Source organism: Manihot esculenta, chromosome 13 (genome assembly GCF_001659605.2).
Source record: "Manihot esculenta cultivar AM560-2 chromosome 13, M.esculenta_v8, whole genome shotgun sequence".
Taxonomy (NCBI): Eukaryota; Viridiplantae; Streptophyta; class Magnoliopsida; order Malpighiales; family Euphorbiaceae; genus Manihot; species Manihot esculenta.
The window spans coordinates 3,159,264-3,269,560 of NC_035173.2; the positions used below are offsets into that span (position 1 = coordinate 3,159,264).

At 35.3% G+C, this 110,297-nt stretch overlaps 11 protein-coding genes across 19 annotated transcripts; 9 read left to right on the forward strand and 2 right to left on the reverse strand.

Annotated features, from left to right (window-relative positions):
- Window positions 1–2,997: 2,997 nt before the first annotated feature.
- LOC110630146 (alpha-galactosidase) lies at window positions 2,998–8,882 on the forward strand. Of its 2 annotated transcripts, XM_021777480.2 has the most exons (14): window positions 2,998–3,284; window positions 3,770–3,911; window positions 4,038–4,295; window positions 4,466–4,640; window positions 5,594–5,655; window positions 5,729–5,892; window positions 6,021–6,118; window positions 6,510–6,568; window positions 6,650–6,784; window positions 6,870–7,114; window positions 7,202–7,352; window positions 7,713–7,788; window positions 7,871–7,921; window positions 8,367–8,882. In XM_021777480.2, the coding sequence occupies exons 1-14, from the start codon at window positions 3,226–3,228 to the stop codon at window positions 8,585–8,587; spliced, it is 1,896 nt and encodes a 631-aa protein (XP_021633172.1). In that variant the 5' UTR covers window positions 2,998–3,225; the 3' UTR covers window positions 8,588–8,882. The 2 variants fall into 2 exon arrangements, with proteins under 2 accessions (XP_021633172.1, XP_021633173.1); XM_021777481.2 differs by lacking the exons at window positions 7,871–7,921; window positions 8,367–8,882 and having other exon boundaries at window positions 7,669–7,788.
- A 33,074-nt stretch (window positions 8,883–41,956) lies between these two features.
- On the forward strand, window positions 41,957–47,995 carry LOC110630380 (sufE-like protein 2, chloroplastic). Of its 4 annotated transcripts, XM_021777847.2 has the most exons (4): window positions 41,957–42,834; window positions 45,996–46,117; window positions 46,724–46,924; window positions 47,056–47,995. In XM_021777847.2, the coding sequence occupies exons 1-3, from the start codon at window positions 42,105–42,107 to the stop codon at window positions 46,796–46,798; spliced, it is 927 nt and encodes a 308-aa protein (XP_021633539.1). In that variant the 5' UTR covers window positions 41,957–42,104; the 3' UTR covers window positions 46,799–46,924; window positions 47,056–47,995. The 4 variants fall into 4 exon arrangements, with proteins under 4 accessions (XP_021633539.1, XP_021633542.1, XP_021633538.1 ...); XM_021777850.2 differs by lacking the exon at window positions 47,056–47,995 and having other exon boundaries at window positions 41,957–42,830; window positions 46,724–46,859; XM_021777848.2 differs by lacking the exon at window positions 45,996–46,117 and having other exon boundaries at window positions 41,958–42,830.
- Window positions 47,996–50,977: 2,982 nt separating this feature from the next.
- On the forward strand, window positions 50,978–57,944 carry LOC110629099 (eukaryotic translation initiation factor 4B2). The gene is made up of 3 exons (XM_021775978.2): window positions 50,978–52,368; window positions 54,865–55,290; window positions 57,566–57,944. Exons 1-3 carry the CDS (start codon window positions 51,245–51,247, stop codon window positions 57,588–57,590), a joined length of 1,575 nt encoding a protein of 524 aa, XP_021631670.1. The 5' UTR covers window positions 50,978–51,244; the 3' UTR covers window positions 57,591–57,944.
- Window positions 57,945–60,317: 2,373 nt separating this feature from the next.
- Window positions 60,318–62,561, forward strand: LOC110629100 (GDSL esterase/lipase At5g14450). The gene is made up of 5 exons (XM_021775980.2): window positions 60,318–60,784; window positions 60,892–61,101; window positions 61,219–61,391; window positions 61,792–62,062; window positions 62,170–62,561. The coding sequence occupies exons 1-5, from the start codon at window positions 60,466–60,468 to the stop codon at window positions 62,427–62,429; spliced, it is 1,233 nt and encodes a 410-aa protein (XP_021631672.1). The 5' UTR covers window positions 60,318–60,465; the 3' UTR covers window positions 62,430–62,561.
- Window positions 62,562–62,791: 230 nt separating this feature from the next.
- On the forward strand, window positions 62,792–65,134 carry LOC110629102 (GDSL esterase/lipase At3g26430). Its single transcript, XM_021775981.2, has 5 exons — window positions 62,792–63,437; window positions 63,537–63,746; window positions 63,856–64,025; window positions 64,386–64,656; window positions 64,770–65,134. Exons 1-5 carry the CDS (start codon window positions 63,203–63,205, stop codon window positions 65,033–65,035), a joined length of 1,152 nt encoding a protein of 383 aa, XP_021631673.1. The 5' UTR covers window positions 62,792–63,202; the 3' UTR covers window positions 65,036–65,134.
- A 1,286-nt stretch (window positions 65,135–66,420) lies between these two features.
- LOC110629595 lies at window positions 66,421–71,425 on the reverse strand. The gene is made up of 6 exons (XM_021776629.2): window positions 70,970–71,425; window positions 70,712–70,882; window positions 69,681–69,851; window positions 69,417–69,596; window positions 68,885–69,344; window positions 66,421–67,649 (listed from the first exon to the last, which is right to left on the reverse strand). The coding sequence occupies exons 1-6, from the start codon at window positions 71,231–71,233 to the stop codon at window positions 66,697–66,699; spliced, it is 2,199 nt and encodes a 732-aa protein (XP_021632321.1). The 5' UTR covers window positions 71,234–71,425; the 3' UTR covers window positions 66,421–66,696.
- A 3,476-nt stretch (window positions 71,426–74,901) lies between these two features.
- On the forward strand, window positions 74,902–81,731 carry LOC110630163 (chloroplast sensor kinase, chloroplastic). The gene is made up of 9 exons (XM_021777512.2): window positions 74,902–75,459; window positions 75,577–75,738; window positions 75,829–76,146; window positions 78,238–78,303; window positions 78,395–78,463; window positions 78,567–78,659; window positions 79,021–79,250; window positions 79,565–79,838; window positions 81,234–81,731. Exons 1-9 carry the CDS (start codon window positions 74,959–74,961, stop codon window positions 81,486–81,488), a joined length of 1,968 nt encoding a protein of 655 aa, XP_021633204.1. The 5' UTR covers window positions 74,902–74,958; the 3' UTR covers window positions 81,489–81,731.
- Window positions 81,732–86,144: 4,413 nt separating this feature from the next.
- LOC110629947 lies at window positions 86,145–96,108 on the forward strand. Of its 4 annotated transcripts, none has more exons than XM_021777168.2 (15): window positions 86,145–86,525; window positions 87,389–87,526; window positions 87,774–87,885; window positions 88,051–88,209; window positions 89,632–89,736; window positions 93,943–94,026; window positions 94,102–94,217; window positions 94,328–94,429; window positions 94,513–94,626; window positions 94,730–94,786; window positions 94,905–94,971; window positions 95,096–95,149; window positions 95,258–95,332; window positions 95,420–95,455; window positions 95,733–96,108. In XM_021777168.2, the coding sequence occupies exons 2-15, from the start codon at window positions 87,507–87,509 to the stop codon at window positions 95,844–95,846; spliced, it is 1,215 nt and encodes a 404-aa protein (XP_021632860.1). In that variant the 5' UTR covers window positions 86,145–86,525; window positions 87,389–87,506; the 3' UTR covers window positions 95,847–96,108. The 4 variants fall into 4 exon arrangements, with proteins under 4 accessions (XP_021632860.1, XP_021632858.1, XP_021632861.1 ...); XM_021777166.2 differs by having other exon boundaries at window positions 87,424–87,526; XM_021777169.2 differs by having other exon boundaries at window positions 87,490–87,526.
- A 276-nt stretch (window positions 96,109–96,384) lies between these two features.
- On the forward strand, window positions 96,385–97,754 carry LOC110629949 (probable E3 ubiquitin-protein ligase XERICO). The gene is made up of 2 exons (XM_021777171.2): window positions 96,385–97,027; window positions 97,168–97,754. The coding sequence occupies exons 1-2, from the start codon at window positions 97,015–97,017 to the stop codon at window positions 97,593–97,595; spliced, it is 441 nt and encodes a 146-aa protein (XP_021632863.1). The 5' UTR covers window positions 96,385–97,014; the 3' UTR covers window positions 97,596–97,754.
- A 4,798-nt stretch (window positions 97,755–102,552) lies between these two features.
- Window positions 102,553–105,607, reverse strand: LOC110630193. Its single transcript, XM_021777554.2, has 2 exons — window positions 105,014–105,607; window positions 102,553–104,103 (listed from the first exon to the last, which is right to left on the reverse strand). The coding sequence occupies exons 1-2, from the start codon at window positions 105,092–105,094 to the stop codon at window positions 103,006–103,008; spliced, it is 1,179 nt and encodes a 392-aa protein (XP_021633246.1). The 5' UTR covers window positions 105,095–105,607; the 3' UTR covers window positions 102,553–103,005.
- A 1,896-nt stretch (window positions 105,608–107,503) lies between these two features.
- LOC110630080 (non-functional NADPH-dependent codeinone reductase 2) lies at window positions 107,504–109,275 on the forward strand. 2 transcript variants are annotated; one of them, XM_043949421.1, is made up of 4 exons: window positions 107,504–107,991; window positions 108,393–108,636; window positions 108,731–108,910; window positions 108,983–109,275. In XM_043949421.1, the coding sequence occupies exons 1-4, from the start codon at window positions 107,519–107,521 to the stop codon at window positions 109,205–109,207; spliced, it is 1,122 nt and encodes a 373-aa protein (XP_043805356.1). In that variant the 5' UTR covers window positions 107,504–107,518; the 3' UTR covers window positions 109,208–109,275. The 2 variants fall into 2 exon arrangements, with proteins under 2 accessions (XP_043805356.1, XP_043805355.1); XM_043949420.1 differs by having other exon boundaries at window positions 108,731–109,275.
- The last annotated feature ends 1,022 nt before the right edge of the window (window positions 109,276–110,297 follow it).

Below are 110,297 nucleotides of genomic sequence, written 5' to 3' on the forward strand. Positions count from 1 at the left end.
TTTAGTTTAATTTAATTAACTAAAATATTTTTTATAATTTTAAAATTATATTAAAATATACTTATATTTTTATTTTATTAATTAAAAAAATTTCTATTAATTTTTATCTATTTTATCATTAATTTATTCTGCCCATATGATTATAAAAATTACAATAAAATATCCTTATATTTTATTGTATTAATTAAAAAGAATACTTATTAATTTTTATTCATTTTTATTGTTTGAGCTTTTTTGTTTGTGCTTCAGTAGTAAAGGTGAGAGAGTTAGATGTAGAATTTATCTGCACAAGTCTACCAACTAAACCTTAATTAATTCAACCAGAACTCTATCATTTACCAAGTTTTCCGAGTATAAGGAAACACCTTTAGCATATTCAATCAGAATTCAGAACCTGTCTAATAGGCCCATCACCAGCACCCCAACAACAACATGCCACCCTCCACTCCCCACTCCCCTCCTTCCCCATCTGAAAGAAAAGAAGAGAGGTAAAGTATACACACCCATAATGAGCCATCTTTTGCATAAGAGGACATTTCTGATAGTTCAGCAGATGCATCATCGCTCATTTTCTTCTCAGGAATAATTGGATATTTTGGAACTGGCACCAGCCGAACCCTATTGGACTCAATGTCATATCGTGATATCTTTCCAACCTATACACAAAGGAACATAATAAACAACATTTTCCCTTAACAAGAATGAGTCCCACCCTATACACAAATTATAGAATGCTAACTTAGGACCCAAGTTCCCGCTCATCCTCCCTGCCCCACCCTCTCATTTTCTCTCTTCAACTTCATGCATTTACCTACTAAGTGTGCATTTGTGCATACACATATATATGTAAGATATAGATTTATAATGTACAACCCACCCTGTAGCGGAGCCAATAGCTTCAATTTGGTAGGACACCACCGACACTACCGGCTGCGCCGCTGCAGCACCTTCATCCCCTTTAAAGCATTTTCTGCCGACCCCTTTAAAGTATTTTCCGGTCGGCGGTACGGCACATGCCCCTTGCCGTACCTACCCTCTGCCCCTGAACCCACCCTAACCCCTCTTCTTTACTACTTGAGTTAAGAACAAAAGCAACACAATTAAAATGATAACAAATGGGAATAGGAATCGAGTTGATAACAAACATCAGTTACCTCTTTCCTTTCAGCTTTCAGTTTTTCCCTCAACCATTTCCTCTTGGCTTTTTTACATCGAGCACTTCTACTAGGCAATTGAAAAGATAAGATTATAGCATAATTAAGATGACACTTGATTTGTGATTTCTTTATATGAACATTTGATTTGTCTGTGACGTTCAGCACTTGTCCTCGAAATAATTGTGTTGACAAATTGATAAATTTTGCGTGTAAATGAAATTTGCTAGTTTGATATTTTTATAGCTAAAGTTGCGGGTGCCTGCTGCTGAGTATAATTTGTACACAAATCATGGGAAGATTTTTATAGTATCCTCAAATTTAAGGAATGATTTTAAAATGTTAAGAAACAACTTTTTTTGAAATGGAAGAAACAACTTTAACGGTCCCTTAATTTAATTTGTTTCTTGTAGTGTCAACTTCAAGGCTGCAAATTTCAAACGGCCGGCTCCTATTTTGGATTATCCAGAATCATTATCTCTTGTAACGACTTATAATAATAAGTAAATAAATAGATGGATGTTTAAAATTTCATCATATCATTTTTAATATGTTTATTTTATTTATTTAAAAATTATAATTATAGTTGTATTCACGGTTTTAATATAATGAAAGGTGCATCTAAATGAATTTAAAAAGTCTACTGTTTTAGCTTCGACTTCTATTTCAAAAAAAATAATTATAATAAATAAATATTTAAAATTTCATCTTATCATTTTTAATATTTTTATTTTTATTTTTTAAAAAAAAATATTTAAAGATTTTATTTCTTTAAAGAAAATATTTAAAGATTATGATTATAGTTACACTCGCGTTCTTAATCTAGTAGTAGGTGTATTTGAATAAATCTAAAAAGTCTCATATTTTATTTTTTTAATCACGTTCTTCATCTGACGGTAAATATATCTAAATAAATCTAAAAATTCTTCTATTCTATTTCTTCAATTTTTAATTTTCAATTTTCATTTAAAAAAAATTATAATTATAGTTTCAAATTTTATTTTAATTTAAGTATTTTATTTATGATTTATAAATAAATATTATATATTTTAAAAAATAAATATACCATTTATAAATAAATAAGTATTTTTATTTATGATTTATGATTTATAAATAAATATATATATTAACTTTAAGTTTTTAAACAGATTTAATTTCAAAAAATTATTAATGTTTTGTTAATGTAATATTTATTTTTATTTATTTAAAAAAAATATTTAAAGATTTTATTTCTTTAAAAAAAATATTTAAAGATTATAATTATAATTTCATTCACGTTCTTAATATGATAATACGTGTATCTGAATAAATTTAAAAGAGCTCATATTTTATTTCTTCAATTTTTAATCTTCAATTTCTATTTTAAAAAAAAATTATAATTATAGTTTTAAATTTTATTTTAATTTAAGTATTTTATTTATAATTTATAAATAAATATTGTATATTTCAAAAAATAAATATACTATTTATAAATAAATAAGTATTTTTATTTATGATTTATGATTTATAAATAAATATATATATTATTTTTAAGTTTTTAAACAGATTTAATTTCAAAAAATTATTAATGTTTTATTAGTGTAATATTTATTGATAAATTTAGAAATTTATTAATTTTATTCTTTATCAAGATTAAGCTTATCAAAACTTAAATAAAATGTAAATTTATTTAATTAAAAAGATAAAGATTAACCTATTTAATCCTTCAGAAAAATTGAAGGTTAAAAAAAGAAAACCAGCAATTATGGCTTCCTTTTTTTGCTGCTTCCTTTCTTGTATTTTCCCGAACACCGAGTGGAGCGAGAAAATATATATATTTTACCGGGAAAAAGAAAAACAGAGTAAAAAACCTGAAAACGACTAAACAGAGGATTCCAACACGTTAAGTTCTCCACCGTTCACCATTACATTAAATAAAATGCAAAGATTGTCTTCTTTTTAATTACCCATTTATCCTCATCCGTGCTTCTACTCATTATCATTCTCTTTTCATTGATTGATAGCTCAATACTGGAGTATTCTACTATATAGTCTCACTTTCGTTGAGCAGGAGGGAAGTGAATTGGAAACCATGAAGATCTGCTTCTTTATCTCTCTGTTTCTCTTCTTCTTGGCCTTTTCTCTCCACAGGTTCTTCTCTTTTCCTGTATCTGATTTCTTTCCCATTGATACTAGCATTGTTATTTGTTAATTCTGGGTGTTGAAGATGTAAGTAGTTACTAATTGGATAGCTGGATTTTGTTTAGTATGCTATAATTTATCTTAGATTTAATGGCTATGTTGAAATTCGTGAGAAACCCAGAACCTTAAATAATTTCTTGGGACTAGAATGTTTATGCCGCAGCTTGTTGCTAGATATTTTGTTGCTTCCCTTCTCTTGTTTTTTGTTTGTCGGGAAATTTTTTGTAAGGTTACTAATTTCACTAGCTCTTTTTATAATCTAATTTCACTAGCTCTTTTTATAATCGAGGCATCTATCTAGTCCTTTTTTTTTTTTTGCAATCCCAAATTATTGCAAGACATTACAAACTAGGAGCATGGCATGGGTTACACTGAATTGAATGATACTTCATTCTGTCAATTCTCAATGCATATGAAAATAAGATTCGTTTCAGGGTGTCATCTGAGATAGAGCGTGCAAGCTTCCCACCCAGAGGTTGGAACTCTTATGATTCTTTTTGCTGGACTATTTCTGAAGAAGAGTTCTTGCAAAATGCTGAAATAATTTCCCAGCGTCTTAAAGCTCATGGATATGAGGTATAAGCATTGCTGATGACTAAGATTTAACTTCTGTATTGCTGTTTCAATAAGAATGAAAATAGAAAAGTTCTTGTGAGCACAGTGTAATTTGTTTCATGTCTTTTAATTTTTACTCTTGTGCAGTATGTTGTGGTAGACTACCTTTGGTATAGGAGAAAGGTGCCTGGTGCTTACGTGGATTCACTTGGGTTTGATGTAATTGATCAATGGGGAAGGATGATGCCTGATCCGGAGAGGTGGCCTTCTTCCAGAGGTGGGAAAGGATTCACTGAAGTAGCAAAGAAAGTACACAGCATGGGCTTGAAGTTCGGGATTCATGTTATGAGAGGAATAAGTACACAAGCATACAATGCGAATACTCCTATCCTGAATTCTGTCAAGGTATTAGTCGCTATTTATTTATCACCATCATAAATCCCTTAAACCTTTTTTTTTCAATGTCAAAAATAGAATACCCAAGCAAAAAGTGCCATCTAAGACTTAAGCTTAACAATCTCATCTGTTGGTATTCTACAATTAATTATTGAGCATATACTTTCACTTTTAACTAGGGAAATGCTTATGAAGATTTTGGACGACAATGGCGGGCCCGAGACATAGGGATCAAGGAGAGAGCTTGTGCATGGATGCAAAATGGATTCATGAGTGTAAATACTAAGTTAGAAGCAGGAAGAGCTTTCTTGAGGTCACTTTATGAACAGTATGCTGAGTGGGGTGTAGATTTGGGTAAGTGATAATTAACTGAGGTCTAGTTTTATTTAGCCAACACATTCTGAAAAGTGGGTGTCTATCAGTGTCCTTTCAGATTTCATTAGAGGACTAGATAAACTTGCACTGCTTGTGTTTTCAACAATGGTAGACTTCGATAATGCAATGTTCCAGTCTGGTTAATCCATTCTTCCTGTTTTAAGTAAGGAGTAATTACCGTCTATACACAAAATGTAAGGATTACCTCTCTGTGAATGTAACCCTGAACAGAATCAAGAGCGACATTCAAAATTGTGTTGCAAATAAGCCAAGCCAAGTTGAATTTTGGCCTTTTTAAACTTGGTATGTATAAGGTTCCATCTAGCTTTTGAACTCTAACAAGCTCATTTTAAATCTCTCAAAGTAGCTTGAGCTGAGTTTGATCTCAGTTCACAGGCTAGCTCAAATTTGTTGCAAGCTCTTAACTCAGCAAAGAACTAGAAGTCAGAGAGCCTAAAATTAAAGATCTACTCATAACCTTGTGTAACTTTTCATGAAGCTTAATAAAATAAACTTCTTTCTCTAAATGAAATACCTTTTTATATGTTTTAAATATTATTTGATCAAAGAAAGTAAGTATGGCTAAACTAAATTTGTATTCATACGAGCTAAGATACCAACTATAAATTACTTCAAACTGTTCATGACCCTTGTTCAGGTTTGTCTTGTTGGTTAAGCAAGTGTAAAATGTTCATTAGCATTAGAAAACAAAAGTAAATGCATTTTTTTTCTGAGTGGAGCTTTGAACTGTTCAACATAATTTGGTCATTTGCAGTCTTGATTTGAACCAAAACTCCAACTATTGACTTGAATCATGTAGTCCCACAATTTATAGCACGATATATGAGTCGTATCTGAAGAATTTTACAGGATAACTTTGGCAACAATTCAATATTTCTATTTTTTTTGCTCTTTCTTCTGTTTGTTTGCAGTGAAGCATGATTGTGTATTTGGCGATGACATGGATTTAGAAGAGATAACATTTGTTTCAGAGGTAGACAGATCTTTTGGTTAGAAAATTTGCTTTTCTTTTGTGAACAGAGATGATGTTTTAAGATTTTGTTCAGGTTCTGAAAAGGCTTGATCGCCCCATTCTATATTCTCTGTCTCCTGGAACCAGTGTGACACCAGCCATGGCCAAAGATGTAAATGGGTTAGTCAACATGTACAGGATTACAGGGGATGACTGGGATACATGGGGAGATGTAGCAGCCCATTTTGATATTTCAAGGTGGATTAGCCTTTCTATGGGGATTGAGAGCTTAGAGCTTGAATTGGATATTCATCTTTGCTTCCTGTCTATTTGGTGCTTTTCTTTTTCTTCCTTTATTTTGATGCAATATTGCTCTTATGCTTCAGAGACTTCTCTGCTGCTAGTATGATTGGTGCCAAGGGTCTACTGGGGAAGTCGTGGCCTGACTTGGATATGCTACCCTTGGGATGGCTTACTGACCCAGGTGATGAAAATTCACATATTGTTGTTCTCTTTCATTTTATCCTCTTGAGTAAGTTTTGTTCTGAAAAGGATGCAACAAAATAATGTTTGCAATGCAGGGCACTATCACATAAATCAAGTTACTAATAAGTGCCTGCTGTTAGTTTGGGAGAAAAATGGCATATAAAATGAGTAGTGATCAAACTATCCTGGGACAAAGTTAACACATATATTCTATTTAATAAGAAGTGGAAAAAAATTTGTTTTGTCTCTGAACCATGAAGCCTTTAATGCTGTGTCAAGCTTTACCATTTAAGTTTCAAAGCGTTCATAATTATCTTGAGGAGCTTAAGAATTTTACTGGCAGAGTTGAAGATCCTTACATAATTTCATTTGTCTTTTGTCTTTTCTAGGTTCTAACCAAGGTCCGCATAGAACATGTAACCTTAACATAGATGAGCAGAAAACTCAGGTATGGACATGTAACAGTATGCAAATCACTCAATAGTACTTAATAAATGAGTTTCTTTGTTAATTTATTTTCTCTTCACAGATGACTTTGTGGGCAATGGCCAAGTCTCCTCTCATGTTTGGAGGAGATGTTAGAAGGCTTGATGACACCACTTACAATTTGATCACTAATCCTACTATTCTAGAGATAAATTATTTTAGCTCTAACAATAGGGAGGTATGTAAACTTATATTCTTTAATGATTTTGGAATGTTAATCTTCAAAAAATAATATTTTGATGTATCATTATGTTGCATTGCAGTTTCCTTATGTTACTAGAAGAAAGGTTTCTAATACAAAGACTCCCACACGCCGATCAAAAAGATTTCCAAAGGAAGTGAGTACATCAAGTGGACATGTTTTGGGTCTCAATAGCTGCAAAGATCCCAGCGTAAATGGTTGGTCAATTGAAGCTCTTGACCAAGATATGGAACAGATCTGCTGGATGGAGAATTTGGGAAGCCATGGACCTGTATGCCTATACAAGAGAAAGCCTCTTCTGGATTTGTAGCGACTCTTTACCTTTCCTACTTAAGTTGTTCAAATCATAAATGGTTACTTCCACTTCTTTTGACAATATGAACGACCATGTAGGGACCAAGGAATTATTTATGGGCAAAGGAAACTCCATTCATTTGCAAGTGATGGACTGGAGTTTTGCTTGGATGCTTCTGCAAGACAGAAGCTCACTTCAAAGGAATTGAAGAGCCGTTCATTTTCACCCTGCAGATGGGACGCCAACCAGGTACTATTTTTAATTTATTTCTCAAACCGATGCAGAAGAGATGGGGGCACAACACTTCCTTTGGAAAAAAGGAAAGAAATAAGGCAATTGGCACTCTCTTCTCAAATAATTAAGATTTAAATGATTATGGAGTTGTTAAAGCAGAAAACTGAAAACTCATGATTGAAAGTTCCAGCTGAAAATTCATAATTACAGCCAGTGGTTTGTGGAAATGCTTGAGTTATATGTGGTCCCATTCTTCCTATTTCTATTTGAATGACAAGTGCTGTGAATTTGATTTCTTTTTGTTATTGGATTTGACATCTTTTGAAACCAGGGGATATGAATGAAACTTGAAATGTAACTTGTAACTTTTAACAGATGTGGGAGTTGAAATATAATGGGGCCCTTGTGAGCAATTACTCTGGACTCTGTGCTAAGGTCAATTCAGTTCGAGGTAAATTGGAATTGAATCTGATATTCTGCATATTCAATGAGGCCAATTTCACCATAATTTGTGAATACATTGTGAAATGCAGCTAAAACCATTCCCGGTGGAGCTCGGTCTTGGGTTGCAGCTGGAAGGAAAGGTTTGTTTCCATTTGGCTTCAAATATGCACTTGTTACTGGGGTACTCTGAAACTGTCAAGCAGAATGAATTAGATTAACTGATCTGAAAAATGTTTGTTGAAGACGCGAAGTACTGTTTCAGTAATGTTATAATAGACAGATGGCATATATCTTCTATTTTTTCTATTTGTTGGAATTATAGTGACATATAGTCTTCTCATAATCTGTGTTCTTGCACTTGTACAATCATTCATCACCTTTTAGGGGCTTAGATGTTTATTTTATGTAGTTTCCTGCTTCATTTAAAGAGAGTAATCTTTCTCATTTTCTGATATGTGTGCCACTTGGTTGCTTCTCACCATACTCGGGACTGATAAAATAGACACGACTCCAGTTATCTTGAACATATTTTGTTCTTTTACTTCTCAATGTAACAGTGATCTCTTACTTTTCTTGTTTATTCAGGAGAGATATATCTTGCCTTTTTCAATCTGAATCCAGAGAGGACAGTAATATCCGCAAAGATATCAAACATGGGTAAGGTATTTCCTGGAAAAAACTGGAACCAGACTTCATGTAAATGCAGAGAAGTCTGGAGCGGAAAAGATTTCGGAGTCGTAAAAGGTTACATATCAATGGCAGTAGAGATGCATGGTTGTGCACTTTTTGTCCTTAACTGTGACTAGAGTAGATTGATTGGATGCAGAAGAAGTTCTCTGTTTTTGTTTCCATTCCACTTCTCTTCATTGGAGGTCACAGAAATGGAACTGCATCTGCTGAAGCATCTCCTCAGTTGCACAAGTTGTTTAATGTCCTTGACGAGTTCTCTTGAAGTTTCAAGGGTTGATGGAGTATTAATTATCAGTTCATGTATCCTTAACACATATGTACAACAGGATTGCAGTTAAGTTTCAATTGGCAGAAAATCAAACTCTCTTGTTTTTCTTTGTTGCAGGAAAAAATGAAAACAACATTATAAAATATTTGCATAATTAATAAAAATAATAAATATCAAATAAAATTAAATATAATTTAAAAATGAATGATCTATACAAATGAATTCATAATCATTAGACTTAATATATTTAAAACAAATTACATGTTATTTAAATTCATCATAATTTTTCTTTAAATAAATGGAGTCTAAGATCTATACAAATGAATTCATAATCATTAGACTTAATATATTTAAAACAAATTATATGTTATTTAAATTCATCATAATTTTTCTTTAAATAAATGGAGTCTAAGACTTCATTTATTTGCAGAAAATAATTTATATTTAAAAAATATTTTTTATAAAAATTATTTTAAAAATTATTTTTAGCAATATAATTTATTTTTTATTATTTAATTTTAATTTAAAAATAAAATATATTAATAAATTTATATAAAGAGTTTTTAGAGGAAAATAATTTTTTATAAAGAGAATAATTTTTTAAAAAAATATTTAATTTATTTTTTGTCATCAAAATATTTTTTAAATGATTTAATTTATTATTTAATTAAAAAATATTTTAATTAAGTCTAAATATTAAAAAATATAAAAATATATTTTTTTTTATAAAATAAAGGGAGCTAAATAACCATTAATCGATTTTTAAAGCAAAATATTAGTATTAATTTGAAACAAATGAAAAACAATGAGCTTCGGTGATGGAATTCATTCAATTGCATTCCAAAAATAATATTTCAAAAAAAAAATAATTTAAATTAAATACCACTATTCATGTCATCATGCATGATGCCACCATTAATTGAAAAATCATGATCATTTATTTTTAATTATTTTGTTTTTATGCCAAACATGAATGAGGAATCATATTATTCATCTACTTTACCAATAACAATTATCAAACCATCACCGTTCCAAACGAGAATAATATAAAACAATTCCTAATTGTGAAATTTTAAATCAATAAATTAAAGAAAAGAAACGAATTTAATGAATTGTTTAAAATTTAACCGTAGTTGTATAAAAAAATATATTTTAATTTCTATATTCAAATTTTATATTATATAAAGATGGATTTAATTATTAAATTTTTTAAAAATATAATTAGTACTGACTAATAAATATAAAATTTCGCGATTATGAATTATTCTTTTTAATATTAACTTTCAATTCATTTTATTATTGAAGGGGAAGTTTTGACGATTTTTCTTTTTATTTATTTGAATTTTATTATATAAATTTATATTTTTTTTTTTTTTGAAAAGGAGGGATAGAACTCTTTAATTTATTATACGATCATGAAAAATATTCATACAGTCAGCATCCAAGAGGAGCTTAATACTAGATGAAGGCAAATCAATAAGACTCATACCAAAAACTCCACCATGCGCACTATTCGCAAGATAATCAGCTACCATATTAGCTTCCCTATATATTTGCACAACCTTAACCTCCCATTCCCGCCGGATAAGAGCTCTGCAATTAATAACTAAAGACTGCAGTCTATAAACACCACTGCCTTGACCTTGAAGAAGCTGAACAGCAATTTGAGAATCAGTTTGAATAACAATTTTCCGCCATTCCCTACTCCAAGCCACATTCAAAGCATGATATATGGCCCATAATTCTGCCTCAACCACACCACAAACTCCCAACACACAACGAAAACCAAGTAGCCATTTACCAAAACTGTCTCGAAAAGAACCCGCACAGGTTGCAGCTCCTGAATTTTGACGCACACTACCATCTGTGTTGATTGTAATCCACCCTATAGCTGCTGGTGTCCAGGCCACTCTAATCACTCGACATTGACGTTGAATAGAAGAAGGAAAATAACCATTCCATGCTTGATATATTTCCTTAGCCTTGCCCAAGATTAGTGGGCGAGAAACTGATCTTTGGACTCCAAGATTGAAGGACCGTTCATTGCGAAATTTCCATGCCCACCAAACTGTAACCATAAAAACTACAGGCCAAGGAAGCTCACCAATACAAAAAGAGCTTTTAAGACACCAAGACAACCATTCCCGGATATCAACGAAGCCAAAAAAGGTTTGGACTTCACTAGCAGGTAATAAATTAAGCCAGCAACTCTTAATAAAGTTGCAATCTCTTAAAACATGTAGCACCGACTCAGACTAAGTACCACAGCTCATACACAAGTCTGAATTAATCCATCCTCTCCGAAATCGCTGAACATTGACCATAATTTTCTCATGGGCAACTTCCCATAGAAAAACCCGCATCCTCTGCGTGCCAGGTGCTTTCCAAATAAGCTTCCATAATGGTAAGGCAACTGGTAAACCACATTTCTCCACTAGAAAAGAGTACCCCGTTTTAACTGAATACTGTCCACTAATGGAATGTCTCCATATTATTCCATCCCTTGAGTTAGCATCATCATGTAGGCAAATGGGGAGTAAAAATGCTAAAACGAAATCAGGTAGCCATAAAGACAACCGATTCCAATCCCATCCATATCCAGGGATCCAATAATATCTCACAACCACCTCTAATTCCAAAGGATCAATAGGAGCAGAAACCAATCGGAAAAGAGGTCCAACCGAAAGCCAATCATCTTGCCAAAACTTAACATCAGTACCACTACGAACGTCAATAGAAACACCACTAGAAACTAATTGGAGGCCCCAGCATAAAGCCTTCCAATTCATAGAGGCACTAGGAGGTACTCGAAGATTCCAAGAAATTCTACCATTATTATATTTCCAAAGAAGACATGAGATCCATAAGTCAGATGGGTTCATAAATGCCCGCCAACATAATTTACCCATCATAGCTTGATTCATTAATCCAAAATTCCGAATGCCCAACCCACCATTTTGCTTTGGATATAGCAAAGTTTGCCAATTAATCAGATGAACAGCAGAATCCCCACTGTTACCATGCCAAATAAAATTACGACAAAGCCGCTCCATTTCCTTACAAATAGACACCGGCAATTTAATAGATTGCATAGTATAAATAGGAATAGAGTTCAAGACTGATTGGACCAGCATTATTCTCCCTGCTCTAGAAAGTGCACCCGCCTTCCAACCAGCAAGCCGGCTTCGCATATCATCAACCAATCCACGAAATTGTACCTGAGATACTCTACCATGAAGAGATGGTACACCCAAATAACGCCCAAGGTCAGAGACCAAAGGAATTCCTGATTTAGAGGATAAACGAGAGGCTGTAGATGTACTCACATTCGGAGAAACAAAAAGGCTTGACTTTAAAAAATTCACCTTTTGTCCAGAAGCATTACAAAAGACAGTTAAACAATTAATAATAACATCCAGCTGTTCTTCCGTAGCTTCAGCAAACAATACCATATCGTCGGCGAACATGAGATGTGAAATCAACGGACCATTGTTGGAAATAGGAAGTGGATGCCACTCCCCTTGTTCCACCGAATGTTTAATAATATTGGAAAGTTGCTCCACACAAAGCACAAAAAGATAGGATGATAAAGGGTCGCCTTGCCGAACCCCACGAGTGGGCAAAAAAGACTCCAACTTCTCATTGTTCCAAAGAACTGACATAGTAGCAGAATGAACACAATGTCTCACATTCGTTCTCCATAAACTGTAAAAATTAGCTTTCTCCAAGCTCCAATCAATAAAGCTCCATTCCAGCCTATCATAGGCTTTTTCTAAATCAATTTTCAAAGCCATAAATCCATTGCCACCGTTCATTTTCCCCATAGTGTGAAGAGCCTCTTGGTAAATGACTACATTATCCGTGATTTGCCGACCCAGAACAAAACTATTCTGCTCTGGTCCAATTAATGAAGTAAGGACTTGTTGTAACCTGTTCACCAAGACCTTCGTAATAAGCTTATAAAGCACATTACAGAGGCTAATTGGCCGAAATTGAGTAATAAATTCAGGGGTAGCCACCTTCGGTATCAATACCAAAACCGTCTCATTAATCATGCTTGGGAGCTCATTGCCTTGTAAACAAAAAAGAACAAAATCAATCACCTGAGTCCCAACTATTGGCCAAGCCTTCTTATAAAATTCAACAGTAAAACCATCGTCGCCAGCCGCTTTACCACTCGCCATCTGGTCCAATGCTAGCTTAACCTCCTCTGGAGAAAATGGTCTATCAAGTTCTGTAATTTGTGTCGTGGAGAGTACAGGATGGGCATATTGGAAAGGAATATCCAAAAGCTCACCCAAATCAGAAGTATACAAATTGCGGAAAAAATTGATGGCCATACCTTTAAGAACCGACGGATCAGTAACAACCTCCCCCAAATCATTCTTTAAAGCAGAAATACATAATTTTTTCTGTTTGATAGTAGCTGCTAGATGATAGAAATGAGTATTCCGTTCGCCGTTCGCTATCCATTCCTCTTTTGATTTCTGAAACCAGTACATCTCCTCTTGGCGTAGAATCTCTTCCAATCTGCGTTTCAATTTAAATTCAAGCTTTACAAGGCTCCTTGTCCGGCTTTCAGCAAGATCTCTCTGAACACCACCTAACCTGCGTAAAAGCCTTCTCTTGTTAGCAAAGATATTACCGAACTGAGTCCTATTCCACTCTCCAAGCTGAATTTTTAATGTGCTCAGATTATGAATTAGGGAACGATTTGGATCCCAAGAGCATGCAACTACTTGATCAAACTGAGCATGTAGTGTCCAAGCTGTTAAAAACCGAAAAGGACGAACTCCAAAAGCTAGAACCCCTTGAAATTTAATCACAATTGGGACATGATCTGAATGCAATTTAGGTGGATGTTCAACAATAGCATCAACATAATCCAGTCTCCAATCAGTAAATACAAAACATCGATCTAACCGAGCATCTTGATAGGGGACATTTTCGCCACTTCTCTGCCATGTGAAACCACTCCCAACAAACCCCAGATCAATAAGAGAGTGCTTGAAAATCCAGTCTGAAAAATCCTGAGCTCCTGGAGGATTAGAAGAAGAATATCCACTTTGTTCAGATGAGTCCACTACAGAATTAAAATCACCCGCGACAATCCATTTAGAAATGGATAGACTATTTTCTCCAGAAAGAGATTGCCAAAGCTTCCTCCTTAAATAAATATCAGGGCTTGCATAAACTACACTAAACAACCATTTCTCTCCAGTAGAAAAATTAATTGCTACCGTAATGAATTGAGGATCGGTAACAACTAATTCAATTCGAAAACCATCTTCTGACCAAAGCAACCAAATACCACCACTAAATCCGACTGCCTCAACACGGATCCAATTTTCATACCCCAACAAACCACAAACTTCATCAGCCGCTTCTCCAGAAATACGAGGTTCCACTAAACAAAAGATGTTAGGATGATATAGCCTCTTGTATTCCTGAAAAGTGTTGCGAAAAGTAGATGATGCTGCACCATGACAATTCCAGGTTATAATTATCATTAAAATAAATATTAAAAAGAGCATCATCAGATTAATCTCACAAGGGTATCACATACGCTGTTGGTGCTCCAAATGAGCAACCAAGCTAGCAGAAGTCGCCTTATTCAACTCATTCAAAATTGTCCCAGCCACAATCAACGTCACATCATCCTCACTCCCATTGACTGTCTTCTGTCCAGGGACAATATTCGGGCTAGACGGATGAGGGAAAGATGGGTTAAGAAAACCTGGTGGATTTGGAGGCACATGATTCAAGACACTCAACCCCACCTGATCTTCAGAAGAAACAACCCAAGATTCTACCCTCTCCTTCCCATTACCAACAACTACAGTATGCTCAACCTCTGCCGCTGCTTTCCTTGATAATCCAATTCTAGTATTAGGTCGTACTTCCCTAGAAGTCGTAGCAGAGGATGGAATTATCTCGACATTAGCATTATTAGCCACAGCCTGACCTCCTCGTCCTCCACGAAACAGCCCTCTACCACCACGACTCCCTCTCTGGATTCCACCTCCCCTAGATACTACATTATTTGCCCGGTTGCTAGGACGCTCATCATGGACAGCCATGTGAATCTCCTGAGTGCCCAAACTACCATTATTCTGCTCCTCTGGTATGACCTCATCCTCTAAATTAAGTAAAGAGTCAAAACGATTTCCCGTAGACCCATCTGCAACTACCCTTCGAACCTCATCTCTGTCAACTCTCTTAGGCCCAGGCCTGATACTTTGACGATTATCCCTACGTCGATCCCTCCGAACCAACATCCAATCCCCAAAATCCTCAGTAGCAGCGGGATTGACAGGCAAACTCTCAGGCATTTTGTAAGTCTCACGGTTCAGCTCATGACCAACAACAACACCTTGCTGATTAACAGAATAAGGCTGATTAACCTGCATTGGTTTTATACTAGGACAATTTTCCTTCATATGCCCATACTTACCACACTCAAAGCACACCATATGCAAACCCTCATATTCAATCCGGCGAACTCTACGGTGTAGCTTGAATTTAGATAGAAGGGGCTTAGTCAAATCCAATTCCACACAAACTCTGGCAAAATGTCCTCGAGTCACAAGGCTAGTATTAGAGTCAACTTTAACAGGCTCACCTATTTTACGGGCAATGCATAACAAAAGTTCCTCATCATAATATTCAATAGGCAAGCAAGGGAAACGAACCCATACAGTTAAACGTTCTAACACATCCTGAAAAGGGTCAAACTCCGGGCACCATTGACGAATAGTCAAGTAGTGGTCAGCAATAATCCAGGGTCCCTCCGATCTAGCAAAGTCCAAGTCTCCAGAATTAGCGAAACGAACCAAAAAGAAATTGTTATCCAAAGCAATAACATCCATTGGAGCAGAAGGTTTCCAGAGTTCTTTCAATCGTCTACACAAATATGTATAGCCTATTGAACGTCCAAAAAGTTTCACAATAAGGGAATTTTTCCAAGGTCGACACAATCAACGTTTATCCACACTCGAAAGTCTAATCACAGGGCAACGATCATCCTCATCATCCTCCTCACCATCCGAAACAAAATGAAACTCATCGTCTTCAGGAGCCATGTCACTCCCAGAAGCTCCCTGCAGTCCTGGACCGTTTCTATTCGTCACTACATCCTTAAAAGAAGGTCCATTAACAAAACCAAGGTTCACAGGATTATTCTCAGTCTCTATTATCGGATGGTCAGCTGAAGAATCAGGATCATCACAAATCTCATTCAATAAAACACTCATCTCACCATCTTTACGTTTCCTGCGTACACTACGCTGGAGAAGATCATCCTCTTCCATCGAAGTCATTATCCTCTAGCTTGCGAACGACAGAGCAGCAGCAAGCGGTTGTGGCTGGGTGCGGCGTGCGGCGTCTGATCAAATTCTTAAAAATATTTGAAAAAAAAATATTCATTTGTTAATTATTTAAAATTTCTTTGATAAATAAACATATGCACATAAAATTAAATTATCGTGAAAACTATAATAATTTTAATAAATTTTTTTAATTTTTCAATCGATATATATTTGAAAATTTTCCTCCAACCAACTAAAAAAACGATAAAAATAAAGGTTGTTGTGAAGTGGGACATGGCATGGGATTTCGGTAACCACCATATCTAAGATCTCAAGTTTAGTCCTAATTTGATTTTAAATATTTATTTTATTTTGTCCCTCTAATTTTATCCTATCTACAATTTAAATATTTATATTATTTAAATATTTAAACTAAACTAATACAAGTTGATTAAATATATAAAATTTTAATTTTTTAAAATATATAAAAATATTAATAATTTATAAGATAGTATATAACTTAATTTTATTTTAATAAAAAATAATTTAATTTTTTTATTTTAGTTTATTAACAAAATAATTATTACGTTAATAAAATAATTATTCTATTAAAATTATTATTAAATTATAATAATTTAATCATCTAAATTTTATTTTTTATAATAATTTAATCCTTTTAACTATAATAAATTTATAACAATTTAATTTTTATAATTTTATCATCCTTCAAATTTGAATTGACTTATTCAATTTATGAATTTTAAAAGAAAATTTATTTTATTAATAAAATAAAAATTTAAAATTAAATTATTTATTATTAAAAATATAGAGATTAAATTATAAATTTTATTAAATCATAAAAACTATAGTATAAAATTTAAAATTAAATTATTTATTATTAAAAATATAGAAATTAAATTATAAATTTTATTAAATCATAAGAACTATATTATAAATTACCCTAAATATTTTAATCAAGTTATTTGAAAACATACACTAAATAATTAATTTTAATAAAATATAATAATTTATATAATAATTTACATTTAGTTGAGTGGCTAAATTTATATATTATTAAAAAAATTATCAAAATTACAATGGTAAGATAATGATTTTAAAAAATATAATTGTTATTATATTTTTAAAAATAGAGAAATTAAATACATAATTTACTAATTAATGAGACTAAACAAATAAGTTTTATTTGTTTTTCTTATTGGTTACCATATAATTAAATATTAAATAGGTAAAAATAAATACATGACGTCATTGTTTGAATTAGCATCCAGAAAGGCGGCGGTTAAAACTTACAAGCAAAAGCAAAGACTACTTCTTTCCACTTGGCGGCCGCCACACAGATTTCCATTTCAGCCCAGCTTCATGAAAGCATGGCCACATCGATAATTTTTTTTATTTAATTTAAAGGTGTAAAATAATATTACTGAAAACAAAAAATATAATTTATAGTGAATAAATTAATTTATTTTTATAATAAATTTTATTTATTGCTTAAGTTTAAGTAATATTCTAATTAAAATAATAATTTGTATTAACTTAAATATAACAAATAAATAAAAAATTAAATAACTAAATAGTAAAAATGATAAATTTATAATAAATTATTTAAAAAATAACAATTTTATGAACAGTACTTTGCAAAACGACAATGATAATGGAATTACCTTAACGTGTTGGTCTGGTTGAGGTTTAGTTGTCTGTCCCACAGCCTAGGCAGAGTCTAAAGTTCCATTATAGAAGTCAAAATTCAACGACCAGAATCAGTTAACTTTTCCGATTAAAATTATTCTTTAATCCATTAATTATAATTAAATTGCCTACTTGCCCCAATACTTTGGGACTACTGCACTTTCTCCCTACATTTATCACTTAATTATATTACTAAAAAAAAAAACTAGATTTCAAATTTTAAGAAGCTGATTACTAATAAGTTAAGTTGTTGGTCAACTCGTTTATTAATTAAATGAAAATTTAAAAATTAAATCTAAAATTGACTTTTTTTTTTTTTTTAAATAAAAAATTGAAAGTGTAGAACCTTAGATCTCTCAAGTTTATTAAGATAGACTTTCTATCAGACTAAGTCTCGGAGTGCTCTAAAATTGACTTGTTAAAATAATATATCAAACTAAATTAAATTTTTATTAACGTAAATTTTTAAATAATTCAGCAGAAAGACGGATTTAAGGCTCTAGTTGTTATCCCTATTTTTTATTTCAAATTTTTATTCTTTAATTATGTTATTTAGTAAAAATAGATGGTAATATATTATTATTTAATTTTTATAATTTTAAATAATTATTTAATTTTACCATTATCATAAGGTATTAAATGTTTCACAATTTAAAAAGCTAAAAATTATTTAGACTCTATATATTTTATGATAATTTTTAAAAAAATAGTTTTCACATTTTTTGACATTTGGTATATTTAAAAAAATTAATTAATATAAAATATTTTACAGATTAAATGAAAAATGAAGTGATGCTTTATATATAAAAATTTTATTTCTACCCCTATATATAAATTTATTAATATTTTTTATTTTTTAAATTAAAATTAAGCAAATGAAAATAAATTATTCCACTGTAAATTATTTTTCACGAAAATATTTTTTATAATTTTTAAATATTCATAAATAAATAATTTTTTAAAGTAGATAAATAACTAAATTATGAATATTAAATGGTATTTCTTTTTCTTTTGGATTTTATTATCGGAAGTTACATCACAATTAATTTTTAAGATTTTTGAAGGAGGGATAAACGTGTACACTTAAGTAATTAGAAATTAAAATTTCATATCAATATATGAATTTTATTATATTTTAAATATTTTTTTTAAATTTTAAATAATATATTAATTTTAAATTGAATAGTCAAAAATAAATAATATTCAATTTAAATAAACAAAACTAATCAAACTAAATTAACTTTTTTTTTCAGGTGATTTAATTTTTAATACTGTAAATTAGAAAGTCTCCTAATACACGTGTGGTTGGATGAACTTAAGGAAATTTTTTTCATACTGTAAATTCAATTAATTGAAATTTTTAGCTCAATAGATTTTTTTTCTTTTTTTTTTTTTCAAGTATAAAAGGGATGGGATTCAGTAGACAATGTAATAATAACTAGACTATAATCCCTACTTGTATTTAAAAAGTATTTTAAAAAAAATACTGTGAAAAATATTTTTTTTATAAAATAATTTAAATTTTTATTATTTAATTTTAATTTTAAAAATAAAATAATTTATATTTTTGTATGAAAGTATAATTAGAATTAGGGTACGCAGTCGGTTAGTTCAATTTAAAATTAACCTGAATCGAATGAACTGAACCGAATGAACTGAAAACTAAAATTTTAGGATTTATGAAAATCGAACCGAATCGAACTGAATTGGTCTGATTCGGTTTGATCAATTTCGATTTTTAATAATTTTTTATTTTTTTACACTTTATTTTTAATATTTTAAAATTTAATTAAAATATTTTAATTTTAATATAATTTAATTTCTATATATTATTAAAAATAATATATTATTATTACTAATCGATTTGATTCAATTTTTTTCTGATTAAAACCGAATAGAAATGAAATAACCGAAATTTTTAAAATTAAAAATCAAACCGAACCGAATTGAATGAAAAATCGGATTGAATTTTAAAATTAATTCAATTTAATTAATTTTTTAATTTAAATTAAATATTAATCACCCTATTAGAATCGACGTAATGTGATCATAATGTGGACTTTTGCTCAACGGCTTAAGAAGAAAGTCTCCCAATAGCACTATAAGGATTTTTCTATTATTAATTAATAAAAAAATTATTATTAATAAATTTAATAATGGATTAATATATCTGTTATTATAAACTGTATTACTAATTCAATAATAACAGATTAATTATATATTATTAATTTTATAACAGATTTCTTTGCTAATGTAATAAAATGAAAAAAATTACAAAAATTAAATTGATTACTAAATTTAATAACGGATTAGTAATTTGTTATTAATGCTCTATTAATTTAATAAAATAAAAATTATATAATTAAATGTGGAAAACAAGAAAAATAAGAAAAATGAGAATAGAAAAAAGAGGAAAAAAGAAAATGGAAGAAGAGTAGGATGTAAAAATAAAGAGAAAATAAGGAAAAGTGAAAAATTAAATAATATGAGAAGAAAAAAAAATAGAAGCGAATTATGATAGAAAAAGAAAAAATAATGTAAAAATAATTAGACTAAAACTCCCTATTTGTATTTGAAAAGTATTTTTTAAAATAAAATATTTTATGTGAAAAACAATTTTATATGAAATAATTTATTTTTATTATTTAATTTAAATTTAAATATAAGATATATTAATAAATTTAGGTGTTTAAATAATATTATCAAAATATAGACAATAACTTTATCAATAATAGAAAAAAATATATTTTAAAATAAAAGAAAAGTTTTTGACTAATTTTATTAAATACATTCAGTATTAAATAATATATAAAATAATATTTTTTCTGATAAATATTTTTCATAAAATAAAAGAATCAAAATGTATAGTTATAATAATATTTAAAATTAAATTATTAAAACTCAAATTAAAATAAAAACTTATTAACTATTGGACAGAAATCAGCATGTCATCAATAACATGTAAAAAACAGAAATGAGAACTTAGTTAACTGTAATTTAAATTTTATTTATTCTGCTGTAAAACTTCAACCAGCTTTAATTTTTTTTTTAAATGAAAAAGTTAATATCATTTTATTAAGAATATATTTACAAAATTTAAAGTGATAATTTCTAATTTTTAATAATTTGTAAATGATATTAATTAATTTTTATTTAATTATTATAATTTTTTAAATTTAAACGTTTACTAAATTATAATTCTAATTTAAGTATCCAACGAGTTATTTATTTTAAATGATATATAAATCACAAAAAGTATGGTAAAAATTACATATTTAACCTAAGTATTTATTAAAAAAATCTATTGGATAAAAAAATTTAGTATTTTATATTTTTTTATGCTTATAGTTTTTTTTATATATATAACAAAATTTGATTTTTTAATTAATTTAAATTGATTGAAACTAATTTTCAAATTTAATTATAATTATACAAAATTTTAAAAATTTACTGTACAAACTTAGAAAATAATGTGGCTGAAATGAAATTATGCCACGATTGGTCACAATATAAAAAAAACAATGTGAAGTGATTGACGTCTATAACAGTTATTCCGACACTTAAATCAGTAAACTGAAAAATTTGACAAATGTAAGAAATTGCTTAAAAGTTAAGGATAGTTGTGTAAAAATGTGTACCTTGGTCTCTCCAATTATTAGTTTTTATACTATAAAATAATGAAATTAATTATTGCATCTTCTGAAAATTTAGTTGATACCGACTAATTGATAGAGATCTCTTGATTATAGGTGTGATGAGGATATGCTGAATTGTACGTGCTAACGGTAACTTTATATGAAGAGTCGAGCTATTCAGGAGAGGGCGAGTTTTAATAAAGAACCGGGTGCTATGGTGTTTGGGTCTTTCTTTTCAAGGGTGAAATTTCATATTGATTTATCATACTCTTACCACGTGTCCCTGTTTTATGGTAACAGCTCATAACTTATTTTGGGCGATTATTGTGTTACATCAGAGATCCATCGGAGATCTACCCGCTGGTTTTCGATTCATCAGATTCAAAGATGATAATTGTGTTCACGATTTTGAGCACGTGGCATATCTAGATTGGCTTTCCATATTCGCGTTGCTCTGCTTGTCCCTGATCATAAATGATGATTGTCTTATTTTTCGAGTTGCATTCAAAACTTGTCGTCGAAACCTTCATATGAAAACCCTACTTCTCCTCCAAATACCACTTTTACTCACAACTGACTTCTGTGCTTTAGAAAAGTTTCGACTACACGTTTTTTTCATTCATACACTTAAGGTAATTCCTATTCGCTTTCAGTTTCATAGCAATGAATAGAAACACTTATTCTTCTGCTTCTGGTGGAAGCTCAGCCTCAAACTCCTCCTCCAGCAACCTCATTCACGCTCTTGCTCCCATTGTTTCGCTAAGGGCTGTCTATGAAAGTGAAAGCGTATTGATCAACGACATCCCTTTTGTACTGATTGAGAAAGACATAGACCGCCTACACGCTCAATACCACATCTCTTGAAAAATCTTTCGTGTTTTCACTCCATCTCCGAGTATTCATATGGATGACCAAATTCCCACAAACGACACCATCATTGTAACGACCCGAAAATCGGACCGCTACCGGCGCTAGGATCCAGATCGGCTTAAGGCAGCCAGGACCCGTAGCAAGCCTGACATGTAACCTGTAAACCTGTTTAATCCCATACATGATCAACAATCATACATAAAAATTAAAACTTTTCTTTCATTCATTCCTCATACACCAAACTCAACCTGTGCATGCACTAAAACATAATCTTACTCATAAACTTGACCCCTCTGTGGGATCTCATCAATGCCCCAATGGGCGATATACATGTGTTGAGTTGGCTACCATCTATATCATAAAACATCTAAGATCATGTATTTAAAAGGGATAACAACATCCATAGGGTCAAGCACAACTTCTAATCCTCATTATCATTATACATAACATAACTATTCAACTTTACATTATCTTACAATTTATCATGTCCACTTTCTAACTATTACAAACATAAGACTTTACTCTTCTTGACTTCTCTGTCTAGCCCGTACCTGCAATCCTGGGGGATTAGGGAAAAGGGGTGAGCTACTAGAGCCCAGTGAGCAGAATAATAGAAAACATTTAAATCTCATGCCATCATGTAATGCAACACATCACAACAAATCACATCTCGGATGGTATTGTCACCAATAGTCCTCTACATTCCAAAGTGCCGGGACGTAGAATGGGTACAACCGGTCTTTCTCTTAACATAACATATCATGCATACCAATGTGCCAGGGACGTAGAATGGGTACAACCTGGACTTCCATACCATATCATGCCGTAGCATCATCATACCTTATGAGGACTAAAGGGTCATTCAATAACCAATCCACATCAACATCATAAATGCAATGCAACATATTCGTGATTTCTAATGCAAACAACCTAATTCATCACATGGCATTCATGATGCATGAACATGCTCAACTTTATAATTCATTTGCTTTAAAAACATAAAGGTTTATTCTACTCACCTCTTGGCTAGCTCTGACAAAGACTGGAGCAGCTGACTCACTGCTGGGGTCCTCGGTTCCTCGGGTCCGAACCTACACAGGTGGACTCAAATGAGGGACCAAACAACTAGAATATAACTCTAAAAACATCCCCCAAAAACCCCCTAAAACACCTCAAAACAATCATGCAAAAACATGCAAAGGAAGGCTGAACAGGGCAGGTTCGGCGGCACCTTCGGCGGCCGAAAGTCCCAGACAGAGACTGTAAGACCCCGCTCGTTCAGACATCGGAATTCCTACCGTCCGGTGGAATCTCGGGTGTCGGATCCTCTTTGGGGGGTAGAGCAAGGGTAAAGGAAAGGTTTTCTAAAATGTTTTTCAGTGTTTTATGGTTTTAAATAGAAAAGAGTTGAGTTTTTGAAGAGAAAGGCCAAGGAGGGAAAATCAGAGGTTCGGCTGCCGAAGGTTAAGTTCGACCGCCGAACATGTGAAGGCTTCGGGAGCGCCTTTGGCCTCCGAAAGTCTTGTGGGAGCAAGCCAAGGTTTGGCCGCCGAAAGTGAGGTTCGGCCGCCGAACATGCATGAGTTTAGGGGGCACGTTAGGCTGCCGAAGGTTGATGACCAGGCCACCTATAAAGAGCCCTCAGATCGGAAATGGGCGAGTTTTCTCCCCATTCTCGAACTCAGGTGAGTTTCTGCCCTCCCTTGGTTGCTTGTGTGTCTTCTCTTCAAAATCCCTCAAGTTTTCATAAGATCTACCCTTGGTTTGAAGTTTTGAAGCTAAAATAGAAGTTTTGGGAGCTTGGAGCTTTTGGAGCTTGGATTCTCCACACCTCCGAGTTAGGGATCGCACCAACCCTCGATCTTCAAGAGGTAAGTGTAGATCTTGGTTTCCCTTGAGTTTTCATGAAGTTTTAAGTAAGTTTTATGAAGGTTTTATGTTGGAATGGGTAGATATGCATGTTAAGGGTTTATGTGGGTTTTATGCCCAATGTATGTTATGTGATGATGTGTTGAGGAGTTTAAGCTAGTTTCTTTGCTCTCTTTGCTTGTGGGAGTGTGTATGCATGCTTGGGAGAGAGTATGTGAAGTTTGGGGTTGTTTTGTGAGGTTTGGGAGGCTGGTATGCACGAAGGCTGAGTCCTGGATGAACTCAGGTTCGACCGCCGAAGGTAGTTTCGGCCGCCGAACGTGCCTATGGATGCATGGTTTGGCCGCCTAACCTTACCCCCGAAAGCTGAGTTTTGGCTTGAAAGCAGACTTTCGGCCGCCGAAGGAAGGATTCGGCCGCCGAAAGTGCCTGTCTTTCGGATCTGGAGTGAGGGTTCGGCCGCCGAAGGTGCCGCCGAACATGCATGACTTTCGTCTCTGGAGGGGACCTTCGGCCGCCGAAAGTGCCGCCGAAAGTGCCTGTCCAGCCTTTTCATGGCTGTTTTCTATGCATGGTTCAGTGATGTTTAGAGGGGTTTTTGGGTAGTTGCTTATGAGTTGTTAGAATGTGTTTAGTACCTCATGTGAGTCCATCTGTGTAGGATTGGACCTGAGGGGAGGTGTCTAGCTTCAGTGCTAGTTGACCCTGAGTTTGTTGAGCAGTGGCTTCAGGTGAGTAGAACTAAACTTAATCTTTTATTTTAAGAAAATCAAATGCCTAAAGCATACTCATACATCATGTTATGTAATAGGATGATTGCAGTAGTTTCACCATGCCCATGCACCATGTTCGTATGTGATAGGATGATTGCATTAGTTTCACGAAGGTGACGCATTGCATAATTTGCTGTGTATATGATGAGATGGGTGGACCAAGGCGACCTCAATAGCCCATAAGTCTGTCAATGAGTCTTTGTCAATCGGGCGAGTACATGTAGGAAAGCCCTATGAGAGCTCCTTCGGGGCATGTTTTGACAGAGGGAATGTTGGGGTCATGTCTAACCCTGAGGGGAAGGACGTTATGAGAACCCTCTAAAATCACCCGCGAGAGGAAGAGATTTGCTAGCGTGAACTCAAGCGGGGGTGAAATGTTTGTTGTGCAATGATTGTGATTTGACGCATTTCATGAAAGCATGGAAAATAAAAAGAAAGAATGAAATGAAATAAAATATAAATAATATAAAGAAATAATAATAATAATAATAATAATAATAATAATGATGATAAAATAAAAGTGAAATAATAAAATTATATATTTTCTCTGTTTCTACTCACTGGGCTCTTGTAGCTCACCCCTTTCCCCTAACCCCAGTTTTGCAGGGCCAGAGTAAGTAAGCCAGAGTTCAGTCAGAGTAAGCTATGGGGAAAGAAGAGGTTCAAGCATGGGTTGCCATGTTTGGTTGTAATAGCTTAGTTGTGTTTTGTTAATGTATAAGAGATGATATGTTATGTAATGCTATGTATGTTTGTTTGCTTGTATAGCGTAGTTATGGACATGATGATGTATGGACATGATAGATGGACTTGATGTATGGTCCTTATGGATATATGGGATATGAATGAATAGAAAGAGTAATGAGCTTAATGTAAAGAGATAGAGCCAAGTTAAGAAAAGTATATGTATTGTGGTATAGAGTTGTGCTTTGTCTAGTGTTTGGTTAGTCCCTTGGTTATGCATGATCTTTTTGAAAGGCAATGAAATGGATGATAAACGTTTTTATATTGTATACAATGTTTTCAGAATGTTTTAATCTTATGAGTTTTGAATGGCCCGTGAGGGAAGAAAAGGGTTCCAATCCCTTGACCCAAAGCGGATATGTTTTAAAGCAAGCTTGATGACCCTTTTGGTATGAGGTTCTATGTTTGCATGCATAGGTCAAGCTGAGGTAAGGAAAACAAGTTTAAAGGTTTTTATGAGACCAAAGCTTAAGTTTTATGAAAATGTTGATCATGTATGGGATTATACCTAGAGTTTCAGGATGTTTAGAGGCTTGCTACGGGTTCTGGCGGCCTTAAACCGATCTGAATCCTAGCGCCGAGCAGGTCGGAGCCGCTACAGAGGGGTACCGGTTTCCGGGCTGTTACAGTTGGTATCAGAGCATAGGTTCCTCAAGAGTACGGTGTTTTGATGCGAAGATGCTCGGACATCGGAAAGAGGTTGTGCTAGATGTTAGTGAGGCAAGCACATTAAGAAAGATTAAGAGTAAAATCATGTCCACTAGGATAGGATGAGGAGTTTTGTCTTGCTTGATGATGTGTAATGCCATGTGTGATGCATGTGCATTTATGTTGTATTATGGATGTTGATAGTCCCTTCGCTGCGAGATGGCATGATATGTACTGATATGAGAGGAGTTGAGCGACCAAGAGTGGCCCTTGGCACAGTTAGTCATGGCATGTTCTGCTATGTTGTAGGCTGTAGGTGACAGGTTCATCCATGATATATGTTGCATGAGGGGTCATGTGTTTATCACATGGACCATATGATATGATGACATGCTATGTGATGTGATGCTTATGTTTGCCTTTGTGCTTGTGTGCCTGTTGTGTTTCAGACAAGCTGAGATGCAAGGTGCTAGGAGCTCTATGGAGTCAGATCCATCTGAGTGGGAAAGTGAGCCTTTTCCCCTTGCAAGGTCAGGTGGAGATGACAGAGCAAGAGACCCTGAAAGGTCTGTAGAAGTCAGCAGAGAAGTTATGGTGCAGAGGAGGGATGTAGGTTTGCAAGTGAACATGGATAACGAATGTATGGTGTCTGAAGATGAGGCCCAGACTAAGGATTCTAGGATCTCTAGTTCAGGCGAAGTTGAAGTTGATCCCTCCATGCTGAGTACAGCTGCCAAGAGAGGTAGAAAGTGGGGAAGAGCCAGAACCCCTAAGCAGTGGGGTAGAACTAGAAAGGGTAGGTTGTGGAAGAAGTTTAGGCTAGATGCTGAGGATGGTTCGAGTTCTGGCCGAGGTCCTACAAGATGTTTAAGGTGCGGAAGGTTGCACAGAGGGCCTTGTCGAGTTGAGACAACGGCATGCTTCAGGTGCGGACAGGAAGGGCACTTCGCACGTGATTGTCCTACTGCGCCCATGAGAGAGTGGTCCCAATAGCGAGCTACAGGTGTTGTAGCTCAAGCCAGTGATCGAGGAAGAGGAGCAGACACATCGGACACAGTGGTGCCAGGTACACTCACTTGTTCGTGTTCTGATGTGTGTGTTTTGTACCTCTGGTGTTTCCTTTTCTTTAGTTGCTCTAGGAGTCCTCCGACGGTTGAATTGATAGCTTCTGGGTGTAGAGTGTTCTCTTTGGATAGTAGACCCGGGTAAGATCCATCTGTGGCTGAGATTCAGGCCAGTGTCCGATGAGGGTAGATGCCTTCCACCCGAGCATGAGGTCCTAGACTTGAGTGTCTGGATGTCAGCCGGGGGATGGATTGGTTTTCTACTTGTGGAGCTGGTGATACTTGCGTCTGCAGCGCAAGGTGGTCGGGATCGAAATGCAGAATGGGTCTGAGGTAGGCTTCAGAGGGGACCGTGTAGGATGCCTAGAAGTTGGATGTCAGCTCGTCAGGCTCGTAGAGTGTATAGGAATGGTTAGTAGAGAGTTCTAGCTCGGGTTTGTGAGCTGAGTAGGCAGGTCTAGGAACCAGCCCTAGTGCCATAGATAGAGCGAGTGTTCAGAGATTCCAGGCTAGTATCAGGTTTACCATCGGTCAGGGAGGTAGAGTTTGGTTTAGAGGTGGTACTTGGTACCAGAACCGTTTCTCTCTTTCCTCACAGGATGGCACCTGCAGAGTTATAGGAGAAGTGTAGGAGTAGTAGAGTGCTTGGTAGACAGGGGTTTTATCTGACTCAGTACCTCACCCTGGAACGCTCCAGAGTTGTGAGGGAAAGGAAGGATGGATCCTTGAACCCTTGTAGCGACTGTCAGCAGTTGTGCAGGGTTACTACTGGGAGTAGGTAACCTCTACCTTGGATTGATGATCTACGGGATCAGCTAGCAAGAGTCGGTTGTTTTCCTAGATCTGAGATTCAGTTTTAGGTTGTGAAGCTTAGAGAAGAGATTAGTGGCAGAGTAGAGAGTAAGAGTATAGCAGAAAAGAGTAAGGGTAGAATAGAAAGCAGAAGAGAAGAGCAAGATCAGTGAAGGAAGAAGAAGAGAAGGATCAGAGTAGCGCAGCAGAAGCTTGTGGCGTTCAAGCGCAAGTTTGAGGTTTTGTGTGTTTTTGTTTGAACATTCGGGGACGAATGTTCTGTAAGGGGGGAAGAATGTAAGACCCCGCTCGTTCAGACATCGGAATTCCTACCGTCCGGTGGAATCTCGGGTGTCGGATCCTCTTTGGGGGGTAGAGCAAGGGTAAAGGAAAGGTTTTCTAAAATGTTTTTCAGTGTTTTATGGTTTTAAATAGAAAAGAGTTGAGTTTTTGAAGAGAAAGGCCAAGGAGGGAAAATCAGAGGTTCGGCTGCCGAAGGTTAAGTTCGACCGCCGAACATGTGAAGGCTTCGGGAGCGCCTTTGGCCTCCGAAAGTCTTGTGGGAGCAAGCCAAGGTTCGGCCGCCGAAAGTGAGGTTCGGCCGCCGAACATGCATGAGTTTAGGGGGCACGTTAGGCTGCCGAAGGTTGATGACCAGGCCACCTATAAAGAGCCCTCAGATCGGAAATGGGCGAGTTTTCTCCCCATTCTCGAACTCAGGTGAGTTTCTGCCCTCCCTTGGTTGCTTGTGTGTCTTCTCTTCAAAATCCCTCAAGTTTTCATAAGATCTACCCTTGGTTTGAAGTTTTGAAGCTAAAATAGAAGTTTTGGGAGCTTGGAGCTTTTGGAGCTTGGATTCTCCACACCTCCGAGTTAGGGATCGCACCAACCCTCGATCTTCAAGAGGTAAGTGTAGATCTTGGTTTCCCTTGAGTTTTCATGAAGTTTTAAGTAAGTTTTATGAAGGTTTTATGTTGGAATGGGTAGATATGCATGTTAAGGGTTTATGTGGGTTTTATGCCCAATGTATGTTATGTGATGATGTGTTGAGGAGTTTAAGCTAGTTTCTTTGCTCTCTTTGCTTGTGGGAGTGTGTATGCATGCTTGGGAGAGAGTATGTGAAGTTTGGGGGTTGTTTTGTGAGGTTTGGGAGGCTGGTATGCACGAAGGCTGAGTCCTGGATGAACTCAGGTTCGACCGCCGAAGGTAGTTTCGGCCGCCGAACGTGCCTATGGATGCATGGTTTGGCCGCCTAACCTTACCCCCGAAAGCTGAGTTTTGGCTTGAAAGCAGACTTTCGGCCGCCGAAGGAAGGATTCGGCCGCCGAAAGTGCCTGTCTTTCGGATCTGGAGTGAGGGTTCGGCCGCCGAAGGTGCCGCCGAACATGCATGACTTTCGTCTCTGGAGGGGACCTTCGGCCGCCGAAAGTGCCGCCGAAAGTGCCTGTCCAGCCTTTTCATGGCTGTTTTCTATGCATGGTTCAGTGATGTTTAGAGGGGTTTTTGGGTAGTTGCTTATGAGTTGTTAGAATGTGTTTAGTACCTCATGTGAGTCCATCTGTGTAGGATTGGACCTGAGGGGAGGTGTCTAGCTTCAGTGCTAGTTGACCCTGAGTTTGTTGAGCAGTGGCTTCAGGTGAGTAGAACTAAACTTAATCTTTTATTTTAAGAAAATCAAATGCCTAAAGCATACTCATACATCATGTTATGTAATAGGATGATTGCAGTAGTTTCACCATGCCCATGCACCATGTTCGTATGTGATAGGATGATTGCATTAGTTTCACGAAGGTGACGCATTGCATAATTTGCTGTGTATATGATGAGATGGGTGGACCAAGGCGACCTCAATAGCCCATAAGTCTGTCAATGAGTCTTTGTCAATCGGGCGAGTACATGTAGGAAAGCCCTATGAGAGCTCCTTCGGGGCATGTTTTGACAGAGGGAATGTTGGGGTCATGTCTAACCCTGAGGGGAAGGACGTTATGAGAACCCTCTAAAATCACCCGCGAGAGGAAGAGATTTGCTAGCGTGAACTCAAGCGGGGGTGAAATGTTTGTTGTGCAATGATTGTGATTTGACGCATTTCATGAAAGCATGGAAAATAAAAAGAAAGAATGAAATGAAATAAAATATAAATAATATAAAGAAATAATAATAATAATAATAATAATAATAATAATGATGATAAAATAAAAGTGAAATAATAAAATTATATATTTTCTCTGTTTCTACTCACTGGGCTCTTGTAGCTCACCCCTTTCCCCTAACCCCAGTTTTGCAGGGCCAGAGTAAGTAAGCCAGAGTTCAGTCAGAGTAAGCTATGGGGAAAGAAGAGGTTCAAGCATGGGTTGCCATGTTTGGTTGTAATAGCTTAGTTGTGTTTTGTTAATGTATAAGAGATGATATGTTATGTAATGCTATGTATGTTTGTTTGCTTGTATAGCGTAGTTATGGACATGATGATGTATGGACATGATAGATGGACTTGATGTATGGTCCTTATGGATATATGGGATATGAATGAATAGAAAGAGTAATGAGCTTAATGTAAAGAGATAGAGCCAAGTTAAGAAAAGTATATGTATTGTGGTATAGAGTTGTGCTTTGTCTAGTGTTTGGTTAGTCCCTTGGTTATGCATGATCTTTTTGAAAGGCAATGAAATGGATGATAAACGTTTTTATATTGTATACAATGTTTTCAGAATGTTTTAATCTTATGAGTTTTGAATGGCCCGTGAGGGAAGAAAAGGGTTCCAATCCCTTGACCCAAAGCGGATATGTTTTAAAGCAAGCTTGATGACCCTTTTGGTATGAGGTTCTATGTTTGCATGCATAGGTCAAGCTGAGGTAAGGAAAACAAGTTTAAAGGTTTTTATGAGACCAAAGCTTAAGTTTTATGAAAATGTTGATCATGTATGGGATTATACCTAGAGTTTCAGGATGTTTAGAGGCTTGCTACGGGTTCCGGCGGCCTTAAGCCGATCTGAATCCTAGCGCCGAGCAGGTCGGAGCCGCTACAGAGGGGTACCGGTTTCCGGGCTGTTACAGAGACGAAAGTCTCTTTTCGGGGGCAACTTCGGCAGCCGAAAGGCCTGCCTCCCAAGCCATGTTCGGCGGCCGAAAGTTCCTTCGGCTGCCGAACCTGGTTTCTGCCAAAGGGCAGAAACTTGGCTCCTCAAGCACATTTGCCTCCCAAAACTTCCAATCATGCATTTAGCTCAACCAAAACATGCAAATATACATACATTGGCTCCTAGGGGCTTCAAACTAACTTAAACCCCAACTACAACACACATCAACAACACAAATCCAACATACATGCTCAAAAACATAACATTAACTCAAAAACCTAACTATGAGCTAAACATGCATTCTACCCCATAGATCTTGCATAAAACTTACTTTAAACATGAAATGAGCTTAAAATCGGCTCTTACCTCTTGAAGATCGAGAGAGAGACGTCCTAAACTCGAAGGTGGGAGATTTTGAGTTCTTGAACTTCAAAGCTCCAAAAAACTTGCTTTAAACTCGAAAATCTTCAAAACAACGTAAAAACTTGTGAAAATCTTGAAAGATTTGAAGGAAATAACTCAAGGATGGTGAAGAATGGCGGAAGGACTCACCTTGGCCGAAAATGGGGAAAAAGCTCGCCCGTTTTCGGCTAAGGGACCCTTTTATAGTGGCTGGCCAGGCCACGTTCGGGGGCCGAATGTGCCTCCGCATGCATGCCATGTTCGGCGGCCGAACTTGAGGTTCGGCGGCCGAACCTGGACTTTCCTCACTTATGCCTTCGGGGGCCTAAAGCACTCCCGAAGTGCATGCATGTTCGGCGGCCGAACTTTGAGTTTCGGCGGCCGAACCTGAGTTTCCTCCAAGGGTGTTTTTATTCAAAAACTCATTTCCTCTTTACTTAAAATCATCAAAAACATTAAAACATTTCATGAAAACATGGTTTTACCCTTCTAGAGGTCTCCGACATCCGAGATTCCACCGGACGGTAAGAATTCCGATATCGGAGTCTAGCCGGGTATTACATTCTCCCCCCCTTAAGAACATTCGTCCCCGAATGTTCCTCAACTAGCACATGCATAGAGTCATCACAACATACACATAACACACCTGAAACATACAAGAACTAACCTTAGAAAAGATAAGGGTATTGCTGGAGCATGGACTCCCGTGTCTCCCAGGTGCACTCTTCCATATTGTGGTGGTTCCATAGGACTTTCACCATCGGGATTTCCTTGTTTCTTAGCTTTCTGATCTGGGTGTCTATGATCTGCACTGGCTGCTCAACATAGGTGAGATCCTCTTGGATCTCCACATCAGGCTCACTAAGAACCTTGCCCGGATCTGACACAAATTTCCTCAACATTGAAACATGGAAAATCGGATGGATTCTTGCCATTGAAGCAGGCAAATCTAGCTTGTACGACACATTTCCAATCTTCTGCAAGATTTCAAAGGGTCCGATGTATCATGGGGCTAGTTTACCTTTCTTCCCAAAGCGAACCACTCCTTTCATTGGAGACACCTTGAGCAATACCAGATCCCCCTCCTGAAACTCTACCTGTCTTCTGCGAATGTCTGCATAACTCTTCTGTCTGCTTGCAGCAATCTTGATTCTCTCTCTGATTATGGGTACCACCCTGCTGGTGATCTCTACTAGCTCAGGCCCTGCCAAGGCCCTTTCTCCAACTTCCTCCCAGCAAACAGGTGACCTGCACTTCCTCCCATATAAAGCTTCATATGGAGCCATCCCGATGCTAGCATGATGGCTGTTATTGTAGGCAAACTCCACCAAAGGTAGATGCTGCCTCCAAGAGCCGCCAAAGTCCAGCACACACATCCTAAGCATGTCCTCGATAGTCTGGATGGTCCTTTCGGACTGTCCGTCCGTCTGGGGGTGGAAGGCAGTACTGAAATCCAACCTAGTACCCATGGCATTCTGCAGACTCCGCCAAAACCTGGAGGTGAACTGGGGCCCTCTATCAGACACTATTGAAACAGGAACCCCATGCAGCCTGACAATCTCATCCACATATACCTGCGCCAACTTGTCCACAGAGTAGCCACTCCTGACAGGGATGAAGTGAGCAGATTTGGTGAGTCTGTCCACAATCACCCATATGGAGTCCAATCTGTTGGACGTCGCCGGTAACCCCACTACGAAGTCCATAGCTATATTCTCCCATTTCCACTCTGGAATAGGTAGCGGGTTAAGCATTCCAGCCGGCTTCTGATGTTCCAGCTTCACCCTCTGACACACTTCGCAGGCTGACACAAACTGTGCCACTTCTTTCTTCATCGCTGGCCACCAATAAACTTTCTTCAAATCTTGATACATCTTGGTGGCTCCGGGGTGAACGTTGTATCTTGCATTATGAGCCTCTCTCATAATGTCTCCTTTTAGCCCTATGTCATCTGGTACACACAATCGACTCCCATAGCGGAGGATCCCCTTACTGTCAAATCTGAACTCACTGTCTTTGCCTGACTGAACAGTCCTGGCAATCTTCACTAACTCTGGGTCCTCATGCTGTTTCTGAGCCACCTGCTCCAGAAACACGGGTGCCACTTTCATCAGGGCCACTAAAACACCTGTACCAGACAACTCCATCTGTAGACCTTCATCAATGAGCTTGTAAAACTCCTTCACCACTAGTCTCCTCTCTGCCGTGATGTGGGATAGACTGCCCAGTGACTTCCGGCTTAGGGCGTCTGCCACGACATTCGCCTTACCCGGATGATACTGAATCTTGCAATCATAGTCACTCAGCAGCTCTACCCATCTCCTCTGTCTCAATTTCAAATCTCTTTGACTCAGGATGTACTGCAGGCTTTTATGATTTGTGAAGATCTCACATTTTACCCCATAGAGGTAGTGCCTCCACATCTTGAGTGCAAAGATTACTACTGCCATCTCAAGGTCATGCGTGGGGTAATTCAACTCATGCTTCTTCAGTTGCCTAGAAGCATAAGCAATCACCCTTTCATTCTGCATCAGTACACAACCCAGTCCCACACGGGACGCATCACAAAAGACTGTAAAGTCCTCATCACTAGATGGCAGAGCTAAAACTGGTGCTGAAGTCAACCTCTTCTTAAGCTCTTCAAAACTCTCTTCGCACTGGTCGGTCCACAGAAACTTCTGATTCTTCCTGGTTAGTCTGGTCAGAGGAGCTGCTATTTTCGAGAAGTCCTGAACGAACCTCCTGTAGTAACCTGCCAAACCCAAGAAACTCCTGATCTCCGTCATTGAAGTGGGTCTAGGCCAGTTAGCCACAGTTTCTGTAACAGCCCGAAAACCGAACTGCCACCGGCACTAGGATCCAGATCGACTTAAGGTCGCCGGGACCCGTAGTAAGCCTGCTATTCTGTCTGTATACCTGTGAAATCCCATACATGATCATACATTTGCTGTAAAAACATAAAACTTTTCTTCATTCCAAGGCTTAACCTGTGCATGCAATCTTTCTATTCTCTACTAATCCCTACTAGAGCTCCTCATGGCCCTAGGCGGATCAAACTCATCATGTCAAGCCTGGTTTTGCTCATAAACATACAACAATAAAGAAACATACATAAACTGATCATGTGACGCTACAAAGGGATTACAAGTCTTATAAATCAAACACCATTCTATACATATACACTATCTCTATACAATGACATGTCCACGCTATTCCGATGCCGGACTCGAGCCGGGTATTACAGTTTCTGTCTTCTTGGGGTCCACCTCAATCCCATTCTCTGACACTACATGCCCTAAGAACGAAATGCTCCTCAGCCAGAACTCACATTTAGAGAACTTGGCATACAAGCCATGTTCCTTCAAGGTCTGCAAGACCAACCGCAGATGATGGGCATGCTCCTCTGCATTCCTGGAATACACTAAGATATCATCTATGAAGACAATAACGAAGTGATCCAGGTATTGACTAAACACTCTGTTCATGAGATCCATGAATGCTGCAGGGGCGTTGGTTAACCCAAACGGCATTACAAGGAACTCAAAATGCCTATATCTGGTCCTGAAAGCTGTCTCATCTTCTCTGATCCTCAACTGATGGTACCCCGATCTCAGATCTATTTTGGAGAAACAACCTGCTCCAGCTAGCTGGTCAAATAGATCGTCGATCCTTGGCAATGGGTACTTATTCTTGGTAGTGACTTTGTTCAACTGCCTGTAGTCAATACAAAGTCTAAGGGATCCATCCTTCTTTCTGACAAACAAGACTGGTGCACCCCAAGGTGAAGTGCTCGGTCGGATGAAGCCCTTTTCTACCAACTCTTGCAACTGTTTCTTCAATTCTTTCAACTCGGCTGGAGCCATCCTGTAGGGAGGGATAGAGATCGATCGGGTTCCAGGCATCAATTCTATCTCGAACTCTATCTCCCTAGCAGGTGGTAAACCTGGCAGCTCATCTGGGAAGACGTCTAGAAACTCTCTAACCACTGGCACTGAGGCGGGCTCTCTAACCTGACTGCTAAGCTCTCTCACATGAGCCAAATACCCCTGACATCCCTTCCTAAGCAACCTACGAGCCTGAAGAGCTGATATCAGACCTCTAGGTGTACCCCTCCTGTCTCCCCTGAAGACAACCTCTGACCCATCCTGACCTCTGAACCTGACTACCTTGTCCCTGCAGTCCAAGGTAGCACCATGGGTAGATAGCCAGTCCATCCCTAGAATGACGTCAAAATCTGTCAAATCTAGAACCACAAGGTCGGCGGAAAGGCATCTTCCCTCAATAAAGACTGGACTGCACTGGCAGACTGACTCTGCCACTGATGGGTCACACTTGGGTCCACTGACCCAGAGAGAACACTCTAACTCAGAGATCATCAACCCCAACTTCTGAACGGCTCTCGGAGCAATAAAAGAATGAGATGCACCAGGGTCCATCAAGGCATACACATCTGAACAACCAATGACTAAATTACCTGCCACCACGGTGTTAGATGCATCTGCCTCCTGCTGCGTCATCGTGAAGATCCGTGCTGGAGCTGATGGACCTTCACCTCTGAAACCCGCTGAAGAAGAGGCTGCCCCTCTCCCTCTGCCTCTACCACTAGCCTGAGTCACGGCTGGAGCTGCTGGCTGAGCCACACTACCAGAAGCTGTCTGCTCAGACTGTGCTCCAAAAGCTGCCCTAGGACACTCCCGAGCCATGTGTCCCTCTTGCCCGCATCTGAAGCAGGCTGTTGTCCCAGCCCGACAAACTCCCCTGTGTAGCCTACCACACTTTGCACAAACTGCATTATCCGCGCCAGAGCTTGAGCCACTCCCTAGTCCCAGACTAGACTTGACCTTGTTCCAAAACTTGTTCTTCTTGGGCTTCCTAGTGGTGTTACTCCACTTTTTGCTACCTGAAGCTGCTGCACTGAAAGAAGAAGAGCCTGGGGTCTTGGAACCAGAAGGCTGTGCCACTGACTGCTTAACTGTTCCCTGAACGATGGCACTGGCCTCCATTTTCCAGGCCATATCCACTATGGCGTGGAAGCTCTCCCTATCTGCTGACTGGATCAAGGAGGAATATCTAGAGTGGAGTTTCATGATATACCTCCTTGATCTTTTCTGATCCGTGTCAAGGTTTTGCCCTGCAAATGGCAACAGCTCCAAGAATCTGTCTGTGAACTCCTCTACACCCATCTCATCAGTCTGCCTCAATTGCTCAAACTCTATCATCTTCAGCTCCCTTGAACTATCTGGGAAAGCCCATCCTGCAAACTCGTTTGCAAACTCCTCCCAAGACATGCTGTCTACTCTGGGGTTTACATAATTCTTGAACCACTCTCGTGCCTTCTTACACTTAAGAGTGAACCCAGCCATCTGAATGGCTCTACTGTCATCAGCCCCAATCTCATTCGTGATCACCTTAACCCTTTCCAGATACACAAATGGGTCATTCCCTTTTTCATACTGGGGAGCACCCAACTTCATGTAGTCTGTCATCTTGACCTTGCCCCCACTGGCTGAGCTAGGTCTAGGAGGTTGAGTAGCTGGGGCTGCTGGTTCTGTAGGTGGTGGAGGTGGGGCAACATTTTCTGAGGTAGGGTTTGGATAGTAAGGTGGGGGTGGATACATTGGGTATTGTGAATATGGTGGGTAGTAGGGTGGGTATGGCATCTGTGTGGGGTAAGGGGTGAAGCTAGGGTAATCCGATGTACCTCCCATCGAATACCCGGGATTTTGTGAGAAGTGTGGGTAGTGGGGTGGCTGAACAAATCCCGAGGCCTGAGTGCCTCCTTGGGATTCTCCCATTCCCTCTTCTGACATGCTAACTCCCAGACTGCCATCCCTCCTCTGCTCTACATCCATATCATCCCCCATGTCTTCTGACATTCCTCCCTGAACTGTTCCCCTCACTGATCTGCTTCTACCCAGATCCAGAGACCTTTTAGGGTCTCTTACTGCTCTTTCTCTGTTAGACCTACTAGACATTGCCCTAGGCAATGTAGGAGGACGGGCGCTCATGCCCTCATCCACAGGTGGCACTCCAGTCAATCTTGCTGATCGACGAGTTTCCCTCATCCTGTTTTCTGAAAAACAGCACATCACATAAACATTAGCATCATATGGTTCATGTGGGCACACATGAACCCTCACCACATACATATCATTCATATCATAGCATTAATGCACATGTATAAAATCATGGCATTTCACATCATCAAACAAGACAGCACTCCACATCCTATCCTAGTGGACATGATCTTCCTATTGTGCTTGACCTTCTATAACATCTATGAGCCCGACACTCTAGGTCCGACCATATGAACCTAGGGCTCTGATACCATTCTGTAACGACCCGAAAATCGGACCGCTACCGGCGCTAGGATCCAGATCGGCTTAAGGCCGCCAGGACCCGTAGCAAGCCTGACATGTAACCTGTAAACCTGTTTAATCCCATACATGATCAACAATCATACATAAAAATTAAAACTTTTCTTTCATTCATTCCTCATACACCAAACTCAACCTGTGCATGCACTAAAACATAATCTTACTCATAAACTTGACCCCTCTGTGGGATCTCATCAATGCCCCAATGGGCGATATACATGTGTTGAGTTGGCTACCATCTATATCATAAAACATCTAAGATCATGTATTTAAAAGGGATAACAACATCCATAGGGTCAAGCACAACTTCTAATCCTCATTATCATTATACATAACATAACTATTCAACTTTACATTATCTTACAATTTATCATGTCCACTTTCTAACTATTACAAACATAAGACTTTACTCTTCTTGACTTCTCTGTCTAGCCCGTACCTGCAATCCTAGGGGATTAGGGAAAAGGGGTGAGCTACTAGAGCCCAGTGAGCAGAATAATAGAAAACATTTAAATCTCATGACATCATGTAATGCAACACATCACAACAAATCACATCTCGGATGGTATTGTCACCAATAGTCCTCTACATTCCAAAGTGCCGGGACGTAGAATGGGTACAACCGGTCTTTCTCTTAACATAACATATCATGCATACCAATGTGCCAGGGATGTAGAATGGGTACAACCTGGACTTTCTCTTACATAGTGCCAGGGACGTAGAATGGATACAACCTGGACTTCCATACCATATCATGCCGTAGCATCATCATACCTTATGAGGACTAAAGGGTCATTCAATAACCAATCCACATCAACATCATAAATGCAATGCAACATATTCGTGATTTCTAATGCAAACAACCTAATTCATCACATGGCATTCATGATGCATGAACATGCTCAACTTTATAATTCATTTGCTTTAAAAACATAAAGGTTTATTCTACTCACCTCTTGGCTAGCTCTGACAAAGACTGGAGCAGCTGACTCACTGCTGGGGTCCTCGGTTCCTCGGGTCCGAACCTACACAGGTGGACTCAAATGAGGGACCAAACAACTAGAACATAACTCTAAAAACATCCCCCAAAAACCCCCTAAAACACCTCAAAACAATCATGCAAAAACATGCAAAGGAAGGCTGAACAGGGCAGGTTCGGCGGCACCTTCGGCGGTCGAAAGTCCCTCTAGAGCCGAAACCCAGGCAGGTTCGGCGGCACCTTCGGCGGCTGAAAGTCCCAGACAGAGACGAAAGTCTCTTTTCGGGGGCAACTTCGGCAGCCGAAAGGCCTGCCTCCCAAGCCATGTTCGGCGGCCGAAAGTTCTTTCGGCTGCCGAACCTGATTTCTGCCAAAGGGCAGAAACTTGGCTCCTCAAGCACATTTGCCTCCCAAAACTTCCAATCATGCATTTAGCTCAACCAAAACATGCAAATATACATACATTGGCCCCTAGGGGCTTCAAACTAACTTAAACCCCAACTACAATACACATCAACAACACAAATCCAACATACATGCTCAAAAACATAACATTAACTCAAAAACCTAACTATGAGCTAAACATGCATTCTACCCCATAGATCTTGCATAAAACTTACTTTAAATATGAAATGAGCTTAAGATCGGCTCTTACCTCTTGAAGATCGAGAGAGAGACGTCCTAAACTCGAAGGTGGGAGATTTTGAGTTCTTGAACTTCAAAGCTCCAAAAAACTTGCTTTAAACTCGAAAATCTTCAAAACAACATAAAAACTTGTGAAAATCTTGAAAGATTTGAAGGAAATAACTCAAGGATGGTGAAGAATGGCGGAAGGACTCACCTTGGCTGAAAATGGGGAAAACGCTCGCCCGTTTTCGGCTAAGGGACCCTTTTATAGTGGCTGGCCAGGCCACGTTCGGGGGCCAAATGTGCCTCCGCATGCATGCCATGTTCGGCGGCCGAACTTGAGGTTCGGCGGCCGAACCTGGACTTTCCTCACTTATGCCTTTGGGGGCCTAAAGCACTCCCGAAGTGCATGCATGTTCGGCGGCCGAACTTTGAGTTTCGGCGGCCGAACCTGAGTTTCCTCCAAGGGTGTTTTTATTCAAAAACTCATTTTCTCTTTACTTAAAATCATCAAAAACATTAAAACATTTCATGAAAACATGGTTTTACCCTTCTAGAGGTCTCCGACATCCGAAATTCCACCGGACGGTAGGAATTTCGATATCGGAGTCTAGCCGGGTATTACAATCATAGTCTACGAGGAGCAGCTGAAGGAGGGTCTTCGATTTCCCGTGGACCCGTCCTTTAACGATGTCCTCCGATTTCATAAGTTGTCTATCACCTAGCTGCACCCTAATGGCTGGAGGACTCTGATGGCTTTTCGATTCATTTGTTTTAACAATAATATAGAGTCCAGTGTTGCACTTTTCTCCCAACTGTACCAGCTGGGTACACGAAAGAATGAAGATTTCTGGTTCTTCAGCGGGATAAAAAGTTAGACGCTCTTCGATTGGATCCCCTCATCGTTGAAACGCTGGAAGAATAAATTTTTCATTCACCGCCACTAGGTGTCCGAAGGTTTCGGTCCCTTTTGAATGAGCTAGAACGTATATATGGAACTGAGAAAGGATGAGGTTCGACCATGGAAGAGTGAGGAACACATCCCAAAAAATAGACATTACCACGACGGTGAGGAACACCATTTTATCCAGGTATAGCTAACTCCAAGCGAGCTAAGCATAGGCTCCTCACCTGCCCAGCCTTCCCTATCTTAGAGAAAGCACCTCCTTGGCTGGTGAATAGGGTATTTTTCTTTCAAACTCTTTTTTATTTAAAACTACCTTACTTACTCACTTTTTATTCTATGTTGATATGGCGGGATTAAAAAATAAATTCCTCGAGTTGCCCGTGTTGCCTGGAAAGGCAAGGCTATTGTTGGAGCGATCGCTCCTCCACCTAAGCGTGCTCGTCGTGCCAAGAAGATTATCGTTCTTCCTCCCCTTCCTCTGCCAACAACCGAGGAAGCAGTCCCCACTCTACCAAAGTCTTCCTTCAAGGGCGCTCTCACAGTAGCCCTTGTCCTTGCTGATCCACCACGAGAAAGTGCTGAAGCTGAAGTTGAAGTTGTGTGGCCTCGGGGCATTCAACATCGGGCTTTGGCCCTGACCCAAATGTCATAACCTCTTAAGGAACCCACTCTGACGCTCAAGTCAATAAACTGAAAAAAATGACGAATATAAAAAATTGCTTAAAACTCAAGAGTAGTTATGTAAGAATAAGAAAATAGAGTTAATTATCACATCTCTTAAAAATATGACTGGTACCGACTAATTGACAAGAGATTCTATGATTATAGGTGTAATAGGGATCTACTGGATTGTACTTTGCTAACGATAATTTTATGTGAAAACTCAACCTATTTAGGAGAATGCGAGTTTTAATAAAAAAAATAGATGTTATGGTATTCAGATATTTTTTTCACACGGATGGAATCGTGTATTGGCTTATTAGATTCCCATTACCTAATTTTATCTTATTTTGATAATTTATAACTTATTTTACGTAATTAATAAATTGTATATGTGAAACAATATAAAATATTAAATTTTTAGATACAATAAATCTAATAAGAAAATTTAATAATTTAATAATTTAATGCTTTCTGATTTGATTATAATTAAAATATTAAACATATCGAATTTTATTATATAAAATTAGAAAATTCAAACTATAAAAGTGAAAAAACAAAAATTATTGAATATTTTTATACAATAAATCTAAAAGAAAAACTAAGAATTTAATAGCCGTCAAGCTTGTCCTATCTATCCGCTATAATTGAAGGGGTGAAAAGTAAAAAACCATCAAATAATGGACCAATATGTAATAATGAATTTTTTCCCTAAACCTTGGCGCGCTGTCTCGTGTCAGAATTTTCTGCTGCTTGTCTATAAATACCATCCATGCATTGACCTTCTCTTCATCTCTCTCGCTCAAGACTCACAAGAACGGCCCGCATTTTAAGGATATCATTTCTCTCCTCTTTACCTGCCTTAATCGTCTTTCCACTCTTTCCCCCTCCATTTTCTTTTTCTTTCCCTCACTTTCTCTCCTTCCAAACATGGTCTCTACATCCTTCAAATTACCAACTCCCTTCCCCTTCCCCTTTCCAAAGCTCTCAATACACAATAATCCTAACCCTAAAGGTCATACAAATATAGTTAAATTCTCTATGTTAAACCTCAATTCGTCAATTTTTAAGTTTGTTCGTAAAAGGATTAACATTTCACTTTCTTCTGCTGCGGTTATCCATGCACCGGTGGTAACCGCCACCAGAGCTGAGGTCGCTGGCGATAGGATTAAACGTCTCGTTTCTGAATTTGAGTCTCTTAAGGAGCCCATCGACCGCGTCAAGCGGCTTTTGGATTACGCAGCCCGGCTCCCACCGTTTGATGAGTCGGCTCGCTTGCCGGAAAATCGAGTCATGGGGTGCACGACTCAGGTGTGGCTGGAAGTGAGAATGGACGTAAATGGGAGAATGAGATTTAAAGCCGATAGCGACTCTGAGATTACTAAAGGTTTTATTTCGTGTTTGATTTGGTTGCTCGACGGCGCGGAGCCAGGTGAGGTGGTGGCGGTGAAGTCGGAGGATTTGGCAGCGATGAATGTGGGCTTGTATGGTAAGGCCCAATCGAGAGTGAATACGTGGCATAATGTGTTGATCAGTATGCAGAATAGGACCAAAGCTTTGGCTGCGGAGCGAAAGGAGTTGCCTCTGGAGCCGCTTCCGTCCCTAGTTGTTACCGCCGACGCAATGGGTGGTACTGGAACTTTTTCCGAACCCCAGGTAGGTAGAAATTTCTCATTACTGTTCTTAGTTTTCTTTATTTGCCCTCTTTTTTCCCTCTTAGCAGTCACACATATCGTAAATTGTTACTTAATTTTATTATTTTCCTCCATGGACTTGGTTACGTCAATGTTCAATTCTATGCAATATTGCTGACATGGTGCTTTTTGCGACAAAAAATTAGAATTTATTTATTTAGTTGTTCTTCTTTTCAACTAAATGCCAAATAAATAGTCAATATTCATGTTTTAATTGCAACAGATCAATAAATTGCTAAAACCTCAGGAAGTTCCTTAAATTTAATTTATAAAATAAAATTATTCTTAATTAGGGTTAGTTGCTTTTTAGTCACTGATTTGTGTCAAAATTAATAGATGTGACCTTTATTGTAAAAAGTCAACAGTTTTGTCCTTGTGTTCTGATCAAGTTCAATTCAATGTCCCTCTGTCCGCATTTCCGCCACTTCTCTGTTACTTGGATGAGAAATAGCCATAATGCTCTTGACTTTGCAGTGAACCAACCATCCTTAACCAAGCAAAAAAAACAAGCTTAGTTGGCATATTTCAATTTGGTCTTCAAGAGACCATTGAATTTGCAGTAATCAAGAAAGAGAGTTAGAATAGAAAATTCTAGCCAAATAAACATTTGTATAGTTTTCCTGTGTCTCAAGCTTGTAAATAGCAGCCTGAAAATGGGAGTGCAAGAAATTGACCCTTTGTTGAATTGAGCTTACCACCGGGTTTTCGATTTTATGCGACTGATTAAGAGCTTCTCTCGCTGCCACCATCATCGGCACCATTTGTGCCCAATCAGCAACTAATCAAAGATTGAAGTTGGATCTATTCTTGATCCTCTCCGCATTACCATTGTCGTGTGGCTTCTCCTTCATCTCCTAGCAATGCTAGATATACAATAACCAAACCCCTCCGTGTTAACCACTCGTTCTAGTTCAAATAATCCCAACCTATGCTTCCTTGTTTCCCCCTTGCATTTGCTGACTCCATCCCTTATTCATTGCTCAACTCAAACCATTTTCTTTATTGAACCCCCAAATAATCAAAATCATATGATAATCCTAGAATCCAATTTTACCAACAATCATAAGTAACAAACTTAAACTAGTTATTTATTTATTCATCTTCGTCAAGTACTCAACAAAGATTAATCAAATCACAAAGATCAATTAAACCAACAAATCGATTGAACATGCTGCAGTAGCAAAGTCTGGAATTCCATGTGGAGGGAAAGTCTCAATGGTGGAAGAAGTAGTGGTGATGATGGTGGTGAGAGCAGGCCTGGAGGACTGGTGTGTGACCTCTTTGTGTAGTTGCTGAGGAGAAAGCTTTGTTCTTTAAGAAAGAGAAGAAATGGATGAGTCAAGCTGAGAAAAATTAAATGGAGGAGGAACAAATTGGGGACATTTTATTGGGATTTAATGGAGAAATCAAGCTGGTAAGACCTATTTGATTAATGGATTTTGGTGGAAATTGGAATTATTAGATGAAGAAGAATTAAAGGGTATCCTCTCACTCTTTGCATCAATCTTAAAACTCGTTGAAGCTGCAAATCCAACTTGATGCTGCATCGGAGGCTGTAGTGGTGGTGGTCAGTTTCCTCTTGAGATGAGAGCCTGGTGGTTCTGTCATAGAGAAAGAAGGGAAAGAGTGGAGTATGACAGTGGTGGTGAGGCTGCAGAGTGTGATGGGCGTATTTAGGAATTCAAAAATATTTTTCTCTTTTTATTGTTGATGTAATAAATTATATAGATAGAGAGACCTTGAATTTGATGGAATTGAAATACAAGGACAAAATTGTTGACTTTTTAAAAATAGAATTCTATATTTTTTTAATTTTGGAAAAAACCTACGGATTAATGAGTAATTTACTCTTTTAATTATGTTTAGTTATTTACTCGATAAAGCTTCCCATCAATCAATCAATGATTTAGGTCGTTTGCATCTGTGGATGGAAATTTGAATCTGCTGTCTATTCATCTGTGAAGCCGAGAGGCCCCCACCTCTCTTTGCATTTGGGAGCTAAAAGTGAATTTTTGTAGTATTTATCCTTATAATTGGATGCGTTTCATACACTTGAAGCTTGCTTCTTCGGGAAAAACTACAGTTCTTGGATAGGACCAGTCAATGTCCTCTGATCCATATACCCTGTATACTCTTTACAGCCTTCTCTAGTATCCTATTATTGTAAAACTTTTATGAATTTCTGTGAACAAGTGATTTAGTGTATGCATACTCCTTTTCACCGTCTTTCTTTATAGCTGTTTATTCATTTTTATCTCTTGTTGAAAGAGATTATTGGAGAATCAGTTTTTTTATTTGTGGTAGAAAATTGACAAAACCACATTTTATTGGCTTGTTTCTATTTATTGTAAAATGAATTCTTTATTTAAGTTAAACGGAATTGAATTCTTTCACTTATCATATTTCTAAACATAAGAAATGATAGAAAAGAGAGCAATTGAATTGAATGCTTGCAAACTTTTATATTCCAAACAGGGGGTGATGACTGCATATTGGGTTAGGTATCTGCCTTTACTCAAGGAGTCTACTAAATTAGGTTAAGAACTACATTGTGTTTCCTCCATTTTGGAGACAACTTTAAAGCATCCCATACATTTTCAAATTATTTATTATAAATTAGGTTAAGAACTACATTATGTTTCAACCATTTTGGAGGCAACTTTAAAGCATCCCATACATTTTCAAATTATTTACTTTAAGTTTTTTGCTTAGTGACATTATAAAATGCGGGTTACCAAGGAAAATGGAATTGGGAAGTAGATTATAGAATGGGGAGGCATGCAAAACCTAATAATTGTGGCCTTCTTTTCTCTGGGATGAAGGTCTGTATTTAGTTAACTCTTTTTCACTCTTCAAGTATGCAGATCCCTTTGCGTCCCCTTTTTGTCCTTCTGTGACTTGTACAAGCATAATGGTTACAGTGAGATTCTTGCCATCGCTTCCAACCTGAGATTTATTTTCCTCATGGTTTAATTACAAGGAGATACTTCCTCCCGGTCAATTTTAATTCACAAACTGGAGCTCAAATACTGCATTGTGAACATCATTATACTATTTCACTTGTATATGGAGCCTCTAATTAGGCACTACCTAATTCCTATGCTGGTTATCGAATGTCTTCAACCAGGAGGAGCATTGTGCTATTCGCATCGCCTCTCCGGACATGAGGTCCTAGAAAACATAAAGGACATATACTTTGTTGCCTCCCTAGTGGCTAATTTTGAAGTTTCTGGAGGGATGTTTTCCTCGGTAAGTGAAGCAAAAAGAAAAGGAATGGAACTGGTGACATCCGCCATAAGATATTATATTTACTTGGGCAAAAGGTTCACGATGCCTTTGATGAAAATCTTGATAATCACCTTCCAGTTGTGTTGGAAACCGAGATATGAATGATACTTAAATTGTTAAAGTGCTTATAGATTGTTAAATTCCATTGAATCCTATTCCCGGACAGCAAATATAAGCACTGAATTATCTTTTCAGTTCCATCAGCAAATCATTGTTAAGGAATCTATCCAAGGGACTAATTGTAGTTTAGTGATTTTAAAAGACCATTTTGTTCCCAAGGGATGGGCTGTGGGTATTTCATCCGTCAAGCCCATGTCCATGTATGAAGGTATATGTGTTTTCTCTTTCTTTGGGAAAAGAAAATTTTAGTCTAAAAAAATGTATGCATTAGTAGTTGACCTTGGGCGTTGATATACAAATGCGGAGTGAAAAGTGTCTTCAACTGTAAGAGACTTTGGGTGTGTGATTTCAAGCTTCATTTGCCTGAGTCACTGATGTCATGTATTGCAATTTTCAAATTCTATCCGCATCAAGATAGTTCACATTTTCATTTCATTACTTTGGCAGGTTAGCTATATTCATTTCAGCATGTCAGATGAATTCTGTAAGCTCACATCTGGAAGCCTGTCACCAACTTCTTGATGAAGAAAATATTTTTTCATAGCTTGAATATAGGAAAGTCAAGACCCATACACCAACTTGGGAGTTGGAAGACCAGCAAAAAGTGTTGGGTGGGTATAAGCAATTCTCTACACAAGACACTTACAGGTTTGTTTCTTCAAATGCAAGAACATCTCAGTCTCATAAATTTGAAGACCCAACTTAGATTATTCAGCTTTCTATAACTCGCAAATTTTCTGGTTCTGCGGCTCACAAATTTTCTGGATTCGCTTTTGCAGTTATAACTTGCGTGCAAGAACCTCTTTTGGATATCAAAGGGAATGGATTTCTTGGCGAACCAAGTCAAGTCGAGTATTGAGTTGGGAATTGTCAATGGATGTTTATTGATTTGCCTGAGACCTGGACTTCTAATGCAACTGTTGCTTCTATAGCAAAATTAGATTAAAGCCTGAGTATTTGTACTCTTTTGGCAGACTAAACTGCACACTTGCTAGTTATTTCCATCTGTTTTCCTCACAATTGTTATAGCAGCCTTTCTATTTTGTAGTACAAGGTAAATGATCTTATATATAATGTTATAATCTACCATATTTATGGATCAAAATTCCCTCTTTTACATTCTTGTGAAGCTTATATGTGAGAGTACAAGTACCTGCAGCCACCAATATTATAGCCTTTAATGGAGCTTATTGAACACTGTCCTGCAAACTTCATATGTGAAGGTAAAGAACTGTGGCTTGTACACAAGGATCTGTGGATGTGCCAAAGCCTGGATGGGTGAGTGAAAGAAGAATGGAACATACAAGAGTTGACCAGAAATCTTAACAGTTCCCATTGGCAACAACTGAATTGAATTTGAAGTTGATTGGTGAATTGGGAAATAAACTCATTCACTTGAGAGCTTACCAAACATGTATTGTGGACGAAACCCTTCAAGGGGAAAAAATATGGTAAGGCCTAACGTGTATGCAGCATACAATACATTAGACCTGGCCGGTTGTTCAAATTGAAGGAAGGGAATGAAGTGAACTGAATGGGCTCTAGGTTTTTTTTTTTGAGGGATTTGATCCATATAGTCTAAGAATTTCTTTTCCTGTTTGACTTCAATCAAAATTAAAACTTTCTTTTTTGTAAATGAAAACTAAAACTGAAATTTAATTTTGCTGTTAAAGCATTCAACAGATAGTTTGACTTATAAGAAGGGCAAATTAATTCAAACGTTTTGATGAACTCACTATTATATTTCAAAATTTTAATTTTAAATAATTAAATTAAAATTTTAAAATTTATAATGATTTTATTCATGAACCAAATTAATTTTAACCAAAATATGAGATTGCTATCCTGTCATCCTACTTAACATTTTTATTATAATTTAATTTATATTTTATTCAAATAATCTAAATGAATAATAATTAAAAAAATGGATAAAAAAGGTTAATTTGGAGAAAAAAACAGTTAAGTGGAGATACATAATTTTTTTTAACTCTAATTTGGTCAAGGATAGTGTAGTGGATCATTTGTGTATTTTGATAATTATATTCTTAATTTTTAAGATTTGAATATTATAATATAAATATAAATTTATCAAAATATTTAATTTATTTTATTTGATAAATAAAAAGGTTTAGATATAAATATAAAATTATAAAAGAATTTGAATTATTTCATTTAAAATATAAAAAATAATAAAATAAGTCTGGTCGAATGATATGTAAAATTTTTAAATTCTAATCAATATAAATAAAATTTAAAAGTTTAGTTTAATTTTTTTACAAATTAAAGTTTACAATATAAATATAAATTCATAAAAATATTTGAATTATTTGATTTAATAGATGTAACAAAATCATTTATAGAAATAAATTAAGCAAATTACCTTAGGGACTAGATTTTACTTATCATTTGAATTTATATTCACTAGTTCACAAATAGATTATTTTATGTAATACCCATTTCACTTAAATAATAACAAATTAAAATATAAATTTATTATTCCATAAAATAATATTATCCATTTAAAATTAAAACAAAAATATAAAATAACTGCTATAATCCTATTTTATTTATGTCATTTTGTGAACCAAATTAGAGTTAAATCCTCACTTTTTTTAAAACAAACATTCATTTAAATCCTCACCTTATTCATTAATTTTTTTTAATTTTATATAATTCTAATATCATATCATTTTTTTATATATAAAAAAGGGTAAATTACTGAATTTGAAAGGTCTTTTAATTAGTGTGTTAATTGAATTTGAAAGTTCTATTAATTGAATTAGTATGTTTTTTAATTAATGTTTTAAAATCTTAATTAATTAATTTTAATATTTTAAGATTATATATTTTGAAGATTTTAAATTATATAAATAAAGCTCATTGCTGAATGAATTCCTTTTAGATTTCCAAATAAGGCAAAATTATACCATTTTAGCAATTAACATAGTCAGATGAGCATGCTGTTTTAGCAATTAATTCAAGGTTTAATTATAAATTTTTTAAAATTCTGGATTTTATTGCTAATATACTGTAATTTATAATTTATATAATATTTATAAATTTTGTTAAAAATTCATTATATGTATAAAAAAATAAAATTTTAAAAAATATATTGTTTAATAAAAAGTATTTATTTTGAGTATTATTTTACTAATACCAAAATTTTAAAAACTGTATTATAATTTATTACTTTTTCAGTTTCATAATTTTTATTTTTTTTATTATTTTAAAATTATTGTTCACTTTTATTTTTTACACTATAATAACATATAAATTAATTATTATAATTTTATTTAATTTTATCTTATTTTCAATAAATTTTTTAATTACAGTTGTTGTTTTTCTTTGTGCTTGCGGGGTTTTTTATGGTTGGACAATAGGGAGAAATTTTTGCCTCAAAAATTCTAGTTCGTCATTTGATAGTTTTGAAAGAAGAGGTGAATTAGGATTCTTCTTAACAGTTTTTATACCGTTCTTTCAACTTTTAATATTTCATTTCTTTTGAATCTTTATTAATAAAAAAGTATTAAATTCAAAATTTTATATTTTTATTATGATGGTGGAAAGCGAAGATAGTAAGATTGTTGAGAGGAAGCTCACGCCACCAAGATAGATCGGTAAGGCACGAATGAGTTCACCATAAAGTCTTGTTCCTCCATTTGTGGATTTTCTTGTGGGCTTCTCCTTTTGTGCATATTCCTTAATGGATGGTCCATTCTTTTTGTGACTAGCTGGTTCAGTTTTCTTTAATTCCCAATACTCTTTTTGACTTGAAAATATTATGAAAATAAGTTTTTTGATAATCGATATTGTAGAAGTAGTTTAGCTCGAGTTTGCTTGAGTAGGATATCCTACTCTTAAGTTTAGTTTTAGAATTTGATTGATGGGCCTCTACACTTTGAATTAAATTAGACCTCTTTATAATGAATTAGACTTTTTTTTTTTATCAAAAGGTAAAAAATATTGCATTAAATAGAAAGGTCCAAGATTGATGTTAATACAAACATACAACAAGTATTAAAATTCAAATAAATAGAAACTAAAGCAAACTCAATCCTAATAACCAACACTTAATTCAAATCTGATCCGTGTGGGAAAACCCTAATGACAAAGATCTCTTCCTCTAAACAGCCAGCCAAGAAAGCAGATAACAGGGTTGGTCACTGATTCTCCGTTAGCAGAAGTTAAAAAGTCATAATAAATATATTGAAATTCAAAGAATAGGGAGGTGACATGCAACCCACCAAAACCCAAGTAAAAGCAAATCTAGTTACAACAAAGTCCTCATCGTCTCTCCCTTGAAACCATTGGCCGCCCATGAAACAGACCATTGCATGGCCGTTAGGCCTTTTAAAATACTTAGGCTAGGCCTCTAACGCATTGTTTTCCACTTTTAATGCTTAATGAAATATTACCCGGAGAAAAAAAAAATTCAAAGGTTTTCTTGATTTGAAAAAAAAATTCATAGATTTTAGTTCACTGTTGGCAAAAAGGGCATCTCAAAAAGGGAAATGAAAAGGTTGAAGATCCTGACCGTCAATCGCAATTTCCACGTAAGCGGGCCCCACCATCACACACAGCCCTCCACCCATCCAACTGGCAGGATCCACAACCACCCTCATCACCAGCGCGTGAAGCTAACTCTCACAGCCTTCTATCGGCTTCTATTTATCCTTCTTAAAAACTGCATTAGCTGTTTTATTTAATAATTTTCTCTGGCTTGCCAAAAAAAAAAAAAAAAAAAAAAAAAAGCAAAACCAAAACCAACGCTTGCACACAATAACAACTGTGACCTTCCCTCCCCTTTCTTCTTCGCATGTTCTTGGAGCTCCGGCTCCCTTAACGGAGCTGCAGCTCATTGCCCATCCAGAATCTCTGTATTCTCCGATTACGGCTCTAAAGATCTCTTCATTCCTCGTTTTGCTTTGTCAGATCGTTTAATTTAATTCTCTGATTTCTTGTTAACCAATGTCTAAGGCGTGGGGCACCATCGGCGACTGGGCTGCCGATGTCGAACGGGAAGAACAGGAAGCCGCGGCTGCAGCAGCTTCCGGCGGAGCGTCCGCCGAGTCTCAGAACTTCCCCAGCCTCAGAGAGGCTGTCAGTGCCAAGCCTAAGAAGAAGAAAATGTCTCTCAACGAGTTCCACACCTCCTCCGGGGGCTTAGGTGGTGGTCGCGCTCTAGAATCTAAAGGATTAACTACTGATGAGATGCTTCGTCTTCCTACTGGTCCGAAAGAACGTTCCGCTGAGGAAATGCAGTATGGCCGTCTTGGTGGTGGGTTTTCCAATTATGGGCGTACAGGTCCACCTCCTGGTCGTACGCGTGACCGCGATGACAACGATGGGTCTTGGGGAGGTGGTAGAAGGCAGTATGGTGGAATTGATGAAGAGCGAAGGGGTCCACCCCCTAGGGTTTCAGACTATGATCAGCCTTCGCGAGCTGATGAGGTTGATAACTGGGCAATGACGAAAAAACCACTCCAGTCATTTGATTCTGGCCACCAAAATCGTTATGGTACGCTTGGTGGTGGTGTGGGAGGTGGTTCTAGGGCTGATGAGGTTGACAATTGGGGCAGTGCTAAAAGACCACTTACTACTACTAGATCTTCTACTTTTGGTTCGGGATTTCGGGATTCCGGCCGTGAGCCTGATCGCTGGACAAGAGGAGGAAATCGTGAGCCAGACCGGGAGAGGCCTAGATTGGTTTTACATCCGCCGAAAGCTGATTTAGATGCCAATGAGTCGGTTAAAACAATTAAGCCAAATCCATTTGGGGCAGCTAGGCCAAGAGAAGAGGTGTTGGCGGAGAAGGGGTTGGATTGGAAAAAGCTTGATATAGAGATAGAATCTAAGAAGACGAGCTCACACTCAAGCAGACCCACCAGTTCACATTCGAGCAGGCCTTCAAGTGCTCATTCAGCCAGGTCAGAGGGGTCAGGAATGCAGCAGGGATTAGAGAATGTGGCATTGAAGCCAAGACCGAGAGTGAATCCTTTTGGGGAGGCAAAGCCTAGGGAAGTGTTGTTGGAGGAAAGAGGTCAAGATTGGCGGAAGATTGATCTTGAATTGGAGCATCGCAGTGTTGACAGGTCTGTATTCTGTAAGGTTTTCGATCCACTTACAATGTATGCTTGTGCAAATCATTTAGAAATCGATGTTGATGCCTTCTGTTGCATTGGATGCAACTAGATGGTCTGGCAATGCTTAAATGCTTAGCGTACTTCCTATCAAATTATCATTGAAATGGTAGTTTCATTGTCTTTTCAATATTTTTTTTAGGGGTTATAGCTCTTATAACCATTAATGATTATATAAGTATATAACGATAGTTTGAGGTCCATTGAGATGATTTAGGATGTAAAATGATACAATGGATAAATTGCTTTAACCTATCTATTGTAATATTAATTGTTGGATTTTTTTTCTCTTTTAGCTCTACTTGGAGAACCTTTTTAGCACAATAGTGTATTGGTTACTCTTATATTGATTATTAGATCTAGGGATGTTTGTGAGCCTTTCTTGTATAAGTTATCTAGGAGACAATGTGAATTAGGTTTCTGTTTTAGTAAGCAATGAGGAGAATGCTTCCGTTTTGCTGCTGTTTAACTCATTGCTTGCATTTAATGAATACACTGTACAATTTTATACCTTGTTCTTAACTTCTTTATGCGTTCATTTAAAACAAATGTTGAAGAACCCTAATCAATTTTATACCTTGGTCCTTATAGTTCTTAGAGGCAATTAAAATGTACCTCACTTTAGAAAAATAGAACTAGTTGATCCTTCTGTTTCTGCTTGTTTTCAAGGAAAAGTTGAAAATGCCCTTGTTTAAAATTTAAGTAATATTGGGACTTAAAATCCCTAAAACCTAAAAAATTGATTTCAGTCTCCTCATTTTGCTCTCCCAGTTTCACTCAATCCCTCAATATTGTGGCCCCTCTCACTATAGTGGCACCTATAATTGGCAGCCGATGAACAACAATTGTCAAGAGTAATCTCGGCTCGCTCAAGTTTCTTTTTTTGATGAAAAACATCCAAAAATATGAGTAAAGTAATTTCATTGATTGTGCCTAGAGAAAAAAGAGTCTCAAGCACATTTTAACAATTTGCAGGACATTAATTATAGATGGAATTCACCAAATATAAACCCATTCCACCCAATTCTGACTAGGGAAATTCAGGGGAACATGAGATTATTAGCTTTAATCATCATCCATTTCTTCAAGTGCAGTCCTAATAGCAGCCTTGGCTGCCTCTAGGAGTTCATCCGGAATCTTCTGATGCAGCCTATTTGATTCATCACAAAACTAACTTGTTTCCAATTCAAAGGCCTTGTCCTTCACTTCATCATGCACCTTGTATGATTTTTGCTACTTCAATAACTCCTTCTCTGCATGTCATTTGACAAAGCTTCAATTGATTCATTGGAGAAGGGAAAGAAAGCTTGTAAGTGGAACTATTGCTACCAGCAAAACCATAATAAAGGTGGGTGAAAAGAGTAGAATTTATTGAGGATAAAGGGAGGTTGGAACTTGAACCATAGTAGGCAGCTCTGATCCAAGATGACGAGGAAGATTAAGAGGGCAAAGATTTTGGTGGTCATGGAAGTGGAAAGAAGATAGTTGTGCTTCAGCTTGATCAACATATGGAATCTCAATTTGTTGTTTTCATAATTTATGAGCAAACAACTAGGGTAATAAAGGGTGTTAGATATTGGGGTTATTTTTGGAATTATAAGGATTTCTTTCTCCTTTTACTAACTATTCTTTACTTTGACTAACGAAAAGCTTAACATAAGGATCAACTAGTTCTATTTTCCTAAAGCGAGGTACATTTTAATTGTCTCTAAGAATTATAAGGACCAAGTGGTGAATTTTCTTAAAATCCAAAGACCTTATAATAAATTTTCCTTATATGTGCCATTCTGAACTGTTAACCAAAGAGCTCTGTGCAGCATTGTGAGGTTATTAATTTAATATGAATGTACAAAGATATGATCTCCTAATCTTTCTGTGTTTTCTAAGTGTTTAGTTATGACCAAGTTGCTTGCTACTAGATTTTTAGTTGAAATTTTTTTGAGTCCTTTATTCATCTGGGCTCTTGATGATTTTAACATTGAAGTGCTATCCAACATTGGCCCTTCTCTCTCTCTCTCTCTGAGCTCACTACTAGTTACTCCTGTGGTCTAAGTGTTCATCACGTCATCTTCACTTGAGCTATGTTTATGATCTCAATTTAATGCAACTTCATCTGGTTTTGTCTGTACCATGTTATGTATGGACCTCGTTAATCTTCACTCCACAAGTCCCAATACTTACCAAGAGAAAATAAGCATAATTGTTACTAAGTTTACTTTCATCACTGCCTTTTTCCTTTAAGCACCTTGCTGGTGCTGTTTAGTTGTTAATATCCTCGAGTGCTTCTCTATTTTGGTCTATTATGACTAGTTGCTTCCATTGTTTGTAGGTGCTTTCTAATAAGTGTTACTTCTATCTCTTTGCTGATAACACACTGCCTGTCATTTTCTATATGCGACTTGTATGCTCCTTTTATTTTGGCTTTCTAATTATACAAATTGTTTGCAGAGCTCAAACAGAGGAGGAGAAGTTGTTGAGAGAAGAAATAGAGCATTTAAAGGAGCACCAGAAAGAACTTACAGTCAAAGGTAATAGGGAATCGCTGCAAGGGCCCAGTCAAGACCAATCAAATGTGCAAGATATTATATCTCAGAAGGAAAAGGAATTAGAACAGCTCATCCGGGACTTGGATGACAAAGTTCGATTTGGGCAGAAAGCCACTGACAGGCCAGGTTCTGGGGCAGGCCGGTCTGCTAGTTTTTCTGAGAGACCGCATTCTCAATCTGGTTCTTTTGATGAATCTAGAAGTACAGAACACATGGATAGGCCTCGGTCGCGTGGCAAACCAGATATATGGACAAGACCCGGTGATGACAGAAGAGCATTTCAAGGTGGCAGGGAAAGAGGATTTGTTGGTAGCAGAGACTTTGACAGGTAAAAACGTGTTGCTTTTTCTTTTTCCTGTATTTATGTTCTTTCCTTTTATTCTAGTTTGGATAGCCTGTTGTCATACTTTCATCTTTGGACCTTGTGAATGATACAGTGGACAATGGGGAAGCATACCTATATAATCATCATAAATCTGTGCTAGGCGTTCGGACTTCGGATACAATATCCTGGATCAACATATAAATTGCACTTTCTTTATTACTTGTCCTAATATAAACAAAAAAAGATTTATCTATTCTTCTTCTTCTCCCCGCCTCCTATCTCTCTCTTTGCCCCTTTTTTTTTGTGTCTTGGGTTGGGGGGGGGGATTCCAGCTCTCCACCCTTGTATCTGGAACATCAAAATTCTCTTATCAATGAGGGAGTTTTTAACACTTGGAGTCCATTCCAGAACTTCAGATCACTTCAACCCTTAGGCTCAAGGCCATAAAGTACTGGTAACTGCCAAGTTCAAGGACGAGCTGGTTATTACCTCCAAGTCAATCTCTATTGGACTCTTTTTTTCCAAGGCAAAATGCCTTATTTGGACCTTAAATATCAAATAGTTAAATAAGCCCCCAAACAAAATTGAGAGTCCCTTCAATTTTTAAAATCGACCAAATAAACTCTTTCTAGCTTAATTAAGTTTAAACTGTTCCTTTTCATTTGAAAATAAAAAAAATGACAACACATATGCATTCTTCTTCTTCCTTCACCTTTTTTTTACTTGCTCATCCATTCCTTCTTAACCTTCCTTGAGTCCCTGGATCCAACATTGTCACCTGCAAGTTGTATGCTGTCACCAGTAGAGGTCTAGGCCATCTGAACGAGCTATAAGGAACCATTCAGTGAGTCAGTGCCACTATGAGAGATTGCCAATATTAGTGAAGCCAATGCAAATGGTGGATGATAGTGAATGTTGTGGAGAGGGAAAAGGAATTGTGGGAAGGTGTATTATCTGCATGGACAACAATGACTATTGTTGCTCCCCAAAGGATCACATTCCTTGCAGTGCCCAACTAATCTAACTTCCCAATCATTCCTTTTCTCAACCCGTTTCCTTTCAAACTTTCACGCTTAAACAAAGTTCTCTCTCAATTGTTCTTCATCACTCCATGCAAGCGTGTCCAAATATATTCATCATTAAAGATTTCTGAAGTTGGATTGGTTTTGATGCCCACACTTGTTTGATGGAAGGTTTGGTGGAATCTTTTACCATGGCCTGTGTTGATTTTAAGATATTCTAGTTTCGGTACTGTTGGAATTATTCTATTGGAATTTTGGAGCCTTGTTGGTTAAATGATGTGTTTGATTCATAGTTTAATCATTGCATGTGGGTTCTTCTGCTTGGACTTTGGATTAGGAATTTTTTTTTTTTGAATTTGCTTATTTTCCAGCTTCTCTCTCCTATTTCTCTACTCAGTTCATCACTGCATTCCAAAACCCTTATTTCTGTAGATACTGAATTTGGTGATGATGAAGAAAAGAAGGAACAAGAGGAGAAGTGAGAAGCGGGAGGAGGAAAACAGTTTTCATTTTGTTTTAGTTTCTAGATTGTAAATAACTAAGATTTTTAAACAGTTTTCATTTTGTTTTTGTTTTTAGATTGTAAATAATTAAGATTTTTAATCGATTAAAGTATAAAATTTATTTTTTTGTTCATTATTAACTTATTTTATTATTTTTAAAACATTGTTAAATTTAGCCTTGTTTGGCTGAAATTGAGTTGAGATTTTGGCTTACTTAACTGTCAAGTTTGTTTAGGGGTTTATTTGACTATTTTATATTGGGTTAAGACTTTAAGGGCTTAAAAGGCCTTTTGCTTCCTTTTTTTTTTTACTTTTTCTTTTTTAAAATATAATCATTTCATGAAATTCTGAAATTTGTTTGTTTGCTTAGGTTGGAATTACTTTTTCTTTTTTTGTTCATCATTTCACAACCCCCCCCCCCCCCCCCCCCAAGCAGTCATGTGCCAGACCAGTGCTGTCTCAAACAGGCCCATTTCATGCCTATATAAACCTTTGTTTGATTTTTGTATTTTTTTTAATATTTATGTGCAGATGCATTTGGAGTTGGTGCATAGTTATGTTGTTAAAACCTAACCTTTTTCTTAATGGATGATATGCCTTTTTAGGTTGTTCATGTACGTTAAAATTATCTTTACTAAGTGTACAATTTGGCTGCCTTAAATTATTGATTTATTTATTTATTTCACTGCATGCACATTCTGAACAATTATAGTTGTTAGACTAGAATCTCTAATGCTGTTTGTCTTTTGGTAGGCCAAGGTCAAGGGAGAGATGGTGATTGACTGAACTGTAGATTCATTGAGTTCCTCTCTTCAGCTTTTGATGACAAGAACCAAATAATATTTTGCCTCAATCTTTTTCTTTTAATCAATTGTTCTCTTGTTTTTGCTCTGGTAAATGGAGCTAGGATAATTGAGTACCTGCACTGGGAACGCTTGGATTATTATATTGTTGCATTTTCAAACTATGTAAAATTGCATTTTCCCCCCTTTCTTTGTTCTGTTTTGAAACAAGGCTGTATTAATTGGTAGGGACTCAAAATTTAAATGAACAATTGAACACCATGGACTTGCTAGTTTTTTATTATTATCTTTTTTATATGATCATCTCGAGGGTTACAGAGTTATGCTGATTCTCCCTGTCGTGTTACAAAGGAAAAGCTACTTGATGCAGTTTATTTGCTATTTCTCTCATCTTAAATTCGTCCCATGCTTGTGGTTGAGGTGCCTTCCTTCTAACTACTACCACATTTAAGTCCTATTTCGAGTTGATTTCTTTCTTTTTGAGCAGATTTTCACTTGAGAAATGAGTAGTGCTGTTGTTTTGGGGAGACAATAATAATAGTGGATGTCGGAACAAGAAAGGTTAAACTTTGTTCAAATGCTAATTCTCCAAATATGCTGTATATCTACAAATGTGATTCCATTGCAACTTTATGTTGAGCAGTCCTCATCTGCATTGTCTAGTTTGATATCACTTTTCATGAACCTGGTTGGTCATGTGTAAAAATATTCTATAATTACAACTCATTCGTTACAGATTATAGTGATGATCCAGTGGATTCTATCTGAAGACAAGTTTTAGGGTTCTTGTTGTGTGTATACCATGAGATGAGACTACGCCTGCTGAATTTAGACAAGTCTTTTTTATTTTATTTTATTTTTAATTATTTTGAACTGAGTTTTATTTTTCTAAGAAAAAAAGTTAACGGTGAAATAATGTATTTACCATCATTTTATGCTAGTTAGGTTTATTTTTGTGTTTTTGTTATAATATTGGGTTTGTACAAAAAGTTAAAAAGTTTAAATATAATATTAAAAATTTTAATTATAATCGTGATTAACTTTAAATTTATAGATTTTTTATTTAATTTAATAAATTATTTATAATTATAATAAATTTAAAAATTAAAAATTTTATAATTTAAAATTAAAAAAATTTAATTATAATTATAATTATACGTCAAGTTCTGATCTTTTCCAACCTTGAAAAAAAAAAGTTACATCTTTTCCAGGGAATGGTGGGAGGTTATCCAAGCTAAGGACAGTTTGGGGACAAATTAAATCAGATTAAAAGAAAAGAAATCAACCAACGGGGTGGGTAAGACTTTGACATAAAACCCTACTCATCCTACTCATGTCTCATCTTTCTCATTGGTTACAACAAAGACAAGCGTCAGTTTGATAGAGAGTTGTCTGTACCAAAACACTGTCTATTAATAGTTTTAATATGTAAATTTACTCAAAAAATAATTTCAATATATAAATAATATTATTTTTATATTTAATTAAAATTTATCAATAAATTTAACATGCACATGGATATTAACAGCACTTTTAAAATTATCATTAAAAAAATAATTTTATTAAATATATTAATTATAAAATATTAAAAATAATTTAAAATAATATTTAATATAATTTAATTTAAAAATAATAAAATAATTTTTTAAAATATTTTTTAATTATTCTTTTTAACTTTTAAATATAATATTAATTTATTATTTTTTAAATTATATTAATATTTAGAGTAAATTTAAAAAAATAAAAAATAAATAATTTATTAAAAAATTTTATATTTTTATTATAATTCTATCCTAAATTTTTAAATTATTATTAATTTTATATATGCTGATGTGATATTTATATAGCAAGTGATGTCACAATTTAACTAAATTAAATATAATTAAAATAATTTTAAAAATTTAATTTTTAATTAATAAAAATATATATATATGGTAGTTACAACAAAATTAAAATATATGTTATTTTTGTCATTAAGTCTTTTATTTTTAAAAAATCTATTTAATTAATATGCTAATAAACAAAAAAATTAGTAGAAGGAATTTGTATGTTTTTGTAAATTCATCGATGTTTTTCACATGAGTAAAAGTACTAATAAAAGTATAGTAATTTCTTAAATTTACCTTACAATTGAATATCTAAAACTAAATACAGCTATTAATTACTATATTTATTGATCTTCATCAATTAGTAAATTATTCTTTATAATTAAAAAAGTAATCAATTAATGTTATTGCAAACAATATAATTGTCATTATTATTAAATTAATTACTTTTTTTAAATCTAATTACTTAAAAACTAAAACTATATATATATATATATATGCACTCACAATTTAGTCTGAAGTAAATTAGAAATTTCATATTCTGCTCCTCTAATTTTCGATTCTTATTTAATATATATATATATATATATATATATATATTTTTAAATTAAAAACTAAATTATTATAATGCATCTAATTATAAATTCGATGATAATACATCTAATTATGATTAAATTACATATTAAAAAAATAGAATTAATATGTAAATTTTATTAAATTATACTTCATCTCCTGTAAATTATGCAAACCAATTTTCTGTTTGCTTGATCAATAGTTTGAAGGGAAAATTTCCCCTTCTACTGTGAGGGAAAAGAAAAGGTTCCCTCGCGTCTAAAAATGTCCAGGCAAAGCCGGGTTTCATTTTCAAATCCGGATCTGATTTGAACTCTGCCCGAATAACATCACCTGGGTACCATCCAGCAGGCGAATCACCTGCCCAGTGAGTGGGTGTTCTCTTTTGTTGTCAACATCACTCGTTTGATGAAAGTTCTCTGAGAGGGAGAACCATTAGTAACTTATTTTCATGAACTGGTCTACACGCACTAGCATCATCAGCAGAAGATGGAAGGCTCCATGGGGGCTAAAACACACTCTTCAGGCAGTGGCAATAGCACTTTCTCTAGCACTTGCATTCTCAGTTTTTATGGTGAGGAAACGCGGAAACATTCTTGATCGCTCAAATCTTTGCCACTTCCCTGCTATATTCAACTTCGGCGATTCTAATTCCGATACCGGCGGTAAATCCGCTGCGTTTCATCGACGTCCTTATCCTAATGGCTACTCTTTCTTCAATAAGCCATCTGGGCGTTACTGCGATGGGCGTGACATCATTGATTTCATCGGTTAGTGAATCACTTTGGATTTGATCTGGGATCTACCTTCTGCTAGTTTCAAGAGTGAAGTTTATTTCTATATTGTTTTTGTTGATTTTGTTTGCAAAGCTTTGCAGCTGAGAAGTTGGAGTTACCATACTTGGGTGCTTACTTAGATTCAATTGGGACAAATTTTCAGCATGGAGCAAATTTTGCTACTGGAGGATCTACAATACAACCAATGGATACTAGAATGTTTGAAGGTGGTTTTAGCCCCATTTCTCTTGACATACAGCTTTTGCAGTTTGCACAATTCAAGGAACGAACTCTTGAGCTATATAATGAAGGTAGGATAAATCGTTGGATGACAAAAAATAGAAACTCAATTAACATTATTTTTTAATTGAATTGGTAATCATATTACTAATCTTCTAGTTATAAGTTTGTGGATTCTTGTTTTTCAGGTAGAAGCTCTTACATTATGAGTAGGCTCCCAAGACCTGAGGATTTCTCTAAGGCACTATACACATTAGATATAGGACAGAATGATCTTCATGCTGGAATTAAGTCAATGACTGAGAAGCAAATGCTGGAATCTATACCCAGTATAATTATTCATTTTGCTCATGCAGTGGAGGTAACTTCAATTTGCCTGTCTACTGTATTATATGTTCATTTTTGGTCCTTAGGAGAGAAAAATGTGCTTGATTTAGACCTCACAAAACGGAAATTAAGCATATGCAGCTGTTTCAATTTTGGGCATTTGATGCAACATTTTCTGAAGAATATCTGTGGCAATGCTGTCCATATTGTTTATTTGCTAGTAACTACTTTGTATTGTATTTTGCTTGCTTCTATTGCTTGACTTCCAATGTCTACTGACTATGTTTAAATATAAATTATTGTGGAGAAAGAAAACAAAAATGTCTACGGTAAACTCCTTAATCCACTTAGTCATCTTTATTTATTATTGTTATTCAGGGAGGCATGATTCGACAATGATGAAGAAGCTTATGTTCTGTGGTTTATTGTTGCAGAATCTATATCAACTAGGAGCAAGAATATTTTGGATACACAATACTGGTCCTATTGGTTGCCTTCCCTATTCTGTTATATATTATCCTCCAAAGCCTGCGAATAAGGACCAAAATGGTTGTGTTAAGTCCCACAATGAAATTGCCCAAGAATTTAACAGACAGCTGAAAGATAAGGTGTCCCAGCTTAGGAAGCAACTCCCAGATGCAGTACTTACTTATACTGATATCTATACAGCCAAGTATTCATTAATTTCTGAAGCAAAGAAGCAGGGTAAACTTCAATTTTATGTTAATTGTTTTTATTTTATCGATTACAAGCTTCCTTTCAAATTCATATTCATTTCTTTATCTTTAAACACTTCTGTATTGGTTCTGCAGGGTTTCCTGATCCACTTGGATATTGTTGTGGACATTATGGGGATTACAGTGTTCCATGTGGGGGAAAGACAATGGTGAATGGAACAGAAATTTCTGGGGATCCATGCAGCAAACCCGAACTTTATATTAGTTGGGATGCCATACATTATTCTCAGGCTGCAAATCAGATTGTAGCTAACAGGATTCTGGATGGTTTCCTGTCAGACCCTCCAACTCCCATTGTTGAAGCATGTCACAAGCCTGTTCCTTTGCCAAATTGAGCATGGATCATAACTTTCATGCGACTGGAAACTAGCTCTACATATTCCTTTGTTTTGATCGGTGTAATCATTCTGACAAATTCTGGGTTCTTCCTTTTCTACTTGATCAACTTCAGGTTTTTCTTTGGTACATATTCAACAAATCTAATGTTCATGTTGTAAAGAAATGGATCAATATTGGATTATTTTACTGAAATACTATTAACTGGAGCAAGCAACTGTAAAACTTTTTGTAGATCAGAAGTTCAGAGGCCATAAGGGAGTTGCTCTTTGAATGTCTAGGAAGTCGGGATAAAGTGTCAAACAAACTAACTGAATACTTTAATTTTTTGAAAATTTAAAGTTTTTGAATTAATTTACCCCAATTAAATAAGAACTTAAAAGACGCATTACGGCTATGAATTTTAAAGAATTGAGTTATTGAAAAAGAAAGTGAAATTTTAAAAAATATTTACCAAAAAAATAAAATGAGATGCTGAAATTTCAAACTGTGTAAAACAGGCATAGAAGGGAAGCATCAAAATTGCAAAAACCACCAGCTGCCACATACATCCAAAAATAGCTGAAATCAATTGGACCCCGTTCGCCAAAAAACAAAAAAAAGGGACCCGACCGTTGCCAAACTAAACAAAGAGAAACAGAAATCTAGGCAAGGCAGATAAAGCAAAAGCCATTCCTGAACATCCCAGGAGCTCATCAATCCCTAGTTTAATTTCTCATTCTTTATCCCCTCAAAAAAAATCTCTTTCTTTATTATTCTCTCTCTGGTCTCAATGGAGTCTGGGCGGTTGAGACATGTGTTAGGTTTGCTTTTCTTGGTATTGATGATGGCATCAGCCTCAGGATCTTCATGTGAGTTTCCTGCCATATTCAACTTTGGGGACTCAAATTCTGACACAGGTGGGCTCTCTGCAGCATTTGGACAAGCCCCTTTTCCCAATGGGCAGACTTTCTTCCACCATCCTGCTGGTCGCTACTCCGATGGCCGTCTCATGAGTGATTTCATAGGTATCCATTGAAACAGTTAAAAGGCTTGTGTTAATTCATTGCTGCTTGAAGTACAGTCATAGACGTGAAGTATTTTGGTCTGATGGTGTTAATTTTCAGCTGAGAGCCTGGAATTGCCATATCTGAGTGCATATCTGAACTCGGTGGGTTCGAACTTTAGCCATGGAGCCAATTTTGCCACAGCTGGATCAACCATAAGACCTCAAAACACCACCATGCATCAAAGTGGGTATAGTCCCATTTCATTAGATATACAATTGGTTCAATACTCAGACTTCTACAAAAGATCCCAGGAGTACCATAATCAAGGTACATTGGTTTCATCTCTCTCTTCTTCAATTTTGTTCAGTAACTTTTGGACAAAAGAATTGAGATTGATCATATTCATGTGGGTTTGTGGAATGATCTACTATCACAGGAGGTGTGTTTGAGACATTGTTGCCTAAGGCAGATTATTTCTCAAAGGCTTTGTATACCTTTGACATTGGTCAGAACGACCTCACTGCTGGTTACAAGCTCAATTTGACAACTGAACAAATAAAAGCATCAGTCCCTGATATGCTTGCCCAATTCTCCAATGCTGTTAAGGTAAATCCCATTTGGTTATAAAATATTACTCATATGTAGCTGGTAGGCTGATAGTTTAGGGAGCTATACCAAGTCAATTTAGGTAGTTTATTAGGTCTTATTTGTTTGGGTTAATTTAACTCAATAACTTCAAGTTTCCAGCGAGTTAACATATTCAACTTGTTTGATTGGGTTTTTCTGTTACAACTTACTTATCAGAGCAAGTTATTTTCTGAAAAGTGAACTTTCCAAGAAGTAAGATCTTTCCAAAAAATAAGATTTCAAAGTGTAGTAAGTGAGAAAGTTTCGAGTCTACACTGATACAAGAAAGATAAGAATTATCTCTCATTATGTATTTACCTGTGATTTGATGAGTTGCAGGCTGTGTATGCTGAAGGAGGAAGATCATTTTGGATACATAACACAGGCCCAGTGGGCTGCCTGCCCTACTCTTTAGACAGGTTTCTAGTAACAGCAGCCCAAATAGATAAATATGGGTGTGCTAGCTCATTCAATAAGGTGTCTCTATACTTCAACCAGGAACTGAAAAAATCAGTGGTTGAACTCAGGAAAGAGCTTCCTCTGGCTGCCATTACTTATGTTGATATCTATTCTGTCAAGTACACTCTAATCACTCAAGCCAAAAAATTTGGTAAGTGGCTTCCCACATCCCAAAATACTCGGTTCAATCAGCAGTTCAATGATCTGGGCAACTGTTTGAATGTATTTATCGCATAGTTTAATAATGTAAATATCTATTTGTAGGTTTCACTGAGCCTTTTGTTGCTTGTTGTGGTCATGGTGGCAAGTATAATTACAATAGTTTTGCAAGATGTGGTGCCAAGAAGGTTGTGAATGGAAAGGAAGTGATCATAGCCAGCTCTTGCAAAGATCAGTCAGTTAAGATAATTTGGGATGGAATTCATTACACAGAGGCAGCTAACAGGTGGATTTTCCAACAAATTGTGAATGGTTCATTCTCAGATCCACCAATTCCATTAAAAATGGCCTGTGACATAATGTCACATTGATTTTCTTGCATTTTTTTTTTCTTTCTCCTTCATTGTACATTCTAATGATTGGGCCCCAAAACCCCATCAAATCAAAATCTTCAAGATCCACTTCCATTCTTTGCTTTTGTGTGTTTAATACAAGTTTTTTGAACCACCAACAACCAAAAAGAAAAAATTTTAGTTCCAAATTAATTAGAATTGATCATATGAATCTTTTTGACACTTTAACTCAGTTAAACACCAAGTTTGTATCAATATCCAGAATATAAAGATATATTATTATCAAAATAATTTTAAACAATCTTAAGCACATATGGCACACTTTTATCTTAGATTGATAAAAAGTAATATCTTTTGTCATAAAAAACTAAAAATTCATTGAAAGCTTAATTAGAAAAAGAAGGTTCTTTGTTTTACGAACTGATCTCACTTTATATCAGGAATTCTAAAACTTATCAGTTGAGTATGAGACTTTTCTGTGTCAACCTTCATTGAAAATGGCCTATCAAAAGAATGGACCATTCATTCATTTGGATGTTCGAACTTTCAACCTTGAGTTGTTTTAGATTAAACAACTTTTGAAAAGCTGATGGAAGAGAGAAACAGCTTTTCAGTTGTTGCACACATATAGCCATAGTTATTGGCGACTTTTTTCTACAGCAGCTTTTTTCACATAATATCTAAACAGTTTGATTTTATTAAATAAGATGACGTTTTAAATAAGTGATTTTAAAATAGAAATCAACTAGAAGTTTTATGAATATTTAAGGACCTGACAGTAATTATTATTATTTTTTTTTATGTGCAAGCATATCGTGTTCTCCTTGTCGTTCTATGGGACGTGAGAGGGTGGTTGTCATGGACCATCTACTACCTTTTCATATCCTTTTTCTTTTTGCACGGCTGAGTTTTTGCTCTTTTTGTTTTTTTTTTTTTTATATAATAATATTAAAATTATTTTCAATATTATATAATAAAAAACCTTGATTGATCATGGCCAATTGCTAACCTGTATATTTCTCTTCTCTTTTTTCTTTTTCTTTTTTTCTTTTTTCATTATCTGAAAGAAAAAATTCCATCAATTATGATGCAGCATGCATTTTCTACTGCTGATTTTCAAGCTTTGCTTTTAAATAGAATTTGAAACTAAGTTCACACACTAATCCTTGAACAGTAATGAGGGAAAGCCCTAAACTTTTGACACTAGACTTAAAACAATTTACTAATTAGATTTTTTTTATCTTTTTGAGAAAATATAAAATATTTTAAGAGAAAAAAAAGAGACCCTTCATGTGTATTATAAAAGATGTCCATGGAATCATTACTCTTAGAATCCTAAGAAAGGCTCTATATATGATGTGATATTTCAATGGCTGGTGGAATTTATACAAACATCACACTCATTCAAAAATACTGTTGACCTTTATTCATAAACATAAATTTTATTTAAAAATAGCATTATCAACATTGGATAGCTATTGTGGATTAAGAAATTATTGAGCATGTCTATGTGATATCCAATCTGGCCTGTCCATGCTTGTCCAGTAATGACAAGCTTCCAGCTTCATTTGGGTCCATATGCTTCTCATCATCCTCTCTCTGTTGAGATCTCAATCTAGCTGATCTATTTCCAAATTGATCAGCAGATAATTCTGTATATAGTAACTTGAATGCACCAATTATTCTGCCTTCCAAGTATGCAAAAACAAGCAAAAACTGGATGACCCATCTGCATTATCATCCTCTAATGGAGCACAAGGAACTTCTTGAGTAGTCAACAATGACATTGAGGTTGATGATGCAGTTGAAGAAGAAGAAGAACATGATGATGATGATGAAACTGGTTTAAATATGAACAGACCATGCCTTGGACCAGAACCAAAAAGCCAGTCATGTACATCCCAATAAATCTCTAATACTCTACTTTTACTCACCTGGATGGATTCATTTCCTCTGAACTTCCATTGAAGGTGCTTAACTTGAATGGCTAGTTCTCCATCTACGTTTATCTCAAGTTCAGGATCAAACCCACAAATGTTGCTGTCATTGCTGCTGCTATTATTGTTGCTTTCAATTGAAATCTCATGGAATTTGATCTCTTTCTCATGGAATTTGATTCTTGTCTTGACTTTCTTCTTCCCAAACACATGTTCCTTTCTTGACACCAACATTGGTTCAATAAGAGCAGGCCTGCATCGTGTCTTTCGATATGCATCTTTCTTTAGATCACCAACAAGTAAAACCACTTCCCCTTCTGAGACAATAGCAATATAGTAGTTTGATTGTGGCTCTGTCTCGCCATTGAATTTTGCAGCCTTAAGGTCCCAGACCACATCAGCAGTAGTCTTACCATCCACTACAAATTGCTTGGAGCCTTGTTTTCTCCAGAAGTACCATGGCTTCAATTCAATCTTGCACTTGTAGTAGTCCTCATCGTTTCCATTTGTTGATTGAACAGATAAAGAAAGGCCATGTAGCAGCAGGTTCTTGCACCATGTGATGGTGATCAAACGGCAATGACCTGCTAATTTTGTCCTATATACAGACATAGATATACTCTGGCCTGCCCTGGTTATGGTTGCAGCTGGTTCATTGATTTGCTTCTCGCTAGATGAGAAGCAAGCAGGGATACCCAGTGAATCATGCATGATGGTATAGAAAGAGAAGCTCAGGAAATAGGAATACACAATTAACTAGCTACAGGCAAACAAAGGAAGATGAATTGAACTGGGATGATCAAGATCTTCTCATATATAGTCAGATGTTTTCTTGGAAGCATGGATCATCAAGAACCTCACTTCTATGATTTGTGTTTGCTTCCAAATTAGCAGTTTTGAAGGTGGAGAGGAGTGAGAAATGAAGGAAAAGCAACACATTTAAATACTCAATCATATCCAAAACGTGTAAGCTTTTCATTCATTCTTTTCAGTTTCCAGTCCCCTTTTTCTTATTTCTCAAATTCACTTTTTTTAAGGTGAGGTTAAGAAAAGCACGTGCTCATACGAGTATAGCTTTCCGGCTATTGATTATGCATGGGATGGGTGTATTTACAATTAAAAAAACTTTCACTCATCTCCATGCATAATCAACAGCTCAAAAGCTAGTGCTCGCTTATATGAGCACGGGCTTTCCTTAGCCTCTCCCTTTTATTTGGGCTTCTTTTGAAGTGGGTTAGCTTCAGCCACAGGCTTTATCTGCACTAGATCATAGTTTTCTTGCAGGGTGAAAAGCAACCAAAACCTTTTCAGCATTTTGGAAGTCTTTGAGAAAGTGTACTCGCAGAAAGGATAAAAGGTTGATGTGGGAGATGGAGCTTGCTTTCACTTCAGCATCAAAGCATGTGGGTGGGGTAATAGAAGCTAATTATTTTATAATTATGATTTTTAACTTTTTCAGTTTTTTGTAGGTACATGATTAGACAAGGAATCTAGAGGGACAGATGAGGGAAAATTTGAGGAATCTCAAGGTTGATGTTGCAGATCAGGTCCAACACTTGGTCCCCTTTATACTTAATTTGAGTACTAAAGCTCATGGCATATTGAAGAATCATTAATCAAATTATGACAGATCATCCTCAGAGTACATGCAGGTGACATTAGTGAGCTGAATTTACCTGGTTTTAGCATAATCAACTGTTTGATTTTTCGAACTTCATCCAGCTTAAGAATGATATAGATTTAACATGATCAGCATTGATACCATGTCATGAGTTTATTCCTGTATTATTTCTGTAGAAAATGAGTTATTTAAACTCAATGGAAAGTGAAAGATTAACATGAAATTACTGAAACCTATGCAGCTATGTTTTGATTCAAATATGTACATGAAATAAGAAAGAATTAGATTAATCTACTTATCAACTGTTACATCTGAATTGATTTAAGTCAATTACCATCACAGTGATGTCATCCATACTGCCTCTTCTCACAGCAAGGTTCACAAGCTCATCACAAGCAGCTGCAAGCCCCACCATAGAGGCAGCAGGTCCCTTCTTGTGTACACTGTTTTCTTTATTAGGTGAATCAATCTTGGTGTTTATTCGCTTGAACAATGAAATTCTTCTCGACTTCAATGGAGGACTTTCATTTTCGCAGTTGCAGTCATCTTGCATATCTTTCCAGGAACCAATTTTCTGTTTGTTTCTAGGTGATTGTTTTGGAATCTTCTGATGCTTTAGCAGAGAAACTCTTCTCATCTTTGATGAAGGACTTACATTTACACAGCCATAACAAACTTCATCATCCTTTTGAACATCTCCTGTGGATCTCGATTTCTTTTCAGGCATACACAATGAAATCACAGTTTCAACAGCTTCTTGGTTCCCAACCTAAGCACAAAGTCACACAAAAAAGTCAATAATAATCACATAAAACTTCCCACAAGTTGTTTTTCAACTCACCTCTTCCCATAGTCCATCAGAAGCTAAAACTAGAAAATCCATGTCTGAGGTCAACTGTAAGATCATTGTATCAGGCTCTGCCAGAACCCAGTTCTTCAGGTGAGCATCTCCAATGCTTCTACAAACAGAAAGTACGCCGTGAACTCTCCAAGCACCTCGATGGATCTCAACATATCCTCCCTGTATCAATGAACATTATCAGTCATTATCCAAAGCTTTTCTACTGAAAGACCTCATCAAGTTTAACTTTGGTATAATAAATACCTTATTCTCAATTCTTTTTCGTTCATCCTCCTGTTCTGCTCTATGATCTTTAGTGAGTACTTCAGCCACTCCTCCTCTACAAAGAACAGCCCTGCAATCTCCCAAGTTTGAGACAACAATCTCCTGCCCTTCAATCAAGGCTGTGACACAGCAGGCACCACTTGCTACACCCTGCGTTATTCACATTATTCAGCAATGACCATGCATATGGTAAACAAGAACGAACAGGAGCAAGAAGAAGTTATTGCTGAGCTCCCATGCACCAGGCTCCTTTCTTCCATTTTTTTATGGATATATACTAAATGATGAATAAAATGGCACAGATCCGGAGCCTTGTCAATGGATTAACACCTAATTATCAAAATTTGCTATAATTTCTCTTTTTCAAAAAGTTAAATGTAATTGAATTAATTAGACGGTTGCATGTCACGTTCACTAATCAGCATACGCATGATACTTAAACAGGCTACCCCCAGTGGATATCTTACTAGTTTTATTTTATATTGCAAGTCCCTTAGAAAATCAGATCGTGGGACCTCTTTATTGAGGAAGCTACAGTAAAAGCTTCTGAATTGTGCTTAGCTGAGTAGAATTATGACCAAGTCCCTAGAGGCTCAGAGCTTTGGAATTCATCTCTCTCCCTCTCTCCATTTGTTTTTTTTTTATCTCTGAAAAGATAATTCAGCAGTATAATACTTCCTATTCTACCAGTTTGAATGAGGGGACTCCACATTTTGACTAGGCTTAAAACAATTCAAGTCCCATTAAATCCTTTTGTATTCTTATTAATATATAAGTAGTTCTTTTACCGTCAAAATCAGCATGATTTCTTCTTTTCAAGCTAAATTAATAACATTAACAGTTTTTTAGACCTTGAAAACCTCTATTATAAGCTAAAAAATTATAATAAATCTGAATCACAATCGAGCAAAGCATCATCTTTTAGTTCTTACAAATGAAAAATAAAGCATGATTAAGAAAACAGAATATGATTAAAGAATACAAAGCAGTGAAAGAAAATGTGAGCATACTTGTCTCAAGAACTCTTGGTCTGTTTTCAAGTACCCAGCTTTAACAGCTTCCTCCTTAGATGCATTTCCTGTACAATTCTCCATCATTTCAAGAATGTTAGTGTGCAAATTCTCTGCAACAAACTCTGCAGCCCTTTTCCCTCCATGCCCATCATAAACGCCGAAAAACCCCTGCGAACAATCCCAAGACACCAAAATTCATAAAATGTTTGAAACAAAAGGAACCCATCAAGAAACTTTGTTATTTAAAGAGGTTACTTTGTTTGAGCTGCCGTTTAAGCAAGAAACGATCTTGTGGGTATCTTCCATGAACTTTTTATTGCCTTTAATGGCAGCGACACCAACACCAATCCCACTGAAACAAATGGAATCATCACTTGGGCTGAGGTCTTTGAACTTGAGCTTATCAGCCTGGATTTCTTGCAACACATTTGGGATCTCAATCTTCGGTGGTCTCTTGCGCTTCAAAGAACAAGAAAGAGCTGGAGTAGAATGCAGTTCAGTGGTGGATTTCGTGTCCATTTTTGCTAAAGCAGGATAAAGAGAATCAGAGAGAGAAGAACTCCAACGGCTATAAATGGAAGGGAGGGGAGAAGGAAGAGGATTTGAGTGAAGACTGAAGAAGAATCAAAGTGAAAATTAATGGAGCGCAGTGTAGTGGAGGGGTCAAAGTTCAAAGTGGTATCTTTAGCAAGGAGCCGTTGGGAAAATTGATCAAAAGTTTGAATATATAGTCGTTTAGGATTGGAGGGAGTATCGATGTATACTACGGAATTATAGTCTTAATTTTTCTACTTTCCGCCAATCAACATCTGTTGTGGAGAATTCCAATTTGGCTTATAATTTGGACATTACTGCAAATTCAAATTCAATACAACCCTAATAAAAGGAGGAGGTGTATGAAGCCAACTCCCTGAATCTGACGAAGAACTAGTTGCCCTAGTCAGGACATGAGCAACACCATTCACAAACTGTCTAATTAACTGTTGTGACGCATTAGGAACCTCTAATGTAAGAGAGTTACAATCAGTTATAATAAGACCAAATAAAGAAACTAGAGAAGATGAAGGTAGTTGAAAAGTAGAAACTACAGTACCCGCATCAGATTCACCCACCACATTCTCCCATCCATGCCTCTTTATCCATGATAGAGCCTCCCGTATTCCCACAGCTTCAACAATCTTAGCAGTGAAAGAGCCTAGAGCAATGAAGGAGCGAGCTGCTACAAAATGACCCATATGATTTCACGCAACTAATCCTATGCTTGTATTGGATCCTTGAACATTTGTAGCTATATCCACATTAACCTTTAGAAAGTTCACCACCGGTGGTGACCATCGAGACACCACTTTAGCCGTACAATGCTCTGGACGTCTAATTATCAATTGAGCATGTCCCTAGCCCTCAAGAAAATCAGTAGCAGATTTAACAATGCAAGTTGGATTAGAAACCATAGAATCCCAAACCTTTTTATTAGTGGAGAACTAGATACTCCAACAGACAGAGAGAAGGAGACTACAATCATCAATAGAGAACCTAGTGAAACAGAGAGATTTCTATTCAAAGATGATGCCTCCCTAGCCCTCAAGCTCGCCATGCAAGATTTGTCATCTTTGCAGGAACCTTCAGCGACCACAACTTCTTCCAGTCAACATATTCTAAAGTAATCACAGAAGGGTAAGGTTGAGGACTGATCAATGGATAAGCACTACGTATTGAGTAGCGACTTGTCTCCTTTCCTGTCTAAACAACTTTATCCTCGACCCTCAGCAAAGACAAAGGAATCTGCATAATTAACTCTCTATCACGATCGTTAAACACTCTGCTAATAAGATTAAAATTCCACCCCCAGTTACTGAGTCACATAAATCCCCACATGATTCACGGCAGCTCCCGCAATAGGCTCAGTTGTAACACACAGATTAAGCGCATCCCCAAGCCAATGATCATGCCAAATATTAATAGCATCACCAGAACCTACTAGCCAATGGCTCCCCTGTCGTATAACCTCTTGAGACATCCATAAACTTCTCCAAGTAAAACTAGGATTACTACCCAATGGAACCTCCAAAAAAGAACTTTGCGAAAAATATCTAGCCTTCAAAACTTGGGCTGCTAAAGAATTTAGATTAGAGATTAAATGCCAAGTTAAAATGATGTAGGCTCTTAAACGCTTGCCCATCTGCGTTTTTGGCTTTACCAAGACGAGACCATGACATCCAATTTATTAAGCAGTTGGTGTTCCTACCCCAACCCAACCAGAAGCTATTCATCATCTTTTTCAAATCAAATCATAAAGTCATTGGCAACAAAGACTCCCATAGTATAATTCAGAAGAGCTTGAGCTACGCTCTTTAGTAATATTTCCTTACATGCTCGAGACAGAAATTTTTATTCCAGTATAGCAAACGTTGCCAGACTTTGTCCTTCAAGAACGCAAAGACTTTCCTCTTAGACCGACATATCAAGTAGGGCAGGCCTAAGTGCTTACCCAAGTTCAGAGAAGATTCTACCCCAAGTTGAGAAGAAACTCGATTACGAATACTGGTATCAACATTAGTGCTAAAAAACAATTGGGATTTTGTCAAGTTAACATACTGACCTGAAGCCATCTCATATAGTTGTAGGATATTATTAACCTCAACCGGTTCAATGCCATTAACTTCAAAAAATAATAGGCTATCGTCAGCGAAAAAACAGTCAGATGACTGATACATGGAGCCCCTCTAGCAATCTTACAACCATGCAACTTGCCTTGAGTCTCAGCTATGTGAATTAAAGCTGATAAGTCTTCTCCATCTAAGATAATTAGATATGGTGACAATGGACACCCCTGACGCAAGCCCCGACTAGGAATTACAAGTCTAAATTCCTTACCATTGTGAAAAACATGATATCGAACCGAGAAGATAGACATCATTACTAGAGAACTCCAGCGAGAGTGGACCCCATCTTATGTAAAACTGCCTCAAGATATTTCCACTCCAATCTATTATATGCTTTAAAAATGTCAAGCTTTAACGCTGCATAATCCTGCATGCCTTGCATATGCCCACTCTATCTACAAGATCCGAGAAAATAAGCTTCAAACAATTAGCCAAAACCTTTGCAACAATTTTATAAAGAACATTACCTAGTGATATGGGACGTAGTTGTCCCATATTTACTTTCGGAGTTAGGACTATGAAAATATCATTAAACGCTGATGGGAAGGAGCCGGTCAACCAAAACTGCAAGCAAGAAGCAGTCGCCTCTGCATCCATTATATCCCAATCCTATTAAAAAATTCCAGATTTAAACCATCCTGTCCTAGTGATTTATCAGACTGCATTGCAATGAGAGCAGCATTCATTTCATTTGCACTATTAGTTATTTAATTTGATCCATATATTTTATTAGAAACACATAATTTAAATTAAATAAAATAATAAAATTAATGTCAATAAAAAAATAATCTTATTAGTTTTTATTATATTCAGAAAGAGTGAAATTTCGAGTAGATAACACTATCTTTTATTATTAATTATGTAATTTATTTGTTACATTTATGATAAAATAGCCATTATAACATGTAAAGAATTAGTATAAACTTTATATTAACAAAATTTAAATTATTTTGTAAAATGTAGAATATTAATCCATTTACATATGAGTTGTGGAGTAGATATTTCTAAATTAATAAATAATTCTCCCTTTATAAATATGATAATATAAATGACTCAATAAAGTATCATGTTTATCTTTCTATTTTGTCTTATTTTAATTTCAATTTTAATTTTTGTTTCAGTATAAAAATATTTATAGCATATAAATTTGGTAATTTTTATATGTAATATGTAATATATATGATTAAATTGACTCTTAAAAGATTACAATTTCAAAATAAAGTTAAAACATATAATGCACAAAAATTAATAAATTTAAATAATAAATTGTATATTTTTAAATATATTATTTTTATATTTACATAAATTATATAAAGTATGTAAGCTTAAAACCAAATGTATTCATTTTGAGCAGACTCGGATCTGAAAAGTCTTTCCGGACTTGGTCGGGTCGCGATCAGGTATGGCCCGAAAACCCTTCCAGGCCCCGCGATATCCAATTTGAAAAGATGTGCCCATAAAAACGCTGTCGTATGACAATTAAGAACAAGTGACTCAGGCGTCATGACTTGAATAAAAAAATTTCCATCCACCAGCAAACACTTGGTTGGACTCGCTCGCTTCCTCCCCACAGCATCAACAATGCTCCTCTCCGCCATTGGCCTTCAGACTCCTCTCTCTAACCCCAATCACGCTTCTCCCTCCGCCAACCTTCTATTCTCCTCCACAAATTCCCTTAAACCCCAACCTACCGCCGCCGCCACCAGTAACTGCTTCTCTTCCCTAAGACAAGTCCACCTCCTTGCCACCAACGCTTCCACTTCTTCATCCTCTTCGCTTACTGCCAACACAGCTAACAATTTCATCAAAAGCGACCATTGTCTTCAAAATCCTGATTCACTCCATCATGTGAATTGCGCTCTTCCTGATGACGAACCAGAAGGAGCAGCGGAGCTGGTGTCCTCCGCCTCTGCGGTTGCTTCTGCCATTCGCAAAGGATCCAATTCTCCGGTCGAGTTTGTGCAGCGTGTCGAGAAAGCTGAGAAGAGCAAATTGGTGCTTCCGAGTCCAGACTTTCAGAGACTTTGCGTCGAACAGTTGGACCTCTTTCGCAGAATCGTTGATCCCAATGCTACTCTTTCAGTTAGTTTTCTCCGTTTGTTTGCGGATAAAAATGATGGAAACCTAAAGAAAACGAAAATTAAGGTGGAAGATACCACAGGTTTGCTTGACTGATGTTTGTTTATTGAATGCGTACAGGTTTATGTGAGGCCTGCGGGAAGTTACGTTATGGACCGTCTAGAACTCCGCAGAATAACATCTTATCCTGGAGCCAATGCATCAGATATTGTAATACTAGTTGGCACTTTCAATATTCCCACCGGCTTACGCGCTGCTGAAGCTGCACTCTCCAATCAACCAGTATGTTCACCATTTTCTCTGTCATCTCCGCTATTATGTGAAATTTTCCTGTTTAACGGATTTAGAATGAAAGGTGCACTTTAATTGTAGGTAGAACTTATGACTGAGCATAAAGCTTTTGTGTTTCCAATGGTAAAACAACCATTTGTTGTTGGATTCTTGGTTGCTGAGTTACCGATGACGGAACTGAACGAGTCATGTGGGGATGCACTGAATGAGGGGCATGATTTGATTCACTTGCCATCTCCAGAGGAAGGCTATGCTTTGCCTTCAAGCTCAGATGAGAAGTCATGGGGAATTCAGTCCTTAGATGATGAGCCGCTGAGAATGTATAATTTCACTGCTGAGCAGAGATTGAATGCTATTAATATCTCTCGCACTCTAGCCATGGCATACGTTATGGATCAGGTAAGTTATAACTTTCTTTCTTTACTATTACTTCCAAATAAAGGCTCTATTCAGCAACAATTTTGGAGACAATATTTAGTATTTTGATTTTTGACTTGGTCAAACAGTAGTAATACTAGAGGTTGAGGGAGTATACTATGAAAAGCTACTTTTTATAATGTTGGGCTATTGAAACAGTTATCAGCTATTGAAACAGTTAAGGGCTACTAAAACTGTCAGTGTTGTCGAACAAGATCAAAGAGTGGTAGAACCTTCTGTTTGTTGATATTTACTTGTATTTCTTTATTTTTGCCTAGCAGGTCTTGTAATTACATAATTTATTCTTTTCTTTTCTTTTTTTCACCCTAATGCTAGAAGATGCTTGCCCAATGCTTGTAATTTTACACATGGTCTATGCTATTGCATTTCAATTTGGTGCAACAGATCCAATTGGAATTACATAACTTTTAGGTGTGAGCATTTGATCGGTTCAGTTCAAAACCAAACTGAACCAATAAAACCAAATAAACCAAACCTTCTAAAATGCAATATTCAACTAAAACTGATTTTAATTATAACCAAACCAAACTGCACTGAATTAATTAGGTTTGGTTTGACTAGGTATTTGAAAAACAAAACCAGGCTATAGAGGCAAAATCTCCCAATTTTAAATTTAAACTCAAAATGTCAATTCCTAAAATAAAATTTGGATATTAATATCAAGAAAATCTCAACAACAAACATGAAAAACCTAATGAATACCAAATTGCAGCAGTAACGGTCACAAACCAAAAAATACAAAGGCTCAAATGTTCAATTACATATGCAATGGGTGTAATTTACAAAGAAAACCAAAAAAATTAAACATTTGACCCACAAAAGGAATCCGCAATTTAAGGAGTCGACTTCATGAAAGATTTATCTGCTACTCAATCAATATCCATTGTTGTATCATTTCCTAGCCGAGTGCGTGGAGTCGAGAGTAGCACTATGGAGCATAGAAACAAATCTAGAGCAACATTTGTTTATGAGTGTGAGGAGATGGAGTGAAGTTGAGGAATGAGGGACAAGGTATTGAACGTTAGGGTGATGGTGGCAAGCAGAGAGGAATAACTAAGACCAAAGGATGGATGGGGATGGAGACCAACAGGATGGAGAAATGTAAGCACTATAGAGATTGGTACTTGGTGCTGCAGCTTTTGGTGATGACATAGGAAGAAGCACAATGGAGGGCAATGGGATTGTAATAAACTGATTCTAGGGTTGAGTCGTTGAGATGACTGATGAGAGGAGGGACTAGGGAGGCTAGGGTTGGAGAAGGTTGAGAGCAATATGATGCATATATAATATTGGTTTGAACAGCTCAGATCACATCAATTCAAATGAATGGTTGAGATTGAGAATGATGTTAAACTAAAAAGAAAAAGATAAGTTGCATTGTCAAGATCAAAACTAAGACCACCCTAGCCTAGAGGATTCCTCTAACCACTATGCCACAGGAACTCAAGAGTAAGCTTTCTTCTTCATATTCTACTTATTTGGTTCGGTTCGGTTTCACTGAAATATTTTTGCACAAAATTGAACCAAACCAATGGATCTGATTTTTTCAAAAAGTAAATCTGAACAGGTTAAATTTCTAAACCTTTTTTAATTCAATTTGGTTCAGTTTGGTCAGTTATTTCAGTTTAAACAGAATACTGCTCACTGCACAGGCCTAATAACTTCTGTGCTTTTCTTTTTCCCATAATGCCAGAAGATGCTTGTGCAGTGCTTATAATTTGCCACTTGGTCTATGCTATCAATTTGATGCATCTAAGTTTATTTCTTGTTTGAGGTATAACCGTATAAGTCCACAACACAAACTGGGAATTTTAAGTGTGCATTTTTTTTCTAGTTTTGTGGGAAAGCATCTTACACATAAAATTCTGGCCTCACCCTGGTATTTCCTTTATGATCTTACTCAATTGCTCCGACTTTCTTTTATTGTTCCCAATCCCATTTGCTTGTATATTATTTGTATTTTGGTTGGTCTATGTGTAAAATTGGTTTCACCTAGTGCATTTGGTCTTCCCATGGCCTTAATTAATTTAATATTCTTACTTTGTTCTGCAGAAAGCAATGTTACTCCAACAGTCATCTTGGCAAAATAATGTTAGAATGAGTAATCTCGTTGAACAGGTAAACTGTTTTTTTCATTTTGATTTTTGCAACTATCCAGTAACTATTAGTAAAGACATTATGATTTCCTGTTCACCAAACTTTCTCACAGATCCGTGGACCTCTTTCTAGCATTCGAACTTTGAGTAAAATGCTAGCGACCCACCTGAAGAGAAGTGAGGTATATGCTTTTTTATTGCATGGATTTATTTATTTTTAAGTTCCTTTCTTCCTTCCCTTTTCTTTCTTGGTATATTCAATGCAGGAAGGATATGTTATTGCAGATTTCTTACGACATTGTTGAAGACATAATAGTACAGGGTGATCAGATGAAAGATACCCTCCAAGAACTACAGGATGCTGTTTACTTGACAAAGGCACTCTCTCTCTCTCTCTCTCTCTCTCTCTCTCTCTCTCTCTCAAAACACACACACACACACACACACACACACACGTGCACTCACTCACATAAATGCGTGGTTAAGTCTTATGAATTCCTTCTCAACTTTTTTCTTTTTGGATCTATGAAATTGTGTTTCTTTAAATTACACCCTCTCCCTCCGAAAAAAAAAAAAAAAAAAGAGATAGAAAATAAAAAAGAAAAATGAAGAGTGTCCCTTGAGTGATTGCTCAGTCTTACCACCTAGTTGTAGTCACATTAACAAATTCATAAAATTGCTGCTGAAGTTGGATTCCAACTAGATGCCTAATAATGTTCTCTTCTGTGATTTTCTATAGGCCAATATAATGCACTATAATGAAGAGGCATTAAAGAAATTTCATAATTCCACTTATCACCACCATGAATCATTGAGGTCTCATTTATCAGATTACATGCCCAAAGACACAGGCAACAGCAACAATTTGCAAAATTCTGGTGAATCATCTTCTCAAAATGCTGCAAACAGGGACGTAGAAATGCCCATGCCTCCTTTGGCGCTCACTTCCTTACGACAACATGGAATCAGGTAGGTTCTTCTTGCATAAATTGCTCAAGTTGGGTGATACATGGCTGTAGCATTATAGTTGGTTTCAAACTTAAATATCTATGTCATTGATCTAGTATGTGGGCAGTCGATGCTGACATCATGTTTTACTTTCCACATCCCTCTCCTCCCTCTTTACCCATTTTTTTGTGGGGTGGTTAATTTGAGTATGACATGACATGAAACTTTAACCTGGTCTATTCTGTTTTACAGCCTGACACAATTGAATTTTAACTTAATCCATGTTTTTTAAATTGAATAGTCCTCTTGCTTATGCTTGTCATTGTGTTAGGAAGACCATGCAATGTTTCTGCGGTGCTATCAGATTTGGTTGAGGCAGTGCAACCTCTTGCCTCTAATCAGCAACGCAGTGTACAGTTAAGTGAGCGCTGTCAATCTTTGCAAGTTGCTATAGAGGAGGCAGCTTTACGTCAGGCTTTGAGCAATTTAATTGAAGGTGCATTGTTGCGTACGCATGTTAGAGGCAAGGTTGAAATTGTATCTATAGAAGCACCTGCAGGTGGTGCCCTTGTAGTTATTGATGATGATGGCCCTGATATGCAGTATATGGTAAGATTGTCAACGTTTCATGCAACTAGTTTTTTCTCATTCAATTTAGAAGTTGGAATCCCTAGTTTTTGCATGCTCATTCACCAGTCTGTGCGTTTAGCTTTTTTTTATTCAAGTTAGCAGTTGGAATCCCTAAATTTTCTTTGCTCATTCACCAGTCACCACATGGCATAGCACAATGGTAGTTACATGACATCACATCTTTGTGCAATATGCGACGTGTGATGCTTTTGCATACCAGATACTGGGGGAACATAATTTAGTTTCATCATCTAAGAAATTGGAGGGGGGAAAAGATAGAAATGGCATTAGTGAGGATAGTAAATTGATCAGAACAATTATCTGAAGTTTCATCTGTAATGATCTTTCATGTGACCTGAAGAAATAACCTGTTTTTTAGAACAAGAGATTCAGAATAGAATGATGGAATAGGAAAACGATTTTTTGGTATCAATTATGATACTGAGCCTCTTAAGAGGTGTTAAGTATTAAATTTTATCCATTTTCATAATCAATAGCTTATGGCTTATCATGAATTTATGATCCTATACGTGTTCATTGGTGTAGTATGTGTTTTATCTTTGCAATATTACAACTTGGAAGCTTTGCCTAACCAGCTTTTGGGTTCAGTAGTAACTTGTTTGTGCCAAAGGTTTTCTTGAATGCTTAAATACAAAAACCAGTAGTTATATTTTTGTCATTTTCTATTAATTATGAACTTGAATTGCAGCTACCAGATTTGCAAGTTTTATCATTATTACTATTTTGGTCGCTAGTGGGGCTAAAAGCTCAAAACTACGCAGGATCAGCCTAAGCATTGAAACATACTTAGCATCTCTGCAATTCTTGCTTTCCAGTAAAACTTGCAAGCCAATCCACACACATATTAACCTTCTTATGGACGCTATCAACTACAACTTCTCAAGGCTGAACATAGAGTCCATTTGGCATTGCTGAGATCTCTTTGAATGTATTAATTAAAGGGTTTTAAGAATTGCTTTAAAATTAAAAATGGCATATTTTAGTCGGAACTCCAAAACAATTAAATAGCTTTTTTCAGTGGCATCCAAAATGTTGTTTTTCCAAAAGAGCATTTTTGGCCTCCCTACCTCTACCTTAAATGTAGCCTAAATACACTGGTTTGGATGAGTGAGGTCACTCGTTGATTCAATTTCCAGAATCACCCTCTTACAAGTTATAGCCCGTAAAGACTACACACTAAATTGAGACTTGTGAGAACTCCTCACAACTCTACTTTTATGGATCCATTGTTACGTTAAAATCCTCCATTGCCTTTGTCTCTTTTATGTTCATGTTTCTTCAACCTAAATATGCTTTAGGTATGGCCCATGTTATTGACCTAATATGATGTTTTGTTTATAAATACACCTGCAGACCCAGTTGCATTCCCTCATACCATTTGGAGCAGAGCTTTTCTCAGAAAATAAGATTGAAGACAACATGACTTGGAATTTTGTTGCTGGACTGACTGTTGCTCGTGAGATACTTGAGAGTTATGGTTGCGTAGTCCGCGTGATATCACCCCGGTTCGCGGATGCAGCTCTTGGAGCTGGGGGAACCAGGATAGAGCTATGGCTTCCTTCCTTTGCTACATTGTCTGACCTAAATGACCTTGCCCACGAGGCATAGGATAGAGTGGCACCCAGAGAGAGTGTGCCTAATTTGTTACAAAAAGAAGAATAATAATGATGAGTTGGTCATAGACATCCAAATTCTCGTCTAATGCATTCATGGCTAAAATTTGAGAGGGTTCTGTACAGGTATGTTGCATTGTACTATTCTTACTGCACATGCAGTTACTTACATGTAAATAACAAACATTTTGATGTGTAATTGTAACTCAATTTGATAGAATGTTATAATTGTTGTCAACTGAATGTCTAAATTCAGCTAAAATAGAGAGAATGTGACATTTGAGTTTGAGAACCTCAGGTCCTCACCTGGGTTCTTTTTGAAAATCTTCAACCACATGAATAGCTGGTTCTGGACCATTGGCTCAGTGGACGAGCCATGAACACAGCTTGACATCATTGCCATAATATTATGACCATAGAAGGAAGAAAGGAACTCCAAAAGGAATGAGCGAGAAAGATATATTTTTTTGAGACGATTAGGATGTCGTTATCAAGAAACACATAGACAAGACTCAAAAGGATGGTGCACCAAACCCACCTCTTTGGTGCCTAGCGACCAGCCACCACTAAGCATGTCAAAGCAATATTCAATTGCACCCACAAAGTTGGGTTTCCAAGTTACAAGCCTCGCGAATTTTCTTCACCAAGTCATCTGCCCCTTTCACCTACAAGCTAAAGTCAGCCGCACCTAACCACTAGCCAACTTGAAGTTAATTTCACAAAAAGCGGCCATTTGGATAGTTTGGCAGCTAGTTCCCTTCTTTTTCTTGAACGTCACTATTTTGATGGTTTGGCCAACTTATGGATGTGATGGCACGAATAAACAGGCAGGGCGGCTTCCATGTCAAAGTTCTCCTAGTTTCTTTCCAAATTTTTCATAGCTGCGGTTCTTTTATTCTATTAACCAATCAGGGTCTGTTGGTATTGATGTTAGAGCTGCTTTTGAAGCTATTGTTAAGAAAAATGTTTACTTAAATACATCAATTAAAATTACTTTTAACTTGATTTAGTCGTAATAACATCAAAACAATGTTTTCAAACTGTTTTTTCGCGACTGCACTCAAAATGACACTTGTTTTGAAAAAACGCTTTTCTGATCCCAATTTGAATGCCAAAGGCTCATAGTATTAACCAAGGTAGTGAGATATCAAATTGAGTCCAAAATAACCAATTTTACCTAAAAAAGGAGCTATCATTAGTAAGCCAACTTTGAAAGTGAAGCCATTTTTATGTGATGTGGGAGTGACCCCTCAGAGTCGTCATGAAGGCTCTTCAAATTACATCAATTCATTGTTAGAATTATTGGCAGATAGAGTCGTCTCTTTCACTCATTTAATGGGCTATTAAATTTGTTTTTAAACAAAATTGGCATCATTTTTTCTCTCAATTATTTATTATAATGTATCAAATGATTCTAATATCAAAAGACTGGGATATTATTTACATGTTGCTTCAATTTGAAAATTCTATCTCCATTTTGAGTTCAATTTTGGATTTACATTTAATTTGAGGCCTAATATATGTACACAATTGATTTTTTTTTTTATCGGCAGGTCTTTGGAAAAGGGACAAGAAGGAAAAGGGGAATCAAATCTTGTTTATAAAGGAATTTTCAAACATGACTTATCAATAAGTGATAAACGTACACAATTAAATAATTGATAATTGAGATTTTATAGATTAAAATAATCATAAACTGCATAAAAACTCGTAATAATTAATTGTTTAGACTATATTACTAAGGCAAAATTCTCATACGCCACTTGAATAATTGATTCAATGTATACATTGAAATGTAAGTTTCAGCCAATGGAATTTTCCCACTTAGTAGGTTTGATAAATTAAAGCTACTAGATTTTGAAGGAGAGGGTCGTTGATCTTACAGGGCCATTGCCCTTTAAAAAGGCTGTTTCTTGATTCTTGATAGGCAACAAGTGGTTGTTGTCTTCTTTGCAGTTAATAGGTAGGTTTTACTTTGGTTGGTCCTACTTGGGTTGGGTTTGTTGCCAACCGATTTTCTAACTATGGAAAAATTTTTACTGAATTTATGTGAATTAAAATGAAAGTGGGATCTGAATAAAACCTATATATTTTTAGACAAATTTTTTATTTAATATTATTTATAATTTTTTATTTTTCTATATTTTTAAAAATATTTTTAAAAATATTTTTAATTTGAAATTTACTAGTTCAACAAATCTAAATTTATACTAAATAGACTCTATTTATTCACAAGTTTGGAAAGTTTTCTATATTCAACACTGGAACTCAGAGCTTGAGTTGGAGAATATTAGTTAAAATGGAAGGCATGATGAGTTAAATTTCAATTAGTATTATATAATTTAATATTAATTAAAAAAATAAATAAACATTAAATTATTCAAATTTAGTAGTAGTATCAAAATTTTAGGGAATTTTAAAAATGTAAATAACTAGTAGAATGAATCCTAATAATTGAAGCACATGGTACCAGAATGTAATCCAATGCGATAATTTCTCTTTTGGATATTCACCTTCAAAATTAAATCTAAAATAGTAAATTAGAAAAACAAATTATCTATAATAATAAATTAATGGTCATACTTTTTTTTTTCTTTCATTACCCTCAATATATTAAATAATAAAATATTTATTTATTTCCTTTATGTATATAATTTATAGTCTCAAAATTTTGAAAATTATAGATAAGGAAATTACTAACATAATCATTAAATATCTGTGGAAAAAAAAATTGAAAATATCAAATTCAAGCTATTATTTTTTTTTTTTCAAACATTAGTTTCATCACATAAAAAGTTTAAAACCTGATTACAAACCAAAGTTACAATCCAACAAATAACAAAGGTGCACGTGAAAAGGGGAGCTCATAAACACTTCCCCTAAGCTAATATGGGTAACTTGAAACAGAGTTGGATCTAAAAGAAAAATCAATTAATGCTATGGTTCATGTTTAAGGCAACAAACTATTGAGTGGAGAACCTAGGACTATCCACATTGTAGCATCAAATTTTTAAATTTTCGTTTCATAGAAAGAATCTCAACATCTATCCATCCACATGGTAGCATTAAATTTTTAAATTTTAATTTCGGAGAAAGAATCTCAACATCAATCTTTTTGGAATAGATGGAAAGATCAAGAACAACATAAAAAATGAGGGACATATCGATTTTTAAAATTTGAACGACTTTCTTAATTACATTCATATCGTATCACCGTTATACTTTGAAAAATTTATAAAGCCACATACAAGTTGGTGAGATGAAAAACTCACTCTTATACAAACAGTAGAAGAACTCCCAATAATAATAAGGCAAGAAACGATTGAAAAACTGTGATTAATTCAAATTGTATTAACAATGACGACTCGACGAGCATGGAAATAGTACAACTCTCTAGCATTTCTATAGCGACTTTCGAACTAAATCTTTTGAACTACTACCACCAATATCCATAGGGTTGTGAAACAATAGAAAGCTTAAATCTAAGTTCTACAACTTATAAAATATACAAGAAGGAGAAGTATATATCTAAGACTATTGAAAATCCACTCTCCAGATAAAAGAGGAAAAAGTTTTTTCTGTGGTAAATAGAAGGGAGACTCTCCACTAAAAATGAAAAATATAAGACAAGAATTCGAAGAAAACTCTCTCTCTCTCTTCTAATTAGAGCTATTGTTACTCTTCTTACCTTTTTTTGAAAATCTTCCATCAACTTAGACCGGAAAAAAAAATTACCATTAAAAGAAGATTGCTCACTGATCTCACAGGGTCTGAAATTTCAAAGTCAATGGGGCTGGTTTGGTTTCATTCCATTAAAGAAGACAAAATCAGAAAATAAAAAGTTTTGGTATTTATATTTTCAAAATAAATATTTGTATATTTCATTTTTTAATTATTTTTATTAATTTAATCATAGATCAAGAAATTAAAAATAATTAATGAAAATTTAAAGCATTAGTCATGGGTATGAGATATTTAATGATAAAATAAAACATTAAAGTAATAATTTATTTTTAAATATATTAAAATAATATTCTTTATTAATTATAATTTGAAATAACAAGAAAAAGCAAAATAATATTAAAAACTTATTTGATATTTATAATACAGTTAAAAGTATACTCCCATCATTTTATAATTTTTATTTATTTTATTTTTTACATATATTTAAAAATATTTTTTTAATTTTTAATTATATTATTTTAAATACATTAAATTTTATTAAATATTAAAAAACATTTTAAATACTGTTAATAGAAATTATTTTAAATTTAAAATAAAATTAAATAGAATTATTTTTTAAAACTGTAATAATATATAAATATTTTTTTCTTATTTTTAATAAATTTTTTAAGATATTTTTAATATTTAATAAAATTTAATTTATTTAAATAGATATAATTAAAAATTAATAAAAAATTATATTTTTTAATATATATAAAAAATTAAAATGAATGAAAATTATGAAAGAGAGAAATTAATTAATTTATATATTATTATAATACAAACAAATAAATGATAATTTTAAGGCAATTAAGAAAATAAAAATGAAAAAATTTATTATACGAAGCTAGCAAGATTTTAAAATAATCAGATTTAAATTTAAGTCAATTTTGATTACTGTAAATGCGGAATCAGAGCTTAAAAAGATTAAAACTTTCACTTGGAAATTCAACCAAAGGGAAAGGAGAGGTCTTCTTTTTAATATAGACATCTTCCACAGCAAATGGAATAGATTTTCATTTTCATCCAAGATCCCAAATTTCCCATTTCAAGAGGTTCATCAGTGAAACAGAAAACCCAAACTCACCGCCAATCGCTGCCTTTTTTTCCTTTTCCCGGCAAATTCCTCATTTCTTCTTTCCACGTTGTGTTTCAAACTCCAGTAGTCGATCACGAGTTTTCTCAATTTTCCATCTCTATTAGAGCCCGGATTTCATTTTTTTAGGAAGTGGGTTTCTCGTGATTTATTGGTTTCTGAACTCCCCTTTTGCCTGATCTTGCTTTCGCTATTCAGATTCTGTTTATTCAGGTGCGTTTTCTGAAATTTCCCACTTCGTTATTATTCCAAGTATTCTGATTTTTGCTCTTTGAACTTCAAAAGAGCTTCTTATGGTAGTAATTACTTGCCTTTGATTTTTCTTGAGCTACCGATAGATAGATTGAATTCTTTTTCAGCAATTCTAGCTATTTTCTTATTTATATCAAGCTTTTTGGTCTTTCTCTTCTATATCTTTCAACATATGCAAGTATAGGTTTTTTTTTTTCTTCATAATCCAATGCCAGGATCTGGGCTTTTGTGCTGGTTACAAATTAAGCTTTAGACTTTAGATGTTAGTAAAAAAGGGTCATGAGGTTTGCTTGATTATGGAGGTAATAAGTTTGAGGGTTTGAAATGGAGGCTCTTGGGCCCTTAAATAGCTTGTTTATTTTGTCAAATAGGCCACATGGTTAGTGAGCACATGGTTGTATCATCGTGGTTGAGGAAATGTTAGTTAATAAAGTTGATTAATTTTATGAGGCTGTGAATGAGCAAAGTTCTTTGAGTGTATGAATTATGGAGAGAAGATTCAAAGGAGGTCTTATCTTGGCAATCCTTATCATTTTGGTTTCTCAGACCTTTACACTATATCAGGGTATCTTTACTTTGTAACAGAATACAATTTCATGCTATGTGACAAACAAAATGGGTTCGACTGGGTTTATTATATAATTTGTGGTCTCAAAAGCTATACACTCGCTTATTTCATCATGTTGCTTACTTTCAATTTGAATTTCCACCTTGGTTTTATAGTGTTTTCTTGTTATGATAAATTCTTCATCTGGACTTTTGTCTAACTTACTGATAACGATACCCTATTTACTCTTCTATATCTCCTGTATTCTTTGCTGAAGTTCTCTACCTTTTTCATGGAATATTGGCAACTCAGGACCCAATAAACAACACACAAGTTTTAATTGTCACGCTGCTGCTCATATTAGTTGTGGATATACAGGTACAACTGTCAATAGAATGGGAGTCCTTTCACGAAGGTAGGGATCTTCTGATGGTTTTTGGTATGCAAAGAGCTCATTTTATTTATTTATTTATTCTTACCTATGCTAGTTTGGTTAAGGATCTTCTGATGGTTTTTTGAATGCAAAGGGCGCATTTTATTTATTTATTTATTCTTACCTATGCCAGTTTGGTTGGTTTTCCCTCTCTTTGAGAATATTTACGTGGACATAAATGCGATGAAACTATAATAATTCCAATATAAATTTTATATTGTTTCTGCAGTATGGTTAGTAGAAAACCAAATGAGACAACAAGGCTTATTATAACAACTTTTCTTGGAGTAGCTTTTGGCTTCTTTATAGGGGTATCTTTTCCAACATTGTCACTGTCTAAGGTAACCAGATTTATCAGTCATTTCAAGTTTTTGTGCTCATCAAGCCTTCTTTTTGTTCATTTTATTTTCTCACGTTCCTACATGGTTATGCTTATAAATTTCTGTTATTTTTCAAATTTTCTTAATCTACATGATAGACATTACAATTGTTTCTAAATTTGGCAGCTGAATATCTCATCCACCCTTATCCCTTCCGTTGATCTTTCATACATTGATACCAGAAAATTAAGCGTTTCTACTGAAATGGCATCCAATTCTTGGTATTCAAGAAAGTCTAGTAGTAACGATGCAACTCAAGTGCAAAATCTGAATGGCACATCAAAGGTATATGACTTTCCTTCTTCTTAACATTGTTGCTGCTCTCAGTCACTTGATCTCTTTTGTATGAGTGTTTGTTGTCATCAGGAGCTTTCTGGTTCTGTGTCTATTTTAAGGCATTCCGGAATCAGGTCTATAATGAATAGAAAGTCTTTTCAACTGGAAATAACTCAAATATACTAGTTGCAACTGTTTGAGTGCTACCTTTTAGGTACTACTTAATCACGAAGGGGTTGCTAGATTATTTATGAAGTAAATTCCACAATTTTCCTCTGTAAATATTTTATGCTTGTAACTGTAGGAGCCTAGGAGGTGTCTTGAAAAGTATTTATGGGTTTAGGTGGCAGAGGTGGACTGCCATGAGAGAATTTAGGCTTGAAAGCAGATGAAGTAGGTTGGCTGATAAGGTTGTATTATCATTTTAGTGAAAAGAAACTAACTGCTAACACAATATTTCTTTCTCTGGCGTTGCTTTGGCATGAGTCTGCTAGACTTACCTCATTCAATACCTTACCTTTTCTGTTTTTCTGTTTTTCTTTTCTTTTTTTTTTTTCTTTTACATACACAGACACATACACAATTGCAAACCTACTGTCTTTGTTGCTCATGTACCACACATGATTGATTAGGAGGTGGCAAGTCTTTTGAGTAAACATCCACTTAATTGTTACTTCCTGTTCTTATCTTTTGCTTTTCTTTTCCTAATCGTATTGTGTGGATATTTAGGTGCCTGGGTTTTGAAGTGCATTCTAACACTTGACTAATAATAATTATTATGTTTTTATATCTTTCTTAATTGACAAAGAACGGAAAGCATCAAATTTTATGTCTTTATCTATTCTAAGGGTGCAAACTGAGATTATCTGTTGTGGGAAGTCTATTGACACCTATTCTTTTGTGCATTTTGTTATAAGAAAACCTGCAGAATTGGTTCATTACAAGATGTAATGACAGCAGAGAAATAATACACTTGCTGCTAGAATTACACCAGGAAAATGCTCCATTTTTATTCACTTATCTAATTGTTGCCTATCTCAAGAAGAATGCTTAATATTCATGATATGCATTTTATTAGTTCATGCGGCATACATAACTGGGCTTATAATTTTTTTTTTTTCCTTTTACTTTTCTGTTTCTTAGCCTTAATAGTGGATTATCACTGAACTACCAGTATGATTTTTGTATACCCTTTTGCAAATTCATTATATGCATTCACATTTATATGCTTCTGTAAATTTTGTATTATATGATATTTGCAAATCCTGAATATCGGTTTTCTGAAGAAAATAATAATAATAATAATAAAAAAAGGCAGAGCTCTCTGATATGGGCCGTAAAGAGAAAAAAAAAAATTAAAAGAAGAAGAAACACATGTTGCATATATCCAAAATTTTCTCATTAATAGTATGCTTCTTTATGCATTCTCAGATTTGGATCCCTTCAAATCCCCAAGGTGCAGAAAGACTACCTTCAGGAATTATTGCAGCTGAGTCAGATTTCTATTTGCGCAGATTGTGGGGTAACCCTAATGAGGTTCGTATTCTACCATCACTCTTTTATGTAACATAATTATATCCTTGGACTCCCTTTTCAAATACCTGCAACTCTATAACTTATCAGATTTTGATATAACTGAAAATATGCAGACTGAGACTTTTGCTTTGAATGGAGGAATGGTGTTTGTATGTCTGTTCGTAAACAATTTCAGTGGCTTAGACAGTGACGTGTAGTAGTCTTACAGTTGGCAGTTGGGAAGAAAAGTGTTTTTCTAAGTGATAATGATAATAAAATCTAGCAAAATTACATTCCCTGTAACCAAAAAAGAAAATCAAATGTCAAGTAAAGGAAATAAAACAAAATATAAAAGATGATTCCAATAATAGCATGGAATGATGGCTATACTATACCCTTCTTTGTCTTATGAATTTTCCACTGCAGTTCATAGTATTTCAGAATGCATGGTAAAGTCTGAATTGCTTATTCTATAATTGATACTTGTGTTCATGTTACTTGCTTTTTGTTGAATCCCACATCGATTGTGGGAAGGGGTAATGTGCCCCTTATATGAGTGATAGCGGTTGTCGAAGCCGTAAAAAATAAACCTATTATCAATCAACAAATAAATTTGCAGATAGTGACAATAGGGTCGAACCACAGGGATTTGACACCAAATATCTTCCTAATAATGACTAAGGCAAGTAAATAGCAAGTAAATAAAAGAGGGGGGTTTTGTTTTGATGATTTAAATCTTAAAAAGCAAGAGAAAGCAATAATTTAAATGAATGAGAATTTCAATGGAAGAAGGATTCTAGTTGAAGCATAGATCTATTTCAAATTGTTTAGAATTGATCATTGATCTTTTTAATACTCTTATCTATTTCAATAAGTTAGTTTAGGACGTGGAAAACGCTTCTCACAATCCAAATTCCTCCTTAGTTTTAGTTTGATTAGGAAACGTTCGCTACTCAAACTCTAGTTAACAAGTTGCCAAGGAACGTCCTTGGGGCTTTTAGCATCGAACAACTGTTAACTGCATTAAGACTTAGAGGAACCCAACTCTAACCTTGCCAACCGCGTGGTCAAGTTTAGATTATGCAACCGATTATATTTGTGTTTAAATAATCTAAGCAATTACGGACCTAAATTATTCAAACAATATATTACTCAAGCAATTTAAAAGCAACAGGCCTTAATTGATTCTAAAAGCAAAGTAATAATTATAGAAAGATCAAGTTGCATAAATATTGAAGGTAAATAAGAGTTTAATAATGGAGATTTAAATCTCCCAATTCATCACAAATCTGAAATTCACCAACTTCAACTAGAAAAGAATGGATTTAGCCACTCATGGTGGACAAAATCACAAAAGGAAGAAGAAAGAAAAGAAGAAGAAACTGCTGTATTTTCTGCAGAATTGCTGAAGATGAGATATATGCCTTTATTGGTTTGGAGGCTGCCATTTTATAGCTGAAGAATTCCATCCTTCTAGGGTTTTGAAATCCCTTTTTAATTTGGCTTGTGATTCCTCTTTTGATATTGAATTTAATTGCAACTGGAATTCCTTAGGCGAGAAACTCTTTCGTGGCTCTTGGAATTGTGTTGGTAGTGATTTAGTTGGATTTGGACTTCTGAAAATTCGAAATTCGGTTCCCTGCTGTTTTCCCACCTCTGCTGTCAAGGTGATTTGGGCAGATCACTTGGTCGATCTGCCCCAATCGCTTTCTGGGATTCAGTCCAGTTTCTGTCTCTGTCTCTGCGAGTGATTTGGCCAGTCTCTGCGAGTGATTTGGGCAAATCACTTTGACCCAGTCACTTTTCCAGCTTTTTCTTCACTTTTTCTCCAATTTTCCAATTTCTTCCTTTTCTGTGAAAACATAACAAAAACACAAATTAAGCTAGAAAAATGTGTAAATAAACAGTAATAAATATAATAAAAATGTGGCTAAATTATACTTGATCAATGAGCCATAGGCACTCCTCCCCTTGAGCTAGCTTTTGGGGTAAGTTAGGTCTGGTCCAAATTTAACATGGTATCAGAGCCTCCCATCCGATGTTGGGCCTATGTTGGCCTCTCATAAATATGTCACGCACCAGTAAAAATTCTGGGCGTGAGGGGGCGTTGAATCCCACATCGGTTGTGGAAAGGGGTAATGTGCCCCTTATATGGGCCATTGGCACTCCTCCCCCTTGAGCTAGCTTTTGAGGTGAGTTAGGCTGGTCCAAATTTAACATGGTATTAGAGCCTCCCATCCGATATTGGGCCTATGTTGGGTCTCCCATAAATATGTCATGCACCAGTAAAAATTCTGGGCGTGAGGGGGGTGTTGAATTCTACATCGATTGTGGAAAGGGGTAATGTGCCCCTTATATGGGTCATAGGCACTCCTCCCCTTGAGCTAGCTTTTGGGGTGAGTTAGGTCTGGTCCAAATTTAACACTTTTCATACCCACCAGTCCTAAGAAAAATGTAGAGGACAAGAACAATGATAAGTGATACCAGTTGTCGAAACCGTCAAAAATAAACCTATTAACAATCAACAAAAAGAACTTGTAGATAGTGGCAATAGGGTCGAACTACAGGGATTTGACACTAAGGACTCTCCTAACTATGACTTAGGCAAATCAATAATAAAAGTAAAATAAAGAGGGGAGTTTGTTTTTGATGATAGTAAACTATAATTAAGACTGAAGTAATAAAAGAAAGCAATAAACAAAAGATGAGTAAATCAATGGTAAAAGGACTCTAGTTGAAGTATAAGATCCATTTCAGTTTAAAATTGATCATTGATGCTTTGATATTTCTATTTATTTCAATAAATTAGTTTAGGTTGTAGAAGACGCTTTTCACAACCAAATTCCTCCTTAATTTTAGTTTGATTAGGAAACGTTCGCTAATCAAACACTAGTTAACAAGTTGCCAAGGAATGTCCTTGGGGTTCTTCACTTTTCAACTCTTAACTCCATTAAGAGATAGAGAAACCTAATTCTAACGTTGTCAACCGCGTGGTTAAGTTAGATCATGCAACCAATTGTTATTTGTGTTCAAATAATCTAAGCAATTACGGACCTAAATTATTTAAACTAACAATATATTACCTATGTAATTAAAAGCAATGGGCCCTTATTGATTCTAATAGCAAGGCAATAATAGACATAAAGAACAAGTTGCATAAATATTGAAAAATAGAAGTTTTAACAATGGAGTTTTAAATCTTCTAATTCATAACAAACTGAAATTTCTCAAACTTCAACTAGAGACAAGGGTTTTTAGCCACTCATGGTAGACAAAGAACACATAAAAGAGAAAAGAAGAAAAAGGAGAGAGAGGTGCTATCAAAAATTCTGATATCTCCTTGTTGGTTGCTGACCCTTTTTATAAGTGAGAAGTCATAATCCTTCTTAGAGTTAGAATCCTATTTTGTCTTGGTCTTTGATGGTCTTTTTATTTCTTCTTTATCTTGTATTCTAATATGAATAGATCTCCTTTAGTGTAGGACTCCCTTTGATGCGGTTTTTGTGGTGTCATATGACTGGTCTTGGCGTATTTGAAGTAGGATAGGACTCTAAAACGTTTGAATCTTTGAATTTTTACTTTTCCCGCGCTTATGTATTTTCTTGCTGAAGACAGTTGATTTGGCAGTGATTTGGGCAAATCACTTGCTCAAATCGTTTCCGCGAGTCACCTCCGGGTTTCTGTTTCAGCTTTCTTCAGGTGATTTGACCAGCGATCCGGGCAAATCGGCTTGGCCATATTAAGTCTTGTAGGTTAGCTTCTTCTTCCTGTAGCTGCCTTTGGCATTCTTTGAGGCTTGATTTGGCAAAATCATTTCAGCCAAATCAGTTTTCCAGCATTTCAAGCTATTTTTCTCCAAATTTTCATTTTTCTCATTTTCTGCAAAAATATTGTAAAAACATAAATTAAGATAGGAAAATTCATATTTAAACAGTAATAATAATAAGAAAAATGTGGCTAAATTATGCTTGATCAATAAGCTTTTCCTTTTCCTCTTTCTCTCTCTCACTCGTAGTTTGATATGAGCAATTAAATAACTTCAATGATGATGACTTGAGGCTTTTAACCTTTTTTCGATCTTTTCTGGTTTTATTTGCTATTTCTAATTGAGATTATAGTTTAAGTAATTATTTTATTAATTGGTGAATATCCTCTATAGTTGAAATGTAACATCTAGGTAATGTTTAATTGCGATCTTGGGATGTTTAACCAAGTTGGCATCTGCAGGACTTGACCAGAACGCCAAAATATCTTGTAACGTTCACTGTTGGTTATGATCAGAAAAAAAATATCGATGCAAATGTTAAAAAGGTGAGCTTGTGCTTTCACGTGTGCATTCATGACAACTTCTACATGTTCATGTATCTTAATTTTTGTCTCTTGCAGTTTTCAGAGAACTTCACAGTCCTTCTATTCCATTATGATGGGCGGGTTAGTGAATGGGATGAATTTGAGTGGTCCAAGCAGGCAATTCATGTGAGTGTTCGTAAACAAACGAAGTGGTAAGGACCATCTGTGAACTTGAGGTCACAGGTTAAGGTTTAATAGCATGAAATATCAGTGGTTTCTTTGCATAATATTTGTAATTTAAGTTCTGAATTTTGGTTCCTAGGTGGTACGCCAAGCGATTTCTGCATCCTGATATTGTTGCGCCATATGACTACATATTTATCTGGGATGAGGACCTGGGAGTTGAGCATTTTAACGCAGAAGAGTGAGTATTGGATATAAAATAACACGATTTTTATTTGTTTTTTAAATGGACTAAAAGCTTTGTTATGTTTTATGCTTTTCCAGGTATATAAAACTAGTGAAGAAGCATGGCTTGGAGATTTCACAGCCCGGTTTAGAACCTAACAAAGGTTTAACCTGGCAGATGACAAAGAGAAGAGGTGATCAGGAAGTTCACAAGTAAGCATGATAGGATAACTATTTAACCCTTTTTTTTTCAAAATAATAATAACTATGGTATTTTTGGACAAATTTTTGAATCTCTTCACTGAATTCCTTTCAGAATAACAGAAGAGAAACCAGGCTGGTGCACTGACCCACACCTACCACCCTGTGCAGCGTATGAACTTTTAACCATCTGTGTTGTCATCATTGTAATATACATTTGGATATCCATCGTGCTTCACCATACAATGGCGTGCAAAATGCTTAACGAGTTTGTCTTCTTGTTGATACAGTTTTGTTGAGATCATGGCTCCCGTGTTTTCACGAAATGCATGGCGCTGTGTGTGGCATATGATTCAGGTACATAAACATAGTGCTAGCCTTAATCCTACTATAACTAGTTAGACCTCCCTTTCTTTCTCTTTTCCTTTTCCTGTTACTGTATTTCAATGAACTTTTGATAATCATAAACTGAAATTTGCAGAATGACTTGGTCCATGGATGGGGTCTTGACTTTGCCCTTAGAAAATGTGTAGAGGTTAGTGATCTTCTTCTGCTTCTATCTTTGACAAATGTTTTTAAAATTCATTTCTTACTGTTGTAGTCATAACTAAACTTTTCTATGAACTACTTATCTTGAAAACAGCCTGCTCATGAGAAGATAGGAGTTGTAGATTCTCAGTGGATTATTCATCAAACTGTTCCCTCACTTGGCAACCAGGTAAAGGGATATATCCGACACCATGGTCAATTTTCTCTTCCATCCAAATATGCTGGAACTAAGTACTCACTTGGTTACTTTTGCTAGGGTGAGTCGCAAAACGGGAAGGCACCATGGCAAGGGGTATGTAAACCAAAATTTTCACTTGACTATCTTCCTTTTTGAAGCTGTATTTATGGATCCCTACCCATTTTTCTCTCTGGTGACTAGCTTTCTTGTTGAAGCATCACAAGGGGCAGGGAAATCAAACTCTGGTCACCAGAGGATTCCCATATATACTTTGCGAAACATTACAAGTTAGCTTGTGTAGAACTGGAGCATGTAATTGCAGATGGAAAATTGTTATTTTCATTAACCAGTTCATGAATGAAATACATTGAGCTGTTTCTAATGATGGCAGGTGAGGGAGAGGTGCAGGAAGGAGTGGACTATGTTCCAAAACCGGATGACAAACGCGGAAGATGCATATTTTAGATCAAAGGCAATTGAATCTTCCAATTCCACGGCTCATTAGAGGAACAGCAAGCACAGAAGCTGAGTGTACACAACCATCTCTACTTCACATAACATCTGTAGACTGTAATCAAAACAGTTACTTATTTACTAATTGCAGGTTTTCACCTCTGAACCATAATGCATCCTAAAACCCATTTTCCTTTTTTTTCCCCTTTGTAAATTATTTTTGTTCTGTTCCCTCATTTCTTCATCTTAATCTTGTGTTTTCAAATAATTTTTTCATGGTTGTTTCTTGATGTAAGTTAGTATTTTTCTTGTCATTTTGGTGAAAGGAATATGCAGATATCCACCAGCACTCAGTTTTAATGTGGATATGTGGTATAATGTTCTTGTGACTTGAAGATTATGGAATATCTCCGAATAATACTGGAGTCAGAATTCGAGATTTCAAAGCTGTAGAGACGATTATAGCACCATTACATTTTACACCGTAGCTGCTTTTCGAAATTATGAAACCTGATGTTGTAATAATTTTTGTTAAGAACTCCATCCCTGTGTGCAAAATTTTCCGTGGCATATGGAGTAGATTGGGTTCATTCTGGTGGTAAATCATTAGTTCGGGTCTAAAATTTAGGGAAATAATCAATTTTGAAAATTTAAAATTAATATCTATATCATAACTTGGAACTAAGCTTGCGTTGACAGTGAATACCATATTCCATGCACGTCTTCTTGTCTCTCAGAGTGCCAAATCTCCATTCACCAACTTTTTTTTTTTTTTTCATCTTTTATGATAAAAAAGAGTTTGAATTTAACAGTATCAATGATAAGCTGCAGTAGAAAGAGAAGGGAGCCATGATGAAGTGACCAAAAAGGGCCAAAAAATAAAAGGTGACTGAAGCCTTAACGCGGCTCCAAGGAATCAAGAAACGATAAGGAGCCATCAGGCACCACCTCCTTCACAGCCCACAAAGCTTAAGCCACACGTGTCCTCCTCCAAATTACTCCTCTCATCTCCTCATCTCTCCCTGCCAAACCTTCACTTCCTTCTTTGTTGTTTTTCTCTCTGTTACCTTCAATCATTTATCACCCATCTCTTCACATTTCCTCCAAGTGTCTCACACGTGTAACCCCCATCTTCCAACTCTCCAACTAGGGTTCACATATCTGGTAGTTACTCTGTCACTTGAGGTCTTAAATGAGCCTAATCCTCTCCAGATTTATGCATGTACCAACTTTGTAAGTTTTCGGCTGCCGAAACTCTCTCTTTTGCATTTTCTTTTTATGTGGATGTAAATTGCTTGCCTCTTTGGTCTCTCCTCTTCCACTTCTTAGCAATCTAGCAAAGCAAATTGTGTTTCCTTTTGTGTATTGGCTAGCTAGCATGGGGCTCTCGAGTTTCCCTATTGCTGCTGAAGGAGTGCTTCCTCTGCTGGTAATGAACACAGTTATATCAGTTGCTTTATTCAAGAACATGCTAAGGTCTGTGCTCCAAGTGATGGGTGCTAATTGGAATTCACAAGATTATGAGCAAGACGATCAAGATGGGTGTGTTCCTGAAGAAAATGTGAGAAAGAGAAGAATTTCAATAACCCAGTTCAAGTCCTTGACCACCCACAATAGTGGCAGTAGCAGCGGCGGTCGGACTGGTAGTGGTAAAGTGGAGTGTTGTGTGTGTCTTAGTAGATTTGAAGCTGAAGAGGAGGTGAGTGAATTGTCTTGCAAGCATTTCTTTCACAAAGGGTGTCTGGACAAGTGGTTTGACAATAAACATAGTACCTGTCCTCTTTGTAGATCAGTTCTCTAAGATTGAAGGAAAATTTTTGTCGTAAAATGGATGTTTAGGTTGTTTGGGGAAGAGTTTTTCTTCACTCTTGTTGCTCTGATTGGCCTCTTTTTTTAATTATTTTTCTTTTTTTGTAGTTGATTTTTGAGCAAAACTAGTGAGAGGTGATTTCTTGGTCTGTGTTTGTGTGTAAACTAATTTCCACTTTCATAAATCATACTTGAAGTTTCAGTGAGTACAGGTGAGAGAAGCATAAAGGAATTCAACCACCATGCCCATGCAAATCTTTAATCTAATGTTTAGATTCTTATATAATTTTTTCCACTGAAATTAATCTGAAAAAAGCAAAGTTTTATTAAAAAAATAGTAAATTACATTTTAATTTTTAAATTATATCATAATTAATACATTAATATCTGTATTTTTATATTATGATTAATGAATTAATTTTTATATTTTTATATTATAATTAATGAATTAATTTTTAAAATTAAACACTTAAATTTTAAATTTTTATATTAATATTTTTAAAGTTGAATATTTAAAATTTTTATTTTTTTATATCAATATGTTTAAAATCAAATATTTAAAATTTTCATTCAAATTTAAAAGATATATTTTTTTCATAATATTTTTATTATACTTTAATAATATATTTTAAAGAAAATTTTATATTTAAAAATATGATTTTTTTTATAATATTCTTACTATACTCTAATAATATATTCAAAGAAAATTTTACATTTAAAAATATTAGTTTTTTATACAATTATTGTAGTTGTAAAAAATAAAAATAATAAAAATAATAAAAAATTTAGAAAATAAACCGATATCTTCCATATATAAAATGTGAAAGATTTAAATTTTTTAATATATAAAATATGAAAGATTTAAATATAATTAGTTGAATTTTAATTTTAAATTTTAAATATATTTTATAATATATAAAAAATAAAAATTAATTATTATATGATTAGTTTAATTTTATATAAAAAAATTTAAAATAATAAAAAATTAAAATAAAATATAAATTTTATTTTTAAAAATTAATATATTTTAACGTACAAGACTTATGTATTTAAAATTATTTAAATTTTAAAATAAACGAAATTAAAAATTACGGTAAATTTAAGAAAGTAGGAAAATTTAAATTTTTAAATGTAAAAATTTTTTATACATGTGTTGCATGATTTAATTTTTAGATATAATTTTTTTTAATTTAAATGTAAAAAATTTTTTACTTATATTATACTGTGTATAAAGATATTATGAAAAGAAAAAAAAAACTAAAGAAATGGATGAATTTAGACAGAGCAAAAATAAAAAATTTAAATATTGAATTTTAAAATATAAAAATTGATTTATTAATTATAATATAATTTAGAGATTAAAATTTAATTTAATTTTAAAAAAATTTAAAAATTAATATTAAATTAATTTCAATTTAAACTATTGTATGCGCATTACCACCTCTTTTTACGAATATTTAATTACTCAACCTAAATCAATTATATATTTGTTTAGTTTTTTTTTTCATTTCAGAAAATTTAATAAAAATATATAGAATTAAAACAGATATTATTTGAGGAATTGGAATCATCCCAAATTCAATAATAATTGTATCAGGATCAGGCTCAGGCTCAGGCTCAGGCCCAGGCCCATAAAAAAAAGGAGAGAGAACATTAAAGCTCTCGTTTCGGAATGTCCCGAAACATTCCCGATTTTGTACTCACCTTTATATTTTTATTATTTCAGTTTCTTTTCGGTGATCCGCTCAGCAGTTCTCATCTCCTAATTTGACCTTCCTTTCACATCGTCCATTCAGAGTCTAGAGGAGGTTGGACCAATCCTAAGTCTTTTGTCATATCTTTTTATAATTTTGAAAGATTATGTATAGATTACACATTTCAATGAGAAATGTATTTTATTTAATGTAAATATATTATGAATGTACAATGTTAAATCAATGTCTGTACTGCGTTCTCGATATATCTTAAAAAATTCCAACTTTGGATATTTCGTCTTTGTTTGATGTAAGCCAATCAGACATCTCAGGATGAAATATTCAAATAGATAAAGCCATCTCATTTTTATTATTATGATAATAAATTACAACATCACAGAAATGAAAGGAAAACACAAACCCTATACATAACTTGCATTGACAAACAAATCATCAATTCATATCAATACTTGATTTTTATTGGCACACAAAGTTATTTCATGGCTAGGGAGAAATTACCCAGATGATGTTTTATTGCATAGAAGGATCATCCGAACTTCTTATGCTCTAACTTAATGAACTCTTCAGTTACAGCATCAACACTTTCACTACAGATCTCTTTATCACCAAGCTTAACACAAACAGTTGCTTTCTCATTATTTTTCCTCACAGAATTTGGTGGATCAAGAAAATACTTATACCCACTATTGGTTGATGAGCCCTGCGGGAAGCTGTCACCTGAGACCTCCCAATTGTTGTGGTTTCTGGCATGATGATGGTGATGGTGATGGCGATCGTGGTGATGATGATGATGGGAAAACAACATTTTCTCTCACTTTTGGTTTGATTATAGACAGGTTATGGGACTACTAGAACTGGGTTTTTATACTACAGAATTATTCTCAGAAGATAAGATTGAATCTGATACCTTCACCTTTTGACTACTTTCCCAGAAAAAGAATCTGGAAAGTGTAAAGAAATAAGCTTTGTATTTTAGGCCAAGTGGGGAATTTCTGAGAAAGCAAGCGCATGCATGTATGTTTATGACTTTTCTGGTTCTTGAATATCCTGAGCTAGTGTTGGATAATATTCTCCATGTGCGGATATAAGCTGTGTAGTTGTAATTAATCTGTGAATTCAAATTGAAATTCTGGGCTTAAGTTATAATCAAATTTGGAATTAGAATCTGTAGGCTTGTCTGGTTGTACAGGCAAGTTAGGTCCAAGCCCAACTTTGTAGACGTTTTCAAATCTTTACGGCCAAGGCTAGTTCTTGAAGTTTCCAGAGGAAGTGGCTAGGCTGAATCAATAAAGAGAGATTTGTAGGCAGGGCGAGTTGAACACAGATTGGCCCAGACTCTTGTATTGAGCCAACTGCCTTTGTTAAAATGACAATTCAATTTTACTTTTGTTAGACTCAAATTGGGAATCCTGACTTTTTGTTGCTGGTTGATGTGTGAGTTTATGGTTTTACAATGCTTCCCTCAAGCGTAATTCGGCTAAATTTAGTTCTTATTTGGTTAAATTCTTTTATTTTCTGAAAAATAATTTCTTAGAAAATAATTTATTTATTTCTAAATAAATAGCTTACTTCCTTTATTTTAAGCAAATATTACAAAGGCGTAGAATATTATTTAAGTTAAAAGTGGTCTAAATTAAAGGGGAAAAAAAAAGCCTTTTACGTTAAAGTTTTTTAAAATATAAATTTACAAGTTTTAAGTTTTTTATGGATTTTAAATTTTAATTTTTTCTATTATTTAAAAAAAGTTTTTTTAAGATATTTAAAAAATTTTCAAAAGAAAACTTTCTCAAATATTAATTTAATAAGTTAAAATTAAAATTTTTTAAAAGTTTTAAATAACATTCAAAAGCTTCACTTTAAAATTATCGTACTCTCAAACACAAATTTAAAATTTTTTAATCTTTCATTATTTTAAAAAACTTTCTCCCAATGATTAAGACAATTATAATCTAAAATTTATTAAAAATTACATTCTAATTGATTATTTAATAGATTTTAGGTTATTGTGTATAAAAGGTTAGACCTGCTGACTTGAATTTAGTTTAAACCATCTAAGTTTTTCAGTTCTATTTTCAAACTATTAGCATAATCCAATAATATTAAATAATGAATTTCACATGTTATTTCATTATTCAGTATTTTTTTTAATTAATTTAATAGTATTAAAAAAATTGACTAAAAGCAACTTTTTTTTTAATTTGTTATATTTAATTTAATCTTAATTATTTTTTAAATTTAAATGTCATATATAATCTACTATTTAATTAAATATCATATAGAATTTACCAGACTTACCACATCAATATTCATCCCACTTAATATCATCATCTAGATAAATTTTAATTAATTTAAATAATTTAAATTAAATTATTTCATTCATCCATTTTATCATACAATAATTAAAAAATAATTAAACCTCCTATAATTGAAATAAAATACTATTGAATTTAACTAAAATTTTCCTTAAGCCAAAGCAAGAATTAAATTCAAACATAATCTTTTAAAAAAAGAGAGAAAGAAAGAAAAGCTTGTCGTGTGTTCCTCCGGAAGTAGCCTTTTCACAATAAATTTGGTGACTTTTTAATCCCCACCATTTTGGATCTGCCAGCCAAGTCCTCATAAAATTAATACACAGTGATACAAATATTCTTTCCCAAATTACTTATATTTCAACGATTATTATTATTATTTTGCATGGATTCCACCAGCTTGATTGATTCTTGATACTTGATAGACACCAAATTGAGCATATTAATATGCCAAACTACGGCCCAGGTGCCACCCTCATCAACACTGAAGCTGATCCTGCATGAAGGAATAAACAGGGCATCAAGTGCCAGCTTCATTGCCAGAGAGGCAATGGCCTACCTATCAAAGTTCAACTTCTGGAAAAAAACTATTCATGGATATGGTCCACATAACATGGCAAAATACCAAATCATAAACTACCCAACTTCTCTTGGTTTTTAACAAGGTAGGAAAGATAGAAACATTGCCAAAAAAAACCTACATTTATTGATAAGCAGACATATGGAATCTTACCCCATGTTCGTCCAGTGGATTCTTTGTCCCCATTCACCGTGCATCTTCAATTAATGCAATCATTGGAGAAAACAGATTTCTAGCTCTGTAAACTGTAATTGCCTTTCATTAAATGATCATTCTGGGGATTCAGGGACATGCTCATTAAGGACAAGAACACATGCAGGAGCACACACAGAACTGTGACCAATAGCAGATCAAAATGCAATCAAATAAAATGAATAATGGTGTTAATGACATACAAGAATAAATGGTCTCATAACAAAACTTCCCCTATAGGGAGAAATCAGAACCTAAAAACTATTATCTAGAATACTTGGAGAATTAAGTTTTCTATCCATGCTAAGCACAAACACTCAAGTAAAAACCTGGGCCGTTAGCATCACTGCAAGTTGCCCACCAGGTCAAATGGATATGTTCTGCCTTGAATAAAAAACCAAATCCAGAATAAAACTATATACAGAAATTGACCCCTAGAAAATCCAAGAATCCTCCCACATCTTCAAACATTTCCCTAATTTAGCTCGACTGCACAAGTGACATATGGCAGTTGTCACATGTTCGCTTGGACCTTCATAAGGAGTCGCACAAGCTGCACCTTGCCTAAGCTTTACAGAAACAGATAGTGAAAGTCATCTAAGAAGGTTACCCACTTTCTCTCATGCAATTCCCAGGCAAGAGATATTTATATTTATCAGCATTTTGTAATAGATACGATGGAAGATGAACAGCTGAGTAAGAGTGAGGAATTGGCCCCATCTTTCCAATGATTTCCTTGAATGTGTACTCCTCTGGAAGCATATCAAACAAATCAGCACCCTCGCAGATTTTTCTCTGGATTCTTTCAGGGTTCAAAAAATGCTTGAATCTGACTCTATCATGATGGCTGTAGGCTCGCATCTTGAATATGAACTCACTTATATGGCGAAAGCAAAAGCTGCAATGCCACCCTGCATCTACCAAAATGTCATCCGCCTGGCGATAATGTGCATACCTTGTCTTGCCTGTCTGATATCTGTGGATTGAAGCTCTCCAGCTATTACTATCCACGAGAAACTCAAAAGAATAGAGATAATTCTTCAGTCGAAGGTGAAGAATTGAAGGTATGTCATCACACCATCTCAAGAGATTTATAGTATGCCTGCTTGGTATTTCATCTACATCTGACATTATCAACAAGTCATCATCAGAAATCCCCGCTACTTTAATAAGCTGATCCAGAGCTACTCGTTGATATGCCTCCTCAATAAAGGGGTTCTCTCCTTTCCTAAATCTCCCTCGAACAGTTCCATAAGTCAATCTGGATTCAACAAATTTGAACTCATCTCGATGATTGGCAAAATAGAGAAGCTTTTCACTACCAGTAAATGTTGAATTAGATTCAAGAAGAATGAACTGTGTGACATAAGGGTACAATTCTTTCCATCGTAATGTGAGGATATCCAGCTCATTGCTGAACAACACTGCATCATAAACACGCCTAGGAAACTCACGAATCTTCCAACCATGGAGCTTGCAGAGATTCTCCATGGACACATTCTCATGATAATAATGAGGCATTTCATTGAAGCTTCTTGGCGGTTTTTCCCATAATGGCCTCAGGAAGTATGAGATCTTCTGCCCATGCACATAAATACCAAACACGCAAGTTGGCACGAGGATTAATAGAAATAAAATGGTCTTTAAATCAATGCCACGTAGGATGCAGCGGATTCTGGACATGCTCAAAACTCGGCCCGAGTCCTGCACAATTAAGGGGAGTTCATTTGAAAACTATTTCAGAAGAAAGCATGATGAAGCTGAACAAATTTTCCATCTGTGAAATTTACTAAACTTCAAAAAACTTCATGGAAAAATATAACTAAAGCAACCATGTCCAAAAAATTACAAGAAAGAGAAAGCAACTTTTTCTTTTTTAGCCAAGAGAATGCTCTGTGTAATTCCAGGAAGGATGAGCTAATGCAAACAATGATTGCTTAAAGAAGGCTTCCTTTACAAATATGCTTCAAATGTTATCCAAGTAACTGTAAAAGTAAAGACGCAATCATAGCTTTCAGCAGGCGAATAGAACACAAAAAATTCAAAAGACCCATGTATCATAAATTCATCTGCAACCTTTTCCTACAAGTCAATTTAAAATTTCAGTAGCTTTTCACTTGAAAAATGAGGCAGATTTTCATGAACAAAGCATCCACCAAAACCATCGTCCTTAAACTGAAAAGACCTCAAAACCTCAACATGCAAACACCCAAACAAGCAATTTAAGAAAAGGCAAAATCTCCATAATAGAAGTTTTTATACACGAATAGATAAATTTCAAACAGCACAATACATATTATATAGAAAAAACGCCAATGGAAATCTAGAATTCCAATGGCCATTATTGCAGAAATAGAACTTCCTAAACACATGCATTATATTAGACAAATTTTTTATGTGACAAGATTTCATTCCTTGTTTCAGAAAGTAGATATGAACAAAAAATTCGAAGATCCAAAAAAATCAGAGACGTTCCCCCTTCCTATTGCGACAACAAAACAAAACTACGAAACCATAAAATGAAAATACGAACAAACAGATCCAATTCAGTTCTAATAAACAATTGAAAACAAATCGAAAATATAATCAAAACCCATGAGAGTAATGAAAATACCTGTCCACACACATCACCGCAGATATCATCAGTCTTCTTGGAGCAGTAATGTCCACCATTTTCACTCATCATCCACCACATTCTGCTTCTCTTCTTTTCACTCGATTGTTTTGACTTTCTCCTTTTTCCCCCTTCTGAATCTCCCCAACCAGGTATTTCTATTCAAATTCCACCAATCTAAAAACCCCACTTCTGCAACTTCTCCAAAAACCAGATCAGCAATCACTAAATGACCAAAAGGTCCCCCCACAAAAATCGGTTGACAAATGGGCAAAACTGTAAAGTCTCCCACTCCAAAACAACCTCTTCCTGCCTCGATCTCCGCTTCTCCACAGCCAAAGATGCAGCAAATTTAGCCGTTTTCTTGTCTCTCTCTCTCTCTAAAACTGGCTTCCTTTTTACAAACAAAGCACAAAAAGCTTCACTAAAAGATATGGCCCTCAAGAATAAAATCAAAAAATTAAAGAAAAAATCAATGAAAGAATAAAAAAATAAATCAAGTGAAAAGAAGTTCGTGGAAATTGTAAAACAAAAGGCTCAGTGCTCTAACAAGAGAGAGGCAGAATGTACACCGGGGAAGAAAGAGCCGTTTCCATTGTTTTTATATAGATTAACAGTGTTGTTTCACATTTACCAAATTATTCTTCTGTTGGTGAGAGCATAAGAGGAAAAATTGAGGACAATTTGGTAATTTGGTTCACGACGCGTCTACGACTTGCTCAAGACAACTGTCCCTCTTGTGTGCTTTCCTTGGTGACGAATTTTAAGAGAGGGTACTAATTCTAAATTCTACAACTTTGTGGTTTTTTTATTTTATTTTAATCGGAGATGTTTTCGTCTGGACGTTTTTCTTTTTATACTGTTTTGATCTGGACGTTGTTTTAGGTGCACAGGAATTTTTATTTTAAGGATTTATAAAAATATAATTTAATACCACTCATAAATTTAATCGAGTAATATATGCATTCGAATAAATTTATTAAAAAAAAAAAAGTCAATGTATGATAATAACATAGGAAACTTCACCCCAGATAGCAGTTTCCTTATAGATAATGAACTTTAAATCTGAGGTCTCAACAACGAAAGCTTCAATGTCGTGTCCTAAACTCGTTCTTTGGCTTTGAGTCGGCATATGAGTGAACGCGTTTCTGAGTTTTCTTCTTCATTTAATTTCTTTTTCCTTTTCCTCCCCATTAATAAGTAAATAAGCTTTGTTTATTTCGTCTTAATCGAGAGAATTGATATTTAATTCTTGTAATATAATTAATTTCACTAATTAATCTATTAATTTTAAAAAATATTAAAATGTATTTAAAATATTAAAAAATTAACTAATTAATTCTTTTATAAATTTTAATTATTAAATGTCAAAAAAGTCTAAAAATACTATTAATTAGAAAAATTAATTAATTTAATTTTTTATAAAATTAAAAAATCAATTAATAAATTTTATTTATATTATAGAAATTAAATAATAAAATACTTAAAGTTTAAAATTAATAATGATTAATAAAATTTTTAATACTATAGGAACAATTTAATGAGTTTTTTAAATTAATGAATTAAATAGTTAATTTTTATATTATTTAATTATATTTTAAGGATAAATAATAAAAAATTTAAGTTATAAAAATTTTAAAATTTCCTTTTTTTTTTATAATATGATAAAAATATTTGGAAAACTTTGATTTTCTGCTGTTTTATTGTTGAATATGAGAATTTAAAAAAAAAAAAAAACATTATTTCTCATCTTTTTTAGCTTTAGTTAGTAAAAAGAAATTCATAGTAGCCGTTTGCTAGAAGTCTTCGATAAAGAAATATTGACTTGAGTTGACAGATTTAATTGATTAAACGATTAAAACAATGCATTAAACTTAATCAACACAATATTCCATTGGATAAAAACAAAAATTATTGTATTTAATCGTGTTTTTAATTTAATTAATTTGTTGATTATGACATTGATAATATTAATTAATTTTAATAATTGATTTTACGTGTCATTTTCCTCTTTGGTTTCTAAGATCAACTTTCAAATTACAAGTTTAAGTTCGTTATAAAAAAAGACCAACTCAATGATATATGGACATTCATACAAAGAAGTTAAAGAACTAAGGCCCAAGAAAATAAGACAACAAACTAAAGGCTAAGAAACCCCAAATTCAAAAGAGACTTAGACCCACTTGCGTCATCTTCCATAGTGTCATTTCTCTTCTCCTTTTAGAATCACCGGCCACTCAAGAGATTGAACGCCATGTAGGTTTACTAATATTTCCAACAATAGCTATAATTGAGATCTCTGAGAGGACCCTCAACTTCAAGCAACTGCAGCTTCCTTTGGCCTCTTATGGGTTGAGAAACAGGAAGTACTAACAACCACCACATGTAAATTTAACCATCCATTTAAACTCATTACCAATTGAATTTATTATGTTAAATTGTTTTTTTTTTTTTTAATTGATTTAATTTAATATGATTATGTGCAATTCCATACCCTTCCTTAGCATGTCAGAGGAAAATATGCAAATACTTCAAAATGGAGGACTGAAATGCAAAATTTCTCATCCCTATGCTATGCCCCGGCCAATAGAGAGGAGGCTATACTGCATCGACAAAACCAACACCAAACTTGCAAGATTCTCTCTTCAAGGCATGGTCAAAGCACAGAAAACACCGAAGATAAAACTGGCCTCCTACGCCGGTCACCAGGAAATGCCGGTAATAGGCATGGGGACAGCGGCGGACCCCTTTGATGAAGCCACAATGAAGACGGCAGTCCTGGAGGCGATCAAGGTTGGCTACAAGCACTTTGATACTGCTCCACTGTACAGGTCAGAAAAAGCTCTGGGAGAAGCCATAGCTGAAGCGCTTAGCCTTGGCCTTATTGGCTCTCGAGACGAGCTCTTCATTACTTCTAAGCTGTGGTGCTCCGATGCTCACAGCGATCTTGTTATCCCTGCTCTAAACAATTCCCTCAGGCAAGAAACAGATTCTATCCTTTTTTTTACTCTTCATTACTGTAGATTAGCATATAAGCAACTGGAGCTCTATAAATTTTGATGCACATTTTACCAGATTTGGCTTTTTTTTTTTCTTAGTGGTCCAGTTCGGCAACAATGACTGTTTTATCAATTTTTTTTTCAATCAAATTACTAAATAATGCCTTCATAATTGTTGCTGAACAAGCAATTATCTTAATCGATCCTTGGTGATCAAACAAAGGATCGAGGCCCGATGGGCTTGCGAGTTAATGGGGAATGAACCCTTTAAGACTGAATTGGTTTGGTTCAATGCAAAATCAAACCCAAAATTTCTGCTTTAATTTTCTTATTCTTCTCCTGGTAACCAGTTTAGATTACACAATACCAATTGTGCACAGGAATCTTCAACTGGAGTATTTAGACCTTTATTTGATCCACTGGCCCATCAGTTGTAAGCCAGGAAGATCAATGTTCCCAATTCCTAAGGACGAGCTTCTGCCAATGGACTTCAAGTCTGTGTGGGCAGCCATGGAAGAGTGCCAACAGCTTGGCCTCACAAAGGCCATTGGAGTTTGCAACTTCTCTTGCAAGAAGCTTGAACACTTACTTGCCTTCGCAACTATTCCTCCTGCAGTAAATCAAGCAAGTCTTTTTTCATTTTTATTTGTCTTAAATCATATGTCTGTATGCTATATCATAGAGTATTGAAAATCCAGAAATCCGGTGAGTTTTATAGGTGGAGATGAGCCCTCTCTGGCAACAAAAGAAGCTCAGAGAGTTCTGCAAGGCCAATGACATCGTAGTGACTGCTTACTCTCCTCTAGGAGCAAAAGGGGCTCGCTGGGGCACCAGTTTCGTTATGGACAATGAAGTACTAAATGAGATTGCAAAGACTCGTGGCAAGACGGTTGCTCAGGTGTCTATTCAGAACACAAACTGCATCATGTATGTTGGTGAACTTTATGAATTGTATTATACATGTGGGCAGGTTTGCCTGCGATGGGTACACGAGCAAGGAACAAGTTTTATAGTTAAGAGTTATAGGAAAGGAAGACTGAAGGAGAACATGGACATATTTGATTGGGCACTATTGGAAGATGATCATGAGAGGATCAATCAAATCCCACAACGAAGATTACAGCCTAAAGAACAACTAGTTTCAGCAAATGGACCATACAAGTCCCTTGAAGAGCTATGGGATGGGGAGATTTAACCTCATGGTAAACTTGTGAACTTGTGTTGTATGATGCACTTGCTCCTTAACCATTTCAAATTTAATCACCTATAGCCTTCCACACCAACTCCTTAATAAACCTTTTATTAACCCACTTTATATATATATATATATATATATATATATATATATATATATATATATATATATATATATATTATGCATAATATTTATCCAAACTTGATTTTGTGGATTCAAAATATAATAATTTCATTAATATTGATATACAAAAAGAATAAAATTTAAATATTTATTTTTTGAAATATTAGTTGATGGATCAGTTCAATTGGAAACTTGGGCCTTATCTGAAAATCAGACATTTTTTTTGGGCCTCTGAATTGACATTTAGAGGAGCGGAAAGCCCATTGATATAACAAATTATTGGAAATGTTAGACATTGTTGTGAATTGAATTCACAAGCACGCACAGATAATTCTAAACAAATGTAACATCAAAGAAATTCATAAATTTTAATTTAATGATATTAAAATTGTTTTTAGAATTATAAACTATTCAATCCAATTAAAACCAAAAGGTCCAATGAAAAAGAAAAAAAAAAAAAAAAGAAATCTCCCCATAAATACAGTAGTTGGGCTGGGTGTCACAGTCTAAAATCCCCCCAATCTGGCCCATTATCTGAATATCAGAAAACAACTTATTTCCAAAAAATATGAAATCCACAAATCATTTTATATCTAATTATATTTGATGGGTCCAAAAAAATTTATAAAACTACTAGCTAACAACCCGAACTGAAATCAGATTCATTATCCAACAATCGACAAGTTTGTTAATACCTAACAAGAATGCACGTGTGCAAGAAAATGTATGAAAAGCTAGACCTTAGGCTTAGTGCATGGTGGGATGGGAAGAGTTGTTTTTGTCAATGTCCCCTTAACAACTGGCCATCTTCATCCTCATTAGCCTTCCAATTCAAGAAAATTGAAGAATTTATGGAGAACTGTGACATGTATGGTAATGGGACAAATGCTGGTGGCCTATCAAAGTTAAGTTGGCCCAATCCATGTTACTTATATTTTCTGTCCCCATTTTTCTATTCATGAGTTTA

Coding starts and splice junctions, on each gene's coding strand:
- LOC110630146 (XM_021777480.2), top strand. CDS start 3,226: ATGAAGATCTGCTTCTTTATCTCTCTGTTTCTCTTCTTCTTGGCCTTT. Junction 3,285..3,769: donor TTGGCCTTTTCTCTCCACAG/GTTCTTCTCTTT, acceptor GATTCGTTTCAG/GGTGTCATCTGAGATAGAGC. Junction 4,296..4,465: donor CTATCCTGAATTCTGTCAAG/GTATTAGTCGCT, acceptor ACTTTTAACTAG/GGAAATGCTTATGAAGATTT.
- LOC110630380 (XM_021777846.2), top strand. CDS start 42,105: ATGGTCTCTACATCCTTCAAATTACCAACTCCCTTCCCCTTCCCCTTT. Junction 42,835..45,995: donor TTTTTCCGAACCCCAGGTAG/GTAGAAATTTCT, acceptor GTCTTCAACCAG/GAGGAGCATTGTGCTATTCG.
- LOC110629099 (XM_021775978.2), top strand. CDS start 51,245: ATGTCTAAGGCGTGGGGCACCATCGGCGACTGGGCTGCCGATGTCGAA. Junction 52,369..54,864: donor GAGCATCGCAGTGTTGACAG/GTCTGTATTCTG, acceptor AATTGTTTGCAG/AGCTCAAACAGAGGAGGAGA. Junction 55,291..57,565: donor GGTAGCAGAGACTTTGACAG/GTAAAAACGTGT, acceptor GTCTTTTGGTAG/GCCAAGGTCAAGGGAGAGAT.
- LOC110629100 (XM_021775980.2), top strand. CDS start 60,466: ATGAACTGGTCTACACGCACTAGCATCATCAGCAGAAGATGGAAGGCT. Junction 60,785..60,891: donor TGACATCATTGATTTCATCG/GTTAGTGAATCA, acceptor AAAGCTTTGCAG/CTGAGAAGTTGGAGTTACCA. Junction 62,063..62,169: donor TTCTGAAGCAAAGAAGCAGG/GTAAACTTCAAT, acceptor TTGGTTCTGCAG/GGTTTCCTGATCCACTTGGA.
- LOC110629102 (XM_021775981.2), top strand. CDS start 63,203: ATGGAGTCTGGGCGGTTGAGACATGTGTTAGGTTTGCTTTTCTTGGTA. Junction 63,747..63,855: donor CCAGGAGTACCATAATCAAG/GTACATTGGTTT, acceptor CTACTATCACAG/GAGGTGTGTTTGAGACATTG. Junction 64,657..64,769: donor CACTCAAGCCAAAAAATTTG/GTAAGTGGCTTC, acceptor ATCTATTTGTAG/GTTTCACTGAGCCTTTTGTT.
- LOC110629595 (XM_021776629.2), bottom strand. CDS start 71,233: ATGGACACGAAATCCACCACTGAACTGCATTCTACTCCAGCTCTTTCT. Junction 70,883..70,969: donor TAAACGGCAGCTCAAACAAA/GTAACCTCTTTA, acceptor GATTGTTCGCAG/GGGTTTTTCGGCGTTTATGA. Junction 67,650..68,884: donor TGACTTAAATCAATTCAGAT/GTAACAGTTGAT, acceptor ATGATTCACTGG/GTATCCCTGCTTGCTTCTCA.
- LOC110630163 (XM_021777512.2), top strand. CDS start 74,959: ATGCTCCTCTCCGCCATTGGCCTTCAGACTCCTCTCTCTAACCCCAAT. Junction 75,460..75,576: donor ATCCCAATGCTACTCTTTCA/GTTAGTTTTCTC, acceptor GAATGCGTACAG/GTTTATGTGAGGCCTGCGGG. Junction 78,464..78,566: donor CCCACCTGAAGAGAAGTGAG/GTATATGCTTTT, acceptor ATGTTATTGCAG/ATTTCTTACGACATTGTTGA.
- LOC110629947 (XM_021777168.2), top strand. CDS start 87,507: ATGGGAGTCCTTTCACGAAG. Junction 87,886..88,050: donor CAACATTGTCACTGTCTAAG/GTAACCAGATTT, acceptor TAAATTTGGCAG/CTGAATATCTCATCCACCCT. Junction 94,218..94,327: donor GTTCGTAAACAAACGAAGTG/GTAAGGACCATC, acceptor TTTGGTTCCTAG/GTGGTACGCCAAGCGATTTC.
- LOC110630193 (XM_021777554.2), bottom strand. CDS start 105,094: ATGTGGTGGATGATGAGTGAAAATGGTGGACATTACTGCTCCAAGAAG. Junction 104,104..105,013: donor GCGGTGATGTGTGTGGACAG/GTATTTTCATTA, acceptor TTAATTGTGCAG/GACTCGGGCCGAGTTTTGAG.
- LOC110630080 (XM_043949420.1), top strand. CDS start 107,519: ATGTCAGAGGAAAATATGCAAATACTTCAAAATGGAGGACTGAAATGC. Junction 107,992..108,392: donor GCTCTAAACAATTCCCTCAG/GCAAGAAACAGA, acceptor AATTGTGCACAG/GAATCTTCAACTGGAGTATT. Junction 108,637..108,730: donor TTCCTCCTGCAGTAAATCAA/GCAAGTCTTTTT, acceptor TGAGTTTTATAG/GTGGAGATGAGCCCTCTCTG.